This window comes from Oryctolagus cuniculus, chromosome 6 (genome assembly GCF_051225735.1).
Source record: "Oryctolagus cuniculus isolate XC-2025 breed Fujian yellow rabbit chromosome 6, ASM5122573v1, whole genome shotgun sequence".
NCBI classification, from domain to species: domain Eukaryota; kingdom Metazoa; phylum Chordata; class Mammalia; order Lagomorpha; family Leporidae; genus Oryctolagus; species Oryctolagus cuniculus.
The window spans coordinates 2,044,526-2,182,500 of record NC_142872.1 but is presented as its reverse complement, the minus strand read 5'-3'; the positions used below and the strand labels follow the sequence as shown (position 1 = coordinate 2,182,500).

Sequence of the window (137,975 nt, the reverse complement as noted above, 5' to 3'; positions counted from 1 at the left end):
GAATAGTTGGGAAAGTTGCATTGAAGAAAGCAGGAAGAGGTTTCACCTCACCCCGGTTAGAATGGCTCACATGCAGAAATCTACCAACAACAGATGCTGGCGAGGATGTGGGGAAAAAGGGACACTAACCCACTGTTGGTGGGAATGCAAGCTGGTCAAGCCACTATGGAAGTCAGTCTGGAGATTCCTCAGAAACCTGAAGATAACCCTACCATTCGACCCAGCCATCCCACTCCTTGGAATTTACCCAAAGGAATTTAAATTGGCAAACAAAAAAGCGGTCTGCAGCCTAATGTTTATTGCAGCTCAATTCACAATAGCTAAGACCTGGAACCAACCTAAATGCCCATCAACGATAGACTGGATAAAGAAATTATGGGATATGTACTCTTTAGAATACTATACAGCAGTCAGAAACAACGAAATCCAGTCATTTGCAACAAAATGGAGGAATCTGGAACACATCATGCTGAGTGAAATAAGCCAGTCCCAAAGGGACAAATACCATATGTTCTCCTTGATCGGTGACGACTGACTGAACACCAAGAGGGAAACCTGTTGGAGTGAGGTGGACACTATGGGAAATGGTGGTTTGATCAGCATAGCCCTGACTGTTAATGAACAACTTAATACATTATCCCTCTTAGTAGTTTTTTTATCTGTTCTACTTAATATGACTGGTTTAGATCTGTAATTGATGCACAGTTATTCTTAAGTGTTGAAAATTAACTGAAATGTGATCCCTGTTGAACATGGTGGTGGGAATGGGAGAGGGAAGAGATGTATAATTTGGGACATGCTCAGGCTGACTTGCCCCAAGTGGTGGAGTTGGAAGCATACCAGGGGATTCCAATTCAATCCCATCGAGGTGGCATGTACCAATGCCATCTCACTGTTCCAGGTGATCAGTTTCAGTTCACAGTTGGTTATGGTGAAGGGACTGGGAGTCAAAGGGAGCACATAGACAAGTCTAGTACCTGCTAAAGCTAACTGATGGAGTAAATAAAGGGGAGAGTGATCCAACATGGGAAGTGAGATACTCAGCAGACTCATAGAATGGCAGATGTCCTAAATAGCACTCTGGCCTCAGAATCAGCCCTAAAGGCATTCGGAGCTGGCTGAAAAGCTCATGAGAGTATTTCAGGCATGGAAAGCCAAGACACTCTGGCAAAAGATCTCTGCGAGTGAGATCCCAGTGGAAAGAACAGGTCATCAAAGAAGGAGGTACCTTTCTCTGAAGGGAGGAGAGAACCTCCACTTTGACTATGACCTTGTCTAAACAAGATAAGAGTCGGAGAACTCAGAGGGCTTCCATAGCCTTGGAAACTCATGACTGGAGCATAGGGAGATTACTGATGCCATAAACAGGAGTGTCAATTGGTAAAGTCAACAACAGGAGTCACTGTGCACTTACTCCTCATGTAGGATCTCTATCCTTAATGTGCTGTACATTGAGATTTAATGCTATAACGAGTACTCAAACAATATATTTCACTTTGTGTTTCTATGGGGGTGCAAACTGTTGAAATCCTTACTTAATGCATACTAAACTGATCCTCTGTAAAAAAAAAAAAAAAAAAAAGAAATTATCAATTCCCAACTTGACTCTCACTGGGATTAAACAGGACAATAGGTCTGATCTGATTTCATCATCATTTAAAAAAAATCATCTATTATTTTTCACTTTATGTTTCTGTGTGGGAGCAAACTGTTGAAATCCTTACTTAATGTATACTAAGCTGATCTTCTGTATATTAAGATAATCAAAAATGAATCTTTATGTGAATGGAAGGGGAGAGGGAGTGGGAAAGGGGAGGGTTGTGGGTGGGAGGGACGGTATGGGGGGGAAGCCATTGTAATCCATAAGTCGTACTTTGGAAAATTATATGCATTAAATAAAAGTTTAAAAAAAAAATATAGTAAGCCTAAAAAAAAAAAAAAAAGAAAGCAGGAAGAAAGAGGTGCCATGTTACCCCTGCCCTGGCCCCAAGTAGTACCCTATGGACAGTCAGCTCTTGGTTGGGGGAGGGAGAGAGGAGACAGAATCCCTGTGTCAGGCCCACCATCACCATCACCAACTTCAGACTCGGGTGGAGTCCAGCAGCCCACATCTGCAGACTGAGTGTTTGGACCTCCACAGCCAGGCCAACTCCACCACCCTTTCCCCAACCGCCAGCTGGAACTGCAGCAAGACCCTGGTTGTTGCAGAGTAGGGCAGGATCACTTCTCAGCCTTTTGGCTAAGATCAGGTGCACAGTAGGGCAGCAGAGGGAGTGCAGGACCCTGCAGTAGAGCTCAGAGCTAGAGCCCACCCCCCTGAGACCAGTACCAGGTATAGGTAAAGGCATCTACACACAGGCCAGTCCTCATTGACTAAGACTCTGATTTGCCAGGCCTTGTGTGGAGGCCTACACTCCAGGGGGAGGGACTCCTTACAGCATGTTGTCATCACCAGTCTTTGGAGGCCTGGCAAGTACCCCAAGGGCCCATCCACTGTGGGACCCATGTGTAGTCCAGCTGGGTGCCAGTCTGGATAGTGAAGCAGAAGCCTTTATCAACCTCTTACAGTCTTTCATAAATAGCACAACTTGCATCAGCTGGCAAAGCCCAACACGGAAGGTTCTAATGGCTCCCATCTCTGCGCAAGTGCTTGTGTATGGAGTCTCGGGACTTGCCCCAGTATGAGGCGGGTAGGGTAAGGTAGGGTAGACCTGTATCAGCATGTGTCACTGTTGGCCTCACCTGGGCCTGCTGGGTATCTTCAAGACTGCACAGAGCCCCACATGTGCCCTCCTACCTCCCCTCCTACAGCCTGGGGCCATCAGCAAGGAACCACAGGACTGTGTTGTTATTCAGGCCAGGAAAACCCAGTGTGAGCAGATCCTAATGGCCCCTGTGCCCAGGCCAGTGCCAGAAGACAGAGTCTCTAGAGCAGTTTCAGTGCCAAGTGGAGCACCGAGGCTCCTGCTGACCACTCTGATACCTCATGCAGCATCACTAGTGGGGTAGGAGCAGCATCAGGCCATGAGTCCACCTCAGCAGCACAAAGACCACAGCAGAGAGGGTGGCTTTAGGTCCTAGCCTGGCTTCCCTAGTTTCAGTGGGCTCTGGGCTCAGGACAGAGATCCTACATGGGGAGTAAGTGCGCAGTGACTCCTGTTTTTGACTTAACAATTGACACTCTTGTGTATGGTGTCAGTGATCACCCTAGGCTCTTGTCATGGGTTACCAAGGCTATGGAAGCCTTTTGAGTTTGCCAACTCTGATCAAAAATTTTTAAATACAAATGTCCATTAAAAACTTTTTAACATTGCTGATGGAATTAAACCATGTGATTTTTCTCACAGGGAATGGAGCAGAGCTCCTCACGCCAGAAAATAGGATTGTGGATGCTCCTGGAGTTTTGCCTATTGGTCCTCCATGTAGTTGTTTATCTTATTGGCACTTATGTCTTCTGTTCAGAGATCAAATGTTTCCCCACAACTCTCTGAAAAGCCCCTACCACATCCTTGTTCCTCAGGCTGTAGATAAGGGGGTTTAGCATGGGTGTGAGGACAGTGCAGAATACAGATACAGCCTGCTCCTGCTCAGGGGTGTGGGATAAACCTGGTGTCATAGACATGAAAACACACGGTCCTAAGTAAAGACTCACCACTAGAAGATTGGAGGAGCACGTAGCCAAGGCCTTGTTCCTACCTTGGGGGGATTTCATACGAAGGACACTGAGGAAGACGAGGGTGTAAGAAGACATAATGAGTCCAAAGGGGATAACTAGAAATGCAATGCCCATCACAAAGACCACCAGTTCATAGGTGGAAGTGTCTGCGCATGAGATCTTCATGATCCCTGGCATCTCACAGTAGAAATGGTGGATCTCTCTGGAGCCACACGTTGGCAGACTCATGGTGTAAGAAGTATGAGCTGTGAAAGCTGGAATTCCCCCTATCCAGGACACCACAGCCATTTGTAAACAGACTGCATGGTTCATAAATACTGCATATCTCAGGGGGTTACAGACAGCTGCATAACGGTCATAGGCCATGAAAGTCAACAAGATGCACTCAGCACCCCCAAGAGCAAAGAAGAAAAATAACTGGGTTCCACAAGAAGACGTGTGATGTTCTTCCTTCCAGAGAAAAAGTTTATTGCCATCTTTGGAACAGTGGTGCTAATGAGGGCCAGGTCTACAACAGAAAGCTGGCTGAGGAGAAAGTACATTGGGGTATGGAGCTTCAGGTCCATCCATATCAGGAGGAGCAGGATGAGGTTCCCAGCGAATGAAGCCAGGTAAACCAAGATGATAATGTGGATGAGGACACTGACATATTTCATTTGGGGGAAGAGTCCCAAGAGAATAAAAATCTGCCATTAATGTCTCATTTCCGTTCTCCATTGCCTTGACTTGTCTGATTGAGCTAACAAAAAGAAGATGAGAGAAAAGTCAAGTGGAATTGTATAAAAATTTTCCAAACATTTCTATCAGTCACCTGTCACTAAATTAATCTGATGTAACAACAACCCCTTGAATCTGAGTGACTTTTGAAAATAGACACTAATTTTATTGCTCCCACATCTGCAGGTCAAATGGAACATTTTATTTTAGGCTGCAAGACAAGTACAGGTGTAATTCAGACATCTTTCACTCTGGGATCAGTAGGTATCTGGGGCTTGTTCTTTACTTTTTTTTAAAGATTTATTTATTTATTTGAAAGAGTTACACAGAGATAGGAGAGGCAGAGATAGAGGTTCTCCATCCGCTGGTTCACTCCCCAACTGGCTGCAATGGCTGGAGCTGTGTAGATCCAAAGCCAGGGTCTCCCACATGGGTGCAGGGGCACAAGGATTTGGGCCATCTTCCACTGCTTTCCCAGGCCATAGCAGAGAGCTGGATTGGAAGAGAAGCAGCCGGGATTAGAACCAGCACCCATGTAGGATGCTGACGCTTCAGGCCAAGGCGTTAACCTGCTGCACCACAGAGCTGGTCCCTGTTCTTTACTTTTAAAGAAATTATTAATATGTATTTGAGAGGGAGGGAGGAAGGGAGAGAGATAGAGACTGAGAGACAGAGACAGAGAGAGAAAGTCATTTGCTGATTCACTTCCCAAATGCCTTCAATGGCCAGGGCTGGTACCAGGCTGGAGTCAGGAGCTATGAACTCAATCCATGTCTCCCACATGCATGGCAGGGACCAACTACATGGGCCATCAGCACTGCCTCCCATGGTCTGCACTCGCCCGAAGGTAGAATCAAAGGAGCTGGAACTAGGAATTGAATCCAGTTACTCAATATGAGACTCGAGAGCTTTAACAAGCATCTTAATCACTAGGCCAAAAGCCCACCTCTGGGACTTGCTATCCTTAGGGAGGCCAGAAGAAACACAAAAAGGAGCAAGTAGAGTCATGTGATTCCTGTGATTATCTGAGCTCAGCGTGACCTGTCACTGTCATCCACATTCCAACACGGTAGGGAAGTAAACTCTATTCACAGTGAAGCATGAGACTGGGCAAATAAGGAGGGATTGAAGACAGCCAACAGGATCCTATTCACCAATCTTCTCAACGCTTATATATTTCATTCTGAATTTTCAGATATTTCATGGTTTAAATCATCAGTCCTCTACTTAATATGGTCTGTTAAGCCCCAACAATGGAGATTCATGGGTTTCTTGTGACTACAAATAAAACTACAGCCAATTGTTTGAGATCACAAGTAGCCGTTGGATATGCCCCTGGCTAGAACTGCACTACGTAAATTCATGAATTCTTTTCACATATGGACTTTTCCCTATGGGCTGATTTAAGTCTACGCATGCAGGAACCATAGATGAATGTGCAATAAAGTACAATAAAATAAATCCATGATCCCTGTCCTATGATGGAAACTCGAGAGCATGACACATCAGCCCATGATTTTACTGAGTAGCCAATGTTGTGCATTTCTTTGGAAATAGTCATAAAAATGATAAATCATATGAGAAAAAATCATGAAAAACCACTGAATCAGTTTCTATGAACTGCAAATGAGAAATTAGACTGTGCCTGTATTCCAGTTGGAGAATATCTATTGCCCCCAGCCTCCAAAATCACAGAAATAGAAATAAAAGTCTCCTGTGTCAAGCAATTTTGAGCAACAGGGACAGAAATAAGCCTGGCTTATCATTCTCATGATGACCACATCACTAATTATTTAGATGAGAGGAGGCCTTAAGAAAACACATAAACCCATAACAAACCTGGAGGGTCATGAAACACACCTGAGGGACAGAGAAGCCTTGCTCATGTCTTCCATCTGGGAGAATGGCACTTGTAAGTTCCATTATCACTTAGACTGTGAGTGGTTTCTCTCTGAGAAACCTGGGGCATTAGAAGCTTCAGCTCATTTGCACCAATGTCATTTCAGGGATATTTTCTTCCAGATAAGGGTGAATAATGCTCCACAGTAATCACTTCAGCTACAGTGCCTTTCCAGATATTGTTAATTTCAGTGAGAAAATGGATAATCTCCAACAGCAGGCACTCAACTAAGCTGCTAAGGGCCAGATACGACAGTGCTCCTATGCTCATACGTTACATCTATCCAGCTCATCTTAATGTGTACCCTGACTCCGTGTGAAGATGCCCTGCATGCTTCCTTTCCCTCACTCTCCCACTGCTCCTCCAGCCTCACAACTTTTGGTTTTCTTTATTCTGCCAATCCATAAAAACACATGAGTTTGGAACTCATGAGCCACATTATAGTGGAACATCCAGAAGAAAAAATAAAACATCTAGTGGATGCATCTGGGTACTATGAACCCTTGGGTCATCAGAACCACATGAATGAGCACCAAGATTTTCCCACAGTCCTGTGTGTGATCATGGGGCTCCCTAGAGCTGATCTGAGGGGAGATGCAGCGTTTCACTGCTGACCCCCTTCTCAACCACAGAGCCATGGAATAGGGGGTGCTGGGGGCTGGTCTCGGTGTCCTCCCTGGTGTCTACTCAGCGCCTGCAGGACGCCTCCCCAGCACAGCCTCAAGCTCTCTGCTCCTTGGCTTCAGGACCCACAGGAGGCCGTCATCGCCCTAGAGAGGGAATGGAGGGGTAACTCCCTCAAGGATTGCATCTGTTTTCAGATGTTGATGTGGGAAGGCCATAGACATCCTTTATGGAGGATGCTTTCAAAATTGCAAAGGAAACTAATTTTGGTCTTAAAAACTCACCGGTTTTAGAATCACAGATTTTTTTGGTGGATGAGCATTTGCAGTGACTAAATGAGGTACTGGACTCAGTATCAACACAGTCTGTGCCTGGACCCTCACACAGCCTCACTGCCCCTGTAATAGGTACCCATGACCATTTATCTCTTTTCCCATCCCTTGCTTGGGAGAAATTTCATTGTCTTATTCTTGTGTTTAATCTCAGCACTAAGACTGAGTGTCCAGCACCCAAGACTATGCAGCACAGAAAGGGAAACAGAAAGGGGTGGGCAAGAGGGAGTGAAGGAGCAACAAGGAGCCCCCCACCCCTGGGACCCAGGTCCTGCAGGGAATCCCAAGGGTGCCATCTCATTTGCTCACTAGGGTACGTGATAAGTGAGGTGCTACATTTGCCTTTGTACTCATCAAACCTAGAGGGTAAACTGTGGGGTAAGAATATCCCTGGTTCTCTCAGAGGATCCCCATTGGGGGCCTCCCAGCTTGGTGGGTGACCTGGTGAGCCTGCCCAGGGTGAACACCTGACCAGGTCTGCTTCATCTTCCCAGGAGACTGATCGCCATCAGACTTGGATAGTATAGCTTCAGTTCTTCCAGTTCTCTTTAACCAGATGATTCCAGCATTACACCATTTTTCACTAAAACCTAAACATCAGAGAATAACTAATTTGTACATTTAAGGTATATTTTGGGGGACTGGTGTAGTAGCACAGAAGGTTAAGACGTCACTTACAATGCCGGCATCCCATATCAAAGAGCTGATTCAAGTCCTGGCTGTTCCACTTCGAATTCGGTTCCCTGCTAATGTGCCTGGGAAGGCAGCTGAAGACGGCCTAAGTACTTGGGCTCCTGCTACCCATGTGGGACACCCAGATAGAGTTCCAGGTTTTTGGCTTCAGTCTGGCAGAGCCTCAACTGTTGTGGCCATTTAGGGAATGAACTAGCAGATGGAAGATCTCTCCACCTCTCTGTCACTCTGCCTTTGAAATAAATAAATCTTTTCTAAAAGATATATTTCTGGACAGCGCTGCGGCTCACTAGGCTGATCCTCCGCCTTGTGGCGCCGGCACACCGGGTTCTAGTCCCAGTCAGGGTGCCGGATTCTGTCCTGGTTGCCCCCTTCCAGGCCAGCTCTCTGCTGTGGCCAGGGAGTGCAGTGGAGGATGGCCCAAGTCCTTGGGCCCTGCACCCCATGGGAGACCAGGATAAGTACCTGGCTCCTGCCATCGGATCAGCGCAATGCGCCGGCCGCAGTGGCCATTGGAGGGTGAACCAACAGCAAAGGAAGACCTTTCTCTCTGTCTCTCTCTCTCACTGTCCACTCTGCCTATCAAAAAAAAAAAAAGATATATTTCTGAACAAAAAATCTGTAAGATAGGTCATACTTGAAACAGCAATGGGTAACACATACATGCTAAGTAGAGGTCACAGTTTTAAGTACCTTGCACTTAGTAATTACCCTCATGGGCAGTTTGCTATGTCATATTTTACAGATAAGGGACCCCAGCAGAGAGGTTTGCTCACTTATCCAAGATGAAATGGGTAAAAAGTACAGAACCTGGATTTGAACCTAGACAGGCTGATTCAGAGTCTGTGTGCCATCTCTTACCTGTGGGTGATGACTGAGCATCTTATCCCCTCCCATCCAGACTTCTCCTCTGCCCTCCAGCTCCCACACCCCTTCACACACACAAACCTACTGACACCCACACTCAGAATCCTGCTCCCATCTCTCACCTTGATGAGAACCAAGTCAGGAACCAAGCATCTCAGATGGTGGGCAGGTGGAGAACAGTGTCACCCGGTGGCCTGTCCTCTGTCAACACCAGTGCCTGTCTCCCAGTCCAAGCCTTACCCAGGTAACTCTTCTCTGCCCTGCTTCCATGCAGAGCCAGCAATCCCTTCTGGCTCTCAGTGTCTGGGATCCCCCACGTGTAGGTTTCAGGTCCTGTGGAAATGAAAGTCTCATAAATTGCTGAAGGATTCTAATTTACACACTTTGAAAGAACTGACCTGGAAGTGAGCTTCCCTTCACTCCTGGCAAGAACCAGATGACTGATCCCAACTAAACCTCAAGTTTATGAAGCTGTTCCAGCCGGTCACTATCAACCTTGGAAACTGACCTTCCCAAAGGGAATCAGGCACATTCTTCACAGAAAATCACCCCAGACGATTCAGTTAATATTTACAAAGAAAACACTGTGGGACTGATGCATCCCTTGCAGGGGGGCTATGGCAATGCAGGAAATGAGAAACAAATGTGAGCTTGTGCATCAGTAAAGGAACTGCCTGATGAAATGAAACACTGCTGTTATGTAATCACTTCTGGGGGCTCCAATCACCTTTGCCCATTAGGAATTCTACCCCCAGGCATTATTTAACTTTTCTCTTGAGAGTTGCTTGAATTTCTTCCAGATTCAGGAGGAACTGCCTAACCAAGTGGGAGGGACTTGGAGGGTACAGATCAGATATGTGGGTGCTGCATCCAAGGCCACAGAGGTCAGGAATGCTCAGGCAGGGCACAGGGTGCTCCCGAGCTGTGAGATCCTGGCACAGCCTCTGATGTCTCCCTTTAAGGAGAGACACAAGGCCCCTACCCACGCACTCCACTGATGTCTTCCCAGAGAAAACATACGGACATAGAGTGTGCAGTAGGGAAGTGAGAGAGCCAGTGTAGGTGACTGCAGCAGGTGAGACTTGCAGTGTTGTGAGGTCTCCTTGCCAGGCCTCTCTCACCACTAGGGTGGTGGACTCCAGGACAGCAGCTGAGTCCTCAGAGGCAGAGGGAACCTCACTCCCAGGAACTGTGTTTGTGTTCTTTGATCTGTCTGGAGACTCCCTGAGGACCCAGTCCTGGAACTCCCTCAGCAAGGGCAGCTTTGGTGGAGGGCATTTGTCAACAACATTCAAAGGCAAATGCACCACCTGCTGTCATCAGAAACAAGGACCTGTCAGCTGGGGCAAACAACAGACAGGGCAGGCTGAGGGAGGGAGAGGCTTTCAGGAATAAGGATGTGAAACTCTCCATGGCACCCTGAGAAATCAGGCAGAAGTGTTCATATTTTTTTAAAATTTATTTATTTATTTGAAAGGCAGAGTTACAGAGAGACAGAGGCAGAGAAAGAGGGAAGGGGTCTCCCATCTGCTGATTCACTCCCCAGATGGCTGCAATGGCCAGAGCTGCCCCAATCCAAAGCCAGGAGCCAGGAGCTTCTTCCAGGTCTCCCACATGGGTGCAGGGGCCCAGGACTTGGGTCATCTTCCACTGCTTTCCCAGGCCACAGCAGAGAGCTGGATTGGAAGTGGAGCAGGTGGGACTTGAACTGGCGCCCATTTGGGATGTCTGCACTGTAGGAGGCAGCTTTACTCATTACTCCGCAGTGCCGCCCCCTGTGTTCATATTATTAAAATGTCTAAACTACCTAAAATGATTTACAAATTCAGTGAAATTTCTTCAAAATAAAACTCCAATACCATTTTTCATAGAAATAGGAAAAACAACCCTAAAAAATCATGTGGAATCACAAAATATCCCACCCAAACAGTCTAGGCAATCATGGGCAAAACTGGAGGCATCACATTAGCTGATTTCAACCCATATTAAAAAGCCATTGTAGGTCGGCGCCACGGCTCATTAGGCTAATCCTCCACCTTGCGGCGCCGGCACACCGGGTTCTAGTCCCGGTCAGGGCGCTGGATTCTGTCCCGGTTGTCCCTCTTCCAGGCCAGCTCTCTGCTGTGGCCAGGGAGTGCAGTGGAGGATGGCCCAAGTCCTTGGGCCCTGCACCCCATGGGAGACCAGGATAAGTACCTGGCTCCTGCCATCGGATCAGCGCGGTGCGCCGGCGGCAGTGCACTGGCCATGTCAGCCATTGGAGGGTGAACCAACAGCAAAGGAAGACCTTTCTCTCTGTCTCTCTCTCTCACTGTCCACTCTGCCTGTCAAAAAAAAAAAATAAAAAATAAAAAAATTAAAAAAAGCCATTGTAATTAAAACAGACTCATCAACCAATGGAAGAGAATAAGGACCCAGAAATAAATCTACACACGTATGAATCATTGTCCACAAAGATGGCAAGAACACATACTGTGGAAATGACAATCTCTTCAGTGAATTGTTTGGAGAAAACTGAATATGCAAATGTAGAAAAATTGCTAACTATATATAACACTTATCATATACATTTATATACATGCATATATATATATATATGAAAATCAGCCCCAGTGGATTAAAGACTTAAATGTAAGACCAAAAACTACAAAACTACCAAAGGAAAACACAGGGAAAATATACTCCATTGTTTGGATGATGATTTTTTTTAGGTTTGACCCCTAAGGGGCAGGTACTAAAAATAAAAAAAGACCAATGAGATCACATCTAACAAGCTTCAACATGATAAAGGAAACATAACAGTGAAGAATGACTTGTGGATTGGGAAAAAACATTTGTAAGCCATAACCTGATAAGGTATTAATATTCAAAATATATAAGCAACTCAAGTCAATAGCAAGAAAATAAACAACCTGATTCAAAAAAAAATGGCTACAAAACATGATAGACATTTTGAAAAGCATACAAATGGCCACAAAAATGCTCATCAGGGAAATGCGAATTAAGACCATAATGAGATATCACTTCACACAAGTTAAAATGACTATTATCCAAAAAATGAAAGCTAACACGTGTTGGTAATGGTGAGGAGCGAAAGGAACCGTTTCACCCTGTTGGGAGAAATGTGAGTTACTAGAGCCATAATGCAAAATGGTACCATTTCCTCAAAAACACTAAAAATAGGAATTACCATATGACCAGAAAATCCTACTACCAAGTATGTATCCAAAAAATCTGAAATCAGTATGTCAGACAAGTCTGCATTTCTGTGTTAACCAAAGCACTGTTCACAATAACCAAGTTATAGAATATATCAATATTATATTATATAATAAGTGAATGGATAAAAATGTATAATATACTGAATAAAATGCTATTCAGCCTTTTTAAAGATTTATTTTGAAAGTCAGATTTATAGAGAGAGAGGAAGATACAGAGAAAGGAATCTTCTATTCACTGGTTCATTCCCCAGATGGCTGCCAGGCCAAAGCCAGGAGCCTGGAGCTTCTTCCAGGTTTCCCATGTGGGTGGCAGGAGCCCAAACACTTGGTTCATCTCCCATTGATTTACCAGGCCACCAGCAGGGCACTGGATCAGAAGCTGAGCAGCCAGGACATGAACCAGCACCCATATAGGACACCAGCACCACAGCTGGCAGTTTTACTGGCTCTGCCACAACACTGGCCCCTATTCAGCTTTTAAAAAGAAAGAAGTTTTATTATTTGAAACTATGTTGTTAGAATCAGAGAACAGTATGCCAAATGAAATAAGCCAGACACAGATAATATGACAAATACTGCAAGTTCTCACTTAAATGTGGAATCTAAATGGTTGCTATCAGAGGCAAGAAGAATAATAGGGTTTTTCCTTTAGATATGTTGATAGTGTGGTGAACAGAGTAAATAATAATGTATTGTACAAAATCACTGGAAATAAATTTCAAACGTTCTCATCACAAAATGTGATCAGTATTTCAGGTGATGTATAAGCTTATTTGCTTGATTTAATTATTCTGGTTTTTGTGGGGTTTTTTGTTTGTTTTTTGACAGGCAGAGTTAGACAGTGAGAGAGAGAGACAGAGAGAAAAGTCTTCCTTCTGTTGGTTCACCCCGCAAATGCTGCTACAGCCGGTGCACTGTGCTGATCCAAAGCCAGGAGCCAGGTGCTTCCTCCTGGTCTTCCAGGTGGGTGCAGGGCCCAAGCACTTGGGCCATCCTCCACTGATTTCCCAGGCCACAGCAGAGAGCTGGACTAGAAGAGAAGCAACCAGAACAGAACCAGCACCCCACTGGGACTAGAACCCGGAGTGCCGGTGCCGCAAGCAGAGGATTAGCCTAGTGAGCCACGGCACCAGCCTGATTTAATTATTCTACATTGTACTCATAAATTACATTATTGGGGCCTGGTACTATGGCATAGCGGGTAAAGCCACTGCCTGCAGTGCTGGCATCCCAAATGGGCGCCAGTTCAAGTCCCCCCTGCTCCACTTCCAATCCAGCTCTCTGCTGTGGCCTGGGAAAGCAGTGGAAGATGACCCAAGTCCTGGGCCCCTGCACCCATGTGGGAGACCTGGAAGAAGCTCCTGGCTCCTGGCTTTGGATTGGGGCAGCTCTGGCCATTGCAGCCATCTGGGGAGTGAATCAGCAGATGGGAGACCCCTTCCCTCTTTCTCTGCCTCTGTCTCTCTGTAACTCTGCCTTTCAAATAAATAAATAAATTTTAAAAAAATATGAACACTTCTGCCTGATTTCTCAGGGTGCCATGGAGAGTTTCACATCCTTATTCCTGAAAGCCTCTCCCTCCCTCAGCCTGCCCTGTCTGTTGTTTGCCCCAGCTGACAGGTCCTTGTTTCTGATGACAGCAGGTGGTGCATTTGCCTTTGAATGTTGTTGACAAATGCCCTCCACCAAAGCTGCCTCTCCTTCTCTCTCTGTGTAACTCTGACTTTCAAATAAATAAATAAATCTTTCATTTAAAAAATAAATTACAGCATCATTATGTACCCTATAAATAGACATGACTGTAATTTGCCAATTTATAATTTCAATTTTTTCTATAAAGTTACAAAACAAGAAATTTATATGTGACCAATGCAAAAAACATTTTTGAAGTGTTGTTAAAAGACTCAATAGAGAGAAAAGTGACACAAAGATGCACATGTTCTCTAGGCAGCCATGAGACACACCCCTTTACTGGAGGAGGAATGAGACTCTCCCAAAGCAAAATGGTGCAACTGTGGGGGTCAAAGTATAGAATAATTGTGTGTTTTTCTTTAAAAAGATTCCCTACATGGAAGTGTGAGCATGTAGTAAGTTCTCTAATTGTACAAATACCCAGGAGAGCCTTGGAATTCTGCACCGTGGTCCCCAGGTCCCTGATGATGGTGGGTCCCAGAGGCCATCCAACAGTGTGGTTATCAGCTGTAGCTGATTACCTGAATTTCACCATTTGAACAGAGACCCTTCCTGTTGCTCAAGCCTCCCACAAGTTGTGGCTCTGGCAAGGTGACCAGGAAAGAAGTGCCAAGGTCAGGCAATACTAAGGTCACCCCGTGACTTCTCCAAAGAGCACAGACTGAGAACAGCTTCACAATCTACAGGACATGGCTGGGCGATTGGTCCATCTCCTTCCTCCATCCATCAGAGACAACACAGAGAGACAGCATCCTGAGCTCTCAGTAGACACCACCTGCACCACCCAGAGGAAGGTGCTTCACCTTCTGGGGTTCAGTGCTCCCCACCATAACTCAAAGTCTGGAGAATGATGTCAGACAGATAAAAGTGATTATCTCTGCTGTATCCAGTGCAGGGGAGTATGGAAACCAGCTTCAAGATCCCAACAATTCCTTAGGGATGAGCTGTAGCATATTTTTAAGAAGTACTACAGTGATAATAGAAATAAGAAGCAAAAGGAATACCATCCCAAAATTCAAATTTTCTTCCATTTCTTTTCTACATGAATAAAAGCATCATTTTCACTGGTTTAATCATTATGTAGCTTTTTTTCTTTTTTAAGATTCATTCATTCATTGAAAAGCAGTTACAGAGAGGCAGAGAGAGAGAAAAGGCCTTGATCTGCCGATTCACTCCCTAAAGGGCCACAACAATTGGAGCTGGGCCGATCCAAAGTCAGGAGCCATGAGCTTCCCTTGGGTCTCCCACATGGGTTCAGGGGCCCAAGCATGTCAGCCATCCTCCTCTGCCCTCCCAGGCACCAGCAGGGAGCTGGATCAGAAGTACAGTGTCTGAGACTCAAACCAGCTCCCATATGGGATACGGGCACCAGTGGCAGCCCTACCAGAAGCTACACCACAGAACCAACCCCAGTCATTATGTAGCTTTATATTCTGCTTTGGCGTTTTATCACTGACAGAAGATATCCTCCATGAAGATACATATTTTACATATGCCTACATAATTCTCAGGGGATTAATAATGCTCCATGGAGTAGACTTAACAAAATGCATTTATATGTTTCTCTGTAACTGGACTTTTTTTCTAATTTCTTACTGATAAAATGTCAGCTACATGAAAATATATGGGAGGATACACCTTACTCTCTTTATTAATAATTACTTTAACTTTTTCCTTTTTTAAATTTTATTTAAGGTAAACAAATTTCATGAATTTCATATATGCAGATTTAGGAACATAGCGATACTCCCACCCTACCCTCCTGCCCGCCCATGCTCCCATCCTTCTTCCTCCTCCCTCTCCTATTCCCGCTCCTAATTTTCACAAAGATCTATTTCATTTCACTTCATATGCATAAGGTTAACCCTACACTAAGTAAAAAGTTCAACAAATATTCTGAAGAAAAAAACACTGTTCCTCAACAGTAGAGACAAGGGCTGTAAACAACCATCAGGTCTCAAAATGTCAATTTCACTCCAATACATTACATCTTAGCTACTCTATTAGTTACCACAGATCAGGGAAAACATATGGTATCTGTCTTTTTTGGGACTGGCTTATTTCACTAAGTATAATGGTTTCCAGGTGCATACATTTTGTTGCAAAAGACAGGATTTCATTTTCTATTTTACAGCTGAGTAGTATTCCATAGTGCATGTGTGTGTGTATGTGTGTGTGTATACACACCATAATTTCTACATCCAGTCATCAGTTGATGGACATCTGGGTTGATTCTGTATCTTACAATTGCTTTCACTTAAATACCCAGAAATAATTAATTTAATTTACACAGTTACAAAGATTGATGTGCACACAAAATTTTGGTATGCACAAACTGTAGTTTGATCTTCTAAAAAAAACACGTTTTGGAGGGTTTCTTCTGTAGGCTAATTTGAAAGACCCTGACTTTTGACCCATTCAGCTCTCCAACAATCTACCCAACTGATAGGCTGATGGGTCTGACCCCTCCAGCACTTACACTAACCAGCCAACATGGGAAGGCAGTAACTGCTGTTGGAAACATCCAACTCTTCCCCAGTGGTTTGAGTAAATGGTTTCACTGATGGAGGCAGTGGTAGACAAGTTGTTTTCTGATTTGTTTTGGGAAATATTTCTCCACAAATATTTAGGACATTCTAGAGTTGCATATTTGAAATCACGTCCTTAAAATCTGAGGCTTTGGGGAATGGCTTTCTTTGGTTTAACTCTTGACTCTGCCCTCATTAATCATGTAGCTCAGAAAATAGATTAAACTTCCTGGCCTCTCTATGGCCCACACAGGTAATAATCTAGATTTCATGAGGCTAGTGTGAGACTGAAAGACTCCTGACTCAATGACTGACACAAGTGAGTGTACAACAAATAGTATCTATCATTAGTATTATTATTTACTGGAGAGACAGGAGGATAGACTTCCCTAAAGGACTGTAATTAGAGAAAATAATACAAAGCACTAACACTGATAACAAACACAGAACATCAAGCACAAAGCAGCAACAAGGTTCTCCCTGACTTTAGCAGGAAACCACCTTACACATACATTCAGGTGCCCTGTTCAGTGGTACTGAATGTGATCCCCACACCAATCTCCTGGGCACAGGGCATATATGAAGCCCAGTCACATGCATCTCCCCAAGAGTCAGTTCTTTGAATCTGTGATTAGGCAGTGATGGTAGAGGTGGCTGACAGCTGCAGACAGAAGAACCAGTGAGGGTGGCAAGGAAGGAATTTGAGGGAATAGAAAAAAAGTGGACCAAGGAGAACACAGATGTCACAGCCTTGCCTTTAAATGTAAAGTGAGGTCCAGGCATTTGGCACAGTGGTTAAGACACCACTTGGGACACAGCATCCCATATCAGAGTACCTGGTCTCAAGTCCCAGTTCTGCTTCCAATTCCAGTTTCCTGCTAATGTGCACCCTAGGAGGCAACAGATGATGTCTCAAATACTTGGAAATTTGCTACCCATGAGAGAAACCCAGATGGAGTTTCCCACTCCTAGCTTTGCCAGGCCCAGCCCCATCTATTGTGGGCATTTGGGGCATGATCAGTGGATGAAGATCAATCGATCTCTTTCTCCCCCCCCCCTTCAAATAAAATGAAAAATAATACAACTAAAAAAAAGAATATAAAGTACTTCAGCCATGAACCTAAATTTGACACCTGGGTAAGATGAGAGCTTTTTAAAAAGAAACTCATATTATTCCTTTTCCCTCTCTAAATCCCTGGTGGCTCCTTGGAAACAGATGTAGCAGATGTTGACTAGGTTTCTGATAGGACAATACATTAGGGTCAGGAGACCACAGAAGGCAGCCCTGGCCAGGTCCACGTTTGGACAGGAAGAAAGACACTTTCTCCCTGGGTTTTGCTTGCACACTTCCTGGGACTATTTAGGCACCTGGAACCCAAGGTTCAATGAGAATCTCTCAACAATGATGTTTAAAGAGAAACATGGTGGTTGTTACTGGATCCCGTATGTTCCAAAGGAGGATAGCCCATACGCAGCTTCAGGCTCTAGGAATCAGACGTTCAACACTGCCATCAGAACACAATGATCAATAAACACAGGTTGAGTGAGTAAAAGTATCAACAAATAAAAATTCTGCAGCAACAGAACAAGCTTAAATGTGGTTTTAAAAAATGAATACACTTGGCAGATGTGGGAAAGAATCGTCACCCAGATCATCTTGGTATACGTGGCTTGGGAGTAGGGAGGGTTTGCCCATATGATGCACGGCTGCTTTGAGAATGACAGAGCAATTGAGAATGAGGCACTGGGTATGGGCCACATTTTATCATCTCTTTTGTACTCTTCAAACACAGGGTACCATTTATTGTTCATAAAATAACCATGCATCTGATTTTGAGAAAGAGGCCAAGGTCATATTTTTTCACTGAATTAATGTGTTGACTTGATCTAAAATGTCAATTTACTAGATCTGTGTATACATGCAACCAAAGTCATGTTGTGGGCATCCATGCATGCTGACATAGCTGGCATTCCCAAGTGTAAGTCTGGCACAGGTGTAACACACACTGGCCACTCAGCAGACCATGAGGCCATGGAGTTTGTGGTGACCCAGATCTGGGCTCATTCTCAGATTCACCATTTGCTGAAATCATGATCTTGACCATTAAGCTCATTAACTGTCCAAATTTTTGTGTCTTCATGTACAAAGCAATGAACAATTACTTCTTGCATAATATTACTTACACATCTAACACAAAATGAAAAATAAATACTAGCTTGCTTCCCATTCTGACTCACTTCCAATTAAGAAATAAAACAACAGGACCAAAACAAAACTAGAACTGAAACCAGTTTTAGTAGATGCCATGAAAGAAGGGGAGAGGGCAGGAGACAGGCCCTTCCTATCTAATTGGCAGGTGGCATGTAGTTTCCCCCAGACACCAAGATGCCATGTGTACTGATGTAGCTGTTAACATGCACCAAGCCCATCCCAAAGAACCTGGCATATATAATGGCTTGGAACAATAGCCTGGGGGCCCTGGCACCCCAAAGGCATGGCACACAGCTGGGGCACTGTTTCGAGGGGAGCCCCAGCTTCTCCAGAAACCATAGACGTTACCTCAGATCTTGACACTGGTTCCTATCTAGAAGTCACTGAAATCTATGCTGTGCCTCCTTTCTGAAGTCATGTAACTACCTGCACAGAAAACCCTAGGAAACACTCAGGAACCTGGGAGAGAGAATGAGTGGCTTTCAGTTTTGAAAAACTCATCCAGAAGAACAGCAGGGCCCCAGGTGTCTGCCCAGGTGAGGACCCCCCACCCACATTTGTAAAGATTCCCAAAGGACAAAGGATGAACAGCCATTGCCTTCCTCCATGTCCTACATTAGAGACAGTCCTCTGTGCCAGAGCCCCTTCTCCCTGTAAGCCCATCCCCCTCATGCTCATTAACCACGGGGCCTCTGCTCCAGAACTAAGCTAGGGGTCTGGAGACAAGGACTGGGCTGTGGTCCACTTCTTCTTGGTGCTGTGTGTGCAGTTCCTTTAGATGTTTCCTTTTAGGTTTTACCTGAGCAGCATCTGGAATTGCGTAGCATGAAGCTAAATGAAGCTGACTGACATTATAAAATAATTATTTGAACTAGACTGCCACTTAGTGGCCAGTCCCTCACCAATTTTGCAGATGTGAGATATCAGAGCAGTTGAAATGGGGTCAAACAAGTACTGGCATGGGGTCAGAAGGAGCTTGAACTCACGCCTCTGTAACCTCTGAATGCTGGCTTTCTGTTCATCTGTAAAAGTCACACCTGGCACAGTCCCAGCACACAGTAGGCTGGCTAGTGGATGTATTAGAGCTGTCTGTGTGTCCAGAGACTGCAGAGCTGAGAAATACCAATGCCAAGTTAGACTATGGAACAAAAAGATGCCTACCTCCCCTCTCCCAGCCCTGTTTCACAGATGACATGACTTACAGGTCAGTCATCCTTGTTGTCAACCTGGCACTGAGTTCTGATTTTGGCCATGGTTGTAGACACTAAGCAAGTCAGCAGAACTGTGGAAATTGCACCCACAAACCAGGTGTTTGCCTGCCAATAGCAAGTGACAACAGGGCAGCTACTGCTATCCTAGAGAGACTGAGATTCCATGCATAGGAGCCCAGTGCCATGTGCGCAACCAAGTAGAAAGGACAGCCAATCTTCTCACAGTCCCAGATATTCTTCAGAGAGCTGGCTACTTGTGCCAAGTTGCTCAGTTGCTTTGGGGAACACCTCACCATGTCTGAATGCATCCTCAAACCCCAAGCTCAGGTTGTTTTGTTGATATGAATGATGTGAGTTTTTGTGCCTTCCAAAGAATCTCCTTTGACACAACTAAAGGAGCTCCAGTCTTTCCTTTTCATCTAGAGTTAGTGAAGGTTTCCCTCAATGAACCCCATGCAGCCTACTCAGCTGCCACAACATGCATTTCTCAACTGACTGTTGCACAGGACACAACAGAAATACCCTTGGCGAACACCAGCTTGGGGGAGACAAAATTCACTCAAGGAAACAAGAGCAGGTCAAGAGCTGGCTTTCTCAGCTATGGTACTGTGCATCTTTGGGCTGATTAATTTTGCCGTGTTCCTATTCCGTGCATTGCAGGGTGTTAACAAATTCCTGGCCTCTTCCCATGCAGTGCCATTATCACCCGCATGACCTCACTGTGACAATCAAAATTGTCTCCTCACTCTGGCAAGTGTTCTCTGGGACAAACCCTTCCTAAGAACCTCTGGGCTACAGTCCTGGTCCCCACAACTGTTCTCAATCATTTCACCTGGAGGGCTTGTGCTCTCCACCTCCTGAGCCCCACCCAGAGTTCCAGAATTGCTGGCCCAAGGTAGAGCCTAAGGAGGCACTTGATCCAGGGACCATCCTTTGCCTAGGAGCCTAGGGGGTGCATCTGCTTGGCACGGCTGTTGTTCCTGTGTTCCCGTGTCATTGAGACCCCTAAGTCAGTCATTCCCAGATTAGCTGTAGGTTAGAATCACCTGGAAATCTTTCAACTCTTCCAAATAGTGAGGAGTAGGCTTTGCTATTATTATTATTTTGAGCTCCCCAGATCATTGGAATGGACAGGTCTGGAGACCTCTGCTCTAGACACCTTACCTTGTCTGTGATGTGAAGATTTGAGACTAAGGGACATGAGCTCCCAGCACATGCATCCTCTAGGGCTCAACAGCAGGGCTAATCGTGAGCACTCCTCAGGACCAGGTACTCCTACTATCCTCACGTAGGGAAAGGGGGCAAACACAATTACAAATAGGAACACTAAACAGGCTGCAGCTCCCCTAAAAGCGGTACCATGAGAAGAGGCAGCCCTAGGAGGAAAGTGGGAAGATTCTGGAGGTGCTCTGTGTAGGAGACAAATGTCACAGTTTCCATGTGAACTTCCCCAGGGACTTCACCAGGCTTCTGAGCCTCAGCCTGGAGAACAAGAAGGACACAGAAGAAAGAAAAACACCAACAAGAGACACAGATTCCTGATAGAGGCTGTGGATCAGGTCAATGTGAGGTGAGTACACAGTGGGAGGTACAAGAGATGGGCAGTCACTCAACCCCTGCCCTGTGCCCTGTGCTTGCAGCCCCAAAACTGACCACCATGGGAAGTCACAGAAAGGCAATTCCATAGCTTCTCTTCTGTCGAACTCCCAGCAGTTAGAGTCTCTGGCCATCTAGAAGGTGACTTTTTTTTTTAGGTTATCACTGCCTTTCCCATAGAGATATATCCTCAGTTGAAAAAATTAAGTTTGTGCTTTACGAAAATCAGCCAAACTGTAGGAACATAAAATATAATTGAATCATAACAGGAAAACCAGAGGGTAAAAAGGAAAGTCTGGTGCTGGATATAACTCCCCACCCAGAATCGATCATTTGTGTCCAGGACTCCTTCCTTTTCCTTCATTCTAGAGCACTTCAGTGCCGACTATTGCCATTTCTGATGTGGGCATGCTGAAAGACACTGGGGTAGAAACACATATTCTCTTTCTCTGAAAGACAGTGAGAAAGAAAGCGAATCCACCTAAATATGATTCAGAGACACCCCATGCACACATATGTACACACAAAATGTACATGTAAACTCATACATACATACCTGCACAGGCACACATCCTACATTCATTGAAATCCTGAGAAACTGCCATGAGAAGAAAACTCAACAGTGCCAAAACAACTGAGGAAACATTTCTGAGAGCAGGCACCACGGCACCACCCTGCAGAGGGGTGTTGGGTGCAGATGGCCAAGGCAGAGGGCAGCGACAGAGGTGGCGATGTTCCTTCTGGTAAGCGTGTTTCTTTTCCTTGCTCACCACACACACTTACAGTCAGTCCTCCAGCATTGGCTGAGGCCACTGTGCACCACATTGTATGCAGAAGGTCACAGAATGCAGGAAACAGTCCCTTGCTACAAGAAATCTGCAGTCTACATGGAGAGATTCCATGTGCAGCAGAGGAACCCACCCAATCACAACAAACACTCCCGTCTCCTGAAAGATCTCTAGGAGGGAGAGTGTTAGAAAACCATTCATGGAGAAAGTAACTGTAGCACCATTTGAAACAAAGTAACTGTAATGCCATTTGAAAGAAAGTAACTGCGCAGTAGCACAGCTTGAAAGAAAAGTAGAAAGGTAACCAGCTAGCTGGTAAGATTTGAAAAGGGACGGCCTAACTAGAGGGCCTAACCACAGTCATTGCCATGACTATGGGACCCTGGGAGGTCAGAATGTGGGCGGGGCTAGCCTCTAGAAACTGTATATAAGAGGACCCTCAGCCTCTCTAAACCAGAGGTCACTCAGCCTCTCTCCCTGGTCCGTAGTGCCTAGTGCCCGCAGGAATAGGCTTGAGCGATCTCTCCTCCTAGTCGCCTAGAATATCAATAAAGTGTGTTTAGCTTGACCTTCCTCAGTCTCCTCGACTCTTCCTCCACGGCAACCTGGCCAGTTCCCGGAGTGGGAGATCCTGACAGAGAGGCTAGGGGATCTTTGCATGGAGGTATACGTGTGGATTGTGTGATATTGTGCAACATACATTTGCTTAAATGAGGAAAGGAAGAGTTCTGATGTTTATTGCACACCTGTTACAGGAAAGGCACAGCATCACCATTCTCACTCAATACTCAGGATAACCCTGAGAAGTGGACACGAGGATCTCTTTTATAGGGCCAAGCAGAAGCTGGGGTTATCATAGTGGTAACAGTACTGATATCACTAGTAGTACACCCCCAAGTGGCACATTGCTCCCCCCAAGCACTCCACATGTATTAACCACTTTGTGCATCCAACACCCCTAACAATTTTCAAGATAAAGAACCTGAGGCTGAGGGGCCTGTCCAACCAAATAGTTTGGAAATGGTGGAGCTGGGGCTTCTACCCCAGCAGCCAGGCTCCAGAGAGTAGGTGCTGAATCTTAGTGCTTTAAGTTGGGTAAAGCCAGCAAAGAACATTCAGTGAAATAAAGGTCAAAATATTACAGACATCAAACAGGTGGCTCAGAGGAGAGGGGGAGAAGGAAATGAAATGATGGGGAAGGTGACAAACAGGATGTAGAGGTTCCCAACCAAGGGTGACTTCGGCCTGATGGGGACATTGGGGGATGTCTGAAAACCATTTTGGTTGTCATAGCCAGAGGGTTTCTATTAGCATCTAAAAAGTAAGGCCATCGGATGCTGCTGAATACCTTGCAAGGTGCAGGACTGTGCATGAAACCACCCACTGCAAAATGCCAATTGTGCCAGAACAGTCAGAGGACTTTGGATCTTGCCTAGAAAGTCAGTGTTTGTTGATCCAAAAATAATTAAATGGAAGAGTTTTCTGCACAAGGCCCACACTCCTCAACAATAAAATTGTGGTGGGGGAAGGTGTTGGACACAAAATCCACTGGTTCTGAGTCATCTGAGACACCAAGCAAGACATGCGCCTACAAGGAGCCCAAACCAGAAGGATGCAAGGACATTCTTTTTGGGAAAATATTTTAAATGAACCTGGGATTTTGCCTTCATTCAGATATGGTGAGGGCAGCAACTCAGAAGACAACGCCACAGAGAGACGGTTTGTCAGTCAGGGCCCCTAAGAGGAAGCAGCATGGCATGCCACACAGGCTGCATGGGAAAGCAGGAGGGGCAGTCAGGAGGCAGAAGAGTGGAGACGTGGCAGGCAAAAGCCTGTTCTGTGGTTTTCACAGTAAGGAAGGGAGGAGTGAGGACAGTGTGACGATGTTGGCAGGTTCTGGGCTATATGGGGTGACTGAGGGCAGGGGTAGTGTCTCAGATGGCAGGAACCTAATAAAACAAAGCCTAGAAATGATAGACATTCGAGGAGAGGAAAATACTAGCTGCCTTTATTCGAACGTTGCACACTGATACATGTATAGAATTATACTATGCTCCTTTAACATGTAAAAATATCACGGTCATTTCAAGAAAGTTTAAGTTAAAACACAGGGGGAAAGGAGGCAGGAAGGTGCGGTTGGTATGGGATCCATCAGATTGCACATGCAAGGCACACTTGCAGAGGGCAAGTTTCTGCACCTGAGCACAGAAGTGCAAGGCTGAGACTCCAGAGAACCAAGGCAACAAGAGGAAAGTGGCACAGCATGGGTCTTCCAGCTGGTAAAATTCACCTGCTGGCCCGACACAATGGTTCCAACTATTTTTCTAAGATGTATTGTATCCATTATAAAGGCAAAGTGACAGAGAGAAGAAAAGACAGAGAACGAGATGTTCTATGTGCTGGTTCACTCCCTAAATGGCCACAATAACTGGGACTGGGTTAAGCAGAAGCTAGGAGCCTAGGATTCTATCCCGTCCTCTGTGTAGGAGTAAGGGACGGGTCACCTTCCATTGCTTTCCCAGGCACATCAGCATAGAACTGAGTGTTGGGGGGCATCGTCCTGAGCCAGGCAGGGAGAGGCCCTAAGGATGGGGGGAGTGTCATCCTGGGCCAGGCACGGAGAGGCCCTGAGGGTGTTGGGGGGGAGGGTGTTGTCCTGGGCCAGGTAGGGAGAGGCACTGAATATGTGTGGGGAGGCATTATCCTGGGCCAGGCAGGGAGAGGCCCTGAGTGTGTGGGGGTGTCATCCTGGGCCAGGCAGGGAGAGGCCCTGGGTGAGAGTGGGTAGGGTATCGTCCTGACCCATGCAGAGAGAGGCTGTGTATGGGGGAGTGTATCATCTTAAGACCCTCCCTGCAGATGAGCTGTCTGCTGGTGCCATCCCCTGGTCTCCTTTGCCGGACAGCCCTGGAGTGGGACGGGGACTGGCTCACTGGGACACCCTCGTCTGGTCTCTTTCAGTTCTGCAGGACATGCCCGTTTTTCAGGAAGAGAGTATGTGGGGTGCCCCCCAGGTGACCGCCCTTAGTTGCCTCCGGTGAGTGATCTCTGCAAGTCTTGAAACCTTGCTTCTTGTACCTCACAAGGTATTCAGCCCAGCCCAGAAGAGGTGAGACAGGTGGGTCTCAAGCCCTCCTCCCACTCTGCAGGCAGTGATGGCTGATCCAGGCGACTTCAGTCCTGTAACGGCCATGAGTGCGTCCTTAGGGCATGGTCTCGGTGTGCCCAATACCATGTCCTGTGGGGCTTGCTTGGGCTCTGCAGAGATGAGGTGGTGCTGGCCAGGCAGGTACACTGGGTCCTTCTTGCCCCGTCACTGTCTCAGCTGTGACGTCCCATCACAGTGTCTCTCCTCCAAGTGCTTGGTTGGCTGGCATGGCATCATCTGCTTCCACGGAGCATGGGCTCCGTGGACGTGGGCACTTGCTTCATTGCACACTCCCTGGCCAGTAGGAAACTGAATGAAGAATAGTGGATGCGCTACAGGCTGAGGATCCCTTGTCTGAGGTGCTTGGAACCAACAGGGTTTCAGGTTTTGTGATATTTGCACCCACAATGGTGCTTCAAAAAGCTCATGAAAATGGAATTAAAATACAAGTTTTGGGTAGACTTTAGCGCAGTGGTTAAGGTGCTGCTTGGGGCACCTGCATCCCATATTTGGGTGCCTGGTTCCTGTCCTTGGGGCACCTGCATCCCATATTTGGGTGCCTGGTTCCTGTCCTGCTGCTCTCCATCCAGTAGACTGTGAATGTGTGCCCTCAGAGGCAGCGTCCATGGCATCCTCATGGGAGGCCCAGATCACATTCCAAGCTCCTGGCTTCAGCCTGGCCCAGCCTTGGCTGTTGAAGCATGAGCCAACAGGTAGATCTCTTTCTTCTCTCTCTCTTACTGTCTCTCTGCCTTTCAAATAAAAATGAAAATAAATAAATAGAAACTTGAAAAGGGAATAAAAGACAAGTTTATTTTGATGCCAAAGCATTTTGAAGTCCATGCATACGCAGAGTCTTCCCAAAGGTCATGGAAGATATGTGCCATGAGAGACCCACGTGGAGTTCAGAATGATTTTGCCCCCAGATGAGCTTCTGTGTCAAGTCTGTCTTCCCAGGGCCATTTCTGGGTGGGCTGCTCCTCCTAGGCATGCCCAGAGCCCTGCACACTCTTCCCACCGAGCTGCTCTGAGTGCCAGGTTCCCGTGTTCCTCCTAGTGACAGTTGCTGTTGTTCCTCACAGAGGAGCAGCACCAAGTGTCTCCAGCAAGCCCTCAGGGGAGCTCTGTGTCTTCCTGGGGCTCCACCTCCTGTGCAACAGCATGGGAAGGTGGGGTTGGCCATGCCCACCCTTAGCAGCAGGCCCCTTGAGCCCCTCCTCAGGCCTCTGGGTCAGAATGGGATAGATGTAGGATTTACTAGGTTTTCTGTTTCTATTTTCAGCTCTTTGGAATTTATTTCAAGCAGGGGGCAGGATCGGGAATGGCAAATCCCTTCAGTTCCCCACCCTCCCCCTTCTTGCCCTCTCTGCCCTGCTTTCCCCCGGCGCACCCCACGCTTCCTGAGTCTACACAGCTGCATGCAGGCTGTCCTTGGTGGCTTGCTCACATGACGACTGGCTTCCCAGACAAGCACTGCAGTCACCACGGGGGATTTCACCCGGAAGCAGAAGCCCCCTGGCATCCTCGCCTGGCACATGTCCTGCTCAGGATTTCTGGAATGTCCTGGGGGCGGTGGTTCTTGAAGTGGTAGGAGGCAGTGGTAATACAGATCTCTGGGGGTCGGCAGTGGGCACGCCAGCCAAGTGGGTCCTGAGCCCCGCGTGGATCGTGTGGCTGGTCACTGGGATGGGGGTCTGAGTTATTTTATACCTGTTCCCTGGGGAAGAGAAAGAAACAGAGATCTTTCATCCCCTGGCTCACTTCCCAGATGCCTGCAACAACTGAGGCTGGGCCAGGCCAAAGCCAGGAGCCTGGAACTCAGTCCAGGTCTCCCACATAAGTGGCAGGGACCCAAGTGCCTGAGCTGCCACCTGCTGCTTCCCAGGGTGTGCAGAGCAAGAAGAGGTATCAGAAGAGCTGGGACTGTAATCCAGGCCCTCCATACGGCATGCGGGCGTCCCGAGAGCATCTTAGCTGCTGCCCTGGTCACCCACCACATAGTATCTGCTTTTCTGTTACATCTTTTAATCTTCATCGACTTAAGGTTGTTTTGTTTTAAAGATTTATTTATTTATTTGAAAGTCAGAGTTACACAGAGGAGAGGCAGAGAGAGAGAGAGAGAGGTCCCCCATCTGATGGTTCACTCCCCAGATGGCTGCAACGGCCGGAGCTGCACGATCTGAGCCAGGAGCCAGGAGCTTCTTCTGGGTCTCCCCTGACAGGCACCCACATTTGATGCTGGCACTTCAGGCCAGGGCGTTCACCCGCTGTGCCACAGCACTGGCCCCCGACTTAAGGTTTTAAGATAAGTCTATTCTCTTTAAAATCTGTTGAGCCATGACTTGCATACATGGTAGGTGCAGTTTGGAGTTGCTCACAAATGGGTGCAGCTGTGTGGCTGCCACAGTCACCAAGTCCCCAAGACACCTGGCAGTGCAGCTGCGCCCCACCCAGCGCCCTGTCTGAGAACTTCATATGAGTGGCATTGGACCTTCGTGGTCATCTGTGTCCCACCCTGCCCCGGCCTGATGCATAGCTGCTGTCCCCCAGTGGGTGCTCTTTTATCACCAGGTGTGTCCATCACATGTCTGAAGTTGTCTGTCCATTTCCCCGTTGGTGAGGAGCTGGTCACTTGCACCCCAGCTGTTGTGTACGTCTGTGGCCCTGGACAAAGTTGCTGGAGGTTGTGTCCAGAGAGCTGCGTGAGGAGCCACCACTGTCCATAGGATTGTCCTGTGGTCTCCCAGTGGAGGGCAGAAGGCCAGCTGGTCATAGCCTCAGCAACTCTTGCTCTTGTCGGAAAATGTAGGTCTTTAAAGGGGATCTTTGGTGTGGCTTTAGTGTGCATTTTCCCACTGACTGAATGATTCATTAGTTACATTTATATGAGGGGTCTTCATAAACTTCATGGAAAATGTAATATGGGAAGACTTTCCTGATACCAAAGCAAACAGCTTTTGTGTGTGTGTGTGTGTGTGTGTGTGTGTGTGTGTGTGTGTGTTTAAAGATTTATTGACTTGAAAGGCCGAGTTAGGGAGAGAGCTCGATCTGCCATCCACTGTTTCACTCCCCAAATGGCTTCAGTGGCCATGTCTGGGCCAGGCTGAAGCCAGCAGCCTGAAGCTCCATCCAGGTCTCCCACATCTGCTGCTGCTTTTCCAGGTGCATTAGCAGGGAGTTGGATTGGAAGTCAAGCAGCCAGGACTTGAACCAGGGACATCAGTGTTGCAGGCGGTTGTTTAACCCACTGCACTACAACACTGGCCCCCGAACTTAACCTTTAATACCATTGTCCACAAACTTTGAAGTACCTGTGTGTGTGTGTGTGTGTGTGTATGAAGGAGCTTGAAAAAGGTCATGGAAAATGAAATTTAAAAGTAATTTTAGGGTCCGACGCTGTGGCATAGTGGACTAAGCCTCTGCCTGTGGTGCCAGCATCCCATATGGGTGCTGGTTCTAGTTCCAGCTGCTCCTCTTCCCATCCAGCTCTCTGATATGGCCTGGGAAAGCAGTAGGAGATGGCCCAAGGGCTTGGGCCCATGTACCCGCATAGGAGACTGGAAGAAGCTTTTGGCTCCTGGCTTCCAGTCAACCGAGCTCATTTGGAGAGTGAACCAGCAGATGGAGGACCTTTCTCTTTGTCTGTTACCTCAAGTCAATAAATCTTTAAAAAAATCTTTTTTGTAAAAAAGTAAGTTTAAGGCAGATGTGGAAGATACAGATGGAGCTCCAAGGTTTGATCTGACCCAGCCCTAGCTATTGTAGACATTTGGGATGTGAGCCAGCAGATGGAAGATCTGTCTCTCTGCCTTTCAAATTTAATTAATTAATTAAAATTAAAGGAGATAAATTCCAGAAAATTTATTTTAAAAATGTTTATTTTGATGCAAAAATTTTTGAAATCCATGCAGTTTTCTGACTTGTGGCAATCTTCGGTATTAGGGTCAGGCACATATATTTTGGAAAAATTTTTATTTTTGATTTTTTTGATGCTTATAAATGATATATTTGGATTTTTTTCATTTATCCTCCAGGTGCTTGTGACAGTATATAAAAAATATGCTGAGTGTTGTGAACTGACCTTCTCAGATGTGTCTGAGGGTTCTGTGGGGTTCTCTGTGACTGGGTGTGGGCATTTCAGCCTCCAGGCTAGGAAGGTGTAATCTGATGATTTTCTGCGTGAGGCCCAGAAGGCTGTTGATGAAATATCATCACCCTTCTTTCTGAATTTTCATCATCAAAGTGGGAGTGATGACATGGTGTGTGCATTCTTTGCTATGTTGACCTCTTTCTCACTTTTTAAATCTATATATAAAGATCTATTATGGGGCCAGCAGGTGGCTTAGTAGGTTAACTTTCCGCCAGTGGCAATGGCACCCCATTTGGGCACTGGTTCAAGTCCCGGCTGGATTGGAAGTGGAGCAGCTGGGATTTCAACCTGCACTCATGGAATGCAGGCCTTGCAGGTGACTGTTTAACCCACTGCACCACAACATCAGCCCCATCACATGTGTTTGTAAATGTTTACTGCCTTGGCCTGTGTTTTTCTTCAGGATGGAGGCTTTTCCAGATGTGCCTTGTGGGCTGTGTGTGTGATCTAGGCCATCTGTCAAGCACATTTGCTTCTAGTTGTCATGGGTCTTAATCTCACTCATTCTGTTTCATTACTGTAGGCATTTGTAATATTTTTGTGAAACATCTGCCAATCATTTCTCTTTATTTTTATTCCTGGAAAGATTTTTTTATTTAGTGTTTTGGCTTTTTATTTTGATTTGATTGTGATTGAGGACTAGAACCTACTTTCTGGGTCTAAATAGTCGACCGCCACATCAGGCACATGGGCTGAGAGTCATCTGACTGCCTTGCCTCATTCTCTTTCCTGCAGGTTAAGTTTTCCTGAGGACCAGTGTTTGCGTCTACACTTTCACATCAGTCCAGTTTTGTTCCTCAATCCAATTTCTTTTCTTTCCTAAGGTATATTTATTTGAAAGTCAGAGGTACAGAGAGAGAGATAGAAAGAGAGAGATCTTCCGTACACTGGTTCCCTCCCCAGATGGCCATCACAGCCAGCACCGGGCCAGGCCAGAGCCAGGAGCCAGGAGCTTCTTCCAGGTCTCCCACAGAGGTGCGGGGCCACAGGCACTTGGGCCAACTTCTGGTGTTTCCCAGGCCATCAGCAGGGAGCAGGATTGGAAGTGGAGCAGCAACCCCCTGTGGGATGCCAGCACTGCGGACAGAGGCTTTGCCCGCTATACCACAGTGCCAGCCCTCTAAATCCCATTTCTGCTTTCAGAGCCTTTTTATCAGAGTTGCTGTGGCACTGACTTAAGAACTTCCTTGCTGCCCGTCCTGCACTGATGGCAGTGACTGCCTTCCACCACCAGGAGAGGGACACACATTGGGGTTGTTATTAGGTTGGGAGTCTTAAAAAATATTTCCTTATTGGATAGGCAGAGAGACAGAGACAGAGAGAGCAAGCTCCCATCTGTTCTTCACTCCTGAAATATCCTGACGCTGGGAGCCAGGGACCCAATTCCAGTCTCCCATGTGTGGGTCCCATTTCTGGGGTCATCACTGCAGCCTGCCGGGGTCTGTGTTAGCAGGAGGCTGGAACCAGGAGCCAGAGTGAGGGATCCAACACACACTCTCTGAGGTGGGCCACAGGTTTCCTGAACAGTGTCTTATCTTCCAAGCCAAACCCCTGCCCCTAAGGTTTTTTTTTTTTATTTTAAAGTTGGAATAGTGTTGGCCTTTCTGTTACAGTACTGAAAACACAGGCGCAATTAAAATGACAAGCCCGGGTGCAAGCTTGGCTCAGCGGTTACAACATCACTTGGATGCCTGCATCCCAGATCATGGTGCTGGGTTCAAGTCCCTGGGATCTCCCATGGGAGACGCCAGCTTCCTGCTGATTGAACCCTGGGAGACAGCAGGTGATGGCTCAAGTACTTGGGCCTGTGCCACTCACCTGGAGACCCACGGAGTTTCTGATTCCAGCCTGACCCAGCGCTGGCTACTGGGGCATCTGGGGAGTGAACCAGTGGATGGGAGATGAAGCTCTCCACCTCACTCCCTGCTCCTCTGGCCTCCCCCTCCTTCCCTCCTTCCTCCTCCTCCCCCTCCAGCTTCCATATAAAATGAATACAACTAAGTAAATAAGCAAACCTCAAGACACTTTAAAAGAAAAAAGGAGCCCCTTGGAAAGTGGTAAAAATAGAAGTGAGCTAACAAGATGGACCCAGATTGGCTGAAGCAGCTGTGAAGATTATTGAACTACTGTTAACTTTCTCTGGTGTTACAGAGCAGTTTCTCAGCCATGGCATTAATATTTTGTCCACATCATTCTCTCTGTCTTGTGGGGTTATGTGTGCATTTTATGGTATGGGGCTGTGTGCATTTACTTTTAATTTTTTATTTAATTATTGTCTAATTTATTTGGAAAGCAGAGTTAGAGGGACGAGAGAGAGAGAGATCCTCATCAGCTGGTTTACTCCCCAAATGGCCACAATAGCCAGGGCTGTGCCAGGCCAAAGCCAAGAGGCTGGAGCTTCTTCTAGGTCTCCTACATGAGTGCAGGGGTCCAAGCAAGCACTTGGGTCATCTCCCGCTGCTTTCCCAGGTGCATTAAAAGGAGCTGGATCGGAAGTGGATCAGCTGGGTCTTGCAGCATGCCCAAGCGGGATGCCGGCATCACTGTGCCACCATGCCTGCCCCTGTCTGCCTTGCTCTGGACCCTCCCCTCCCTCTGGGCACCCTGTACACGGTGACCAGCCAGGCTGCCCTCTGCACCGTGCGCCTCCTGACTTGTTCTCACTGGTGCACATGCATCTGTCCCTGGAGGCTGCCTGTGGGTTACCTCACCCCTTCGCTGGGTGCGTCAGTGCTGCCCTTGATGCATCCCTTCTCAGGGGGGTGCGGGAGCCGATGCCCACCTCATACTGCGCCTTCAGAGTAGACGGGGGTGAGCACCATGGTGGTCTGCAGGTGTCACTGGGAGCACTGGGAGAAGGCCTATTCTCACATCCGGCCCTGAGCTGTGTGCTGCTAGGGCTCCTCCCCACCCATCTCCAGCTCACCCTCTCCCCTGGTGCAAGGGTCTGAATGTGTGCATCCCTCAGAATCAGGGTCTGGAATCCTAGTCTCCAAGCAGATGGTGGTAAGAGCCGGTAAGAGACCGCAAGCTGCCTAGCCCCTCTGCCAAGCGGGGATAGTGACAGGAAGGCTGCTGTGACCAGGGCAGGGCCTCGGCCCAGCTCCACCCTGCAGGGCCCTCTGCACACCTGCCGAGAACACCTGGGGGAGGCCGGCCCAGAGGGCAGCAGGTGCCAGCTGACAGACCATGTGTGGGAGTGGCTTTTGAGCCGGGTGCTGTGGAGAGGCTGGAAGGGTCTGGGCTGTGTCCTAGAAAAAGCTGTGTTGCTGTGAATGCCCAGGCAAGGGCTCGGGGCCAGGGGAGCGCCGTCCTCGGGGGCCAACCTCTGGTCCTGTGCGGTGAGAACAGGTTGTTGGTGGACACGTGCGCGGGCAAGGCCTGGTCACACAGGGGAGGGGTTGAGTGGGGGTGCCCCGATCCGTGCCCTGTGGAAGGCAGACCTTGTGGGTGATGAACGTGAGACAAGGGGAACGATTTGTGATGGAGTTGGTACTCAGAAGGGAAGCAGAGCCTGAAGATCCAGAACATTCTCAGGCTGTCTGGGTTAAGGAGAATGAGAGTGGCAGCTCAGGAGACAGCTGGAAAGGTGTGGCCCTGTGAGCGTGCATTAGAAAGGCAGAGAGAGGCTGACTCCATCAGCTGGCTTACTCCACACATGGCCCCAAGTCCCCGCGCTGTGCCTCCGGGGCGGGACAGCGTCAGTGCAAGAGTCCCTGACTGGTGTCGCTGTCCTGGACCCAGCCTGGGACACTCAGGGACATCCCAGCTGGGACACTGAGGGGCATGGGGGCAGGGCCGCCCAAAGCCACAGAGCCTTGGAGGCCCAGATGCAGGCCCAGAGAGGGCTGCTGTCCCGCCTGCAGGTTGGGACTTGTCTGGACCTGTCCCTCTTGTCCCGCATCTCTCCCTTTTGGAATGTGCCTGATCCCACTCCCGGCAGGAGCAGTCGTCTCCACAGTCACACCTGCAGCACACCTGACCCAGGTGCCACCTGCACCAGACGGGGCTGTTGGGATGCAAGGACCGTGCTAGCCTGCAAGGAGGACGTGGGCCGGGGCTGCCTGGGCTGGAGCGGCAGGGTGGGGACGTCTGTGCCCAGGTTTCATGAATGAAACCCTGACCCCCGTGTGAGGTCCCAGAAGGCGGGACCTGAACCTTCCGCCCCAGGAGGTCCCTGAGCTGAGAAGCCGGCCCTCACCAGACGATGCAGACCAGGGTCAGTACTGATCCTTTCAAAGGCTTTATTTTTGCACAGTTATATTTACTTATTCATTCTTTTGAAAGAGAGAGTTTTGGGGCTGTCCTTGAGGTAAAACAGGTAAAGCCACTGCCTGCAACACGTTCCAGCTGCTCCACTTCTGATGCAGCTCGCTGCTAATGGCCTGGGAAAGCAGTGGAAGATGATGTGGGTGCTTGGGCCCCTGCACCCACATGGGAGACCCTGAAGAAGCTCCTGGCTTCTGCCTGGCACAATCTGAGCCTCTTGGACAATTGGGGAGTGACCAGCAGATGGAAGAGCTCCCTGACTCTCCCCCTTTGTAACTCTGCCTTTCAAATAAAAAATAAAGCTTTTAAAAAAGGAAGAAAGAAAGAAAGGCAGTGGTTGACAGGAAGAGACGAGGATGTTCCATCAGCTGGTTCACTCCCCAAAGGACTGCACCAACCAGGGCTGGACCAGGCTGAAACCAGGAGCCTGGAACTCCACCCAGGTCTGCCACGTGGATGCCAGGGGCCCAAGCACCTGGGCCCTACTCCGCTGCTTTCAGTGGCTATGTTATAGGGAGCTGGATGGGAAGTAGAGCAGCCAGCACTGGAGCCAGTGCTCATAAGGATGCCAGCGCCACGGCCGTGCCTAAACCTTTTGTGCCACAGTGCCGGCCCCTCTTGCTGACTCTAGACCCGTCCTCGTGGTGCTGGCCCTTTCTGCCTTCAAGCTCACTCATTCAGTGACACTGAGTGGCTCCCGGGGCTACCCTCAGCTCACAGCCTGGCCCCTGGCGCACCCCCAGTGCCAGACACACGATTTTCCCTTTCCCCTGCAAAGACCTCCCAGCCCTCCAGCTGTTCGAGGTGGAAGAAAGAAGGAAACGGGATGAGCTGCAGGTGCTGGAGTCCCAGGCCTTCCAGCAAATGGCGCTTCCTCCAAGCACCCACCCAGGTACAGCAGGGCTTGGAGCATGGAGTTGCACCCATGCATGGTGCACGCACACACACACGTGTGTGGCATGACCATACAACCACATGGCTGCTGGGCTGTGACCGGGTGGGATGGGAGAATGATGGGCTGTGATGTGCAAGTGGGCTGTGACTGGGCTGCAATGGGGGCTGTGATGGGGCAAGTGGGCTGTGACTGGGCTGCAATGGGAGGCTGGGCTTTGCTCAGAGTCAGGCACCTTCCTGGACCCCCTGGGACCTCCCACTGGGGAAGGAAGGTGGTGTATACGGTGTGCCCATGGTTACCACCCTACACAGAGAAGTGCAGGCCCTGAGCTTGGAGGGGCCTCCGTGGCCAGAGGGGAGGGAGGAGAGAAGGGCTCAGCATCTGGGCCGTGACGGCTGCTTCGTGGCTCTACCTGTGGTCCCTGCAGGGCCAGCCAGGACCAAGATCACCCAGGAGCACTGCAGGAACAGATGTCTCTGGGCTTTGAGCCAGGCCTTCTGGGTAGGGTTCTCAGGGGCTGGCGGCACCCCTGACCAGCTTGGTTTCCTGTAGCTGGAGGCGGCCCACAGATCCTGGAGAACGGCCTGGAGGAGGAGGAAGAGGAGGTGACCATCGAGATCATGTTGTCCAGCTCTGGGGACGAGGACTCCCAGCACAGCCCCCATGGGCCTCAGCCCTGCCAGGGCAGTGAGGAGATGGCAGGCGAGGTGCCCGCCTCCAGGAAAGCCTACGTGTGTCCCACGTGTGGGAAGGCCTTCCGCTGGAGGGTCAACTTTGTACGGCACCTGCGTAGCCGCCGGGACCGGAAGAAGCCACGCGTGTGCCCTGTGTGTGGGAAGCTGTTCAGTGAAGACGAGGACCTGGACGGCCACCTGGAGGCCCACGAGGCCCAGAAGCCCTACAGGTGTGGCTCCTGTGAGAGGAGCTTCCGCCTCAACTCCCACCTGCTCTCCCACCGGCGGATCCACCGGCAGCCCAGCAGACTGGAGCCGGAGAAGCAGAGCGAGGAGGGACTGGGCTTCCAGCGCCGGGAGCCACTGGCCTGGCACCGTGGCCACACACACCAAAAGGATGCCATGTGGCCCTTCCAGTGCCGCTACTGCGTCAAAAGCTTTGGGCAGAACTCGGACCTCCTCCACCACGAGCGCGTGCACATGAAGAGGCGCTCCAAGCAGGCCCTAAACTCCTACTGAGGGCTACCGCCCAGCCCCACGCTCCTGCTGCCCCCTGTGCCCGGGCCGTGTCCAGCCCCACCTGCTGCCACAGTAGCCCCACCAGTGCTTGTTCCATCTCAGAGGCCCCTGCACACGGTCGCCCCAGCTGGCAGAGGGCTGGTCTCCATCCTGGGACCACTGGGTCACCAACCAGTCCTCAGCACTAACATTCCCATCTTGCCCTGAGCACGGACCCCAGAGTCCAGGCTGGCTGCTGTCCCTGCCCAACAGGTTGGGTGGGGAGTGGATCCGGTGCACAGCACATCCTGTCTCCAAGGCAGCTGAAAGGCTGATGGTGGGGGTGGGGTGGGGAGTCCTATGGTGGGAGCTCCAGGGTGCTCAGGGCTGGGAACCCGCCATGGTCCCTTTGGATGTGTGCGGGGGAGTGGGGCTCCCCAGGAAGGCAAAGCTCTCCTTTTTAACTGTTGTGCACCTGCTCCAGAATGACCCTTTCTCTGCCCAGATGCCCTTGGTAAACATTTGAGTTGGAAGCTGAGCTGTGGTTGTTTGAAAGGACTTAAAGCCCTCCTTGCCCTCCATGTCCAGGAGCTGAGCCCCCAGTGAGGGCATTGACCTGGGGGTGCCTGGCCCCCAGCTGAGGCTTGTCTGAAATCCTGCTCTGCCTGCTTCAGCATCATAACTCAGTGGACTCTGCACCTTGGGTGGGTTGGTCCAGCAGAAATGTCGGTTACAATTCCCAAGGCTGCAGGTCTGGGGGCAACCTGTCAGCCAGGCTGGACCCTCCTGGGAGGGCTGTAGGGGAGATTCTGCCCCAGCTTCCAGGGTCTTCCTGGCAGGTGTGGCTGTTCCTGGCTGTGGTGCTCTGTGAGTCTGTCTCCTGGTTTCCCTTCTCAGAGAGACGTAAGTCACTGTTCCCATATGAACTTGTCTACACCGCAGTCACAGGGCACAGGTGCAGTGCACACATCCGCCCACACCTGCACTGCTGCCCTCCCTCCTGAGTCTGCTGGGGCGGGATACAGACTGCAGGACCTGCCTCCTGGGCTGCTGTCCCCTGCAGGGGGCTGTGGGCCAGGCATGGCCAGCCATGGGCAGTGAGGCTGAGCACCAGGAGCTGGTGCTGCTGCTCCGGGAGGCAGCTGTGTCTGCTCCGCTCCAGTGAGAAGGCCTGGGGGCTGTGCAGCTGAGCCGGGGTGCCTGGATCAGGTGGGTGTTCCTGTGTTGGGCCCACCGCTGGGCAGGCTGGGTGGAGGTGCCCAGTGCTCCATGTCACCCCGTCACTTCACACCAAGAGGCCTCTGCCCCACACCCAATCAGTTACAAGGTTTTGTAGCCACAGGGACTGCTGAGTAGATGGACCCACTGGCCTAGGAATAGGAAGCATGGTCCAACCCTGTGGTCAGACCTCAGAGAACTGGCGAGGCCCTTGGTTTCTAGTCAGCCGGGATGGGGACATCCCCATGCAGAAAATGGGCCCTCTGTGACGTCCTCTCTGTGACATCCCAGCCAGACCCGTGTGTGCCCAGCACGTCCTTGGCCTCAGGAAGGTCATTTCCCCTGGGGCTGCGGACACTTGGCTGGGAGAGGAGCCCTCTGCTCTCCAGTGAGTGTCTTGCCTGCAAGTCGGGCTTTGTGATGGACTGGAGCCCAGAGGAGGCAGTCCCACCCCCCAGGTACTGTCAGGGCGCCCAGCTGTGATTCGGAGCCAGGTACCTGGTGGCAGGAAGACTGTGGCCTGTGTCTAGAGAGCCTGCAGGGCTGGGGCACAGCCAGGGGCTTCTCTGAGAGAAGCTGCAGCCCCACAGCCCACCAGGCCCGAGGGTGCTGGAGCAGAAGTATCTGCCTTCCCTTGGCCACTGGCATTTCTGGCCTCAGCTGAGGTGGGTAAAATATACAAGGTATTTGTGAGGCAGCTGAAGAAGTGCCTGTAGACAGATTATTTAGGGGCGGGGGAGGTCGTTGTGGCGTAACAAGTAAAGTCACAGATGGCAATACCAGCATCCACGTGGGAAACCTGGGTGCAGTTCCATCCTCCTGGCTTTGGCCGGGCCCAGCCCTGGCTGCTGCGGCTATTTGGGGAGTAAACCAATGGATGGAAGATCTCTTTCCCTCTCTCTGTAACTTTTAAGCAAATAAAATAAACCTGAAAATAAAAAGCAGCAATGTGTTTATTTTTTAAAGATTGATTTATTTACTTGAAAGTCAGAGTTACAGAGATAGAGAGAGAGAGGTCTTACATCCGCTGGTTCACTCCCTAGTTGTCCTCAATGGCTGGAGCTGCACCGATCCAAAGCCAGGAGCTTCCTCCAGGTCTCTACATGGGTGCAGGGCCCCAGGACTTGGGCCATCTTCTACTGCTTTCTCAGGCCATAGCAGAGACCTGGACCGGAAGTGGAGCAGCCGGGAATCGAAACCAGGACGCATATGGGATGCCGGCACTGCAGGTGTGGCAGCTTTCCTCACTGAAATGAAGTGCCGGCCCCAGCAACAATGTTTTAAAATAAATTAAAAATAACTATTTGTTTGAAAGGCAAGGTGAGTGGGAGATCTATCTGCTGATGGCCCCATATGCTTGCAGCAACTAGGGCTGGGCCAGGCAGGAGCCAGGAGCCCAGAATACATCCAGATCTCCGGTGTGGGCGGCAGGGACCCAAGCACTTGAGCGAGCATCCGTTACCTCTCAGGTTGCACTAGCAGGGAGCCAGATGGGAAGCAGCGTAGCACACCAATATGGCATGCAGCTGTCCCAAGCAACGGCCTACCCCACAGCACCCCATCACGCACCCCTAAATGTCTCTATAAAAGAGGTTCTTCAGTGACCAACACCTGCAACAATGCTCAAGTTCTTTAGGAATCAGGTACACTCAGATGGAGCCTGAAAGCACAGAGCAGTCAGGTAATCACAATGGGAATGACAGCACCATTTGGCAGGGACGCGGCCATGCAAGGGAGCTCGTGCTGTGGGTGTGCAATGCTGCAAGCGTTCCAGGAACCCGGCAGTGTCCCCCAGGGTGCAGAGATGCAGCTTCTATGCTGTAGCTCCTCCACTATGTACATACCTGACAGATCTGTGCCGTGTCACCAAAACCTGTGCCAGAGTTTAAATACCAGCACTCAGAGCCCCAACCGGAAAACACTGCCATGTGCCTGATGGTGACTACTCACGCAATGATTCAACGCTGACAAAGTTGAGACACAGCAAAGTGCAAGAAGACAAGTTCAAGTCAGCCTTTGGAATCAGAAAGGCCAGGTAGAGTCCCTGCCCTCCGACATCATTTACAGCAAGCGTCAGGTGTCGGTTGGCCCCACTGTGTGTCAGCGCTGGTGCCTGAGGCCCTGGGACTCCCCTCAGGTGTGCCTAGCTTCTGCAAAGCTGGTGGCACCCAGGTGTGTCAGGAACGTTTCCTAAGACAGCTCTGCCTGAGGGGACTTGAAGACAAATGTGCCGTCCACAGGCACAGGTGCTGACCCTGCAGCACTGCTGTCGCCTCGCAGGTTGAAGATGCAAGTTCCAGTGAAAATGTGGGGACATAGAAAAGTTAATAGAGAGAAGATGGAGAATGAGAAAACAAAGCAAGTGTCAGGAAGGGGCACCTGCTGCCATGAAGCCCAGCCCTTAGTGTGTCCATTATTTCCAGAAACAGACGGCTTGGTCCTATGAAAAGCAAGCAACACATTCATTTGGATACTAGCCATTAATGTGTCCCGTAGTGATACAGATATCAAAACAAACTTTTATGATAAAGCATTTTGACATTGTGGTAGTATTTTTACATTCTATCTAAAATACTTTTTATTTTTTTCTTTATTTTTTAAAGATTTGTTTGTTTGTTTGAAAGCTAGAGTTAGAAGCAGAGAGAGAGAGAGAGAGGTCTTCCATTTGTTGGTTCATTCCACAAATGGCCACAATGGCTGGAGCTGGGAAGATCAGATGCCAGGAGCCAGAGTTTCTTCCAGGTCTCCCACATGGGTGCAGGGGCCCAAGGACTGGGGCCATTGTCCACTGCCTTCCCAGGCCAAGCAGAGACTGGGTCAGAAGGAGAGCAGTCGGGACTCGAACACACCCGTGATGCCAGCACTGCAGGTGACAGCTTTACCCACTATGCCACAGCACCAGCCCCTCTTATTTATTTGGAAGGCAAACTGAGAGAGAGAGAGAGAGAGAGAGAGAGAGAGAGAGAGAGACCATCCATCTGCTGGTTCACCTCCCATATACTCACCACAGCCAGGCCAGGCCAGGCTCAACCCAACATCCTAAACCCAGGGCAGAAAGTGCAAGAGGAGTGAGGCAGTGTTTTTACACCAGGCACCAAATGATCTGCCAGCGCCTCTTAGGAGAAATAACTCAGGGAACCTCAACCAGCGAGGCACAGCTCCAGGAGCTGCAACTAGGAGGGGCCCATGTCCGCGGCACATTTGCACAGGTGGAACACCGCTCACAACCTCAGATATGGGGAAGCAATGATGAGGAAGCATGAAACTCATGGTGCAACATATTTATATTAACTTTAATAAAACTCTAATAGGGAGTTACTAACAGTGACTATAGTTAAATAGGAAAAGGAGAAAACATAAGTGGGGCAATTAAACTGATACAACGCAGGCCTCAGCTTCACAGCAGGGAGGCCACTATCCCAGGCACCAGGCTCACAATGAGCTCAGATCTGCTCCTGAGGTCCCAGCACTCGGTCACCAGGGCATCATGATGGTGTTCATGGCCTTGAGGCTGCTGCAGGCCTCTTCGCTGAGGGCTCCAGCTGGCAGGAGAGGGCGTAGCTAACGGAGAGAGCACAGCCATGAGTCCACCAAGAGCCTCAGCTCAGGCCTCCCTCCCAGGGCCTGTCCAGGAGCTGCAGTCCTGGGGCCAGCAGTGCCCATGGGACAGGGCCTGCTGCCCACCAGGGGGCCTGGGCGATGCTCCCTGCAGCTGCACAGCAGGGAGAGCCCTCCCACCCCCACCCTAGGCTTCACCTAATTCCTGCCCATCACTCACCTCTCGTTCTCCGTGAGAAACTCCACAGACCGGAACCACACGACAAACTCCTCATCACGCTTAAAATAATACTTGCTCGCTGCCACCTGCAGTAGTTGGATTTCTTGCAGGACTGTAATTTCCTGGGGACGGAGGGACACACAGGACACTGTCAGGGCCTGGGCTGGGAACGCTGTGGGGACCTGGTAGGGGAGGGCCCGCGGTGTTCTGGGTGTTTACTCTTAAGAGACAACCTCCACTCTACCCCATGCAGGCCCCACCCTGGCCTCCGTTGGGGTTTCAAACGGCCCCTCCCAGGGGCTTCTCCTTGATTCCAGTCCTCTACCTGCACCCACCCTAGGGATGGGTCTCCCCCTCATGTGTACCCAGCCCTCCTAATAGAGCAAAGCTGCAGGGGTGATGCATGGGGGTCCCGACTGGGACCACCTGTGACCCCCATTCCCCTCCTGCCCTGAGTGAGGCCACAGCTGCTCACCTTATTCAGTTTCTGGAAGCTGATGTCAGCCTGCTGGAAGGCAGACAGAGTCCATCAGAACCGCCCCCAGCTGGGCCCAGCCCTGACCCTCCCCTCTCATGAGGTCCTCGAGCCAGGCTCTCCCATCCCCGAGCCTCAGGGACCCGGCCCTCCCCACCTGCCCCAGGATCACTCACATGCACAGAGTCCCCCATCGCAGTGTGCAGCATCACCAGGTCTGTCAGGTAGGTGCCAAGAAAGGGGACGACTCCCTGTGCCACAGGGGGTGGTGATGAGCACCTGCTCTCAGCTGCCCCCCAAGCCCTGGCACCAGAGACCCCTCCACCCCAGCTCCTGGACCCTGGCTCATGTCTCCCCTGGGAGCCATCCAGGACGTTGGCAGCCTCCCCCATTCTCCATCCTCCCAGCTACTCCCAGGACAGCAGGCACCCCTAGGACTCCTGCTGGGATGTCCAAGGGCACACAGGCCATGTGGCCCCCAGTGCCACCTCAGCCCCAAGTGCACTGAGAGCCCAGCTGCCCCAGGCCCTGGCTCTGGTCTCTCTGGTGGAGCCCACTGAGGCAGTGTGGGGACTGCAGGGAGGGCTGGAGGTGGAGGCCCTGCTCCTGTGGCTCGGGCCCTGGTGTGACGGAGGAGTCCCCTCGCCCGGGCACACACACCTTCTGTTGTTTCCGCAGCCTCATCTGTGCTCTCTGCGGATTCTTCTCCCGGGAAGCAAGCTTGAAGGCCCCCTTCTGCCAGGATCAAGGTCAGGGTCATAGGGCCTGCCCACACCTGGGCCCTCTGCTGGGGCCCTGCATGTCTGACCCCCTCCCCCAAGTGCACTCTGTGCTCCCACCCTCACTGGGGGCACCTTGAGTAAGGGGCCTCCCTGGGTCTGCTCCTTGGCTGGCGAGGGTGCTGGGCACCCCCCCATAGCTGTCCTGACTCAGCATCCTATGCCTGCCCTCCTCCTCCTCACTGTCCCCTGGGAGGAAGGCCAGGCCCTGCACCACGCATCACCCTTCCTGGTGCCTCACCGACCCCCGTGAGCCCTGCACAACAGGCTCATCAGCCCCATCCTCTACTTGAGAAATCAGAGGCCATGGGCAGTGACCAGCCCAGGGCCACACAGGAGAGCCTGCCCTGCCCCCAGCTGACCGGCATCCCACTGCTTCACCCCAAGTCCAGCTGCACCCCTGGCCAGGAGTCCATCAGGGCTCTCTGTGTCCTGATCCCTGGCCAGGCACAGCCATAGAGGGAGAGGGCCAGGTGGTCTCAGGAGGCCTGGCTGACAGGTGCTGGCCACCCAGCCCCACTGGGTGCTCCCCACACCCCCAGCAGGGTTGACGATGAACCACAGCTTCTGCTGCACATCTCCCCTTCCACTCAGCGAGTGGCCCCCAGGAATCATCTCTAGTGACAGGCAGGGCCTGCACAGGATCTGGGTGGCCACACTTTGCTGCCTCGATCAGGTGGATGGCGTTAAGATGTGGTCAGGACAGAGCCAGCAGGCATGTGTGAGGAGGCCCCAGGAACTTCTCCTCATCCACCTGGAGATGATGTCATTGCCCTGCGCAGGGTGAGAATCCCAGCACCTCAGGTGATGGGCAGTGGGTCAGGGCAGGACAGGCATCACAGCCACAGGTGTCTGTCTCTCATGTGCCCACTGCACCTGATGCTCGGCAGCCGTCTACCATGGGCCCTGGGACACCCATGTTGTTCGGTTCCCCCCTCCCCAGTGCAGGCAGGCAGCCTTCCCCATGCAGGTCCTGGGCAGGCAGATCCCAGGCAAGGCCTGGCTCCCTGAGGAACCGAGGTCACCTGGTGGAAGGAGGGAAGCCCTTCCTGCCACTCTGCCACACAGCCCAGGTGGGGTCAGGGGCACAGAGCCTGTCCTGCCAGCCAATACCACCCCTGCACAAGGCCCTCACCCCACAAATCACCCTACCCCCCAAACACTTGCCCCACATCCCAGCCCCCCTACCTTGGTGAGCCGATCCCTGCTCAAGCCATTGTCCTTCTCACACAGGTGCTCAAATTTTTTGCAGCATTTCCTGTGGAGATGGGAAACCAGGAGGAGCTACTCAGTGTGATGGGAGGGTGGTGAGTGCAGCTCCCTTTACTGGAGAGCAAGGAGGATGCACACGGCCCAGGTGAGTTTCCCACTGAGTTCCCTAAGCCCTGGTGCCCAGGGGACAGGCAGGGAGCTCAAGTGGTTCTCCTGGGCCCCTCCCCTCCACTGAGCAACACTGTTCTGCCTCAAGTTCACCTGCACAGGGAGCTCTGGTGCTGCCCAGGAGCAGGTGCAGGTGGGCAAGTTAAGAACCTGCGTTTGGGCCGGTGCTGTGGTGCAGAGGGTTAGGCTAATGGCTGTGATGCCAGCATCCCATGTGATCACAGGGGTGCCCAGATGGAGAAGGCCACTGGCTTGGGCCTGGCCCAGCCACTGTGGCCACTGGGGGAGTGAGCCAGCACTAGAAGGTTTCTCTGTCAATCCCTTTTTCTCCATAACTCTGACTTTTACACAATACATAAATCTTAAAAAGGAACCAGCGCCTGACACTAAGTAAATGTCTGTGAGACAGATATCCTGGCCTTGGACCGAGGGAGGCAGTTGCCCTCCCCAACTGGTCCATGTCTGGTCCCCAAGTCCCTGGCCACTGGCCCTTCTCAGCTTCATGGGGGTTAGTGCTGGTCCTGGGGTCCCAGGCAACCCTGGAGCTCCTGGACAAGACAGGCACCCACCTGGAGACTTCTCCCCACGTCTCTTTCAGACGGTAAAGAGAGGTGGACCGCAGAGCAGACAGGATGGCGTGGACCGAGGAAAAGTTCCTGAGGGTCTGGCACTCCTGGAGAGCAGAGCGGATGAGGGAGAAGTCACCTGATCCCCCTGGGCTGACGTCCCCCTCCTGCATCAGATGCCCACGGAGCCACAGGAAGGCACGAGGGCACTGTGGCCACCCTCACAGTGAGAGGATTGGGTTCAACCCACACGGAGGTTCAGGTGGGAGGTGAGCATGCACCCCTGGGGGAAGTGAGTCAGGTCAGGCCCCTCCCTGCCAGGAAGGGCCCAGGGTCTGTGCAGGGTCTTCAGCCACAGGGTGTACTCCTGAGGGCTGATAAAGCAAAGTGGCCATTCCCAGAGTGCAGTGAGCGAGGGCCCTGGCCACCCGCAGCTGACCTTGGCCACCTTGATCCAGTGCTCCACCACACGGGCTCTGTCCGTGGCCTTCATTTTGGGGTCCTTCAAACATGTGGTTACTACACAATTTGTCACGCAGTTGAACTGCTGGACGGTGGCACGGACAGTGGAGGCCAGGTGTTCCTTGCCTCTCTTGTTGCGCTCGGTCCAGACGGAGCCCAGGCAGTGGAAGGGCACGACCTTCTGGAACAGCTCCTGGGGAGGAGAGTGTCCCATGGGCACAGCCACCCCCACTCAGAGTGCAGGGGTGCTGTGCATGGGGCTCACAGCGGTGGGAGCAGCAGCCCCCTGAGGGTGCCCAGAGCCCCACGGCCCAGAGCCCATTCTTGGAGAGAAGACACAGAGGTGTTTTCTCCCAGGCATCCTGGCCAACTCCCCATCCCTCAGCCCATCGCCATAAGCCCCGTGCTCCTTGTCCCCATCCCAGCGCACCTCCCTGTGGCAGCTACAACAAGGGGCTCTGTTTGCGTATCTGCTCTGGGACCCCGTCCAACTCTGAAGCCTAATACTGCTGAGACAGGTAAGGCATTCTGGGCAGACCGGCAGGGATGGGGGGCCAGGCTGCACCTCAGTGAGTGCCCTCCACCACCACCGGGCCACACCGTGCCCAGCTTTCTGTCTGTCACTCTGTGTACCTGGCATGAGTGTGTCCCACATCTGCTGTCCACAGGGGACAGGTGGGTTAGGACATGAGAAACGAGCCTGGGTCACACTGGGGCTGAGACATGAAGCCTGGGCTGACTCTGGCCAGGGCTTGTGTGGGACGGCAGGTGCCACAGGGACGCCGTGGTCCTGGCCCTGCGCAGCAGAGCCGGCTGCTCACCGCATCCAGAAGCGTGAGCTGTTCTGCCATCGTCCTGGGGGAGAAGGCGGTGATGTCAGCCATCTCCTCCCCAGGCAGCCTCTCTGCAGTCCCAGCCCAGCCAGAGGAGGCCTGTGGAGCTGGCCCTGGTGCTGATTGTGCGCTTGGGGGCAGGCCCCGTGGGGAAGCTGGCCCTTGTTCTGGAGCAGGTCCTGGCTGAGCCAGTGGTGCTGCAGCTGGCTCCAGAGTCAGTGTGCGGAAGGGTGCTGGCCCTGCACGCAGAGCAGGAGCTGGAAGAAGAGAAAGGGTCACCAATGTGAATCACCTTCCAGTGACCTCTGCAAACCCCGAAAGGTCGCACTGCCTGGAAGGGGATTCCAGCCCCAAACACCACCCCTGAGAGACCTGCAGACTGTGCTGCCCCTCACCGTCTGCTTTGGCCTCAGGGTGCTGGGTGTGTCCGGGCAGGGCATACAGAAAGTACACCTGGGTCCCCAGATCTCCTCCAGGAAGGCTGACATGCTTGCAGCCCACCTTCATCTTCAGCAGTGGAAGGCTGGTGCGGCCATGGAGCTCTGCCTCGTACAGGTCTCTGCAGCGTCCCAGGAAGGAAGCCATGTTGCTGGGGACGCAAGCGAGGGCAGCAGGGTCAGAGGCTGGCCTTGGCCGTCACACTGCACTGCCTGGGGCCCCTCTGTGACTCTGGGGCCCTGGGCATGCCTCAGCCTATCCAGAGCATGACCCCACCCCCCAAGCCCTCCTGGGCTGCCCTGGCCATGGGAGACCTGGTCAACAGGGCTGGTGCACACCCCGTGGTGACAGCCTCCCAGTGACCTTTCCTGAGGGGAGGGCCCCCGGCGCTCAGCACAGAGGCTCCAGGCAGACTTAGGAGCAGGTTTCTCAGGATCTCTGCAGGTCTGGACCTCCTGGGGTGCGGGCAGGGAGCGTGGGTGGAGCTGGGAAGCACCTGTGCTGGGCATGGACCCCTGGCTGCTCTGTGCCCCAGCCTCCCCTCTCCTTTGCAGGTCTGGGACCCCATTCCCAGCTCTGTTCTCCTTTCCTTTGTGGGGAGTCCCTGGGCCTCGGTACTCTCAGAGGAGTCACAGGAAGTGGGAGATCCACACCCTGTCTGTCCCTCCCCAGCCACAGACCACATTTCGCTCCCAGTTTGCAGGGACAGAAGGCCTCTGACTGGACCCACAGTCCGTGATGTCCTAGTGGGGCCTGGGCTCTGACATCCTGGCAAGACCATGGGGGGATGCATCCTCTCCCCTCTGATCCTGTGCACAGGACCTGGGCAGGCGTTCAGCTGGGAGAGTCTGGGTCCTCCCAGGTTAAGAGGCCCCAGGAATGCTGTCTGCTTTGTTCACTGAGCTGTGACACGTGTCTGCAAAGTGACTGCCCAGTGTTTACCATTCACGTGCTGTGGGATGAACCACACACGGACCCTTGCTAGAGAGCTGAGGGGCCTGGGCCCCACACCCAGTGCCCGGGCCCTGCTCTGTCTGTATCAGGGACTAGGGCTGGGGGCCTCCTTTACAGATGGGAAGGCAGGGCTGCTCTCTGTGGGGTTTTCCAAACCTTGAGGGCCGTGGGCTATTGAGTCCCGAGGGTGCAGAGACCAGAAGAAGAGGGATGAGCGCAACACCAGCAGCCCTGGCCACAGAGCAGGCACCAGGCCCCTGCCGTGTCTGCAGTCACATGGTCCCTGTCAACCCCTGAGGCTCATGCCCACACCACTCGACTTTTCAGAAGAGCACACAGGCACAGAGGGCCACGACTAGGGGGCGCAGAGGCCCCATGTGCCTGGAGGGCACAGACGCTCACCTATGGAATATCTGGTCCAGGAAATACGGAACAGTGCTGAAGTCACCATATGAGCACAGCAGAGTGGACAGGTAAGCAATGGTTCTTCCTGGGGAGGCCAGGACCAGGGACTCCTCCAGCTTTGCCCCGGTGCATGGCTGCAGGCTCCGCAGGGGGCAGACCTCAGCCAGGTGCAGTGTGGACACACCTCCAAACTAGGGGGGACCAGCAGGGACAGGAGTCAGGGACCCCCAACCACTGGAGTCTGGGCTGGGAGAAGACCCCCTCATAGAGGGCATCCAGCTGCACCAGGTGACCCCTCACATCCCTGGGGGGTGGGGAATGAAAGGCCCAGAGTGACTTTGTTGGCCACATAGAGAGCAGTGTGGGAGAGTAGGGAGAGCAGAGTATCCCCACAGGGAGGCCAGCAGCTGGGAACAGCAGTGCAGAGATGGCAGCTGGCGGTGTCCGGGCCACAGCCCTTCTGCACGGTGATCTGACCGTGGCTGCTCCAGGGGGACACCTCAGCCCCTCTCCCCAGCAAGTGCGGTCTGGGCCTCTGTCTCAGCAGGGCATTAGCTCCTGTGAGAGCGACGGTGACGCTCTGACTCTGCGTCCCTGAGTGTGGTTGCAAGTGCACATGCGCTCCTGAGGAGGTGATGGACGTTAGGCCAGGCCATGGTGTGGGCCCCAGCTCTGCCGTGCTGATAAGGAGAGGGGACAAGGACACAGAGAAGCACGGGAGAACACAAGAACATGGGAACGGAGATGGACATGTACATGCAGGAGACACAGGGACATCCAGCCCCCAGCACTGTGTGCAAACTGCTGTGTGAGAGCCGCCCTCGTGTGGGCCCTGGGCTGTGACTGCCCAGCAGACCAGGCTTCCAGGGGCGCTCTCTGAGGCCGTGACCTGCAGCAGGGCAGCCAGGGACGAGCACTGGAATCCCAGCTGAGCCGCAGGACAAATGTCCTTTCTCATGGAACTGGATGGAGTCGGGTGGGGGCTCCAGGGCTGAGACCGAGAGACACACTGCCGACATGTGCATGGAGTAGTCTCTCTCTCTTGAGTGTAAGCCTCACCCCTGTGTGTGGGGTTTGGGTTCTCCATCGTGGGTTGTGGGGAGGTCTGGAAGCACAGCGGAGCTGACCCCTGCCCAGGATTCCCAGGCTGGGTGGGAAAACAGTGCTGTCCCACATGAGGATGCTCTTGACTTCATATCCAGGGAACTAGTAGTAACCTGTCCCCTGAAAATCCCACCAGGACCCGACATGGGGTTGCCATAACCCAGCTGTCAGTGGGCAGCATAGGGGCGAGATCTCTTAGGAACGAGACTGGGGTCAGTCACTCAGGAGTGAAACACCAGAACGGGGCCCAGAGGTGCCTATATCCAGGCTCTGGTCCTCAGCCCAGCCTGCTCATCTGAGTCCCTGCCTGTGTATCTCCCTAGGCCCCTCCCTCAGCCCAGCCCAGCACTGTCCAGGCACTGTTGGCCTGACGCACCTGTCCGTTGCCTGAGAAGATGAGTTCCTCATGGGAATCATTGCTGATCTCCAGCGTGGAGCCCTGCAAACAGAGTGCCCGGAGCCAGGCCAGAAGGCGTCAGTGTCCCACAGGAGACACTCTGTGAGTATTTCCACTCCCCAGGTCACATACATAGGGACATCTGTGTATACCCCCAGCCAGGTGGACTCCAGGGGACACAGGAGAACTCAGGTGTAACCCCTGAGTACACAAAAGGGCCCCCAACACCCACTTTCCCATCCGCCATCCCTGGAATGGGTACGGACGACACCACAGCTGTCCTCCAATGCCTGAATCCTGGTGCTGTGCAGGAAGGGCCCCTCATCTTGTCCCCTTCGTGGGGACAGGAGAACAGCCCACGCGGGGTCACCAGAGACTCCGGCCCTGGATGGGACTTCCCGTGGCTGCTAAACCCTGTTACCTGTGGCTGCCTCCTCCCCCGTGGCCACAGGCGTCCATAGTGAGAGCTCAGCCAGCGTGTTACACGCTGGAAGAGACCTTCATTCTGGGCTTTGGCTCTGCGAGAGCCTCGCCTTGAAGGGCAGCAGCAAGGGAACATAGTTCTCCCTGCAACGTTTCCTATCAAGTGAGCTGGCAATGGCTACCACTAGAATGTGGGTGCCTGGTTACCAGAGTTCCATGGTCTGTTGTGGCCCGTCACCAAGGAAGTGAGGTCACTTCCTCCAGGTCCAGTACATGGACCCTTCCAGCAGGAAGAGCTCCCAAGGCCCTCTGGGCTGCTGACTGTTCCTCTCCTGCCCCGATGCCATCCCCTTGACTGTGCACAATTCTGCAAACACAGCCCCATCCCTCAGTGCCTGGGAGACCTGGATGGGGTCAGGATCCCAGGTTGAAGGGCACTCAGTTGGAGTCTAAACCTCCTTTTCCTATCATTTCCCAAAGACAGTAGCCTGCTTCTTAGGAAGGCCCCTAAAATCCAAGCTAAGGTCAGTGAAGAAAGCCAAGGGCAGTGTCTCAGACGAGCCCTAAGTTCTTAGGCCATCTTCTGCTGCTTTCCCAGGTGCATTAGCAGGGAGCTGAATCAGACGTGGCACAGCTGAGCCACACACCGGCCCCCCATGGGATGCTGGCACAGCAGGTGGTGGCTTCACCTGCTAAAGCACAGCACCAGCTCCTGTGTGAGCTTTTATTTAGAATGCTGAGATTGAATGGTGGAATTCGCGGCAAGGTCATAGCATCAGCTGGAGTTTGAGTGAGCCATGGAAGCCCCAGCCTGGGCCAGGGTCTTCTCCACTCCACAAGGGTGGCCCTCCATCCTGAGTCGGGTCTGGTCCTGGTTGTTCCCATGCTCAGATGCTGCCCCCCAGTCAAAATCTCTGAGCTGGAACCAGTGTTTGCACTCTGCCCTGCTGTAAGGACAGAGCTGCCTTCCCACGTCTCAGACACCCCCAAGCCTTCAAACACGAGTGTCAGCTTCAGCAGGTTCCTGAGCACCACATGGTTTCTCTCCCAGCCCCATGCTGCAAAGTCTAGCCTGCTTGCCACAGAGCCCCGCTGCTCTCCAGACCCTGACCCCACCAACGGCAGTGTGTCAGAGCCATCAGAAACCTGTAGCCATCAGGGGTCTTTCCACAATTCTTTCCACCAATCTTTTTTTTTTAAATATTTATGTATTTATTTGAAGGCAGAGTTACAGAGAGGCAGAGGTAGAGACAGAGAGGTCTTCTATCCGCTGGTTCACTCCAAATGGCCGCAACAGCTGGAGCTGCTCCAATCTGACCAGGAGCCAAGAGCTTCTTCCGGGTCTTCCACATGGGTGCAGGGGCCCAAGGACTTGGGCCATCTTCTATTGCCTTCCCAGGCCATAGCATAGAGCTGGAGGGGAAGTAGAGCAGCCGGGACTTGAACCAGTGTCCAAATGGGATCCTGGCACTGCAGGCATCAGCTTTACCTGCTTAACTACAGTGCCGGCCCCTTTCCTCATATTTTTTGGGTGAATCTTTGGCAGTTCTTGTTTTGAGGCTCTGTTGAACTACACTGGGTATCATGTGTGTTCTCACTAGAAGTTCTGTGGGCTCATGTTTGGGACCCTAGGCTGCTATTATAGACATATAGGTGACAGATAGATGATGTAGATGATGGACTGATGGATGATAAGATATCTAGATGACAGATGATTAGATAGATAGATTAGATAGATGATTAGATAGATGATAATATAGGCACATTCTAGATAGATAAATGGGTAGATAGATGATAGATGATAGAGACAGGCAGATGTAGGTGGAGGTTGATTGATAGATGATAGAAGGGCCGGCGCTGTGGCGTAGTGGGTAGAGCAGCTGCCTGCAGTGCCAGCATCTCATATGGGCGCCAGTTAGAGGTCCAGCTGCTCTACTTCCAGTCCAGCTCTCTACTATGGCCTCGGAAAGCAGTGGAAGATGGTCCAATTCCTTGGGCCCCTGCACCCACCTGGGAGACCTGGAAGAAGCCCCTGGCTGCTGGCTTCGGATTGGTGCAACTCCGGCGGTTGTGGCCAATTGGAGAGAACCAGAGGATGAAAGACTCTCTCTCTCTCTCTCTCTCTCTCTCTCTCCCTCTCTCTCTCTCTGCCTCTCCTTCTCTCTCTGTAACTCTGACTTTCAAATAAATAAATCTTTTAAAAAAGATAGATGACAGAGATAGGTAGATATAAATAGATGACTGAGAGAGACAGGCAGATGCAAGGAGAGACTGATAGATGACAGATGGAGATAGGCAGACACAGACATAGATAGATGATAGAAATAGGCAGATGCAGGGAGAGATTGATTGATAGATGATAGAGATAGGTAGACAGAGAGATGATAGAGAGATGATAGAGCTAGGTGATAAATGATAATATAGCTAGATTGTGCACAGAGAGATGGATAGATGATAGAGATAGGTGGGTAGATAGATGATTGATAGATAGGCTATGCAGGTAGAAATTGATTGATGGATGGACAGATGACAGATGGAGATAGGTGGATACAGGTGTAGACAGGTGGCTGTAGATTGATTCTTGATGTCTGATTCCTGCTTTTGGGTGAGGACTGATTCTGAGCCTTTACCTCTGACTGGGGAAGAATAGGGACTTTGATTTCTCATGGAAGACTTTCATTTACCACCCACAAGCTCAGCTCAGCAGCCAGCATCCACGCGACTCCATGGGGCACAGGAGGAGTGTGTCTGTCACCCTCTCAAGATGTCATCTGCGCCGCGCAGCCTAGGATTTTGCAACTTTCTGCCTCCTCTTGGCCAGGGCCACACCTCTCCTGCTCAGCGGCCTCACAGGAGCGTCCTGGGCCTGCTCTTAGTGGGAGCTTCCTCCTCTTTCCCCTCCATGGGGCAGTGGTAGGGGCGGGGGGGAGGGGGGCTTGAGCTCCTTCACAGTGCTATAGCCAGAACTACTTTTGTCCACTGTTTCTAGTGCATTCCAAGGTAGCCGTACACCTGACATGAAGATTCTCTGAATTACTAATATTGGTTACAGAACTACCCAACCCATTTATTTCATTCATGCACTTGAAGTCCTCCTCTACCCAGAGTGGGGGCCCCAAGCCACTCAGCTGCCCCTCCTCACCCTGCAGGACCGGGGTCCCCTGCCCAGTCCCAACTTCGGTCCCACCCTCTGCGGCACCCCTGCTCACGGGACAGGCCCCTGAGCACAGGGATTCACAGAGCACTGAGGAGCCAGGAGGGGCGCACTCCTGCAAACTGCCATGAGCAGGTCTCACACAACCTCAGGAGGAGCACTTGGGGTCCCAGGGAGTGACCTGCGTACCTCTGAATACAGCCAACGCCACTGTTGACGCTGAAGGCATGGAAACACAGTGCACATGGTGACAGGGGCCGTGCAAAAGGGAGGTGGAAGGAGGGCGAGAAAAGGGGGACAGTGACCCAACCCTCGGTCAGCCCCATGGGCTGCTCGGGTTTGTAGGACAGAGGGGCTATGGGAGAAAGCCTGGTCCAGCTCTCTTCACAGGCTCTTGGAGAGAACAAAGGCATAAAGCACCTGCTCAGGGCGGGGGTGAGCTGGGCCCTGGGCCGGAGCAGGGGCTGGAGAGAGCAGGAGACACAGGCAAAGGCCGTGCTGGCTCAGGGGGAGGCCGGTGCACTGACACACACACTCCTGCAGAGGGTGCCGAGGAGCCAGTGGCCTGTGCAGCTGCTGCTTGGGGGGTTTGCTTGGCTTGGCAACCTCACCCCACCCACAGACGGCAGGTGTCGGCTTCTTTCACTTCCTTCTCTCTTCCCTCCCTTTTCTTTTGCTTTTTTCTTTTCTTTTTGTTCTTCCTTTTCTTTCTTCTTCAACTGAAGTGAAAATCTGTAACATAAAAGCACACCGTTGGTGTAAGGGTACTTCAAAAGATAAGTGTAAAATATGACAAAATAAATTTATTGTTGGTGCAAAAATTTTGTAATAACGCATATGATGGGTCTTCAGAAAGTTCACAAAAGGGGCTAGCGTGGGGTGCAGGGGGTTAAACTGCTGCTTGAGACACAAGCATCCCACACTGGGACACTGGTTCAAGTCCTGGCTGCTCCAGTTTGGATCCAGCTCTCTGCTAATGGCCTGGGAGAGCAGCAGATGATGACTCAAGTGCTTGGGCTCCTGCCGCCCATGTGGGAGACCAGGATGGAGTTCCAGGCTCCTGGTTCCAGCCATGGCTGTTGCTGCCCTTTAGGGAGTGAACCAGCAGATGGAAGATTCTCTCTCGCCTCTCTCTCTCTCTCATCTTTTATTGAAAGGTTCATGAAAATGTGTATTATGAAAAACCATGCGTAACTTTTTGAAGCACGTTCACAATTCCAAAGTGTTTTTATTTTCCTAAAGTAAAATCCCCAGCCTGTTAAAATCAGGTAGACATTAGCCTATGTGTGTACGAGGGGCCACAGAAAAATGGTGATTTCTGGAAGGAAACAGAAATTTTTGTGTGGTCGAATGAGGGAGAAACGTGACAGCAAGCAAAGCCTTGCTTTTGTGCCCAGACCTCGCAAGGAGGGTCCCAGCCCCAGCTTGGGTGGGCGGGGGGGGCAGCTTACAGGGCTCTGCCCCACCTTGCTCGGGGGGCTCTTGGGCGACCGTGGAGCTGGGGAGGAATTTCAGGAACTCTCAGCCAGAGAGCCCTCCATGGGGAGCACAAATGGAGGGTCCCCCACATCCACGAGAACACCAGCGTGAATGCAGACCGGGCCGGCTTGTGCCGTGCGCCCTTGGCATCACACTGGGCATCGTGCCTCCTGCTGCTGCATCTCAGCCTGCAGACCCTCAGAGCAGCTGAGCAGGCGCAGGTCACAGGCCCTTCTCCCCCACCCCATCTCCTCAGCCCCGTCCGGTCATCTCCTGGCCAGAATCACACGGTGTGGTCCTGTCCTGGGGGTCAGTCTGCAAACACAGGGAGGCGGCCGTGGGCCATGTCCAGGCAGCAGGCCCCGCTCTTCCCTCACCCCCTCCCCGAGTGCATGGGGCTCTTGGTCTCTTGGACAAGCGTCGCCCTCTGCTCCTGTCTGAGGAGCCATGGTGAAGCCCCCATCCTCCTTCCCATCTCACAAGGACGGCGAGGCCTGGGGGATGATGGTTGGGCACAGGCGCCCCCTGCACAGGCTCACAGGGACACCACCTGGGGAGGGCCGGGGGCTGGGCCCGGAGCCCTCAGCACTGACTGCTGACGCGGGCCCTGGCCTCATGCTGGCCAGCAGCCCTTCCCTGTGTGCTGTGTGTCTGTTCCCATAGAGCCTTGCCAGGCATGCCCCAGTATCTCCATCAATGAGGAGAGAAGAGGAAGCTTGACACTTGGCTGTGGGAGATCCGACCCCAGAAGCAGCCCCAGGGAGGCTTCCCTCAAGGACCCCACAGCCACAGGGACAGGGAGGGGACAGGAAGGAGGTGGCCTGAATTTCACCATCCCTGGAGTCTCCGCAGGCAGTGCCAGAATTGGGCAGATTTCAACACCATGGTAAACAACTTTCCCCAAGGAACTGGACAGGTCTGCAGGTCCTAGATAAGTAAGGGACTTTATCTGAGTTCCCCAGCTTCTATCCTTGGCTGGGACCCATGTGGAAAGTCCCCTGTCCTTCTTAGGTTCCCGGTGGAGGCCAAAGCTGGCCCTGGTGGCCATCCTCGTGTCACCTCACCTGGCCAGGGCCTCTGCCCTTATCTCCTGGTGCCAGCATCGTCCACTTCTGCTGACCACACCCCCAGGAAGCACTTGTGTGTGTGTGTGTGTGTGTGTGTGTGTTGCAACTGCCAAAACAGCACAGCTGGTTATTTTTGCAAAACAGAAAAATAAACGTAGCAGGAGGATTCAGTGGAAGCCTGGAGCTTGGCTGCTCCCAGGGACTGCCCCCCCGCCTCTGGCAAATGCAAGACTCTCCTGGAATCACCAGATTTCCTGGAAGCTGGCCGCGGATCACCACTAGGTGAGGATTTCTGTTACCCCGGCTCCGTGGGGCCTCTGCTCTGCTCTCTCTTCAGCCTCGAGGGACAGGGAGCCCCCAGGGGAACCCCCAAAGACTTTCCTGCAGCCGCAGAGTGTGTGGCTCCACCGAGCACCCTGATGACCAGAGGCCTGGAGTACGGCAACTTGCCGGCCAGGGCTCAGGAACCTCCTGCCCCCGTCCCCAGGGAGACAACAGGGAAGGGGGGATCCTGTCCCCCAGGGAGACGACAGGGAAGGGGGACTCCTGTTCCTATCCCCCAGGGAGACCACAGGAAAGGGGGGCTCCTGTCCCTATCCCCCAGGGAGACAACAGGGAATGGGGGTTCCTGTCCCCTAGGGAGGTGACAGGGAAGGGGGGCTCCTGAAGGGGAGCTCCTGTACCTGTCCTCCAGGGAGGAGACAGGGAAGTAGGGTGTGGGGGCTCTGGACGCAGTTCCGATCTCGGTGAGGAGGTGAGAGGGGCCCCCGTGGTGGAAGGATGCAAGGCTGAGCCCTGTCAGGGCCGTGAGCGGTGACTCTTCCTTCCTCCCATCAGCTCCTGACAGTGCTCCTCTCCCACCTGGGCCAGGCGGGCACCTCAGAGCCCTCTGTGCCCAGGGCCATGGCAAAGGCAGGCAGTGGGGGTGTCTTCCTGCACAGCTGCGCCGTCTCCCTCCTCGCCCTGCAGCTCCTGCCAGCTGGGGAAGGTGAGAGTCCGCCCCGCAGAGGGGCCCGGGGAGCCCAGCCGGGTGGCCTGGGAGACAGGCGGGTGGGCACCAACTCCCTGACCCATGCCTCACCTCGCCCTTCGCTCCTGCCTCCCAAGGGAAAGCCGATTTCAAGGTCCTTGGGCCAGACGGCCCCATCCTGGCCACCGTGGGGGAAGACGCATTGCTGCCCTGCAGACTGTCCCTCAACCTCAGCGCGGAGGACATGGAGCTGAGGTGGTACAGGAGCCGGCCCTCGCCCGCTGTGTACCTGCACAGGCGCGGAGCACAGGTGTCCAGAGAGCAGATGGCAGAGTACCGGGGGAGGACGACTTTCCTGGGCGACCACCTGGCCAGGGGCGAAGCTGTGCTGGGGATTCACAACGTCACTGTGTATGACAACGGGACCTACCCCTGCCTCTTCAGGGACGGGGAGCCTCACAGCGAGACCACCCTGGCGCTGCAGGTGGCAGGTGAGGGCTGCCTCAGCCTCCGCCTCCCTGGGAGCGCCTCTCCCAAGTTCCCGGTCCCAGCTCCAGGCTTGGGCTACCATCCACAGTGCGCAGTGTGGGAGCGTCCCCACGTCCTCACATCCCCACCTGCCCACGCTGTGTCCCAGGAGGTGCAGCCTGCCTTCCCACCATTACTGGGAAAGGCAGAAGGCAGGGAGCCAGGGAAGGAGAGGACCAGCTGGGGAGAGGGAGGGGAGACAGAGTGCAGAGGGGAAGGGGAGACAGGAAGGGAGACAGGGACAGGCCAGGGCGGGCAGAGGAGCTGGGGACGTGGAGGGGGCATTCTGCTCTGCAGTCAGCCCTGCCTGGGCTCCTTCCTGTTCCCCACCCTTCCCGACTTGCAACACGGGAAACTCCCGCTGACTCTCCAAGACTCTTTTCTGCTCTGTTGTATGTAGGTGATTGGTGAAACTATGCAAGCACCTCTGGAACCCTCATAACACATCTGGCATTGGCAGCATCCCTGGACTGAGGCTCTGTGTCTCCCCCAGGGCTGGGCTTGGAGCCCAGAATCCATGTGACCGAGGACCTGGACAAGGGCATCCGAGCCGAGTGCACCTCAGCAGGCTAGTACCCAGAGCCTCACGTGGAGTGGAGAGACTTCAGGGGGCATGCAGTGCCGGCTGTGACCCGTTTCTCAGCCTCAGCCACCACTGGCCTCTTGGCTGTGCTGTCCAGGGTGGCCGTCCCAGACAGGAGCATGGGGGGGTCTCACCTGCTCCATCTCCAGCCCCCTGCTCCATGAGAGGAAGGTAGCTGAGAGCCACCTGCCCGGTGAGTGTTCTGTGTGGCTCCAAGCACGGGTGTGTGTGGCCCTGTGTGACGGGACACTGGAGCTTCTGTCTGTGGCCCTGCAGTGGGAGAGGGGAGGGTCCTGGGTGTTGACTGCGAGGGCGGAGTACAGATGGGGGTGCAGACAGCCACTGGGCAGAGAGACCGAGAAAGTTGTGCCCTGACATCGGCTTCCTGTTTGGTTCTTTCCATGTCTCTGGTTTCATAGCAAATTGGAGCAGGATGCATGTAGATGTCCCAGCACACAGTTGCTCCCCACAGCAGGAGAGGTGTGAGTGTCACAGCTGCCAGCACCAGCGTCCCCCAGAGTCCACAGTTCAGCTAAGGGTTGGACCCCATGGGTCTGGACAGATCTGTCTGCCTGAGTCCACCAGCACAGCTGCTGCCCTGAGAGCCCCCCGTGTCCCCCCCAGCCCCTCCCCTCTTATTGCTCGTGGTCTCTACAGTTCCCAGAGCGAGAGCCCAGTGGATGGTGTCCTCCGCAGCCCCCTCCTTGAACTGCACCTGCATTTCCTGCACGTCCGCCCACGGCTCCCTGCTCTTCCTTTTGCCCTAAGTCCACCCCTGGTGTCACTCACACACTGCACCTGCCCATGCATTCTTGGCTGTGTCCAGGTTTAACTTTTCCCAGACCATCCTCTCTGGCTTCTCGGGCACCACGTCCACCGCGTGGTCCTACATTTCTATCACGGCTCGTACACAAGTGTCTGTCCCCGGATGACCTGGTCCCCCTCAGCTCTGCCATAGGGCAGCTTCTGGCCCCTGGAGCTCACTCCTCCCAGCTCTGCTGCTGGGGAAATCCGAGAAGAGAGTGGGGAGGCTGGGGGGCAGAGGACAGGGCAGCTGCTTCCCGCTCATAGGCAGGGTCCTCTCCTGGGTCCCATTTATTATGGGAGCTCCACTTCATGATGTATCACGTCACAAAAGCCCCAGCTCACTGTGGGGTGACGGTCCCAGCTCCTGACACCAGCACTCTGGGGTGAGGGTCCCAGCTCCTGACTCCCACTGTGGGGTGAGGGTCCCAGCTCCTGACACCAGCACTCTGGGGCGAGGGTCCCAGCTCCTGACACCAGCACTCTGGGGTGAGGGTCCCAGCTCCTGACTCTCACTGTGAGGTGAGGGTCCTAGCTCCTGATTCCCACTGTGGGGTGAGGGTCCCAGCTCCTGACTCTCACTGTGGGGTGAAGTCCCAGCTCCTGACACCAGCACTCTGGGGTGAGGGCCCCACCACGTTTGGGAAGACCCTCCCTCAGACCCGGCCCCATCGTGCATGTGAATGAGCATCCATTTCTGAACTGTTTCAGAGCAGGCTGGAGACCTGGTACCCCTGACTCAGATCCTGCAGCAGGGCCTGAGACAGGGACTCTCATCCCGATGTGCTTGGATCCCCAGGGTCCCCGTGGGCCTCCCTCTCAGGACGGCCCCACCCTCCGCGTGGAGGATGCCCCTGTTTCTGATCCTCATTGTGCTGGGGCTCATCATAGCTGGGGGTCTCTGCCTCTGCCCGAAGCTGAACCGGGAAGAGAGCGAGGAGCAGCCGGAGAAAGGGAGGCAGCAGGAAGAACAGGAGCTGGGGCCTGGAGCCAGCTGCGACAGGATTGAGCCATTCCAGGGTGAGTGGGAGTGGGGAGCTGGGCAGGACCCCCGCTGTCACTCACCTGGGCCTTCTGAACCAGCTTTGTTCTGTCCTGGGGTGGGGCAGGGGCTTGTGGAGGGGCCGGCTGCCTGGCAAGAACCTGCAGTCTCAGGCTTCACACTGTTCTTCCCGCCTGGTCCCCCTGGTTGTCCTCCCTGATGGACACAGGGGCATCTGAGCTTGAGGCTATAGTGACTGCCCGGGCTGGGGAATGGGCTCCTTTAGCTGTCCCAGGTGGCTCCCTGGATCGGCCTCTACTGTGTTGTGGGGATGGCACCATGGTGGGAGGAGAGGCAGACAGGAAGGAGAGGGCACAGCAGCCCCTAAAGGAGCCAGCCGGGTGCCACGAGAACACCCCTCCTTCCTGAGGGCAGCACACACAGCGGCTGTGCATTGGCCCCTCACAGGCCCACCACCTCCACACCAGGACCGCGGCCAGCACAGGAGGCCCCGGGGGCACCGTCAGAGCCTGTCCAGCCTGGCAGTGCGGGCTGCAGCCTCGGCGTGAGCTCCTTGGAGTCCAGGGACGGGGCGTGTTCTGTGACAGGTGATGCCAGGGGAACTCAGTGAGCTCTCGTGCGATTTCGCTGCTTCCAGAACACGAGGCTGGGCTGGGTTTCCATCAGCCAGACCCCAAGACACCACAGCCTCCTGCATCACTGCAGAAACAAGTCCCTCCATCGGAAATGGCCGGTGGGGGTGGAGTCCTTGGAGCCAGGTGCCCCAGGGGACAAGGAGAGGACAGGAGCCCCTTCTTCTAGGGCGGTGGGCATGGTTTCCCTCCCACACTCATTTCTGACAGAGTGAGAAGCCCAGAGTTACTCAAGAGGATGCTGGACAGGGGTGGGTGAGAGCACAGGTGTCCTGAGGCTTGTCCTCAGGCGTGAGTGCATGTGTGCAGGCGTGTGGGTGTGTGTGAGCAGTGTCCAGGCCTTGCATGAGCATGTGCACGAGGTCATGTGTGTGCACATGGAGGTGGTATACACGCATACATGTGTGCATTGTAATGTGTGTGCATTGTAAAGTGTGTGCATGGGTGTGTGTTCCCATCTAAAAGAGCACAGGTTTCATGTCAGACGCTGGGAAGTGGGCACAGAGGCCTGGGAAGGAAGACCCTGGCTCCTTTTGCTCTTGCAAAGTCCAAGGAGAGGCAAATACACAGGTGCACACACATGCTGGCATGCGCTCTTGCACACAGACACATGCACACATGCTAGAGTGCTCTCTCACACACACATATACACAAGATGGCGCTGGCATACTCTCACACAGACACACACATTGGTTTACTCTCACAATGCACACACATGCTGGCGTGCTCTCTCACACACAGAAATGTTTGTGTGCTCCCTCACACATAGACACACATGCACACACACTGGCACTGTCACACACACAGGTACACACTGGCATGCTCTCTCACACACACATCACACCCACACACTGGCACTGTCTCACAGACACACACACACACACTCTGTGCACTCAGCCAGGTCTCTGCCACCCCAGAAGCAGATCCCTATCACCTGCTTGGGCTGATGGCTGGCAGGAACACAGGAAGAGTACAGGGGTCCCATTGTGGGGCAGACCCTGACATTCCTGTGCATGAGGGACGGCGGACCCACCCCTGATGCCTGTCCCTGGCCTCTTTCCATAGTGAGTCCCTCGCTGGACCCCACCACAGCCAGCCCCAGGCTCTCCCTGTCTGAGGATCAGAAGAGCATGAGGCGGCTGCTCTTCGACCAGGACCTGCCCCCCTGTGCCAGTAGCTTTGATCAGGACCCCTGTGTGCTGGCCTGGGAGCAGTTCTTTGCCGGGCAGTACTACTGGGAGGTCGAGGTGGGGGATGGGAAGGCCTGGACACTGGGCATGTGTCTGGGCAGTGTGGGCCGGGAGGGCAGGGTCCCCAAGGCCCCCCAGCATGGCCTCTGGGTAGTGGAGTATTACGAGGAGCGACTCCAGGCCCTGTGCTATCCCAGGACGTGGCTCTGGCCTCTCTGGTGCCTCTGTCGGGTGGGCATTTTCCTGGATTGTGATGGGAGATTTTCTTCTAAAAAATATTTCCTTATTAGATAGGCAGAGGGACAGAGACAGAGAGAACAAGCTCCCATCTGATCTTTCACTCCTGAAATATCCTGACTCTGGGAGCCAGGGACCCAATCCCAGTCTCCCATGTGCGAATCCCATTTCTGGGGTCATCACTGTGGACTGCCGGAGTCTGCGTTAGCAGGAAGCTGAACCAGGAGGCAGAGCTAGGGATCCAACACATGCTCTCTGAGGTGGGCCACAGGTTTCCCGAACAGTGTCTTATCTGCCAAGCCAAACCCCTGCCCCTAAGGTTTTATTTATTTATTTTTTTAATTTTAAAGTTGGAATAGTGTTGGCCTTTCTGTTACAGTACTGAAAACATAGGCACAATTAAAACGACAAGCCCGGGGTGCAAGCTTGGCTCAGCGGTTACAACATCGCTTGGATGCCTGCATCCCAGATCATGGTGCTGGGTTCAAGTCCCAGCTCTGTTCCTGGGAGATGCCAGCTTCCTGCTGATTGAACCCTGGGAGACAGCAGGTGATGGCTCAAGTACCTGGGCCCGTGCCACCCACCTAGAGACCCACGGAGTTTCTGATTCCAGCCTGACCCAGCGCTGGCTACTGGGGCATCTGGGGAGTGAACCAGTGGATGGGAGATGAAGCTCTGCACCTCCCTCCCTGCTCCTCCAACCTCCCCCTCCTTCCCTCTTTCCTCCCCCTCCAGCTTCCATATAAAATGAATACAACTAAGTAAATAAGTAAACCTCAAGACACTTTAAAAGAAAAAAAGGAGCCCCTTGGAAAATGGTAGGAAAAAGAAGTAAGTGAGCTAACAAGATGGACCCAGATTGGCCAATGCAGCTGTGAAGGTTATTGAACTACTGTTAACTTTCTCTGGTGTTACAGAGCAGTTTCTCAGCCATGGCATTAATATTTTGTCCATATCATTCTCTGTCATGTGGGGCTATGTGTGCACTTTATGCTATGGGGCTGTGTGCATTTCCTTTTAATTTGTTATTTAATTATTTTTTTTAAATTTTTGACAGGCAGAGTTAGACAGTGAGAGAAAGAGACAGAGAGAAAGATCTTCCTTCAGTACGTTCACCCTCCAAATGCCCTCCGTGGCCAGTGTGCTGTGCCGATCCGAAGCCAGGAGTTAGGTGCTGCCTCCTGGTCTCCCATGTGGGTGCAGGGCCCAAGCATTTGGGCCATCCTCCACTGCCTTCCCGGGCCAGAGCAGAGAGCTGGACTGGAAGAGGAACAACTGGGACAGAACCGGTGCCCCAACCAGGACTGGAACCCAGGGTACCAGCGCCGCAGGCAGAGGATTACTCTAGTGAGCCACAGTGCCAGCCTATTTAATTATTTTTTAATTTATTTGAAAAGCAGAGTTAGAGGGATGAGAGAGATAGAGAAAGAGAGTGAGAGTGAGAGCAAGAGACCGAGAGCGAGAGAGAGACAGATCCTCCATCAGCTGGTTTACTCCCCAAATGGCCACAATGGCCAGGGCTGTGCCAGGCCAAAGCCAGGAGGCTGGAGCTTCTTCCAGGTCTCCTACAAGCACTTGGGTCATCTCCCACTGCTTTCCCGGGTGCATTAAAGGGAGCTGGATTGGAAGTGCAGCAGCTGGGTGTTGCAGCACGCCCAAGCAGGATGCCGGCATCACTGTGCCACCATGCCTGCCCCTGTCTGCCTTGCTCTGGACCCTCCCCTCCCTCTGGGTGCCCTGCACACAGTGACCAGCCAGCCTGCCTTCTGCGCCGTGCTCCTCCTGACTCATTCTCGCTGGTGCACATGCGTCTGTCCCTGGAGGCTGCCTGTGGGTTACCTCACCCCTTCGCTGGGTGCATCAGTGCTGCCCTTGCTGCATCCCTTCTCAGGGGGGTGCAGGGAGCCGATGCCCACCTCACTCTACGCCTTCAGAGTAGACTGGGAGTGAGCACCATGGTGGACTGCGGGTGTCACAGGGAGCACTGGGAGTAGCCGAGCTCACTGCTGGCAGAAGAGGGGGCCCTGCCTTCTGCTTTCCTGATATTTCTGCTTTTCCTACCCTGTAATGGAGTTGCTCTCACCTCTCAGTTTCTCATAGTACGGATGGCTGTGCAGAGTAGGGGTGACTCCTGTGCAGCCAGGGTCAGCAGTCCAGTACCTCCTCTCGTTGGGAGTGGGTGGGAATGCTTGGCTATCCTGGCCTGTGGAGGTGAGACCGTGGGAGGTGTGCAGTGTGTGAAAAGGCACCGAGGAGATCCTCAGGCCATGGGCGCAGGGCAGTGTGGGAGCCAACTGCACTTAGGCAGGATCAACTCGGGTTGCATGTGCTGTGGGTTGTATGTTCTCGAGTGACAAGTCACGAAAGAAGAAGACTTCTTGTCATGTGGTATAAAGGATGTGTCCTGTCATGGCTGTTGGCGTTGACCTTGGTCACATGGCTGAGGCAGTGCTCTGCAGGCTTCCTCACCCCGTGGTCACTGCTGTCCTGTCACACGCCACAAGGTGGGAGGAAGCTGCATCCTGACGCCATCTCATCCCTTCTGTTTTCTTCTGCACCTACTCTCTGATGTTTGCTTGTTTCCCAGGTGTCCCCAGGGCGTCTTCACGCATCCATCAGCACTTCAGTGTATACCTGAGAGTGCTGCACTTACACCTCTCCTGATTGTTAGAGGTAGACATTAGATGCGTTTCTCCCACTCCTGGAGGACACGCTTTCAAAAGCACTGCCCTGTGTGTGTCTCCGCTGTGCCTCATGCAAAATTCTCACATTTAACAAAAACTGCAATAGTCTTACGTTTGTAAGATACTGGCCACAACCCTTGTGACAGGTGACAAAAGTTCACCACTTTTCACCCCTATGGTCTCTTAGGAGGCAGACTTTTTTTTTTTAAGTTTTTTTTTTTTTAATTTGACAGGTAAAATTACAGACAGTGAGAGAGAGAGAAAGAAAGGTCTTCCTTTCATTGGTTCACTCCCCAAATGGCCGCTATGGCCGGAGCTACAAAAATTGGAAGCCAGGAGCCAGGTGCTTCCTTCTGGTTTCCCAGGCGTGTGCAGGGGCCCAAGCACCTGGGCTATCCTCCTCTGCCTTTCTGGGCCACAGCAGAGAGCTGGACTGGAAGAAGAGCAACAGGGACTAGAACCTGGCGCCCATATGGGATGCCGGTGCCACAGGTTGAGGGTTAGCCTAGTGTACCATTGCACCGGCCCCAGGAGGTAGACTTTCAACAGAGGCACATCTTTGCCAGGGGACTCGGTCTCAGTTAAAACATGTTCTCCTATGTCCTTCCAACATGCAGCCTTCCCCGCCCCATTCACTTCCAAAACCAGGAAAGGTTCCTAATGATGGGAACAGGGAGGTCTGAGGGCAGCTGTTCCCAGCCCCCGCCTTCCTCCTGGGGGAAGAACACAGCCCCAGCCCGCTCCTCTGCCTGGCTCTGTTGGCCGCCCCTGACTGCAGCGTCTAACCCCAGTCCTGGAAAGTGGGTGAGGGGAAATGAATCTTCCTGGGTGCATGGCTGAGAAGGCAAGGCCTGCTTCTGGCTCCTTAAGATGGGGTCTTTTGGAGGGAAATTAAAAACAAAATGCTCTAATTATTGTACCCCAAGGTTATTTTTCTCTGAAACTCTAATTCTGTGGTTGAGAAGCAGAATTTGTCACTTTCGTTCTCAAGGGACAGCACCTTGAACACGGATCACCACGGGACTTCTATAGCTTTACTCAAACCCTTTCAGTTCTGGTGAAACAGATGTGGCATCTTGCAAGTTAGCAGCTTCCCCTGCCATCTGCATCTATTACCATACCTCACCCAAGAAAATGTCACGTGGGAATAATGGTACTCTCATTTCCATTATGATTTCATGCATTTTCCTGTCTTAGTTCTTACACCCCAGATTTACAAGGTGATACAAAAATCTTACAAAGAACGAGAACTTAGAGTTTTCGTAATGTATGCTTCACACCGAGTATGTGTCCCTAATGTTATAAAAAAAACTCAAAAGACAACCCACGTCAATGTACTACTATTTTGCTTGGACAAGCTAGTTTGCTTATATCAAAAACTCCTGTTCCCCTCCTGCATGAGAAAGGAGAGCTCCTGCACCCAGTGTTTCCCTTGATAGGTCTGATTTTGTCTTCCAGGTGTTTCCCCTTTGTTTTCTCCCCGCTGGAACCAAAGAAGCATCCCTGTCACTCTGTGGTGCACTTGGAGCCATGATCAGAACACCTGCCATGCTGCAGGAATGGAGAGCCCTGCAGTCTGGGGGCCGGCACACAGCACACCTCCCCATCACACCGTAGGGAGTTTACCTCCTTTCCACTTTCTCAGCAGACTCTCCCTCACCTCCTTGTTCCGGAGCATGTAGATGAAGGGGTTGAGAACGGGGGTCACCACGGTGTTCAGGATGTGGATGGCCTTGCTCAGGTCCAGGGCGTTCTTGATGGAGGTTCGCACATGCAGGAAGATGGTGGACCTGTACCACAGGAGGACCACAGTGAGGTGGGAGGAACACGTGGAGAAGGCCTTGCTCCGGCCACTGGCCGAGGGGATCCTGAGGATGGTGCTGATGATGTAGACGTAGGAGACCAGGGAGATGAGGCATGAACTCAGGATGACCACACAGGCGATCACGAAGGCCACGATCTCCACGGCTTGTGTGCTGGTGCAGGCCAGGGCGATCCAGGGCGCGATGTCACAGAAGTGGTTGATGGCACGGGGACCGCAAAAGGACAGGCTGCTGACGAGGGCAGTGGGTGCCACGATGGGCAGGAAGCCACAGGCCCAGCAGCCCAGGGCCAGCAGCAAGGAGAGCAGGCTGCTCATGATGGCCACGTAGTGCACTGGGATGCCAGCACCACAGGCGGTGGCCCTACCCACCAGCCCCCACACTCTGTGTTTAGACTCTGAAAACTTGATGCCACAGCCAGCCCTTTGCAAGAGATTAGGCTAATTGGAGACACTAAGTTCTGTGAGCCTCGTATTCACCTAACACACAGACCAAACCTCCAGATTTCTGCAAGTGTGCACTTGGCCTAGAATGGAGAATTCTCACACTCATGGGAACATCATTCTTCTTCTTAGATTAATTAATTTATTTTTTAAGGCAGAGTTGGAGAGGGAGAGGGAGAGGGAGGGGGAGGGGGAGGGGGATGGGGAATGGAAGGGGAAGGGGGAAGGGAAGGGGGAAGAGGAGAGGGAATGTCCATCCATTGGTTCACTCCCCAGTTGTCCGAAAAGGCCAGGGCTAAGCCAGGCTGAAGCTAGGAGTCAGGAGTCTCATCTGGGTCACCCATGTGGGAGGCAGGGCCCCAAGCACTTGGGCCATCTTCTGATGACTTTCCTGGGTCATTAGTAGGGAGCTGGATCAGAAGTAGAGCAGCAAGGAGAGGATCCAGCATGTATATGGGATACCGGCATCCCTGGTTGCAGCTTTACTGCTAAGCCACAGCGCCAGCCCGGAGCCCAACCATTTTTAACAGTGCAAAGTGGAGGAGATGGAGCAGTCCTCATGGCTGCATCATAGAGCCAATGAGTTCCCGACCCATGAGTCACAGTGCCTGCCCATTTCTGAGAAGCCTCAATGGCTTCCCACTTAAAAGCTAAGCTGCAAAGCCTTGGAATTGTTTCTCCTTAATCACAGGGATGGCATCAAATAGCTTCAGTTGGATCTACAATCAGGCAGGACCATGACCTTCAAAGGAAGCCACAGCTCCTCTTCCTTTCTCTGTCACACTCGGGAGGCTGCTGAAAAGCTGCAGCTGTGACCAGGAGTAAATTATGGAGCTAGGTCTGTGGGGGCGGGGGGTTCAAAAGTGTTTCTCTGACTTCTCCTTGAATGCCAGTCATGGAGGATTGATTGCAGTCGCCCTACTTAGAGTGACTACCTATTTTATCCATGAAATCCCAAGTTTTCCATCATGCAAATATTTCATTGACATTTATTTCAAAGTTATCCTAGTTTATTGCTCAATTCAGTCTTTATAGTTATTCTAAATTTAGGAGGATGGGACATAATGGGCTGATTCTGCTGTAAATTAAGTATTTCTGTTGCAGATTAAGGTGGAAATACCATCCTGAACCTGTATATCAAAAACATTAACGAATGACCATGCACACAATTGATTTGAAATTGTTTGTATCACCTGCTACAAGCAGCAGAATGTTAAAAGGTTATTGAAAAGTATAGATAACAATGGTTTAAACTGTTCATGTGATCGAATAGTCTATTCTGGGGTCACTGGTACCAACAACACTGCATTACTTTTGGTGAATCTATGCATACTATGAGGGAAAACATTTATTTACATACAGAATGTCAAGTCACTCAAAATCTTCTTTCTACCTAGTTATGTTGCATGAGGGTGCTGAGCTCGGAGTAGGATTGTAGGATTTTAGGAACTCAGCAAACAGAAATGAGCACCTGGTCGTCAGGGCCAGAGTTACATGGACTGCACGGAGAGAAAGACAAGGCTGGGCAGGGTTTGCCAAGAGCCTCGGCACTCTGGCGCCCGCTGTTGGCTTCCAAAGCCCTACAGTGGCAAACTCAAATGTTCCCCCCCCACTGCTGTAAACACAGTCCATGCAGGCATATTGATCACTGTTTTGCACACTCCCTGAAACTGCCCAGGACGCCTGCAGGCCTCAGATAACACAGACTGCAGACTCCTCAGCTCACTGTGCTGCTCAGCTCCCCTGCAATGCCCTTCCCTGGGGTCCTCTTGCCCCCTTCTGTGCCTAGTGACCCTGGCCCCAGGGTCCTTGGGCTGGGGGGTGTCCTGCTAGAGGACACCCATTGGCTCCATTAGAGCCTGTGGAAACATCCTCCAAAGGCAGTGTTGTGCTGCCTCATCAGTGGGCAAATTCCCCAAAGTCACAGCTGGAAGTGACAAGAGGCCCTGTTTACAAACATCAGGATTTCTTTCTCACTGAAATGTAACACAGCTGGTGAATGATCTGTTAAACAATGGGGAATCAATGAGGAGTTTTAATCCAGATATTTCTAGTTGCCTGGAAGTGAGTGGGAAAGGGTTGGTGTTAGGAGGGGCTGAATTCAGAGCAGGTGAGGAGTCCTCTGGTTCCTCTGGTGTTCCTGACCTGCTGGTCCTCCCTCCATGTTCCTCCTTCCTCTGTCTCCCCAGTTCCTGCCGTGCCCCCAGGTGGCCCAGGCACTCCCTGCTGCTCCCTGAGTGCAGGTGGAAGTGCTGTGTAAACACAGGGCTCTCCAGGCAGTGTTGAGCCAAGTTTATGCCCCAGCTTGTGCTTGGCTGTTTGAGCTGGTCGTAGTATGAATGAGCCATTCTTTATGATTCTGTATGCGTCTCTCCTCCCTTCCATACTGGAGGCCACACTGAAGCCGAGTCTGCCCTGGCCCCTTCCATAAGACTGTGTCCTTGGGATGGGTCTGGCATGTAGTAGGGGATTGAAAACATTTTGGGCCGGCGCCTCAGCTCACAAGGCTAATCCTCCACCTGTGGTGCAGGCACACCGGGTTCTAGTCCCAGTCAGGGAACTGGATTCTGTCCCGGTTGCCCCTCTTCGAGGCCAGCTCTCTGCTGTGGCCCGGGAGTGCAGTGGAGGATGGCCCAAGTGCTTGGGCCCTGCACCCGCATGGGAGACCAGGAGAATCTCATGGCTCCTGGCTTCGGATCAGCACAGTGCACCGGCTGCAATGCCCCAGCCAGGGTCTCTCTCTCTCTTTCTCTCTCTCTCTCTCTCACTGTCCACTCTGCCTGTCAAAAAAAAAAAAAAAAAAAAAGAAAGAAAGAAAGAAAGAAAGAAAACATTTGTGGAATTAATGACCAGAGCAATGGGCATGAGAAGTCTTCTCAGCACTGACAGAATCAAAGAAAATACTAAAGGGTCTCGGTTTCCAGTGCACATCTTTTGCCAGCCAGAACTCACAATAGAACACAATAACTTGCAGTTTCCCTCTCACCCCTATAATTGCATTGAAAAAAGATATTAGAAATTCATTCATTAGAAGTTATTACACACAAATACTTGGCACTTCAAAAATACTCATCTATTCTTCCTTGTGCCTAGTAGATATTGTGGATAAATGCCCATTTCACACATATTCTTTTTCATTCCTTCTTTCCATAGCTGTTTAACAAACACCAGTGTCCCATTAGGGTCAGGTCTGCAAGGTCCTAAGGATTTCCCAACAGTTCTTAGAAGTTATAGAGACTTTTGTACCTAAGGCTATTGAAAGAAAAGAGGAATCCCGTACAATCTGAAGCTCACATGTGTGTAGTCACAAGGCCCTGGAATGTTACCATCTTGATTCCCATTAGATGGTAAAAGAAAGCAACCAAGGATAAAATTTCCCCCAGCATGGTTTAACAGAGACCATTCACCTTTGATCGGTTGTTGGCCAGAGACCCCCGCCAGCAGTTGCTCCGCTCTGACCTGTGGGGTCCATCCTGGGCCCACAGGGACATCAGCAGAGCTTCTGTAGCCACCACCCCAGGCCTCACTCAGTCCATCAAGTGTCCTCTGCAGCTTTCCTTATCAAACAACGGAGCTTCCTCTCACTCCAACTCTGTATATACCACACTTCCTCCTCACAACTTTTCTAACAGCCTCTTTGAAGTCTTTGTTCCTCAAGCTGTAGATAACAGGGTTCAGCAGTGGGGTGACCACAGTGTAGAAGACAGAAGCAATCTTGCTGATTTCTGGTGACAGCTGGGCACAGGGGCGCACATACATGGAGATCATAGTGCCGTAGTAGATGGTGACAACAGCCAGGTGGGAGCCGCAGGTGGAGAAGCTCTTCATCCGGCCAGAGGCTGAAGGGATCCTCAGGATGGAGGACACGATGAGCACGTAGGACATGAGGGTCAGGAAGAAGCAGATGCAGAGGACGGCAATGGACAGGACGAAGATGGCCAGCTCGGGAACACGGACACTGGAGCACGACAGCTGCATCAGTGGGTGGAGGTCGCAGAAGAAGTGGTTGATCTGGTTGGGGCCACAGAAGTCCAACGTGGAGATCATCAGGGAAGGCAGAAAGCCCGTGCCAGCGCCCATCAGCCAGGAGGCAGCCATTAGCTTGGTGCAGGTCTCGGGGCTCATGAGGACAGGGTAGTGGAGTGGGCGGCAGATGGCCAGATAGCGGTCGCAGGCCATCATGGCCAGGAGGAAGCACTCGGTAGCCCCAAAGAACACGAAGAAGTAGAGCTGTGCCATGCAGGCGGAGAAGGAGATGGCCCGGCCCCCCGAGAGGAGGCTGGCGAGGAGAAGGGGCACGGTGGTGGACGTGTAGCAGATCTCCAGACAGGAGAGGTGTTTGAGGAAAGAGTACATCGGAGAGTGCAGCAGCTGCTGCTGGCTCACCACAGCGATGACAACAACATTGCCTGCAATGGTGAGAGTGTAGACAGCCAGGAAAATGGCAAAGAGCAGAGTCTGCCACTCAACAATGTTCTGGAACCCTAGGAGCTGAAACTCAGTGACAGCGGACTTGTTCGGGGGCATGGCCATTGCCTACAGGGGACAGAGAAATTGGGGAGAGGCACAGAACACAGAAAAGACGCACAGAACACAAAAGATGCTGATAATATTCATGCTTGGAACTCCAGACAGGATTTCTAATAGTTGATGTCTCTGGGTACAGCTTTCCAGAGGCATGAACCTATAATTCCATGTCTCTTTAACAAGATACAGCTGAACATGACTAAGACCACAGAGGGAGACTGTGTAAGTGCCGTTTTGATTTAATTAAGTAGATAGAATTAGTATCAAGATGGGGTTGGTGCGGATCTTCCCAGAGCTCACACAGGCCCAGGGAGCTGCCACCCTGCTGAACCCCGACTCCCGGCTCACCCTTCCTAACACAGAAGCCCCTGCCTCTTGCCACTTGTGATTTTGCTGGGGTTACCTCCCAGGGCTGACATTACCTCAAATCTCATCGGGATGAGGGAAGCACAGAACTTGGCTCCCAGGAGGCTGGGTCGGCATCAGTGCCACGCAGTGAGATGCAGCTAAGCTCCTGTTTTGCAGCTTTCTTTGAAATTGTATTAAAATAAACAGAATTAAGACAGTTGCTGTTCTTCCATGCAGTCTTACATGGACGAAGCAGCCGCTGACTTCTTGAGAACTCTGTCTTGGTCACTGTTGTTACTAGTGTGGCACACGCTTGCCTCTTGGGGCAGAATTAGTGACAGTTTCCACACCGACAAGCAAAGGTGAGCTGTGCCCCCATAGCTAGGGCTCATTTCCCAGCCTGATGTCCGCAGCCACAACAACCAGACCTGGAGATCTGGGCTGTGGGACGCAGCACCCAGCACGTGCACTACAGGCTGAAGCAAGCTCCTCCTTCTCCCTGGAAACCCCCTTTCCCCCTGCCAGTGCACAGAGCCCTGCGTTGCCCCTGCCCCGGGCTCCGGGTTACTCTCCTCCAACCTAACTTGCACTAGGCTTCCATCATCAGATCTGCAGTTTGCCATCTCCTGCTGGTGCTGGGTTTGGTTGAAGCAGCTGCCTCCCTTCAATAACCATGGGGCGCCTGGGGACCTGCCCTTGAGAGCCCTGCTCCCCAGACACTCTCCTGTGAGCTGCCAATCAGGTGCATGAACAATGAGGTCGGCCTTCCGAGACTTGAATCTGCCCACCAGGGACAGTGGCAGCTCCCATGCTCTGCTGGAAATAGGATTGGAAACACTGAACTTAGGACAGGCCCCGGCAATGCTGAACTGGAAATTGAATCAGACAAGAGTGTTCCTCCAAAATGAAAGAAGTAGGCAGTTAGTGATGGAACAGTTCTGACGACCAAACATGTAGAAGTTACTCTTCACTGAGTAGCTTCTGCCGCCACACTTTACAGGGGTGGCTGTTTGACAACTGTGTACACCTAGGTAAACTAAATAATTCATATCACCGGGAAAACTTAAATTTTGAAGACCCAATCTGTGCTCTTCTGGAATAGGCACAAGAAACCTGAATTTTCTCTCCAAAACCCTTTTAGTCATTTTTAAAATATTTTTTTAAAAACATTTATTTGAAAGGTAAAGTGACAGAGAAAGAGGGGGATAGATAAGATCTTCCCTCTGCTGGCTCACTCCCCAAATGCCCACAGCAGCCAGGGCTCTGCCAGGCTGGATACAGGAGCCAGGAACTCCATCCAGGCCTCCCAGATGGGTGGCGGGGGCTCAAGGATTTGAGCCATCATCTGCTACCTCCCTGGAGCATTAGCAGGGAGCTGGATGGGGAACATGGAGCAGCAGGGACTGAAACGGGGTGTTCTGTGGGCGGGGACAGCCTTCCTGTGAACACCACGGCAGCCGGGGTGATGGAGCCTCGGAACTGTCAATCTTACTGATTTCTCAACTTGACCTTCATAACCTTATTGTTAACTTGTTTTAAGTAACTGCATAGTAATTAATAGTTGCATTGAAGTAAAAATAAACACCCAATGATGCGTAGCACACAAAAACAATATATTCCCTGATATCTTTATTCAAACTTTATCTAAAGTGATATTCCAAAACTCTTCTTTTATATTTCTCGGTAAAGCTGTTTTGAAGGTGCCCTTCACAGGTGCATTATTAACTTGTGCACAGAGAAATCTGAAGTCCTATAACTATCTTTTACCACGGTATTTTTACCCAGTCAGTTACTGGCATTTTATGCTAATAAATGGCTGCCAGAAATCATTAGAACATAAGAGAAATGACCACAGTTCCCTGAGATCACAGCCTAACTTCACTGTAAAATATAGAATACTGCCATTTGTGGAGCATTCGTTGAGTTGGTTTTCAGGGTTGAGTGGCTTGCACACATGACCTCACCCTCACGGTGGTCTGCGTGTCCAGTGTCCACTTAGAAGAAGGAACTCAGAGGCCCAGAAAGAGAGTGATTGGCTCAAGGCCACCAGATCAAAGTACCACAGCACCACCAGTCCCAGCCAGAACAGCTGGCTGTCGGGGCCATACGTGGGGTCTTTGAGGAAGAAGCTAAGCATGGATTTCAAAAATACTTGCACCAGAATGGGCTCATTCTGTTCCCAGGAGCTCTTTAAGGCAACTTCAGTTTGCAAACACAGGTCCTCGTTTCATCTCTAGCCACAGCGAAAGGTGCTTGCTCTCAACGTAATGAAAGGCAAGCCATCTGGTGCTCACCCTGTGAGCACGGGGCCTGCAGACTGCCTGGAGCTCCTGCCTCGGGTTCCGGATCCATGCTCCATGAGGGGTCCAGGTCCATGCTCCATGAGATCCCGGGTCATCAGTGTGCAGTCCATGGACAGCATCGTGGCTTTCAGGGTCGTGCTGGGAGAGCATGATGGAGGCTGGGGGTGCCGCCTCCATTGCAGACAAGACAGCTTGAGAGAGGAGAGAAGTGGTTTTCAGGGAGGAATTACGACTGCAGTTTCATCCTAAAGTTAAAAATGCCATGGACAGGTGGAGGCTTCAGGAAAATGTATTTTGGTCCAGGAAAAGGAAGAATGTTCTGGAACTGAGGCTCCACACCCCTCTGGAGCTGTGGCTGTGCTGTGTTGATCAGGGAAGTGATGTCTTAGAGAGGCAGGTGCCGAAGTGCTTCCTGAAATCTAAGTCTATTCTAATTTCATACACAGAAGCGACTGCACTAACTTGCAGGCGTAGCTGCCTGAGGAGGAGCAAAGTCCATGGGGTGCTGCTGTTTTTGGCCTGCATGCTGCGGGTCCGTGGCCACACGCTGAAGTGGGGGGGCTCTTGCTGGGGTCTACCTAAGGAGCTGCTACACCGGGAGACACAAGTCCAAGACAGCCGTGTTCTGAAGGTCCAGAAGAAGGCAAAACCCCTGCCACCCATGTGGGAGACCACGGTGGGGCTCCTGGTTCTGGGTGTTGGCCTGGCCCAGCCCTGGCTGTTGGGAGCATTTGGAGAGTGAACCAGTAGATGGATGATCTCTCTCTCTCTCCCTCTCTCTCTCCCCCCTCCTGCATCTTTCTCTTTCTGTTGTTTTCTTTTCTTATACATAAACTCAAGAACAGCAACAAGGAACAATAATCAGAGAAGTTGGGGCACAAATGGAGAGGACCCCCAGACAAGAAGGATGGCATGTGTGTGTAGGGAGTTTAGCTAAACTCTTTGGGAGGTTATGTTTGTAAACGTTGGAGTCAGGGAAGGGACGAGGGAGAGAGGGTGTCACACATGGCTGTGACGCCCGACTCATACCCTCTCATTAGGCATCCAGGTCTTGAAGCTGGCTCTGATCACTTCCTCTAAGCCCACGTGTTTTAGGACTGGGCTACATGTGCACAGAGATACCCCAGAGCTGAGAACCCCGTCAAGCAGCCCGGGGTCACAGAGGGACCCCAGAGCTGAGAACCACCTGCCAAGCGGCCTGGGGGCACAGAAGGTGGAAGCCAGGCTGGAGAAACCAAAAAACAGGAGTGACAGTGCCCGGAGCACCCATGCCTCTGCAGGAGCCAGAGCCTTACACATGGACATCCAGGACTAAATTCCTTCCAATCCCACAGGCCTGACCCCAGCCCCTCCCATCCAAGCTTGCCCAGCTGTCTCCCACCTAATCCATGAGCTTTCCCGACCCAGGGAGGCAGCCATGGGTCATGTTCCCAACATCGAGTGAAATCATGTAGAGTGTGTAAACATAGAATGAGATATCATACAGGAACATGTAAACATGGAGATCATTGATGAGTGTAAACATGGAACAAGACATCACATATGAGCATGTAAACATGGACTGAGGTCACGTACAGGTGTGAACATAGAGATCATTTATGAATGTAAACATGGAATGAGGCATCATATGTGAGCATGTAAACATGGAGTGAGGTCATGTACAGGTGTGAACACGGAATGCAGAACATGTGAAATGTGCCAGCTACAGACCTCACGTTGGGCCCCTCAAGCCACCTGTGGGAGACTCCTATGATAAGCTAGCCAGTCCTCTCCATTCTCTTTTGCCCTGGTCCCTCCCACTGGTATTTGCTGAGGGTGCCTGTGTGCCAGGTGCTCTCTGTAGGTATGGAGACACAGCAGTGAACAAAATTAAAAACACCTGGGGTGAGCATTGTGCCACAGTGGTTAGGCTGCTGTACTCCATGTAAGAGTACCTGGGATCCAGTCCCACTTGGGTTCCAACCCAGCTTCCTACTAATACCCTCATGGCAGTGGATGATGGCCGAAGTGCTTGGGTCCCTGCACCAACATGGTAGACCAGGATGGAACTCCCGGCTCCTGGCTTCAGCCTGGCCCTGCCCTGGCCGCTGCGGGCATCAGTGGAATGGAGTAGTGGATGGAAGAGCTCTTGCTCCTTCCCTCCCTCCCTCGCTGCCTTTCAAGCAAAACAGTTAAGTGTTCAAGTAGAACCCTCCCTGTCCTAATGCAGCTAGCCCTCCTCCACTTGTTTTGTCATTTCCTTTCTTTCTTCCTTCTTCACTGAAATGCACATGCCAAGTGCCAGGACCTCTGTTAACTGTACCGCGTCAGCCAGCTCACTCAGTGCTCTGAGCTCCATGTAGAGTGGCAGCCTGGTACCACGGCAGCCAGCTCACTCAGTGCTCTGAGCTCCGTGTAGAGTGGCAGCCTGGTACCGCGTCAGCCAGCTCACTCAGTGCTCTGAGCTCCGTGTAGAGTGGCAGCCTGGTACCATGGCAGCCAGCTCACTCAGTGCTCTGAGCTCCGTGTACAAGTGGCAGCCTGGTACCACGGCAGCCAGCTCACTCAGTGCTCTGAGCTCTGTGTAGAGTGGCAGCCTGGGCATCCTTGCTGTCTGAGGGCTGGCACAGCTGCCTCAAGCCTGCGGCGGGTGGCACGGCCTGCAGTCTGCAGCCAGGGCCTGCTCTCCTTCTTCGAAGCCCTCTGCCCTTTTGCTCTCTTCTCCAAGGCTTCGCTTACCTGTGTTTGTTCTCAGAGTCCATCCATTTTAATGACCCATCTAACCCTTCAGACAGATGGCCTCAAAATCCTTCCGACCCTGCTCCCCGCAGAGCTCCAAGGCAAGACTTTGTTCTTACCATAAACCCTAGACCTTCCAGGAGCTGCCAGGCCTGAGTCATGGACCCGCCTGCCCCCAGCTTTATCTGCAGCCATGCACCAGGCCCTGAGTCCTCCGCTTGCCCTGGAACCGCTGAGTCATGCAGGGGCCTACTGCCCCTCCCCTGCAGCCTCAGAGGGGGTCTCTTCCTCCTTTCCAGCTGATATTCACCCTCACAGGTCAGCTCAGAGGCCCTCAGGGGCTGCCCTGGTCCCTGAGCCGCCTCCCAAGTCTGTTTTTTTCCTGCAGGACTGGCCAGGACTGCGGTGTGTGTCTGCCACATTCTGTGCCAGTCTCTCCCAGCAGCTCACACGGCTCTTTGAGGACAGAGTCCTGCATTCCCTCACTCTGTGCCTTCTGAACCTCTTCACAGCCCCAGAGAAGCACGGCCATGTGCTGAGGAATGGCGGAGGCCTGCAGGCTCCTGCCCCACCCATGGCTTCAAACTCACGCACACCACAGTTGTGCTCAGTCCTGCTGACAATCATACCTGGGGCTTGTCTGCTCCCTGGGCGCCCTCCCTGACTGTGCCTCCCTCTGGGGATGCCACCCTCTCTGTCCAGCCTCCTGCTCCTGGTCCACAGGGGTAGCGTTGGTGGGCTCTTCTGAAGCATTCCTCTAAGAAATAGCTCAGCCCACATCTGTGCCCCCTCCGAGATTTGCTTTGCACACCCTGGTGCATCTCTTACCAGACCCTCACTGAACTGCGCTGGACAATGGTCTCCTGTTTAGACTTGTTGCTGGGCTGCACACCTGCTGTTAGCATGCTCACAGCCAGTCACAGAAGTGAGTGAGGGGTGCAGGTGCAGCACAACACCCAGGTGAGGGTGTGGGGTGCAGGTGCGGCTGGGGCTACGGCTGGAAGCACCAGGTCCCCAGAGGTGAGGCTCCCAGGGATGTCACTTTGTCGCTGTCTTTCTGGGTGGCAGACTGGCCGGCTTTCACCGGGAGTGGCTCAGTTGGAGTCCAGCCCGGGGCAGCAGATAAACCCGTTGGGCGGAGACTGACAGGGGCAGCGAGGAAGGTCGGGGTGGCCCAGCGAGACAGGGCGGCGGAGCCTGGGTGCGCGGCATGGCCTCGGGGGCGCCCGCAGACCGGCTGCGCGACGAGGCCCGCTGCCCCGTGTGCCTAGACTTCCTGCAGGAGCCGGTCAGCGTGGACTGCGGCCACAGCTTCTGCCGCGCCTGCATCTCTGAGCTGTGCGAGAAGGCAGAGAGCTCGCGCGGTGGCGTCTACGCCTGCCCGCAGTGCCGCGGCCCCTTCCGGCCCGCGAGCCTCCGGCCCAACCGGCAGCTGGCCGGCCTGGTGGACAGCGTGCGGCGGCTGGGGCTGGCGGCGGTCCCGGCGGGGGCGCGGCGCTGCGCGCGGCACCGGGAGCCACTGAGCCGCTTCTGCGAGGAGGAGCTCCTGGCGCTGTGCTGGGTGTGCGCGGCCGCAGAGCACCGGGGCCACCGCACCGCGCCGCTGCCCGAGGCGGCTGCGCGCTACCAGGTGAGGCTCCGGGTGGGGCTCTCGGATGCCGCCAGCTGGGGCTCCTGGGAGCTACAGGAGAGGCTCCTGGGCCCCGCGAGGTGAGGCCAGAGAGGCTCCGGTCGGTGTGACCCTCACCGCTCCAGGGTCCTGGGGTCTGCCTGCTTGTGCTGGTTGAGTCCGGGCTCTGGTCATCTGGGGACGCCTCCTTAAGACTGGCCGCTATTCCTAGGCCCTCCCAGCCCTTTGATGTCGCTCACGGCGTGTCTTGCGGGTGCCCAAGGCCCGGAGGAGGCCGAGTGCCCTGCGGGGTCTTGATTCCATGGGGCATCTGCGGCGAGCTCTCGCTGGGAGTCTCAGGTGGGCAGCACCTTGCATGGCTTTGCGTGGTGCTCTGTGGGCGTGACTGATGGAGCCACCATTGTGGGCATCGTTGGGAGTGGCTTGGGCTCGACAGGTCACGGCAGAGCACACGCCTGGGCTGCCCAGCCCAGCAGAGCCGGACTGCCATCTGAGCCTCCTGGTGGGCACATTGCTGCACCAGCTCTGAACCCACTCTCGGGGCCACACCTGAGGCCAGGGGCCGTCTCCTGTCTCCCCGGGTGCTAACCACTGGGCCATCCCACTCCACTGCGCAGTAACTTCCTTAGCTACTTAGTTCCTTAGCCCAGGGCCTGGGCTCCTTCCCCTCACCTTCCCTCTGCAAACCTCTCGTCTGCTTTTCCTTCTTCATTTATGTTACCATCTACAGAGTGAGTCCGGCACCTTCCAGGTAGAAGCCATCCCTCCTTCCTCCCGTTTGGAGTGAGGCTGGAGGTCTTTCTAAAGCTGTTCTCTGCGTTATTTTTTGAATAAAATAGGAGTGCAGCGCTAACCCCGGCAGCAGGTGCTAAGTCATGCTTCTGAGGCCTTTGGTGTACCCAGCCTTGGCCTCCAGCGAAATTTGTGTCCTCACTGTTGTCCACTCTTGCTCTCACCTCCCTGCTTCTGGGGCAGTGTGTGTCAGAGACTGCTTCTCCCCACCTGCAGGCTGCACCTGCGCCTTGGCAAATGCAGCGCCTGCACCTCCCCAGATGCCGCCCCACCGGTGTGCTCTGCAGCATTGCCCTTCGTGTAGGACTTGCACTTTGCAGTCAGAGCTTTTGTTGTAACTGCTTTAGACTCGTGAGATGTAATGGAGTGGGCTTTGGCCAACAATTTAAGTTTTTGGGATGCCTGCTTCCAACCCAGCTTCCTGGGAATGAGCACCTGGGGGGGGGGGCAGCAGTGATGGCTGCAGTACTGGCGTCCTTGCCATCCATGTGGGGGACCTGGATTGAGTCCCCCGCTGTGGACTTTGGCCTGTCTCTGGCTGTTGTGGGTGTTTGGGGAGTGAACCAGCAGGTGGAAGTCCTCTCTGCATGTTTACGTGTCTCCTCCTCTTTGGTTTTCTGCTTTTCAAATAAAAAATGAAAATTAGATAAATATTACAACATGTTTATCTATCATTGTGTTGTATTTCTTATTAAATATCCTTCAATACCTTACCTTTTTTTTAACCTAGAAACCTTTTATTTCAGGTATACCAGCTTCAAGCATATCATATATTCAAATTTAGGAACATAGTGATTCTTCCCACCCTACCCTCCCTCCCACTCTTCTTCCTCCTCCCTCTCCTAGTCCCCTTCTTATTTTTTACAAAGATCTATTCTCAGTTAACTTTATACTCATAAGATGAACCCTGCACTAAGTAAAGAGTTCAACAAATAGTATGAAAAGAAAAATAAAACACCTCCTCAACAGTCGAGACAAGGGCTGTTCAAAGTCATCACTTCTCAAAGGGTCAGTTTCACTGCTAAGGATTACCTTTTAGGTGCTCTGTTAGTTACCATATTACCTTTACTCTGTCTGGCTAATCTAAAATCTTTTTCTCTATCTGACTTTCAATGTTTTAAAAATCAGCTTTACTCCTGTGAAGACTGATGCAATGAACACGGTTGTAGATGACTCTCTGGCTGTGTCTGGTGTTAAACTGCACCATGCTCATTTAGACACTAACCAAGAGTGTTTGTGTGGGCTGTGCTGTAGCTGGGCTCTGTGCTGCCCCAGGCTCTGGGGGGACGTCGGGTACCCAGGGCACCAGTAATGATTCTGGAAAATCTTCCCTAACAGGTGAAGCTCCAGAGGGCTCTGGAGCATGTGCGGAAAGAGCTGGAGGAAGCTTTGGTGCAGGAGGCCAACGTGGGGAAGAAGACGGTCATCTGGAAGGTAGGTGGCTGTGGGCACCGGAACCCCAGCTGACCGTGGGCTTCAGGGGCTCTCACTGAAGGGTGCAGTCAGTCTGCAGGTCACTCGGCCACTGCCCCTCCCTGCTCCAGCCTTTCTCCATATTCCTGCTGCTGGGGACAAACATCTCAGCGCCATCCTGAGCCCTCTAGGGCCCATAAGTCATGGCGTCCCTTGTTCTCACTTCTACCGACACTGCCAGTCCTCACTATAAACAAGGAGTGTTGCCATCTTCACCCTGCTGCACGCCCATGGCTGCACCCTTCTACCGAGGGCTAAGCTTCCTTCTGCCACTCCTGGTTTACGAATGTTTCTGTCAGGGCATTGACATAAAGACAACCTCACGGCTTTGCACACATGGAGTGCAGCCAGTAACATCTGCCTTACGGACAGGGTCGTCCTGAGAACCTGCAACCTTGTTCAGCCAATCCCTCCAGGCGTTCTGTCCATTCAGCACCTCTCCAACCCGATTTCTTTCCACTTAGTTCATTTACACACACATGCACACACACGCACACACATGTGGTAGTTTCCAACCTGGGAAGATTTCACATCCTCCCCAACAGACGTGTTGCAAAATGCAGAGGTATGTATGGCTGTCACACTGGAGGGGATGGCATCTCACTGGTGGGCACAGCCAGGGATGCAGCTAACACCCCATGAGGCACAGGACGGTCCCTGCAGCTCACTCCAGAGTGGTCTGATCAAGGTCAGTAGCGGCAAGACTGAGAAACTGTAGAAACCATGTGCTATGTGACATCTATAAACTATGCAATATGCCATATGTACACAAGCTATGTGTGTATCACAAACTATGCATATATAAACTCCACATGTATGTTATATATGCAATGTATTATATAATATCTATATACTCAATGTGTGAATTTTATGTACAATGTGCCATATGTATATAAACTATGCATGTATTACACACACAGTGTTATATAATATATAACCTCTACCTGGATATTATATATGCAATGTGTTTTATAATATCTATAAACTCAGTGTGTATTATATATGCAATGTGTTATATAATATGGCAGCCAGGGTTTGTGTTATAGAATGTTGCTATTCTTTCTCTTTCTACCAACAACCTTCTCTGACCATTCTCTTTATTTTTATAATTCTTTCCTTGTTGTTTTACTGGAAAATTTAGCCTCACACTCTAGGTAATTCCATAAGGACCATTTTATTGTAAAAATGTTCCACTAGGGTCTTATATGTTCCTACTGCTCTGTAAATTGTAGATAAGAATAGACATTAATCAGCAATTTTTGTTACTTTTACCTAGTGATCCAAGTCAGCTATGTTCAATCCCAGCCTGACCATAGATTTAAGAACTCAGAACCCCTGTACCCAAGACCTGGAGTCCTATATTATTTTAAACCCTCCAGGAATCATTCTAACATAGAGATGATCCTAAGGTCCCTTTCAAAGACAAGTGAACTTGTGTGATCATTGCATCAGTAATGTACCTGGGGAGACAAATGCAACAAAGACAGGACTGATACATGTGAGCTCTAAATTCACAAAAACACCTAATCTTTCTATCCCTGAAGATATAATTGTAGTGCTTAGGATGGTGTGAACAGACCATGAATTGTAGCCAAATTCCTTCTCCCAGCACCATCCCTGTTGCTCTGGCTGATACGCGCTCTCGTCCCATGCTGTTAGGCACCCCATGCGCCAACAGCAGAGCTCCAACATGCAGGAGCATCACTCATATTCACGTGAGTTGTTCAGCACAGAAATCCGATTACAGAATTCAGAGTTGGTTGCTTTTGGAAAGAGACTGGGACTGCATGCATCTAGCGACTTACAAAGTGGTAGAAAGAGGTAGGGATGGAATATTGGAGCAAGGAGTTGAGTCTTGTGAGCTTGGAGCGAACCATCATTGGGGTTATAAAAAAGATACTGGTTTTATCTTTTTATCAAACCGAGAAGTCATAATGTGAAAATTGGGGCAGGGAATCCCTGTTAGCCCTGCTGTGAGAGGGTGAATTGCCTCTCGTACTCTTTCAAAGCTGTTTCCCTGGGCCCAGCGCTGTGGTGCGGTAGACTAAGCCTCAGCCTGTGGCTCTGGCATTCCATATGAATGCCCATTCCTGTCCTAGCTGCTGCTCCTCTCCTGATCCAGCTCTCTGCTGTGGCCTGAGAAAGCAGCAGAAGATGGTCCTAGTGCTTGGGTCCCTGCACCTGCATGGGAGACCTGGAAGAAGCTCCTGGCTCTTGGCTTCAGAATGGCCCAGCTCCAGCCATTCCAGCCATTCCAGCCATTTGGGGAGTAAACTAGCAGATAGAAGACCTCTCTCTCTCTCTCTCCTTTCTGTAACTCTCTCAAAAAAATAAATCTTAAAAAAACCTTATTTCCCACAAAACAACCTCACAAGAATAACATGTAGATATAATAATCCCACAGCAATGTACATTCCTTAGATCCACTCAACACTTTTGGGTGTGGGAGTAGGGTGGACTGGGATTATTTCTGTGCAGGGCCTGACAGAGCTAGTGGTCAGGAACCTGCAGTCTGTCCTGGCTGTGTAGAGAACAATGACCTCAGGTTGGGTTCACGGTGACTGTGTTTGTTAGCCTCTAGCCTTCCCTGTCTACCCTCGCCCATGGGGGTCTCTCTAATCCCTGCGTTTCAGTTGTCTGTGTTGTTCCCATGGCTCATCACAGGGGAAGCAGTATCTTCTACAGTGCAGCCATGGTGTGCTGGCCGCTGTTGTCCCAACTCAGTAAATCCTGAGCTCTTGGGTGGCATCTTATATATGGCGTTGGCACTGGGATGTAAACATGCCTCCCCTTCCAAGCCTGTGGCGACATTGGAACCAAAATCCAACCGTTTTTCCAGACACTCCCCTGTGGATGGCGTAGGGTAGTCAGTGCACGGAGTTACAGAGCTCAGTGGGTGCAGGAGGTGGGAGCCGGGCCACTCTGCCCCAGGTGGTGACGGTGCCATCCCCTGTGCGGCTCCAGGAGAAGGTGGAGATGCAGAGGCAGCGCTTCCGGCTGGAGTTTGAGAAGCATCGGGGCTACCTTGCCGTGGAGGAGCAGCTGCAGCTGCGGCGGCTGGAGGAAGAGGAGCGAGGCACGCTGCAGAGGCTGCGGGACAGCAAAAGCCGGCTGGCCCAGCACAACAAGGCCCTGAGGGAGCTGGCTGAGGAGCTGGAGGAGCGGAGCCGGCGCCCGGACCTTGACCTGCTGGAGGTGAGGCCAGGCCCTGGGGCATGGGCAGGCTCAGGGATGTCACAGGCAGTGCTGGCATTACCCGCCAAGGAGACGTCCTCACCCTAGACACCAGCGTCAGAGTCCGAGGGGCTCTGGAGAACCGGGTTGTGCATGGGGAAGGCAGAGCCTAAATATTTAAACAGCTGAAGTCCATGTAGTGATTTAGGAGAAGGCCAGCTGCAGTGAGAAGCCCTGTGTGAGTGGTGCCTGTGCTGGTTTTCAGCGATGTCCCGTGTCCAGTCCAGAAGTCTCTGGGGACCCAAAGGATGCTGGGTGTGTTACACTGTGCAACACACTGTGCAGCAGGAAACCCCACGTTAAACTGTAGGTCTGGTGCTGATGCCTTAGCTGGTGCCCTGTGCCCATCCCAGTACTCCCGTGTGAGTCTCTGTCTGCTTGGGAATGGAGAGCAGGCAGAGGCCTCACAGGGCACAGGGCATGAGCCACAGGGCATAGGGCCCAGGCACAGGGCACAGAGCTGTTCACTTTGAGTTCCCCTTGAGAGCGTGGGGAAAGCCCTGGCTGCTGTTGTGCGTGTTGTCTCTGTGGAATCTGCAGGAGAAATTCAGCCATCAAAGTGAAGATGCCCATACCCCATATCAGCTTGCTTGGGTTCAAGTCCCAATTCTGCTGCCAGTTCTGGCTTCCTGCCATCAAGAAGCAGGTGTTGACTCAAGTACTTGGGTGCCTGCCATCCATGAGGGAGACACAGATGGAGTCCAGGCTCCTGGCCTTGGCCTGGCCTGGTCTGGTCCCGGTGATTGTGAGCATTTGGGGAGTGAACCAGTGCATGAGAAAGTCTGTCTGTCTGTCTCTCTGCCTTTCAAATGAAATAAATAAGTAAATAAAAAGAAGAAAAAAAAACAGAAAGGGAAAGCAACTTTCTGGGCATCCTCTGTGTATCGGCCCAGAATTCTGAACGGATTTCCTGGAGTCCCCCTCCTTAAGGCAGCTCCAGACATCGCGGGCACCATGCACACACATGGTCACGTGAGTGATCTGTGCAATGCTTGCAAGCAGTCAGTGAACCCTGCTTCTGACAGGGAGGGAGCTTCAATAAATTAGCTCTACAACATGTTTATTTACAAAACATTGCTATTTAAATTTCTCTTCTTCAAAGTATCTATGTAAAAGTCAAATGTATTATTAACACATTTCCTTATGAATTAATAAGGAGTCAGGCATAAATTAATTTCTAAATGACAGCAATAAACACAGGAATCCCAATATTCTCAGTGACATTCACTATCTTACCTCACAATACCTCAAATATCTTATTTAAAGTGAAAATTTCTTAGCACCTAATAAGTGTTAAAATGAATAACAGACATCTGAGAGAGAATATATTCTCAAACAGTAGGCACTCATCTATAATAGCAGCCACAGGGAGAATGTGTATGTAAACAGAAGGCACTCATCTATAATAGCAGCCACAGGGAGAATGTGTATGTAAACAGAAGGCACTCATCTATAATAGCAGCCACAGGGAGAAGGTGTATGTAAACAGAAGGCACTCATGTATAAGAGAAGCAGCAGGGAGAGCATGCATGTAAACAGTAGGCACTCAGCAGTGCTCTCAGCAGTAGACAGTTGTTTTGCCGCTCACCTTTCCCTTCCTTCCCTGCTGCCATTTTCCCCACAGCCAAGGCACAGTCCTTCCAGTCCTGGGCTGAGGGCGGGGGGATGAATTTCACACCAGTCAGTTTTTCTGATGGGTGACTTTTTCCAGAGAGGAGTGACTTACTTAACAACTGCCCCAAAGATAAAATGTTGCTAGACGGGAGTGCCTTTCTGCTTTATCTAATTAGGTGACGCCCAAATGAGCAGCTCTGCCATCTGTGTCCAAGCACTGGGAATTTGGGGTTCTCGCAGAGACATCAAGGCTGACATTGTACATCTGTACTTACAATGATTGCTCAAATTCTCCGGGTTTAGATCCATCACACCCTAATTCCACCTGCAATTGATGCAGAATGTGATGCTTTATTAAAATACCCAAGTGAGAGGATATCGATTGAGGGAAACACTAGCACTGGTAGAGTGGATAGGTGCTGTGCGGGCTGATTCTGTCTGCAGACCCACAGGGAGTGAGGCTTGAATGAAGGCAGATGCACTGTCCCCGACAGTTTTACCTTAAACAAGACAAATTCCCCATAGTTCTCAAGCGTTCTCCAAGCGTGCCCAGAGTGGGTGTGAGGGGCAGCTCAGAGGTCTGACCCTTGTGTCTCTTTCACTTTTAGGGAGTAGGAGGAGCCTTGGGCAGGTATGTCGACTTTGCATCTCCAAGAGAGGGGTGGGCAGAGCAGGCAGGCGGGGCCCCGCCCACGCCTGTGACTGTTGGTTCTGTGCCCCATCCAGAAGTGAGGCTGTGACTCGCCCGGAGCTGGAGACCATCCCCCTGGAGCTGAGGACGCTGTGCCGCATCCCGGGCATGCGAGACATGCTGAGGAGGTTCCGGGGTACGTAGCACCTCGTACCTGCAGAGCTGTGCCTAGGGCTTGGGGCTTCCGCGCTTGCTCTGTGTGGGTGGGCTGCAGGGGCCATGGCAGCAAAGCGTTCTCTCGAGATCTTGCAGCTGCTTTGCTGCAGGAGTCTGGGACTTTGGGCCACAGCCTCTGACCCCAAGACCCACGCTGACAGAGTTGTACCCCCTTCTTGTGCTGGTAGCCATGGGAAGGAAGGCTATGAATGAGGGAGAGGAAGGCATGCCTGTGCTCTCACATGGCCGGGCAACACAGCACCTCTGGTCACCAGATGGCCATTCTGCAGTGCCCTCTTGGCATGTATACCCTTGTTCAGCTGGATTCTGGCACCGTTCAGAGACAGTGCCAGCCCCAGGGGCTGAGGGCTAAGTGCGCAAAGCACCCCACTGTTTCCTCCAGCACCCAGCCCCCAAGCTGAGCTGTCCAGCCACTTACCCTGCCCCAGGCATTTCAGCGGGGTCTAAGAGACGCTGTCATTTCTCTGGAGAGTCCAGATGTGGCCGCCAGGTTCATGGTTGGCAGATTTTTAAAATTTGTTGTTTATTTATATAGACAACAGATTTCATGTAGTTCATGGATACAGTTCTGAGATAATTCCCTGCCTCCTTCTCCCATCCTTCCTTCCTCTTTTGCTCTTTCATTCTTCCTAAAGTTTTGCAATAGCATATTTTTAATTTACTTTATAGTCGCAGGCTGAATGTGTCACTAAAAGTTCAACAGGTAAAAGCAGGAAGACTACTGTTCAGCAGGAATGAACACTAACCCAACCCCAAGATGTCAATTTCACTCATTGACATTAATTTTTGTATCTTCTCTATATTAGCTACCACAAATCAGGAAAAATGTGGCGGTTGTCTGTGGTTCTGGCCTATTTCACCAAACATAATGGTCTCCAGGTGCATCCATCTTGTGAAAATCAGGATTTCATTCTTTTTATGGCTGTGCATTATTCTATAGTGTATATATACCACATTTTCTTTATCCAGTCATCAATTGATGAACATCTAGGTTAATTCATTGGCATTTTGATTAAGATTGCACTGAATCTGTAAATCGCATTTAGATGGTATCAGTTCTTCCAATCTACCGACATAGAAGATTTTTTCCATCTGGCAGTTTTGATTGACATCTAGGACTTGCAGTCCTTTGCTCTCTGTGCATGTGGCTTCCCAGCATGCACCTGGAATACCCACTGCACAAAACCACAATGCTGATGATATCATGTTGATTGCGCAATGATTTAAGGTTGCTCCAAAGTCAGACAGGGTCTCACTGTGCACGTGCCATAAGCTAGACTTTTCTGATTTGTCTGAGTTCCCATTTTCTCAGAACTCTTGAGCCACAAGGTAGACTACCAGGTGGGTGGTCTTGGGTGAGACCAGGTGGAGCTCAGGGTCCCTGGTAGCTCACGGCCCCTGGGGGTCTCGGGCCCCTCCGTGGTCGCGCGTGTCTAACTGTGCACACAGCACATCCAGTATATTGTTTCTGGACACGCAACAAGCCTCACCAAATCCCCATGCCACGAACAGGGCCTGGCGAGTCTGGCAGGAGTCAGACTAAGCACGCATGAGGACTTCCTACGGGTTTAGGGGCTTCCAACGCTTCTGCACCGTGCAACAGGGTCCCCGCCTGCCGGCGCATCCAGAGGACAGGACCTTGCGGCCGAGTCTGCGCCGGAGGACACCTGGCTCTAGGGGCCGTGGCCGCCGAAGGTGCCAGAAAGGCACAGGTGCGCGCTCTGCCTGCTGGAGCCAGGCTGGGGCGATGTGGGGGTGCTTCCCGCCCGGCCCCTACCGAGGTCTGATCCGCCCTTTACTCCTCCGCACGACCCCGGCAGCTGACGTGAAGCTGGACCCGGCCACGGCGCACCCCAGCCTGCTGCTGACCGCCGACCTCCGCAGCGTGCAGGATGGCGCGCGCCCCAGGGGCGTCCCCGGCAACCCCGAGCGCTTCGACACGTGGCCGTGCGTGCTGGGCCTGCAGGGCTTCTCGTCCGGGCGCCACTACTGGGAGGTCACCATCGGAGAGCGCGCCGAGTGGGGCCTGGGCGTGTGCCAAGACGCTGCGCCGCGGGCCGGGGAGAGCACGCCGTCCCCGGAGCACGGGGTCTGGGCCGTGTGGCTGCTGCGCGACGACGAATACCTGGTGCTGGCCTCGCCGCCCGCGCCTGCCGTGCGCTCGCGCCGGCCACGCCGCGTGGGCGTGTTCCTGGACTACGAGGCGGGAGAAGTGTCCTTCTACGACGCCGCCGACGGCGCGCACATCTACTCGTTCCGCCAGCTCTTCGCGGGCATACTGCGACCCTATTTCTTCGTGTGCGACCGCACGCCGCTGGTCCTGCAGCCGCTGGGCGACGCCGGGGAGGGAGAGGAGGCGGCCTGAGGCCCGGGGGAGGGCGGGCACTGTCCTTTTCAAGCCCCCGGAGCGCCCCGGAACTGTGCGCGGGAGGAGCGCGCGGGGGGGGAGTGGACTCCGCTCCGCAGCGCTCCGCACGTGTCCCGCGGCTTCCTCCCTGCCAGCGGCTATGTGTAGGCAGACTCTTGCGCCTTCACCTTCACCTCCTTGCTCCCCGGCCCTCTCGTCCCGGGTCTGCGGTCCCTGCGGCTTGGCAGTGGCGCTTCCGCAGCCCCTGGGCGCCACCTTCGGTGCCGGCTCCCTGCGCCGCTCTCCTCCCCGCTGCGCCTCTGCCTGTCCCTCGTTCTCCTCCTTACCGCAGTGGTGTGTTTACCTTGTGGCTTCACACTAACGTTGACCCCCATGCTCTCCCAAGACAAGGTGTGGACCCCATGCTCTCCCAAGACAAGGTGTGGACCACTCCCTGCGCCTTCGTGGCCCTCATACCTGGGCCCAGGTGCCACCCACACTTCGGTCCCCGCGCCCTCGCAGCTTCCATAGCTGTGCTCAGGTGCTGGCCACCGCCGTCGCCACCGCCTCGCTCCTCGCGCCCTGGCTCTCCTGTCGTGATCGCCTCTTCATTTTTCTTACCCGATTCTGAGAAGCTTTCCGCGATTTTCTCTGGAATTTTGATTCGTTACCAGCACAATCTCATGCATCCGTATCTATTTCCTGACATCAGCCTACACAGCTTAAACGCAAAGTGTCTGGAACTGAGCCCTGCATCTCCCCACGCCTGCCTCTAAGGAGAAGAGAGCTTCCTGGACTTCTTCATCTGAGGGAGACCACCCTGCTGGTCACCTGTGGAGGCCGCGCACCTGCTGGTCACCTCTGGAAGCCACACACTGTTGGCGCCCTTCTGGATTCCACCATGCGTAGAACCCACGAGCACCTCTTTCAGGGCCTGCCCAGAGCCCAGATCCCAGAGCCCTGAGCTCCCTAACTGCCCCATTGCTGGCCGCCAGGCTCTCCCCCACCCTTCTCAGTGCAGCAGCGCCAGGGCTGCCATCCAGTGCCCAGGATGGTGGTGCCCTTGCCCTGAGTTCCCATTCAACTGAGAGTGGAGAGCTTCGGGCCCAAGGCAGGTGAACTCTGATCCCTTCTCTGGCTCCGGCTCCCTCTGCGCTCTGCTCCAACTCCCCTGGCCTTATGGCTGGGTTGACACCAAGCAGATGCTTGCATCGTGGGGCTTTCCAAACTCTGGCTGCTGCTTGGAATCCCCCACCCGCTGAGGTCCCCCGACTGCTCCCTCCACGCCAAGCCTGCTGAATCCTGTGGGTGACACAGCCGCCCACCCAGGGCTCAGGGTCCCAGCCCTGGCACTGGACTCATGGAGACTTTCTCCATATATTGCATCAGCTTCTAGTGTATGGTACTCTCGTGCACTTTATTATTTATTTATTTATTTATTTATTCTTTGCCTTGTTGCTAAAGAGTGAGCATCAGCAGTGGAGGGATCTCTGTCTGCTGGTGACATCTCCCAATCACCTCAGACGCTGGTTCTTGCTCAGTTCATGTTTGTTGAATGAATGCATGACTCACTGTCTGGAGAGCAGAATTAAATAATGGATCTGAGAGTGTTCTGTGGAGGTGTTTTGCAGGGTGCTGAGAGAGAGCCCTGAGTGAGGGGACTGGGAGGAGGGGGATCTGCGGCTGGAAGTGCAGCAGCCTCATCCGGCAGCAGAAGTCGGGGACAAATTCCGAGTGGTGCTGGTGATCCCACCTGCTCCGTGTGCCCTGCGAGTCTGCTCATATGTTCCTCAGGGAGGAGGAGGGAGCCCAGGTGCCTGCATGTGTGTAGAACATGCACCTGCCTGTGTACATGTGCACACGCACCTGCAGGCAGAGTCTTCCTTGCTCTGATTCGGTGATGACGTCTGCTCCACAGTGCCTGAGCATTCGCCTTCACCTGACTTCACTTCACGTGAACGTGCACCCCGTGACGTCATCCCCCACCCAGTGCACCAGGCTTGCTCTTTTAGTCTGGGAAAGTCGTGGTGAAAGGAAGGCATACAATCCCAGTTGCCCTGCTTCTGGAGATCTAAGGAGGAAGGGAACGCTCGCGGTGTCCCTCTGGGTAGGGCGGGGCTGATTTCGCCCGGGCTCGGGCTCTTCACCGGCGTGATCCTTCTTGGGAACACTGGCCCCTGGGTGCCTAGGGAACTGCTGTGTTGACAACAACACATCGACTCCCTGGTTTTGCTTACCTGAGGGACTGCATGGCTTTTACGTCAAGCAGCACAATCCCAGGATCCTCATTTTCTGGGTAGACCCTGGGGAGTTGGGGGAGTCTGAGGAGATGCAGGCCTGAGTGCAGTAAGGGCCCCCAGGGGTCAGAAGCCCCCACACTTGAGGGAGGCTGGTGAGCCTGGACCAGCCCCTGGCCCCTGGCATCCCTCCCCCAAGGAGCTGCACCAGCTCAGAGGTGGCACCGCCCTGTGCACAAAGGCAGCGTCGCAGACCTGCAGAGGGTAAGGCCAAACCCAGACAGGCACCTGCGTTTCCTCCTGCAGGTGCAGGTGCAGGTGCACCTGTGTGGGAGTGGAGGGGAAGACACCTCCAGGGCCCTGACTTCTGAGGCTGCCCCACAGTGCAGGAATGAGATGGTGAGTAGCTTCTGCACTGGGGTGCCCAGCTCAGATGTCGGCACTTGGCTGTGGGTTTGAGGAAGTGCCTGACAGCTAAAGAAACAGCATCTGAGTATCGCCCTCCTGGCCAGGGAGTGTGCTGGTGCCGACAGATGCAGAGACACAGACACACACGGGGCAGCCGCACGGTGCCTCCTGTGCTTTGTCTCACAAAGCAGTGCATTTATCCATGCAGATTTATTCTCTGTATCGTTACAAGTTTAGAATATGTGCTGCCGGGGCAAGCACCAGATTTATTCTCAAAAGATTAAATACGAAAGTGTGGGGAGACAACACGAAGAAACACATTTTTTAAACATTAGAGTTAGACCTTGTAGGGGGAAGGACTCTCTAGGATTCGTCAGCAGAATCAAGGAAAGGGATCTATGGTGTGAGTTTTATTTTGCCTGAGAGGACCCCTCAGCCTGCACCCCCTGCCCCGAGGGCACCCGCGTGTCTCTGCTTGCCAGCCACGCTTCTGCTTCCGTTGTTTTCAAGGTCTTTAATATTCCAGGTTTAAAGATTTATCTGTATTTTAAGATTTCAAAGCTACATTTTTATCTAAAAATGTGAGCATTTAAAAATGAACTGAAATCGTCCATCCTGTGAGTGCCCCAGTCTCCAGGAGCTGAGACAAGCATGGGTCCTGGCTATGGCTTGGGTGCAAACACATCTGAGATGGAGCAGGGGCACTGGGGGTGGTGACTGCTCTGCCAGCACCCTGGGCAGAAGGGCATTGCCCTGTGACTCTGGGCACACCCCTGGGCTCCCAGGCTCCCAGCTACACTGTCCCCCGAGTGGGTGGCCACCGTCTGAGCAACCCCCGGTCTGCAGTCCTTGGTCTGTTTGCTGGAGGATTCAGTTATTGCCCGTAGTGTGGCGTCACGGAGAGGCACTGTTTCCTGTGGTGGGGGGTAGGGAGGGCGAGATTTGAAGAGTGCAGTACTAGGTCTTCCAGGGGACCTTGTATGGTGCTTGGTCACCTGGTGGGTGGCCCAGCTTAGCAGAGCACCTGTGCTGTGCCAGGTGTGAGAGATGGCTTGGTCTGGTCGGCACCAGGAGGGGAACCTTGACAGTGGTGACAAATCCATGTGACGTGCAGGGCACTTTGCTATGTACAAGCAAAGGTGCCTAAGTAGGGCCAACAAGATCCAGTCTACGGTGGCTGCAGAGGGACTTGGGGAGGGTGGGAGGCCCAGAGAACTGTGCACCAGGACCCTTATGTTGAACAGGATCCGCCTTTCCCACCCGGTCAGGCTTGAACGTTCCTGAGAGGTGTGCGGCAGCCCCAGGGCACTGCAGGGACAAGTCCTCCCGCCCTGTGCTTGTGCTTTGGGCTTGGGGAGAGAAGCAGCATTCATTCCACCATTTGAAAAACCTCATTTATTTATTCCCATTTATTTATTTATTGCCCATTTGAAAACTCATCTTTGCTGAGTCCACCCAGGTTTGGACGACAGCATGATATGCCCTCTGGGGGACTCTGGCGGGGGGCAGGGCCCAAAGGAGTGGGCATCAGCAGCTTTCTCTGAGAGGAGAGATGGCTGCACGGTGGCTAGGAAGCCTGAGTCCAGCGTCCCCTTTAAATCTGCGCAAGTCCCCAGGGGAGCCTGCCCACCAGCCCGGCCAGGAGACAATCCTGGCATCCAGAGTCAGCCCCGGCCACCACTCCGCTCTCCTGTTACAGCCGGCTTGCGACTGAGACCCTGAGGCTGCACAGAGCTTTGCCAGGTGCGGTGGAATTACTGCAGTGACCTGTGCCTTTCTCCCTGCTGTTCACTGTTTTCATTTTAGGAAATTCTTGTTTAGTAAGGTGGCTGGGACGATGATCCCTGAGAGGGATGATGGAGTGAAGAGGATGCAGCAGCGAGTGCAGAGGACAGGAAACAGTGCATAGGGAATCCTCTGACTCCAACGTTCTACCACACACACACGTGCTCTTCCCAACGCCATGAGCTCGCTGGGTATTAGGTGTTAAAGACGGGGTCATGGGAAATGAAAGTCGCCCTGAGCTGGAAGTGTGTGCTTGGAGATCCTGGTGCTGTTTAAGGGAAAACCCAGCCACACCTACACACACCCCTGTGTTCCACTGTATGCAGGATCTCCATCATACAATTCGTGATGTATCCCCAGAGAGAGAGCAGGTGACAGGGCAATGCAGTGACACTACACACAACCTCTCTCTATGCTCTATTTAACTTCCCACTTGTTTAGAGTATTATTCTTTTGGATAAACTTCCGGCTGATGTCACATACACATACTTCTGAGACGTTGCTGAAATTTGTCTCCAGCTCAAAGCGGTGTCGTCGTCTGTTGACTCATGCCTGGAACGTCACCCATGTGCATTACTTCAAAGTATTTTCTACTTCAGGGCTACAAGAATGAAGAATCTAGGGGTGGCTGTATATCAGTTGGGAGTTAATAAATGCAGGATACATTACTAGACGTGGAATTAGTGAGGCCAAAGTAAAGGCGTGATTTTAAGTTCAATGGGAGACATTTGTTTCTTTTGTTAAAATGACACTTATGGGGGGGGGTGTTCGATATAGCAGATCAGACACTGACTGGGATACCTGTAACCCAATCAGAGTGCCTGGTTGCAGGAACAACTCCATTCCCAACGCCAGCTCCTTGCTCACACACACACTAAGAGCCAGCAGGTCATCCATGTGGGATGGCTGGATTGAGCGCCAGCCCGCAGATTCTGCCTGGTCCCGGCTCTCCTGTGAGGGCATGTGTGAAGCTGCTGAAGGGAGATGCATCCCCACCCCTCTCTCTCCACCTCCCCTCATCACTCCGTCTCACTGCCTTTCAACATATTAGATAAGTGAAGGTATAACACAGTGTCAAGATGTGTGTGTGTATGTTTAAAACAGTAATATTTTAGGGATCGCTGAGAGGTGCCATTCCGCATAAACCCAGGGTCCATGGGAGTGGCATTTCCCACTTCTGACCTCTGGGCAGGGCTGGGTTTCCAAGCACTCACCTGTGTGGAGAGGAATGCTGCATTTGTGTTTTAGCTTTCCTAGCACAGGCCTCTGTGAGGACACTCACAATGTTTAAAGTGACTTAGGTGCTTGTATGGCATTATTTTCTGTGAAATGCTTCTTCAAAGTAATTGGCTGCTTTCATTTTGTTACAGATCCTCCTGGCCTAATGCATTGAAAAAACAAAACATTAAACAAGGTAGACGTTCGATTGTCTTGAACAATCGTCCTACTTCTCCAGACTGTGTCGTTACGGCCGCCCACAGTGCACAGGAGTGCTTTAATACGCACCAACATTAAACTCAAATCTTGCAACACAGCAAACAGTAAGTCTGATGATGCGGGGTGCTCCTGTCAGTGTGGGTAACTGTTCCTGGCAGGAGAGATGGACGGGACCAACGACAGCAGCCTTGGGGACTTCATCCTGGTGGGCTTCTCCCACCACCCCCTTCTGGAGAGGGTCCTGTTTGCGGTCATCCTGATCGCCTATGTGCTGACCCTGGTGGGCAACAGCGCCATCATCCTGGTGTCCCGGCTGGACCCGCACCTGCGCACCCCCATGTACTTCTTCCTCACCCACCTGTCCTTCCTGGACCTGAGCTTCACCAGCAGTTCCATCCCCCAGCTGCTCTACAACCTGAGTGGGCAGGACAAGACCATCAGCTACGCGGGCTGCTCCATGCAGCTCTTCCTGTTCCTGGCGCTGGGGGGCGTGGAGTGCCTGCTCCTGGCCGTCATGGCCTACGACCGCTTCGTGGCCATCTGCAGGTCCCTGCACTACTTGGCGATGATGAGTCCCAGGCTCTGCCTGGGGCTGGTGTCCATGGCCTGGGGCTGTGGGGTGGCCAACTCCCTGGCCATGTCTCCAGTGACCCTGAGCCTGCCACGCTGCGGGCACCGGCATGTGGACCACTACCTGTGTGAGATGCCGGCCCTCATCCGCATGGCCTGTGTGGACACGGCAGCCGTGGAAGGCAGCGTCTTTGTCCTGGCGGTGGGCATCGTGCTGTGCCCCCTGGCGTTCATCCTGGTCTCCTGTGGCTACATCCTGAGGGCAGTGTTAAGGATGCACTCCTCCTCGGGAAGGCACAAAGTCTTCAACACCTGCGGCTCGCACCTGACAGTGGTGTCGCTGTTCTACGGGAACATCGTCTACATGTACATGCAGCCGGGCCGTGGCAGCTCCCAGGAGCAGGGCAAGGTGCTCACCCTCTTCTACAACATCGTCACGCCCCTGCTCAACCCCCTCATCTACACCCTCAGGAACAAGGAGGTGAAGGGGGCGCTGAGCAGGCTGCTGCTGGGGAGCAGAGAGAGGGAGAAGGCGTGAGCGGGGGAGCTGCAGCAGCAGGGCAAGGTCCTCACCCTCTGCTACACCACCGTCACACCCCTGCTCAACCCCCTCCTCTACACCCTCAGGAACAGGAGGTGAAGGGGGTGTTGACAGGTGGCAGCCTGTGGTTACTCTGTCTGTCCAGGCACTGACGCCATCTGGCGGCATTGGGCCAGACCTGCTGTAAGCCACAACCTCAACTCCTCCCTGTGCCCTGACCCCAGGCCTCAGCCAGGAGTCCAGGCTCTTTTGGACAGAACTGCTCCATGCACCTGCCCACAGCTGACATGTAGGGCAGCTCCAAGGTCAGACAGAGCGGGGAAGAGAGAAGCTTCCAGAAAAGCACATGGGGGTGTGCGCTGCACTGTGGTCTGTTGCTCTCTCTGTTGGTGCCTTGCGGATTCCAGGTCTTTTCCCCAGGATGACCCAAATCTCCCACTGCACTCGCCATGGTCCCAGGGCTTCCCTTGTCTCACTGCCATCCAAGGTGGACTTCAGCAAGGGCGCAGTGTCACAGTACAGATTTACAGAGTCACCGTTTCTCTATGCGTCCACCCAACCTGTGGCATTACCCCGAGGTCTGAGCTCCTGGATGGACCCTGATGGGAGCTGGCTGACCAGGCACGCAGTCACCCCCATGGCCTCAGCGCCTCTCAGGGTGGCTTTGGGCAGTGGCAGGACCTGACTGCAGTCCTCTCTGCCATGAGCCAGGAGCACAGGTCTGAGGTCAGTTCTGGTGTCTGGTCCCCGGGTGACTGCCTGCTCAGCGAGCCTGCAGGTGAAGCTGCTGCTCAGACCAGGGATGCTGACTTTGACTCCCAGTCCCCACAGGCTCCTGTTGACAAGGAGCAGGGTGCCTGCCTGTTTGTCGAGCTGCGTCCAGGACTCCCAGGCTAAAGAGCACGGTCCCTGCCCCTTCACACAGCTGCAGAGCAGGCAGCTTCCTGGGGGTCGTGACAGTGCCGATTATGTCCGTGCTGTGCAGGGGCCTGAGGCTCTGCATTTCTGCACCACCCAGGTGATGGCCTCGCTCCTGGGACCCAGACCACCTTTCCATGGCCTGGAACTCGATCCTCTGTGAGCTCTTTGCAGGGGGCGGGGTGCAGGCTCCTCTGAGAATGGGGTATCGGGGGGTTGGGGACAAGGGGAATTGCAGGGGAGGTTGTGAGGGGAGAGGAAGCTGAGGGCTGGGGCTGCTTTCTTTGAGGCAACTCTGCCCTCTGTGCCCTGGCCTCTCAGCCTCCACTCCACTGAGGGCCAAGGGGATGCCTGCTCTCAGCCCACACCTCCTCCCTGCACTGAGTGCAGCCCCTGGGACTGAGGGCTGCACTCCCAGTGCACCCAGGAGAGGGCACTGCCTGCTTCGGGGGCCCTGTCCTAGTGCTCAAAGCTCTGGTCTCAGGGAGGAAGAGGTGCATGGCTGCCGGGGGCTCAGACCAGGCTGCCCCGGGGGTAGGGGGTTCTCTCTGAACAGTGTGCCCCCTTGCTGCCCCAGGTCCTGCCCCAGCCAAGGGATTCCACACAGGATCTGCCTGGCTCTCAGGGCTGCTCCACACCCTTCGCTTGGGAAGAGCTCCCTGGTGCACTGAGTGTCCACGGGACAGCCCCATTGCTGGGAATCCCAGGGTTCTGGGCTCTGCAGATAACATCCAGAGAGAAGGAGGTGGTTCGTGTGGTTCTACCACAGGGAAGCATCTGGGCAGGAGGCAGAACCTGCTCTGGTCATCAATGACAGGGGTCAGCTGTCCAACCCTGGCAGGGCAGCTCCTACCGGAGGCCTGTGCAGTACGTATCAGGTGCAGGTAAGCACCCCCGTACTTGGGACTGGGGTGAACAGCGCAAGCAGACCCTCCCGCACGACCCTGAGAAGGCAGCCTCAGGACTCACAGATCCCGGGGTCACTGGGGCAGCTGCACTGTGCTGTGCTGGACGCCTCCACTACTGGAGTCTTCCTCACAGATGGTGTCCCTGCCACATCGCCTGCATCAGCTCAGCTCCTGTACCTGTGCGGGGCCTGGGTCCAAGCCAGTTTCCTCCTATTTACCAGGCAAAGTATCTGAACCCTAAGGACACCCACAGAAAGGGCTGGATCTGCTGTTCTGGGACAGGCAGGGAGCAAGTGGCCCACACTCATGCTTCTTTTCTGCTCACAGGACTCACACAGCTGAGGTCCTGCTGTGGCCCCGCTGCAGATTTACCCACTTATTCAAGCTGAATACTTGGTGCCCCAGTTTGTCCCACAGTGAGGACAGTGGGGCTCGGAGATGCCCCTGCAGTGAAGGGGAGGGGGAGCTGGGTCCTGAACTGGGCTTTGCTGGCTGCAGGGATGGCTTCTGCTCCTGGCTGCTCAGCTGTGCTGCTTCTGCAGCCCTGAGCGTGTGGAGCCCTGCACCCGCAGACTGCAGAGTGGGAGCCCTGCACCCAGGGGCTGCAGAGTGGGAGCCCTGCACCCACGGGCTATGGAGTGGGAGCCCTGCACCCAGGGGCTATAGAGTGGGAGCCCTGCACCCAGGGGCTATAGAGTGGGAGCCCTGCACCCACAGGCTACAGAGTGGGAGTCCTGCACCCAGGGGCTGCAGAGTGGGAGCCCTGCACCCAGGGGCTATAGAGTGGGAGCCCTGCACCCAGGGGCTGCAGAGTGGGAGTACTGCACCCACAGGCTATAGAGTGGGAGCCCTGCACCCAGGGGCTGCAGAGTGGGAGTCCTGTATCCACAGGCCACAGAGTGGGATCCCTGCACCCACAGGACGCAGGGTGGGAGCCATGCACCCACAGGCTACAGAGTGGGAGCCCTACACCCACAGGCCGCAAAATGGGAGCCCTGCACCCGGGGGCTGCAGAGTGGGAGTCCTGTACCCACAGGCTGCAGGGTGGGAGCCCTGCACCCACAGGCTACAGAGTGGGAGCCCTGCACCCGGGGGCTGCAGAGTGGGAGTCCTGTAGCCACAGGCTACAGAGTGGGAGTCCTGTACCCAGGGGCTGCAGAGTGGGAGTCCTGTACCCACAGGCTACAGAGTGGGAGTCCTGTACCCACGGGCTGCAGAGTGGGAGCCCTGAACCCACAGGCTACAGAGTGGGAGTCCTGTACCCAGGGGCTGCAGAGCGGGAGCCCTAAACCCACAGGATATAGAGTGGGAGCCGTGCACCCACGGGCTGCAGAGTGGGAGCCCTGCACCTGCAGGCTGCAGAGTGGGAGGAAGCTCAGTCTTCCTGTGGGGAATGAGGTCCTCACTAGTTCATTCTGGATTTTGCTTCCCAATGGCTGAGGCTCCAGCCTCAACCAGCAACCCCGGGCTCCTCCGCATGGGCAGTCTTGGAAGTTCATCGTCCTTGTCAGGTGCAAGGCTGAACCCTCCCCGCCCCCACCCTGAGGCCATCCTGGTTTCTCAACCTAATTTTATGAAACCACTCCCACCTCTTAATGGACTTTCCACACTTTCCCTTTCCTGTCCCTCCTGCCCCCATGCGGTGGAGCTCACAGAAATGATGGTTCCTGTTTTCAATTAAGCACTGTCCTAGCTGAGGCTACTTTGCTTCCCAAGTCCCGTTTCTTACCCCTTGTGCTGATGGCACCTCTGACACCACCAGATCTGGTAGGAATAGGCCTCCTGTCGATGAACAGAAGCCTGATCACCTTTCCAGGAGACTTGGAGCTCAGGCCTTGGGAGCTGACTGAGAGGCCAAGGCTCTTGATTGAGAAAATTTCTTGGGGAGAAACCCACACTTGAGGCTCTCCATTGTCTGCCGTCTACACAGTGAGGCCAACCTGGGGATGGAGCCCCTTGTACCCCTGATCTTGTCCAGATTCCTTCCCTGTGTGAGCCGGGGCTTCCTGGCTCCGAGGGGTCCCCCATCACCACCCCTCTGCTGCAGACTATGCTCCTGATGAGCCTCCCATGGAGTATTCCCCTCGGTAGCAGCCGGGGGTGCTCACATTCTAAAACACACAGACAGCACATGTATGCATACATGACATGTGCACACGTGTATGTATTCACATTCGCATAGATTTGCACATGTGTGTGTGTGACTTAGATGAAGCAGTTCAGAGGAAGGGATTACTAGTCACACAGTGCAGGTGTGTGTGCTGCAGGCTGTGGGACGGCACAGGAGAGCAATTCCTGAATATCGTCTTATTTACAGTCAGCGTCGTGGGATTGTTTGCAGAACAAGGGATGCGCTGTGCTTTGCGCACTGTTTTCGCACACAGTGAGGTGCTCAACAACCTTGAAACTGAGTCAGTCTCTGCTGGCCACATTTCTCTGTGATTTGAGTCCCAGGTTTGTCACTGGGTCCTGCCCAGTGGGAAAGTCCCCAGCACGGGACCCTTAATCCAAACCTGGGATTCTTCCTGGTGCTGCTTTCTCACTCCTCCCCCTTCCCGTTTGTTTCCTTCCAGTCCTGCCGAAGTCCTGGCCTTCCCACTGCCCCGGTGACAGTGCAGCTCCACCGCCATAGCTGCCACCTTCCCTGTGTCGTCAGCATGTGTAGCATTGCTCCTTGTTGGATGAGTGACAAGACTTTGTGCCAGGAGAGTCCAGGGGTGGGAGCTTTCTGTTTCTCTTTTAAATAAATTAAGAAAATTAACATGCAGATGTCAAGTTGTGTGTGTGTGAAACCGCAACCTCTTTAGCATCTCTCCAGATGCTGTTCCAACTGAAACTCCAGTCGCTGGTTCCTGAGAACCATTCCTTTCCCACTACAATCTAGGCTCTAGACAGTATCACATTCCTCCCTTCTACCTGTTGTAAAAGGATTAAAAGATTTATTTATTTACTTGAAAGAGTTACACACAGAGAGAATGAGAGGCAGAGAGAGAGAGAGAGAGAGAGGTCTTCCATCCTCTGGTTCACTCCCCAGGTGGCTGCAACAGCCGGAGATGTGCCGATCTAAAGCCAGGAGCCAGGAGTTTCTTCTAGGTCTCCCATGTGGGTGCAGGGGACCAAGGACTTGGGTCATTTTCCACTGCTTTCCCAGGTCATAGCAGAGAGCTGGATTGGAAGTGGAGCAGCCAGGACTCAAACCGGCACCCATGTGGGATGCTGGTACTGCAGGTGGTGGCTTTACCTGCTATGCCACAGCACTGGCCCCCTCACCAATTTTTTAAAATAAAAGTATTAACCATGCTAGGCATTCAACTGCCTTCAGCTTTTCTGCTTTTGTTTCACCTGTAGATCTCTCTGGTAGCCATCTTAGAGAGCGTGGCTTTGTTTAATATGCAGTTGGGTTGACTCCTGTTCTGCCTCATAGCTGGGCTGGCCAAGCCTATGAGATGTAGGATCATCAGAGAAAGACAAGAACAGAACTTTGGTTGCCTTCTTAGGGCAGCTGTGAGAGCTCAGAGTGAGGACATCTGTAATGTGTGATTTGTTTGGCGTGGGGATAGCAGTGGGGCTACACCTTGGCCACTCCTCCCTGCCCAGGCTCTGACTGCTGGGTCTGAATGTGTGTGAGGCACACAGGGGAGTTTCTCCCCCAGGTTTTCTGCCCAGGACCTGCCTGTTCATCCTATGGCACTCATGTTCCTGGCTCTGAATCCAGGACAGGTGGGCTTCGTCTGGCTCCTTTGTTTGTATTTGTCCTAGCTTAAGAACACCTGTCAACATGCACAGTGGGGCGGATAATCCTGATCCTAGATCAGGCAATGACCACAGGGCAAATGTGCTCTCCAGGGCCATGGGCACCGTTGAGGGGTCGAGTTGTGGCCAGGGAGTCTTCCATCTGCTGCCCTCTCTGCCTGCAAGACTTGTGGGGACCTCACCGAAGACTTTTCTTTGAGTGGGATTCATTTCTCCAGCTGGATTCTCAGAGAAGCTTTTACTCATTTTTTTTATTGCATAAGAGTTTGTCCTTGTTTGTTTACTTATTTTGCTCAGCCAAGTTCTCCCAAGTTCATTGGAATGACACATATATACTCTATCTCAAGAGCAGACACAACGGAGGAGGGAGCTGTACGTGAGTGCTGCTTTAGAATATTCATGCTGTCCTGCATTACTTGTCTATCAGGTCCTGATGACGACCTCATGAATCTTGGCCAAATGAGCAGCATGATCCTGGGTTCCCACTGATGAAGAATCTGCAGTAGGCAAAGTTCCTCAAACACCATCGACAGAAAACCCCCGAACAACACTTTGTGGCTTCCTAAGTAGTGGCAGAGGCTCACAGGCTGGGGCTCCAGGGGAGTTGGAGCTGGGGACACAGCAGGATTTGTTACTCTGATAGGAATCAGGGTGGCCACAGCCGTGGCTCAGATCAAGTGTCCAGGGCCCGAGGCCTGGGGTGTCTCTCAGCTCTGGCCCCTGTCTCCTCGGGAACTAGCATAACTCAGGTGCCTTGGCTTGCAGGCCAGCGCGCCAGGGAGAACAGTGGCAAGAGCGCTGACTGCGTATCACTGCTGCTGGGTGAGGTGAGAACACAGAGGTGAAATCCACAGAGGGATGGTGGGCTCCCAAGAGACCCCGCTTGCTGGAGGGTGCTCCTGTTGGTGTGGGTAACTGTCCCTGGCAGGAGAGATGGACAGAACCAATGACAGCAGCCTTGGGGACTTCATCCTGGTGGGCTTCTCCCACCACCCCCTTCTGGAGAGGGTCCTGTTTGCGGTCATCCTGATCGCCTATGTGCTGACCCTGGTGGGCAACAGCGCCATCATCCTGGTGTCCCGGCTGGACCCGCACCTGCGCACCCCCATGTACTTCTTCCTCACCCACCTGTCCTTCCTGGACCTGAGCTTCACCAGCAGTTCCATCCCCCAGCTGCTCTACAACCTGAGTGGGCAGGACAAGACCATCAGCTACGCGGGCTGCTCCGTGCAGCTCTTCCTGTTCCTGGCGCTGGGGGGCGTGGAGTGCCTGCTCCTGGCCGTCATGGCCTACGACCGCTTCGTGGCCATCTGCAGGCCCCTGCACTACTTGGCGATGATGAGTCCCAGGCTCTGCCTGGGGCTGGTGTCCATGGCCTGGGGCTGTGGGGTGGCCAACTCCCTGGCCATGTCTCCAGTGACCCTGAGCCTGCCACGCTGCGGGCACCGGCATGTGGACCACTACCTGTGTGAGATGCCGGCCCTCATCCGCATGGCCTGTGTGGACACGGCAGCCGTGGAAGGCAGCGTCTTTGTCCTGGCGGTGGGCATCGTGCTGTGCCCCCTGGCGTTCATCCTGGTCTCCTATGGCTACATCCTGAGGGCAGTGTTAAGGATGCACTCCTCCTCGGGAAGGCACAAAGTCTTCAACACCTGCGGCTCGCACCTGACAGTGGTGTCGCTGTTCTACGGGAACATCGTCTACATGTACATGCAGCCAGGCCGTGGCAGCTCCCAGGAGCAGGGCAAGGTGCTCACCCTCTTCTACAACATCGTCACGCCCCTGCTCAACCCCCTCATCTACACCCTCAGGAACAAGGAGGTGAAGGGGGCGCTGAGCAGGCTGGTTTTGGCAAAACTAAGCTTCAGGAAGAAGTTGTAATAAGAGGCACAGAGATGAAGTGCTGTGTACAGAACATGGGAGCTTTCATTCTTTTACCGTGATTTCCATCAACAGCATCTGTGCGACTTTGGCAGAGTTCAACAGAGACATGTGGCCACTCTCAGCTTTCTTCTGCATGAATCACTCTGGGCCATGTGAATTCTGACATTCAAAGCCAGCACCCCTGGGTGTGAGCTCTAGGGCCCGTGCTGGTCTAAGGGGGGGGGTTCCCCATAACCCCCAGGGCTGGGTGGGCTCTCATCAGTGTGCAAGGGAGAGAGAGGAATGTGGAAGTGGGGGTTCTCACCTGCACTTCCAGAGATGCTAAACCATCACTTGAGAAGTGAAAATTCCACTTCGATTGCCCAGTGTTTTCAATATTTAATTTGTAATTACTTGAAAGGTAGCGTTAGAGAGAGAGGAGCGAGTGTAGACTGTGCAGTAACAGGTCTCGTTCCAGATCAGAGACCATTTTGATGAGATTCAGCATAAAGGCAGCAGTGTCACTGAAATCTGTGGGGGACTGCCACACTCATGTCCCATTCCAGAGCGCCTGGGTCTGAGATCAGCTTCGTTCGGGACTCCAGCTTCCTGCCCGGGCACAGCCTGGGACACAGCCTGTGTGAGTGAGGGCGCAGCATGCCTGGGACTGAGTCCCACCTCCACGTTCATTCCAGCTTCCTGCTGAGGCAACCAGAAGGCAGCAGCTGATGCTCCCAACAGCCGTGTCGGAGACCCCACACATCCTGGGTGTCCTGGCTTCAGCCTGGCCCAGCCCTAGCTGGATCAGGCATCAGGGAGTGAACCAGTGGCTGGGGGATCTGCGTGTCTGTCTGTTTCTCTCTCTGCCTCTGTTTCTGCCTTTCAAATAAATACATAAAATATATATCAATAAATCTTGTAAGTCTATGATATACTTTCCTTCCCAACAAAGAAAATAGCAATTACATCTCACCTAGTTGAAGGGATTCTAGTATCTCACGGTTTTTACAGGGTAGCTTGCCCATCACCTGAGGTCACAGGAGATGGAGGATGTGGATGGGATTCCAAGGCACTCGGCAACAGAGATTATTAAGAAGGAAGAGCAGTGGCCCCTCAGGAAGTGCAGTACTGGATGGATGGGAGGCATCATGAGTGCAAGCTGTGTAGTGGGTCATTGCTGTCGTCACTGGTTTTATCAGGCAGACATGAGGAAGTCAACCTAAAAGTACAATTATATGCATACGTATAACCTAAGGACTTATGTATTTATTCCAAAGACAGGGTACTCCCACAGCAAGAATGTGGGCAGAGTTCTTCCTTCTTCTGTTTCACTCCCCAGGCCGCCTCAACAGCAAGGTGGCAGCCTAGCCTGCTGTGCCACAATGCTTCCCTCCAAATGCAATTATATTATGTATATGCAAACAAGTTGCTATGTGCAATTCATCATTGATTCTGTCAGATTGAACATGAGACAGAACAACAAAGCTAAAATCCACTGAGGCTTCATATTTTAGTGGCTGTTTCTGTCCAGAGCTGTAGCATGCTGTTGAAGTTCAGAACAATGCCAGGGCCACATTTCTTCACACTGCAATGTGATTTTCAATAACCATCCCTTCCCAAGAACTTTGGCTTGCGTCTTACTGTTCCCCTAACTTATTTGCTCTGTTTTGGTGAATCACAGCTTTCTGGGGCAGGTAGGAAGTACATCAAACTGGGAAACTTGAAAATCCTCCCAACACCACTCAAGGTAGAATCTTTGGAGCAGGTCCTCAGCTGGGGCATGTTAATGAGACTGTGTTTGTAGCCAAGGCTGGCAAGAGGCCACACGCCTCCATGGAACACTCCAGGGGCTGATGCAAGATGCGGACATGGAGGAGTGGACGCTTGGAGGGGGGGGCAGGAAGACAGTGCCGCTGTGGGATGCGCCCATGTGTCATACCTGTGCGCACACCCTGCTGCCTTCCTAGGATTCAGTGATTGGCTCAGCGTCTTAGCTCCAGAAGCTACATTTCTGCCACTCACTCTCCACAGTGTGGCTGGTTGCTCTCGTCTAGCTGCAGTCAAGAAATAAAGCATCTCCCACTGACAGCCACCCATCAATCTGTCAAGTGACTTACCTCTTAACCACTTCATTTTTTCCCATGGAACATCAATTAATCACTTCAACATTTCTGGTAAGGAATTTAGTTTTCATACCCAATTTTGGCAATAAAATTGGAAAATGCAGAATGGGAAATGATAGAATCTGTGCTAAATTTTCTATGATTGATCCAAGGGTTTTGTTGGAAAAACAAAGGCATTCATCTGTGCCTTCCAGTAGCGTTGAAGGTCAGCGTGAGGTTTAAGGCAGATGTGGCGAAGTCAGCATCACCCGAGTGAAAGGCTCCAGAAACTGCACAAACAGCGCCAGCAAAGCCCCAGCTTCCCGCAGTCCCAGAGAGGAGGAAAAGGAAAACCTGGATTTTCCAGGGCAGACAAATTTCCTAGCCCAGCATCAGGCAGTTTTGAGCCTGTGTCTCCCCCCACCCCTTTTAATTTTTAGGTATTTTAATTGCAAAATAACTCAATTTTTCATTATGAACTTCAACCGCTTTTTTTTTTTTAATTTGTGGTTGACTTTTAGGAATTGTCACTCTTTGTGCTGACACACATTTAACTGGTGGCCAATGGTCTCACTTGTATAATATCGATGGAAAGTGATTTATTAGTAAAATAAATACCGCTATGAAGTCTGACAGAAAGGTGCTGACACCCTACTCAGCTTAAATTGACACATTTATTTGACCTTTCCCTCCAATGACCTGAACATTATTCTATGCAGAATAGGCAATAATTTCATAATGATAGTCACTTTACACATTTATTGCTCATTTAAAAGTATAGATATATCACCTGTCACCATAAAAAATCATGTGCTAATGATTTCCAATTAAAAGTCTCTTGGCCGGCACCAAGGCTCACTTGGCTAATCCTCCGCCTGCAACACCGGCACCCCGGGGTTCTAGTCCTGGTTGGGGCACCGGATTCTGTCCCGGTTACTCCTCTTCCAGTCCAGTTCTCTGCTGTGGCCCGGGAGTGCAGTGGAGGATGGCTCAGGTTCTTGGGCCCTGCACCTGCATGGGAGACCAGGAGGAAGAACCTGGCTCCCAGCTTTGGATCCATGCAGCGCACCAGCCATAGTGGCCATTTAGGGGGTGAACCAACAGAAAAGGAAGACCTTTCTCTCTCTCTCTCTCTCTCTCTCTCTCTCTCTCTCACTAACTCTGCCTTTCAAAAAAAAAGTCTCTTAAACTTCAGAATAAGAAAATGCTTTTGTGAACCAAAAGCCTTGGTGGTTTTACAATTGTTCTCTAAAACTCACAGATCTCCTTGACGATGTAGGCAGAGTAACTGAAAAGATTGTAGTTTACGTGACATCCTATTTCTTATTGAAATAAGGGTGCTTAGAGACTGCTGACCGCGTCCTCACGGCAGCCCTGTGGGTGCTGAGCGTCTGCTGGCCGGGTCCCCCAGGACAGTGCCTCCGCAGTCTGCCACCATGGACAACGCGAGCTCCACGGCAGACTTCGTTCTCCTGGGGCTCTTCAACCACACGCGAGCCCAGCAGCTTCTCTTTGCGCTGGTCCTGATCATTGCCTTCACCTCTGTGGTGGGCAATGCACTCATGCTTCTCCTGATTGCCCGGGACCGCCGGCTCCACACGCCCATGTACTTCCTCCTGAGCCAGCTCTCCCTCAATGACGTCATGCTGGTTTTCACCACGGTGCCCAAAATGGCTGCCGATACTTGACCGGAAGGAAGTCCATCTCCCGCACGGGGTGTGGGTCGCAGATTTTCTTCTTCCTGACCCTGGCCGGTGGGGAGAGCTTCCTCCTGGCGGCCATGTCCTACGACCGCTATGTGGCAATTTGCCACCCACTGCGCTACCTGGTTTTCATGAGCTGGCGCTTATGTCTGCAAGTGACTGTGGGGTCGTGGATCCTGGGGGCTGCTGACGGCCTCCTGCAGGCTGCAGTCACCCTGAGCTTCCCGTTTTGCAGGTCACGTGAGATCAACCACTTCTTCTGCGAGGCTCCCGAACTGATGCGCCTGGCCTGTGCCCGCTCATCTGTCTTTGAGTATGCCATGTACATCTGCTGCGTGTTGATGCTCCTGGTCCCCCTCTCCCTCATCCTGATCTCCTACAGCCTCATCCTGGCTGCTGTTCTCCACATGCGCTCCACAAAAGCCTGCAAGAAGGCCTTGGCCACCTGCTCTTCCCACCTGGCTGTGGTGGGACTCTTCTATGGAGCCACCATGTTTGTCTACATGAGGTCCAGGTCCTCCAGGTCAGCCAGCCATGACAAAGCTGTGTCGGCCTTCTATGCCATCTTCACACCCATGCTGAACCCCCTCATCTACAGCCTGAGGAACAGTGAGGTCAGGGGTGCCCTGAGGAAGTGTGTGGCTCAGGGCGTCACCCTGGCCGGCAGGATTCCATTCCTCTGCCTCTGCTTTTGTGTCTCGGCAAAGTGACTGCATGGGGCGTCCGTAGAATTCTCTGTACCCCCTCTCCATGGGTGTGCCTCGGCTGTCCCCCAGCAGATCCTGGATGCTCAGATGGTGCTGAAGCCTAAACCCGCACACCTTTTCCCTGTGCACATGCACAGGCTGTGCTGTGACGGTGGCAGCTTGTGGTCCTGCGGGGAAACGGACAAAAACTTCTGTTTCCTCCACAGTTTCATAGAAGAGTTTGTTCTATCACAGACCTTCCCAATGTCAGGGTCCATTTTTCTTGTTTCCTTCTTAAGTTGAGAATATTCACCTTTTCTTTGATAAGACTTATTTATTTATTTGAAAGAACAGCAGGGTGGGAGGAGAGAGAGAGAGAGAGAGAGAGAGAGAGAGATCTTCCATCCATTCCCCAAATGGCTGCAACAGCCACAGCTGGGCCAGGTTGCAGCTGGCATCCTGGAGCTCCATCCTGGTCTCCCCCAGCTCCAGGAGCGCCCATACTTGGAGTATCATCAACTGCCTTCCCAGGTGCATTCACGGGGAGCTGGATCAGCAGCCGAGCACCTGGCGCTGGAATCAGCTCTCCAGGATAGGATGCTGGCATCGCTCAGTGGCTCACTTTCTCGCTGACACTTGCAGGAATCACTTCGTGGATTCTTTGCCGTATGCCAGTGGCCAGCATCTCTTCCCTTGCACCTTAGGGTGCTGACAAAGGCATGTATGGCTGCTTGACGAAAGCACGGCCACATTCCCACAGAGGGTGCAAGAACCCAGACAGCCTCTGGGTGACCAACAATGGGAAGCATATACGGCGTGGATACCTGGTGGCAGGAGGGCTTCATGGCCAAGGCAGGGTGGCGTGGGGCCGAGTGAGACTGCACTTTGCTATCAGATCTGCACACAGTTTAAACTTCACCATTGTTTCTGAAAATTTCCTCTTAATACTTCAGAACCACACCTGAGGACAGGCGACTGACAACTCAAGAGCCAAAGCAACGTTATGTGGGCAGGGGTCGAGGGGTGGGCTGCTGGGTGAGCTCGCACATCTGTGTCTGCTCGCTTTCCTTTGCATTGTAGGTGAATTTATGGCCACTCCTTTGCTGAGCTGTCAGACCAAGACAAACTGAATTGGTGTGAATCTAGGAACCACCATTCCTTTGTGAAATGGTCTCTTCCATACCCCAAAATTGATTCTTTGCTCAAGGACTGAGTTAACTCATTGTTCACACTGTTTTGAGGATCCGTGGCTGCCCTTTGTTTCTGAGGGAGGTCTGATTCTCAGGTGGTAGTGTGTCTGAACCTGTGGTGCTGGCAGCACCTGCCCTGGAACCCACTCCTACCCCCAGGAGAAGCAGCGTCCCCTGCCCCAGACAGATCCCTCTTGCCCTTTTCCAGTGCAGACGCTACCCCAGATGCAAACATTTGTCAGCTTTAGATCCCATCTTTCAGTGTGACCTTCGTGTCATCGGAAACCAACTATGGTGTTTTTTTTTTAATCCTGTTTTGTCTCTCAGCTTCACATCTGTTGGAAGATTTCTCCACATTTTTAGTTCATCACTATTTGCTGTTTTAATTCCACTGAGTACATCACTATTGGTTTTCCCATCACGTGTTTAATGTTTGAAAATTGCTATTTATTTGAAAGGAGGGAGAGATAGCAAAGAGCCAGAGAGAGAGAGATAGAGAGAGAGAAAGAGAGAAAGAAACATGTCCACCTGCTGTTTGCTCCCTAAATGCCCAGTGAGGCCAGAGCCGGGAGTCGGGATCACAGTCCAGGCCTGCCATGTGGTCGGCAGGTGCCATTTTTCTGTTTGGATCCATAGCCTAAAGCTGCTTCCTGGAATTGTGTTTTTATTTCCCTTACTAGACAGATGATGAAGATTTTTATAAAACTGTTTCAAGCCAGTTGTTGTTTTGCATTACTTGTAACCCACACAAGGTCCAAATAGTCCCAGTGCTATAAATCTGTGCATCCTAGCAACTCCAGTGATGCAGTAGTTACTTATTTGGCTTTTAGCTTGCATTTCTGGGAAGGCTAGTGATATTGAAGTCTAGATTAGATTGTTGCCGCATTGTGTACCTTCTTTTGTTGACTGGCATTTAGTTTTGAAAAACAAAAGCCAAACAAAACACTGAGATATTTCACAGCCAACCTAGTGCTTCACTCATAGACAGTACGTGAAATTCATAAAGCTTGCTGGTATTTTTCAGAGCAAACTATATGTTGAGCTGTTACCTATGTGTTTCAATTCGAAGTCTGAAGACTAAATATGCTAATTAAATGTGTATTTATGTAACACTTCTTTCCCATTATCTCCATTTTTCCTTAAACTGTAAATTTATTTGTTTCTCTTAGTTGTGATTTGTAACAAAAGGTTAGGGACCTGCTGAAGGAATGGAACTGTTGTAAATATGAAAGGCAGGTGAAGAAGGACAAAACAGTGTCAATAAAGCTAAATTTCAGGTGTTCAGAGTCTATTTCTTATCTTCTGCTGGCAAAAGATTATCCATCCATAATAATTTTCGGGTAAAAATTTTGATATTTTGAAAGAGACTATTCATTTTGCTAAGGATATATATATGTATATATATACTTATACATATATATTTATATGTTCTCTAAAAAGAAGACAATTAAATGCAAAATTAGTTGTAAAAATAGTTTAGAACAACATTGCTAGATAATAATTGTTTGCTTCTCCTTTTGTTAATTTGCTTTAGTTTGAATTCCTCTTTCACAACTTTCCATGGTTCCACTTTGGTCCTTGACTCTCTGAGACGTGAATGGCAAACAGAGGGGTCCACAGGTGTCAGGTGCGTGGGCTGGTGGCTCCGCAGGGCCCTGCATCTTGAGACTGGAGATCAAAGACCTGAAGACCGTGCCTGGGACAGACGTCATGGCTCTGCATCTTGGATGGGTCACAGCCACTTCACAGCCCCACGCCCGTGTGCTCCCATAGCACCTCTGTATGTTCACCAAAGCTGCTTCACTGGCTGTTTTGGTTCCACGTTTAAGTCCTGGCCGGTGGGCTGCTGTGCCTCTCACCCAGATGCGGTAAAACAGCTTAACTGGGGCCGGCCTTGTGGCACAGTGGCACCCCTTATTGGAGTACCCGTTCAAGTCCCAGCACCCTGCTCCTCATCCAGCTCCCCTCCAATGGCCTAGGAAAGCAGTGGAAGTGGCCCACAGACTTGGGTCCCTGCTATCGCATGGGAGACCAGGATGGAGTTCCTGGCTCCTGGCTTCTGCTGTGGGCACTGGGGAGTGAACCAGCAAAATGAATTCTCTCTCTCTTCCTCTCTCTCTCTCTCTCTCTCTCTCTCCCTTTCTTTTGATGCTCTACTTTTCCAATAAATAAAGAAGTAAATCTTTTTGAAAAGCATTTTTATCAAAAAAACAAGATAGCGTAAAATAGTTTTCATTCTTCTCCACCCCCCCACCCCGTATTTCTACAGCTTGCTGATTGTTTCACCTTCATTTTCCATTTTTATTGATTAAGATTTCATCAGAGGCAGGTTCAGAGGTAAATCTCATTTTTGAAAAGTGGGGAGGTTATTGGGATGAAATCACTGTTCCTGTCCACACAGGTTTGAGCGCAGGGTCTGACCTGGGAAAGTTGCCTGTAGCCAGTGCCAGCTGGGGCGGTGGGACTGAACCCCCCACTAGCTCTTGAGGACAAAAGGAGTTGTCACGTGGGGTGAGTGAGACAGGCTTGTGGGGATCGGAGGGTGAGTGACAGCACTCATCCCGGCGTCAGCCGCGTGTCTGCTGCCTTTACTGAAGCTGTGGGTTCCCTGGTGGGCGCTGACCGGCTCTCGAATCAGCTGTCAAAAATGAGCAGGAACAGAACACTGGGACGAGGTTGGCCGACTCTGCACAGGACAGCCAGAGTCCATCACAGGGCCTGGGCCAGCGCTCTGGGCCACTCAGGACAGAGGGATCTGACGTCAGGGCTCAGGAAAGCAGAGTTTTTGATACTATTCTTGACTTTAAAAATGTATTTGAAAGCCAGAATTACAGAGGGAGAAAGAGGCAGAGACACAGAGATCTTCCATTCTCTGGATGGAGCTAGAGCCGCCAGAACTCAAACCCATGCTCACATGTTGCCACATTGCAGTGACAGCTTAACCTGCCGCGCCACCACGCAGGCCCCAACAAACACTGACTTTGAATCTTGCTTTGTGCAACCAATGCAGACCCACGCTGTGTCTCCCCTCCCCCAGACACTCTGCACTACCCCAGGGACTGGACTTTCTGCCTGCCTCACTCTCGGTGGCCGCGTGCGCCCTGCTCTGTCCCCCGGGGCTCGGCTCCCCTTGATGCTGCCTGACATCACCAGCTCCAGTCAGGGAGCAGCGCAAGCATCTTCCAGGTCTCCTTGCTGCTCCCCACATCTGCCCCCGGGCCTGCACCCGCAGCCAGTCTGCAGCAGTCTGTTCTGCTGCGGGACACAGCGTCATGGCCATCTGGCTGTCTGTGTGGAAGAAGTAACGGGCTGACCAACAACCTGCTCACTACACAGCACAGCTGCCCAGGCTCTGGGACCCACAGGAATCTTCACTTTCAAATGCCTCCACTACAGTAAGAAAATGCTTTGTGCACCACTGCTTGGGGTGATGGCGTGTGTAGCCAGGAGGAATCAGGCTCTGCCATGAGTAAGAGATGGGGTAAACAGGACTCAATCATAGAAGCACGTGCGGCTTTTAACTCACTCGCAGGGGCCAGAGCCAGGTTTGGTGGCCGCAGGAGCTGCTCGGGTGTTGGCAGTGCTCACAGCCCCTCGGGTCTGATTCTTGCAAAAAGATTGCAGGGACCTGCACCACCATGAAATCCAACAGGAAATAGGCAAGACGGGTGCGTGCCTGCAGTCCCCCGGCCAGCTGTCCTAAGTGCCCAGAGTTCAGCTGTTTGACCGCAGTCTACTGGCTCCGAGTGAGGAGAGCAGTGTGCCAGTGCAGGTGCTGCTCAGTGGAAGGACAAGCGGAGACCGGTGTGTGTGTGTGTGTGTGTGTGTGTGTGTGTTGGGGGAGCTGGGGTAGATGCTCCCATGTCCCCACGGCACTGGGGCCTCCCTCAGCTCTGCAGAGCCACCTGTAGGGAGTCCCAGGCAGCGAGCGCGTGTGCAGTCTGACATGCATGAGCCAGTGCGCTCTGCGATGCTCCACTGTGCTCTGACACCTCCAGCCCCTCACCTGCCTCAACCTCCCTGGTACCCTGCACTCTCTGCCTCGTACACATTGGCTTAGACCCATATTTAGAGAATATGGAAATAATAACAGTTATAGAAATCCTTGTATTATCAGAACAACAATGTTAACATTGCTTCTGAATATTTACTGTCAGGCTGTGTTCTCTCGCTCCCTCCCTCCTTCTCTTTCTCTCTCCACACCCCCATCTCTCAATGCTCGGTTTTTAAATTTTTCAATGAGAAAGTTAAAAAATTATTATCAGATAATAAAAGATATAGATGTGAAATCAGATGTAGTATTGCTAGGATTTTCATTAACAATTCTTTTCCAAGTAAACATTTTCCAGACAGGCTTGAGTTGGTGCTTTTTTTATATCTTGTGCTTGCCTTTTTCAGTCAAAAATGTAATGTAGGAAATGATGGGATATAATAATGATGACCTTATTAATGTGTAGGTCTAACAAGATTAGTGGATAAATAACCTCCAGTTCGTAAAAGCTTAAAGAGGTATTTTGTATCCTTTATCCGTTTAATGAAAGGTCTGGTAGAAGATGAAAATTCTGTTTGAGTCCAATTTAGCCGAAGTTAGTGAGTCGTGGTGTATTTTAAGACACTCCCTGAATACAAGGTGCACAGTGGATCTGAGGGCAGCACAGTTGGTGAGTAACGTCCCAGGGATATCAGGTGCAGCTGTGGGCTCAGCTAGAAATTGGACTTCAGGCCGGGAAGAAGCAGTAGAGCCTCGTACTCTGGCCAGCTAGGAAGAGTATGATGCCCTCATTGAAACAAACATTAAGTTCCAAGGAGTTTCATCGACACCATCAGTTTGAATGTTTGTACTCAACTGGTTGGACTGATTGGCTCGAGAACTTAGGGAGCCTAAGTTACTTTTGTGAATGAAGACCTTTTGCAGGTGTGGCGAGACATCCTTGTCACACCTGCAAACACATGTGTTGCATCACCCACGGTTGTATGGAAGAAGGGTGGCATGTCTGGGAAGGTGACGCATTGTGCGGCTGTCATTCTCTGCCTCTTCCACTGTGCCACAATCTGTGCTTGCTGAGGGAGAAGGGGCTGAAGCTCTGTGTCTTTGAGAACAACAGCCTGAGGGTAAGTCCTGCACCAAGCTGACTCCTGCTTCTTCTGCACTAGAAAACTCACCGTAGAAAGCCAGGGGCAGACTCTCAGAAGATGCAATGGAAATTTCCTAGAACACACTCAGAAACTTTATTGAAAAACTTGAATCCCAAAAACAGATGGAACACGTATCCCCTGAAGCCCCTGAGCTCCTCGAAGAGACTGAGAGGGAGGGTGGTCACGTCTATTCTCCAACATCGGGTCTCAGAAACAGCATCTGGAGACAGAAAGAGGCCAGACTTGATCTCAGGAGGAGCTGGCCTCGGTGGGGGAGGCTGCAGCAGGTGGGACTGTGACCTCAGGAGGAGCTGGCCTAGGCAGGGGAGGCTGCAGCAGGTGGGACTGTGACCTCAGGAGGAGCTGGCCTAGGCGGGGGAGCCTGAAGCAGGTGGGACCTTGACCTCAGAAGGAGCTGGCCAAGGAGGGGGAGGCTGAGGCAGGTGGGACCTTGACCTCAGGAGGAGCTGGCCTGGGTGGGGGAGGCTGCAGCAGGTGGGACCTTGACCTCAGGAGGAGCTGGCTTAGGCATGGGAGGCTGAATCATGTGGGACCTTGACCTCAGGAGGAGCTGGCCTAGGCAGGGGAGGCTGCATCAGGTGGGACCTTGACCTCAGGAGGAGCTAGCTTAGGCATGGGAGGCTACAGCAAGTGGGACCTTGACCTCAGGAGGAGCTGGCCTAAGTGGGGGAGGCTGCAGCAGGTGGGACATTGACCTCTGGAGGAGCTGACCTAGGCGGGGGAGGCTGCAGCAGGTGGGACCTTGACCTCAGGAGGAGCTGGCCTGGGTGGGGGAGGCTGTAGCAAGTGGGACAGTGACCTCAGGAAGAACTGGCCTGGGTGGGTGAGGCTGCAGCAGTTGGGACCTTGACCTCAGGAGGAACTAGCCTAGGCGGGGGAGGCTGCATCAGGAGGAACCTTGACCTCAGGAGTAGCTGGCCTAGGCATGGGAGGCTGCAGCAGTTGGGACCTTGACCTCAGGAGGAGCTGTCCTAAGCGGGGCAGGCTGCAGCAAGTGGGACCTTGACCTCAGGAGGAGATGGCCTAGGTAAGGGAGGCTGCATTAGGTGGGACCCTGACCTAAGGAGGAGCTGGGCTAGGCTGGGGAGGCTGAAGCAGTTGGGACCTTGACCTCAGGAAGAGCTGGCCTGGGTGGGGGAGGCTTAAGTAGGTGGGACCCTTACCTCAAGAGGAGCTGGCCTGGTTGGGGGAGGCTGCAGCAGGTGGGACCCTTACCTCAGGAGGAGGTGGCCTAGGCAGGGGAGGCTGCAGCAGGTGGGACCTTGACCTCAGGAGGAGCTGGCCTGGGTGGGCGTGGCTGCAGCAGGGGGGCCTTGACCTCAGGAGGAGCTCCCTGGGACAGGAGGCTGCAGCAGGTGGGACCTTGACCTCAGCAGGAGCTGGCCTGTGTGGGGGTGACTGCAGCAGTTGGGACGTTGACCTCAGTAGGAGCTGGCCTAGGCGGGGGAGGCTGCAGCAGGTGGGACCGTGACCTCAGGTGGAACTGGCCTGGGTGGGGGAGGTTGCTGCAGGTGGGACCTTGACCTCAGGAGGAGCTGGCCTATGCGGGGGAGGCTGCAGCAGGTGGGACCTTGACCTCAGGAGGAGCTGGCCTATGCAGGGGAGGCTGAAGCAGGTGGGATACTGACCGCAGTAAGGGGCTTTCCCAGGTCTAGCATGCTACAGCAGGTGGGACCTTGACCTCAGGAGTAGCTGGCCTAGGCATGGGAGGCTGCAGCAGGTGGGACCCTGACCTCAGGAGGAACTGGCCTAGGTTGGGGAGGCTGTAGCAAGTGGGACCTTGACCTCAGGAGGAGCTGGCCTAGGCGAGGGAGGCTGCAGCAGGTGGGACCTTGACCTTAGGAGGAGCTGGTCTTGGTGGGGGAGGCTGATGCCGGTGGGACCTTCACTAAGTAAGGGGCTAACCTAAGCATAGGAGGGTGCAGCGGGTGGGACCTTGACCACAGGAGGAGGTAGGATAGGTCGGGGAGGCTGCAGCAGGTGGGACCTTGACCTCAGGAAGAGCCGGCCTATGCATTGGAGGCTGCAGCAGCTGGGACCTTGACCTCAGGAGGAGCTGGCCTAGGTGGGGGAGGCTGTGGCAGATGGGACCTTGACCTCAGCAAGAGCTGGCCTAGGCAGGGGAGGCTGCAGCAGGTGGGACACTGAGCTCAAGAGGAGCTGGCCTAGGTCGGGGAGGCTGCACAGGTGGGACCTTGACCTCAGGAGGAGCTGGCCTAGGTCAGGGAGGCTGCAGCAGGTGGTACCTTGACCTAAGGAGGAGCTGGCCTATACAAGGGAGGCTGCAGCAGGTGGGACATTGACCTCAGAAGGAGCTTTTCTATGCATGGGAGGCTGCAGCAGGTGGGACCCTGACCTCAGTAGGAGCTGGTCTAGGTGGGGGAGGCTGCAGCAGGTGGGACCCTGAACTCAGGAGGAGCTGGCCTAGTTGAGGGAGGCTGCAGCAGGCGGGACCCTGACCACAGGAGGAGCTGGCCTAGGCAAGAGAGGCTGCAGCAGGTGGGACTGTGACCTCAGGAGGAGCTGGCCTAGGCGGGGGAGCCTGAAGCAGGTGGGACCTTGACCTCAGAAGGAGCTGGCCAAGGAGGGGGAGGCTGAGGCAGGTGGGACCTTGACCTCCGGAGGAGCTGGCCTGGGTGGGGGAGGCTGCAGCAGATGAGACCTTGACCTCAGGAGGAGCTGGCTTAGGCAGGGGAGGCTGAATCATGTGGGACCTTGACCTCAGGAGGAGCTGGCCTAGGCAGGGGAGGCTGCAGCAGGTGGGACCTTGACCTCAGGAGGAGCTGGCCTAGGGGTGGGAGCCTGGAGCAGGTGGGACCTTGACCTCAGGAGTAGCTGGCCTTGGTCAGGGAGGCTGCAGCAGGTGGGACCCTGACCTCAGGAGGAGCTGGCCTAGGCAACGGAGGTTACAGCAGGAGTGACCTTGACCTCAGAGGAGCTGGCCTAAGCAGGGGAGGCTGCAGTAGGAGGGACCTTAACCTCAGGAGGAGCTGGCCTGGGTGGGGGTGGCTGCAGCAGGTGGGACCTTGACCTCAGGAGGAGCTGGCCTAGGCAGGGGAGGCTTCAGCAGGTGGGACCCTGACCTCAGAAAGGGGCTGGCCTAGATATGGGAGGCAGCGGTAGGTGGGACCTTGACCGCAGGAGGAGCTGGCTTAGGCGGGGGAGGCTGCAGCAGGTGTGACCTTGAATTCAGGAGCAGCTGGCCTAGGCATGGGAGGCTGCAACAGTTGGGACCGTGACCACAGGAGGAACTGGCCTGAGTGGGGGAGGCTGAAGCAGGTGGGACCTTGACCTCAGGAGGAGCTGGCCTAGGCAGGGGAGGCTGCAGCAGGTGGGACCTTGACCTCAGGAGGAGCTGGCTTAGGGGTGGGAGCCTGCAGCAGGTGGGACTTGACCTCAGGAGTAGCTGGCCTAGGCGTGGGAGGCTACAGCAGGTTGGACCTTGACCTCCGGGGGAGCTGGACTAGGCAGGGGAGGCTGCAGCAGGTGGGACATACACCTCAGGAGAAGCTGGCCTGGGTGGGTGAGGCTGCAGCAGGTGGGACCCTGACCTCAGGTGGAGCAGGTCTAGGCATGGGAGGCTGCAGCAGTGGGACCTTGACCTCAGGAGGAGCTGGCCTAGGTGGGGAAGGATGCAGCGGGTGGGACCTTTTCATCAGGAGGAGTTGGCTTAGGCGAGGGAGGATGCAGCAGGTGGGACCTTGAGCTCAGGGGGAGCTGGCTTAGGCAAGGGAATCTGCAGTAGGTGGGACTTTGACTTCAGGAGGAACTGACTTAGGTTGGGGAGGCTGCAGCACTTGGGACCTTCACTAAGTAAGGGGCTGAACTAAGCATAGGAGGCTGCAGCAGGTGGGACCTTTACCTCAGGAGGAGCTGGCCTAGGCATGGGAGCCTGCAGCAGGTGGGACCCTGACCACAGAAGTAAGTGGCCTAGGTCAGGGAGGGGGCAGCAGGTGGGACCTTGACCTCAGGAGGAGCTAGGCTAGGTCGGGGAGGCAGCAGCAGGTGGGACCTTGACCTCAGGAGGAGCTGGACTAGGCAGGGGAGGCTGCAGCAGGTGGGACCTTGAACTCAGGAGGTGCTGGCCTAGGCGTGGGAGGCTGCAGCAGGTGGGACCCTTACCACAGGAGGAGCTGGCCTAGGCGGGGGAGGCTGCAGCAGGTGGGACCTTGACCTCAAAAGGAGCTGGCCTAGACAGGGAGGCTGCAGCAGTTGGGACCTGGACCTCAGAAAGGGGCTGGCCTAGATATGGGAGGCAGCGGAGGTGGGACCTTGACCTCAGGAGGAGCTGGCCTAGGGCGGGGAGCTTGCAACACGTGGGACCTTGACCTCAGGAGGAGCTGGCCTAGGTAAAGGAGGCTGCAGCAGGTGGGACCTTGACCTCAGGAGGAGCTGGCCTATGATGGGAGGCTGCAGCAGGTGGGACCCTGACATCTGGAGGAGCTGGTGTAGGCGGGGGAGGCTGCAGCAGGTGGGACCGTGACCTCAGGAGTAACTGGCCTATGATGGGAGGCTGCAGCAGGTGGGACCTTGACCTCATGAAGAGCTGGCCTTGGCGTGGGAGGCTGCAGCAGGTGGGACTTTAACCTCAGGAGGAGCTGGCCTAGGCACGGCAGGCTGCAGTATGTGGGATCTTGACCTCAGGAGGAGCTGGCCTAGGCGGGGGAGGCTGCAGCAGGTGGGACCTTGACCTCAGGAAGTGCTGGCCTAGGCAGGGGAGGCTGCAGCAGGTGGGACTTTGACCTCAGGAGGAGCTGGCCTAGGTAAGGGAGGCTACAGCAGGTGGAACCCTGACCTCTGGAGGAGCTGGCCTAGGCGGGGGAGGCTGCAGCAGGTGGGACCGTGACATCAGGAGTAACTGGCCTATGATGGGAGGCTGCAGCAGGTGGGTCCTTGACCTCAGGAGGAGCTGGACTATGCAGGGGAGGCTGCAGCAGGTGGGAACTGGACCACAGAAAGGGGCTGGCCTAGATATGGGTGGGAGCGGTAGGTGGGTCCTTGACCTCAGGAGGAGCTTTCTTGCGTGGGGGACGCTGCAGCAGGTGGGACCTTGACCACAGGAGGAGCTGGCCTGCGTGGGTGAGGCTGCAACAGTTGTGACCGTGACCACAGGAGGAACTGGCCTGAGTGGGGGAGGCTGAAGCATGTGGGACCTTGACCTCAGGAGGAGCTGGTCTAGGCATGGGAGGCTGCAGCAGGTGGGACCTTGAACTTAGGAGGAGCTTGTTTAGGGGTGGGAGCCTGCAGCAGGTGGGAACTTGACCTCAGGTGTAGCTGGCCTAGGCGGGGGAGGCTGCAGCAGGTTGGACCTTGAACTCCGGGGGAGCTGGACTAGGCAGGGGAGGCTGCAGCAGGTGGGACATACACCTCAGGAGAAGCTGGCCTGGGTGGGTGAGGCTGCAGCAGGTGGGACCCTGACATCAGGTGGAGCAGGCCTAGGCATGGGAGGCTGCAGCAGTGGGACCTTGACCTCAGGAGGAGCTGGCCTAGGTGGGGAAGGATTCAGCAGTGGGAACTTGACCTCAGGAGGAGCTGGCCTAGGCAAGGGAATGTGCAGTAGGTCGGACCTTGACCTCAGGAGGAACTGACTTAGGTCGGGGAGGCTACAGCACGTGGGACCTTCACTAAGTAAGGGGCTGACCGAAGCATAGGAGGCTGCAGCAGGTGGGACCTTGACCTCAGGAGGTGCTGGCCTCGGCATGAGAGCCTGCAGCAGGTGGGACCCTGACCACAGGCGTAAGTGGCCTAGGTCAGGGAGGCGGCAGCAGGTGGGACCTTGACCTCAGGAGGAGCTGGCCTAGGCGGCGGAGGCTGCAGCATGTGGGACCTATCCTCAGGAGGAGCTCGCCTAGGCAGGGCAGGCTGCAGTAGGTGGGATCTTGACCTCAGGAGGAGCTGGCCTAGGCGGGGGAGGCTGCAGCAGGTGGGACCCTGACCTCAGGAGTAGCTGGCCTATGCAAGGGAGGTTGCAGCAGGTGGGACCTTGACCTCAGGAGGAGCTGGCCTAGGCGGGGGAGGCTGAAGCAGGTGGGACCTTGACCTCAGGAGGAGCTGGCCTAGGCAGGGGTGGCTGCAGCAGGTGGAACCTTGACCTCAGGAGGAGCTGGCCTAGGTGGGGGAGGCCTAAGCAGCTGGGACATTTACCTTAGGAGGAGCTGGCCTAGGTAAGGGAGGCTGCAGCAGGTGGGACCTTGACCTCAGGAGGAGCTGGCCTAGGTCGGGGAGGCTGCAGCAGGTGGGAACTTGACCTCAAGAGGACCTGGCCTAGGTGGTGGAGGCTGCAGCAGGTGGATCTTGACTGCAGTAAGGGGCTGGCCTAGGCGTGGGAGGCTGCAGCATTTGGGAACTTGACCTCAGGAGGTGCTGGCCTACGTGGGGGAGGCTGAAGTAGGTGGGACCTTGACCTCAGGAGGAGCTAGCTTGGGTGGAGGAGGCTGATGCAGGTGTAACCTAGACCTCAGTAGGAGCTGGCCAGTGTGGGGGAGGCTGCAGCAGGTGGGACCTTCACTCAGTAACGGGCTGACCGAAGCATAGGAGGCTGCAGCAGGTGGGACCTTGACCTCAGGAGGAGCTGACCTAGGTATGCAAGGCTGCAGCAGGCGGGACCCTGACCTCAGGAGTAACTGGCCTAGGTCGGATAGGCTGCAGCAGGTGGGACCTTGACCTAAGGAGGAGCTAGGCTAGGTCGGGTAGGCTGCAGCAGGCGGGACCTTGACCTCAGGAGGAGCTGGCCTAGGCAGGGTAGGCTGCAGCATATGGGACCTTGACCTCAGGAGGAGCTGGCCTAGGCGGGGGAGGCTGCAGCAGGTGGGACCTTGACCACAGGAGGAGCTGGCCTAGGCGGGGGAGGCTGCAGTAGGTGGGACCTTGACCTCAGGAGGAGCTGGCCTAGGCGGGGAGGCTGCAGCAGTTGGGACCTTGACCTCAGGAGGAGCTAGCCTGAGTGGGGGTGGCTGCAGCAGGTGGGACCTTGATCTCAGGAGGAGCTGGCCTAGTCGGGGGCGCCTGCAGCAGGTGGGACCTGGACTTCACGAGGAGCTGGCCTAGGCGGGGTAGGCTGCAGCAGGTGGTACCTTGACCTCAGGAGGATTTGCCTGGGTGTTGGAGGCTGCAGCAGATGGGAACTTGACCTCAGGTGGAGCTGGCCTAGGCAGGGGAGGCTGTAGCTGGTGGGACCTTGAATTCAGGAGGAGCTGGCCTAGGTCGGGGAGCCTGCAGCAGGTGGGATCTTGACCTCAGTAGAAGCTGACCTAGGCCGGGGAGGCTGAAGCAGGGGGGACCTTGACCTCAGGAGGAGCTTGCCTAGGCAGGGGAGGCTGCAGAAGGTGGGACCTTGACCTCAGGAGGAGCTTGCCTAGGCGGGGGAGGCTGCAGAAGGTGGGACCTTGACCTCAGGAGGAGCTTGCCTAGGCGGGGGAGGCTGAACCAGGTGGGACTCTTGTTTTCTCCACCTCGTGGCAGAATTGAGGCACTCACTACAGGGCATTCCTCTGTGGATGCAAGTGTTGTTTTCATCCAAACTCCAAATACCCCCAGATGGTGTAGAAGGAGAAACCTCATCCACAATTCCAGCATCACGGGAGAAGACTCCAGACTTTGATTAAAGAATTGGCAGGAAGTGGACACAAGCTTGAGAAAGGAAGATGGCAAGGAAAATAAACAGAGCATTGCAGCGATTCCAGCAGCTGAAGAGAGAAAACCGGTACTACTGTCGACAGCATGAACTCTGTAGAAGCATAAGGGCCAGTTGGGAATACAGGGAAGGACCGACTGTTGAATACTCAAAAATATTCTCATATCCAATACCATAAAATCAAGTCAATCATTTCTGTAGAAGCATTTGATGAGACCTATATAGGCCAGAAATCTGCCAAACTGATGAGTCAGTAGTTAATGAGTTTACTGAAAAAGTAAAATGAGAAGGATAATATAATTCTAGAAACTGGGGAAAGTTCTATTTAGGCCGGCGCTGTGGCTTAATAGGCTAATCCTCCGCCTGCGGCGCCAGCACACCGGGTTCTAGTCCCAGTCGGGGTGCTGGATTCTGTCCTGGTTGCCCCTCTTCCAGGCCAGCCCTCTGCTGTGGCCAGGGAGTGCAGTGGAGGATGGCCCAAGTGCTTGGGCCCTGCACCCCATGGGAGACCAGGAGAAGCACCTGTCTCCTGCCATCGGATCAGCGCGGTGCACTGGCTGCGGTGGCCATTGGAGGGTGAACCAACGGCAAAAGGAAGACCTTTCTCTCTGTCTCTCTCTCTCTCATTGTCCACTCTGCCTGTCAAAAAATAATAAAAAAAGAAAATAAAAAAAAGAAACTGGGGAAATGAACATCTTTGGATACGGATATGCGGAATGTGAATTGCCAGTAGTATTTAGTGATTCTGGAAACCCATTTGTGATTGGCTCACAGGGCACTGCCACTCTTCAGTCTTAATCTGTACCCATCACCAAACTTTGCTGAGCTGTGTGTCAGATCCGTCAAAACGGACAGCGCCATGCAAGCAGGTACCTCCCTAGACGCTCCATAAATCTAGCAAATCTTCACTAATCCACAAGACAACTGAAAATGAAGGCTCAACATCTGCAACATCTGTGCAATGAAGGCAGACAAGGGTGAGCCATTTGTAGTGGGAGGGACATGACTTTTACACTAATTTCCATGGCAGTGGCAAATCTATGTTCATTTTGTTCAAACTGAGCACGGCTGTTCAGGTCGCGGCAGGCGTGTTTCTGGCTGCTTGTTTCCAGCGATCACATTAGGAATATAAAGAGGGAGTCTTGGTTGCTGTATTTGTGTGCATGGATGTGTTTTTCATACTCAGAGAAGGAGCATGCACACGAAAGATGCTCAGCCCACCGTGGTGTAAATGTTTAAGTAACAATTATCCAAGCACCAACAGATAACAGTAATGACTGATTTCCCATGCATCAAATCCACAAGTTGTAACTCAGTCTCTATATGTCAAAAATGCAGAAGTAAAATATATTCCTAAAGATGTATTGTTTATTTCTATATTTTTAAGGATGTATTAATTTCAAAGGCAGAGTTACAGGGAGGTAGAGGCAGAGAGAGAGGTCTTTTATCTGCTGGTTCACTCCCCAAATGGTCCCAATGGTCAGAGCTGGGCCGATCCGAAGCCAGGAGCCAGGAGCTTCTTCCAGGTCTCCCGCATGGGTGCAGAGCCCAGGGTCTTGGGTCATCTTCCACTGCTTTCCCAGGCTATTAGCAGGGAGCTGGATCAGAAGTGGAGCTGCTGGGATTGCAACTGTCACCCATACAGGATGCTGGCACCGCAGGTGGAGGCTAAGCCTACCATGCCACAGTGTCGGCCTGTATTGTTTATTTTGACTGAATAAAGCCTTCTTTTATTACTTTTCAAATATTGATGACGTTTCAAATTACAAACATACAAATAGTTTCTGATCCTGTATTTTATTCCTTTATTATTTCTGAGGAATTCTACATTTTATTCTTCAGACGTTTTTTAATAGATAAGTCCATTAAAACTCAAGTTGCACAGTTCACTTAATCCATTCACGTGTTCAGCAAATATCCCTGAGAAACTGCTGTGTGCAAACATTGTTGTGGGTGTGGTTTGGTCCCAGCCAGCAGAGCAAGGAGCTCTCATGACGAAGCCGAATTCCGGTGTCGAGAGTGGAAATAAGAACAGGTATGACCCTTGTCCTCACTATTCAGTATGACGGGAAGGGAAGGACAGTAGGAGGATGAGGGCCTCACTGTGGGTGGGAGCCTCGGGAACTGCAGGTTCGTGGTGGGAGGGACATGGGAGAGCACCCGGCCCCAGAGTGGTCTGAGCAGCCGAGGTCTGAAGGCTCAGGGAGGAGCCCGGGGCCCATGCAGTGCAGGAGCCTCGTCACTATTACACAGGCTCCGAGCACGGTGTGTGCAAGTGGATGCCCCCAACCCCAGCTGACAGCGCGTCAGCAGCCAGCTCTGATTATGCAGACGGGGATGACAGAACTGACAGGGCCCGGCTCCGGCCTTCTGTCTGTCCACTTACCTGTCTTCCCGCAGGTGGAGCAGCAGCCCCCATGCAGGGCGGCGAGAACCACAGTCTGGGGAGCGACTTCACTCTGCTGGGGCTCTTCTCCTCCCGCCAGGCCAGCCTGGTCTTCTTCCCGTTCCTAGTCTCCATCTTTGTGCTGACGGTGACAGAGAACGTGCTCATGATCTCGCTCATCCACAGGGACCCGCGGCTCCGCACCCCGATGTACCTCTTGCTCAGCCACTTGTCCCTCATGGACATCTTGCACAGTTCCAACATCGTCCCCAAGATGATCGCCGACTTCCTGTCAGGCAGCAGGACCATTTCGTTTGCAGGCTGTGGGCTGCAGGTGTTTCTGTCCCTCATCCGGCTGGGCAGTGAGTGCCTCCTCCTGGCTGCCATGTCCTGTGACCGCTACGTGGCCATCTGCCACCCACTGCGCTACCCCATGCTGATGAATGAGAAGACGGCCGTTTTCCTGGCTGGGGGTGCCTGGCTCGTGGGGCTCCTCAACTCTACGGTTCACACGGCTTCCGTTCTCCTTTTCCCCTTCTGTGGCCCCAGGGCCATTGACCACTTCTTCTGCGAGGTCCCCGCCATGCTGAAGTTGTCCTGTGCAGACACATCGCGCTATGAGCGTGGCATCTTCGTGAGTGGCGTCATCTTCTTGTTCGTTCCTTTCTGCATGATCTCTGCATCGTATGGCCGGATTCTTCACACCGTCCTCCAGATGAGATCCTCAGAGGCACGGAAGAAGACCTTCTCCACCTGCTCCTTCCACATGGTCGTGGTGGGCATGTACTACGGGCCCTTCATCTTCACCTACATGCGACCCAGGTCCTACCACAGCCCCGGCCAGGACAAGCTCCTGGCCGTCTTCTACACCATCGTCACCCCCATACTCAACCCTGTCATCTACAGCTTCAGGAACAAGGACGTTCTGGCGGCAATGAAAACCATGCTTGGAGATCACTTCCTGCCTGAGAAGTGAACCCTGTGTTCCCATGATTTCTCTATTAACGCAGCAGGATGTCCACTGCGGGTTTCTCCTGAAAGCAAGTAAAAGCTTTGAACGCCCCACGTGTGGAAAGAAGTGGATGCTTCCAAACCCTGATAGTTATTAAGTTGTGATGTGTCTTGGCTTTTAAACTCAGGTCAGTATAGTTGCGTTTGCTTCTGTGATACTAATCACCCAGGTGCTATAAACTCCACTTGAAGTCTCCATTTTTCATCACTGAGCTTGCTTTGACATCTCTGCCTTTTAAAGTGAGAAACATACATAAACACACACATACATACATGTAAAATGTATGTATACACGATTGCAGTGAAATCAAGTTACTTTCTGCTAGAATCAAAATTATCGTTTTTAGGACCGGCGCCGTGGCTCACTAGGCTAATCCTCCGCCTAGTGGCGCCGGCACACCGGGTTCTAGTCCCGGTCGGGGCACTGGATTCTGTCCCGGTTGCCCCTCTTCCAGGCCAGCCCTCTGCTGTGGCCAGGGAGTGCAGTGGAGGATGGCCCAGGTGCTTGGACCCTGCACCCCATGGGAGACCAGGAAAAGCACCTGGCTCCTGGCTCCTGCCATCGGATCAGCGCAGTGCGCCGGCCGCAGCGGCCATTGGAGGGTGAACCAACGGCAAAGGAAGACCTTTCTCTCTGTCTCTCTCTCTCACTGTCCACTCTGTCAAAAAAAAAAAAAAATTATCGTTTTTAAGAATATCCTGAAGTCATCTTGTTTCATGTATATATATATATATACACACACACACACACACACACACACACATTCAGGCACAGTTGATCCACAACCAATATTTTAATGAAGAAAATAAATAAATGTTCCTATTTAGAATTCAATTAAATGACTATACCAAAAGCTAAAAAAAAATCAGTTTATTGTGGCAAATGCTTGATTTATTTTTATTATAGCATATTAACTAAATATGTATTAAATAAACATCACAAAATGTTTAACTACATGTGAAGGGATCGTTTAAAGCTTTAATGGATGAAACATTATTTTGCCTTTCACAATGGGATAATTTAAAACATCAAGGATGTTAACGAAGTTTTGGTGAATTTGACATTATACTATATTGTAGTTGGGCATGAAATATGGCACCAAAATATTAAAATGAATTGGTCCCAGCCAGCAGAGCAAGAAGCTCTCATGACGAAGCCGAATTCCGATGGTGAGAGTGGAAATAAGAACAGGTACGACCCTTGTCCTCGCTGAGAAAATCAAATGAGACTATTGAATACATCATTATATTATCTCCTGAAATCATGTTTGCTGATGTGGAGTATGTGGACATGTAATAAACGACTCTTGCCTAGCAGCAAAGACTTTGCAGTGATTCGGGGTTTTTCTGGCTTGCTTCTGTCCTGCAGCCTCCTCCTGTCCCTGGTGGGCTGCACTAGGAGAAGAAGGGAAAATTCTCTGCCATGATAGCATATGCAGCTATTTCTAGGAGTTGAAAGTTCACTACAGACACTGGTGTTAAAAGTACACGCATCGTATGCTGTCCATTTTTAAAGCCTCTTTTTGCTTTCCCAAGAGTCCTGACTGGGATCTGATCAGGGTGGTGAAGCTGAGAGCCAAGTCATTGCTGTCATCAGCAGGAGAAAATCCTGCCTCGGCGGAACAGACCTGAGGAAGGTGGACACCGTGAGTCAGAACTCTGAGATCTTCAAGCTCCAGACGAATATGCAGCAGCAGCAGCAGTGGGAACTGCCAGGAGGCTAACAGAACACAGAAAGAGTTCCACTGAGGTTGAGGAGAGCATAAAACTTTCGGGCAGAAAATACATAGCGACTGACACAGAGCGGCAAGAAATTCGAGGCCGAGAGTAGGAATGGTAGCTCAAACACAGGGAGCCTTCCACTATGTAATCAGCAGTGCATTAGAAAATCAATGTCCCTCACACTCTGCAATGTGATGTTCCCTGCCAGCCTCTCCTCCCATACAGAAATACAGGGGCCTGGAAACTAGAGTCAGAAAAAGTCAGGTCACCCTGGGTGCGTTCAGATGGCCGGTCCACGCGAGCAGGGGCCTTGTCCCTTCCAAGACAGACCTTGGTGATTTCTCCCCACAGAACCACTTTCTTTCCCCTACTGCTAGGTTTCTCCATATATCAACAGATGTAAATAAATTCATTAAAATAATACAGTTACTCAAGTAATTATTTTGGCAAAATGCTATATTTCTTTGAATTTAGGTTGTCTAAGCCAGCTTTTCCAGCAAACTGTTCAATCAGTCATGTAACTCACATAAACACTCAGACTGGCTCCAGCGAAGACAGATAGGTAGTTGCCATTTTCTCTCTTTTAAAAAAATATTTATTGGGCCGGCACTGTGGCACAGCGGGTTAAAGCCCTGGCATGAAGCACCGGCATCCCATATGGGTGCCGGTTGGAGTCCCAGCTGCTCCTCTTCCAATCCAGCTCTCTGCTATGGCCTGGGAAAGCAGTGGAAGACGGCCCAAGTCCTTGGGCCCCTGCACCCACATGGGAGACCTGGAAGAAACTCCTGGTTCCTGCCTTTGGATCAGCACAGCTCCAGCCATTGTGGCTATCTGGGAAGTGAACCAGCGGATGGAAGACCTCTCTCTGTGTCTCTACCTCTCTCTGTAACTTTGTCCTTCAAATAAATAAATCTTTAAAAAATATTTATTTATCTGAAAGTAAGAGTTACAGAGAGAGAGGGAGAGACAGGGAGAGATCTTCCATCTTCTGGTTCACTCCCCAGATGGCTGCAATGGCCAGGGCTGGGCCAGGCTGAAGCCAAGAGCAAGGAGCTCCTCCAGGTTTCCCACGTGGATGGTAGGAGCCCATTCTTTGATGCTTTTCCCATTCTGCAAAGAAGAAAACAGTAAACACCAAATTAGCAGAATGATAAAAGTAATAAATATCTGAACAAAAAATTAAACAGAATAAAATACTAGAAAAAGTGTTGATCTGCGCAAGGTTCTTTTGTCAAAAATGAAGAGAAATTGAAAAGCTCTTAGCTGGTCTAAGAAAAGATGACTGAAGTGAAATAAGAAAAAAAAAACAGGAGAGACGTTAACATAGATTTCTCCAAAATTAAAATGATTATAAGATGCTACTGTGCACACTTCGATATCAGCAAATTAGATCAGCTGAAGGAAACACTGAAATTCCTAGAAATGTATAGTCTACCCAGACTGAATCAAGCAGAAGTAGACAGTTGGCACACAGAGGAAGGTATTGGAGTAATAACTAAACATCATCTAGCAAGCGTGAAAAAGTCCAGGTACAGAGGGCTTCAGATTTGGATTCTAAAAAACAGTCAAATGAGAATTCGCACCATCCTTCTTAAACTCTTATGAGAAGCAGAAGTAGGAGGAATATTTCCAAACTTATTCTGTTAGGCTAACAGCACCCTGATACCAGCACTACCCAAAGATGTCACAAAAAAACTACAGGTCAATGTGCCAGGTAAACAAAGTTGTAAAAACCCTTAATAAAATACTGGCAAATCAAGTTCAACAACTCATTAAAGTGATCAGACACCAAGGCCAAATGCGACTTTTCTTGGAATGCAAGGTAGCCTCATCATGTACAAATCAACAGTGTGACCCACAGCATTAACAGAATGAATTCAAAGCCACGTGGTACTTTCCATACATGCAGAAAAGGCATTCAACACAGCATAGCCTACTTTCATGATAAAAACCCTCACCAAAATGAATAGAAGAAATTTCTTCAACACAGTTGTTTGTGACAACTTAGAGGAAGCTGTGTGGTTGGTGTGCCATGTGTGAGAAGTTAGATGCAGAGAAAGTCACATGTGATCACTTACATGTGGAATCTACAAAATTCCAGTATATTGCAATAGATGAGGAGGATGGGGAGGTGTCGCTCAGAGTATAAAGCTTCAGTTGTGAAAGGTAAACACATCTAGATACTTAATGCACAGAATGATGACAACAGCTAGTCATATTTTAGTGTAATCTGGATATTTGTCAAGATTTGGTACTCTCACAAAAAAGGGATACATATTTGAACACAAGCACTTGTTCATTGTTTACCTCTAGCAGTCATTATGCTATATACACTACATACATGCATATCAAAGTATCTTATTTTATATGTGAATTATACACAATAAACTAAAAAAGTGAAAAATAAATTTAGTGTCTTATAGATAGAAACTATATGCTTGGATCTTGGTTTTCAATCCACTCAGACATTCCGTATCTTTTAAAAATGCATGTATTTATGTATTTGCATATTTTGAGAGAGAAAGCACAAGCGCAAGCACTGCCCTCTGCTTGTGCAGTCCCCAAATGTCCACCCCAACCAGGGCCAGGTCCGGCTGAAGCCCGGAGTGGAAAACTCAACCCCAGGATCCCAGGTGAGTGGCAGGGGCGCAAGTGTTTGAGCTGTCCCTGCATTGACCGGAACCTGGAATCACGAGTGGAGTCAGGCGTAGGGTTCAAGTGCTCCCATGTGGAATTTGGCTGTCCGTGTGAATCCACATTTCATTACCGTCACTAAAACGCGCGAGAGGAGTTTGTTAGGAAAGAAAGCTTTATCTCAGCTTCCCATTTGGAGGATGTGGTTCAGAACTGGGCAGCCCACGCCTGGTGTCTGGTGGAGCCCAGTCTCGGTGTGTGTGGAGGGGAAAATAATCGCCTGGTGAGCCAGGAAGGGAGAGAAAGCAGTTAGGCCGAATTTGCCCGCAAATAGTCTGCTGCCAGAACTGCGTTCCCAGTGACCTACGGCCTCCTGCTGGCGCCACCTCCTGGCCATCCTCAATCTTTCAATCATTAACATGAAGACGTCAGAGTTGAAGCATCTACTGAAATGTCACTTTAATAAAGAATTCATAGTTTTTGCTCAGGTATAAAACAAGTTGCTTTCCAGTCCTCTTTCTGAACTTCTCGCCTTGTCACTTGATAACACAGCATAATCTGATTATATGTACAACATATGGTCCTCAGCGTAAAGATGACAGGCCTTATGATTTTCAACTTTACATTAGTGCAAAAACAATGCACTTTCACAAGGAACCAGACTTAAACTTTTGCGTTTTGCCCTTCTCCAGGGCACATGTGGTCCAAGGCCCTTTCACGATGCCAGGCAACATCCCTGAGCTGCAGCTCGGAGTTTGCCACACGATCATGCGTGTGGACAGTGAACATTATAGAAAACACGGGCGTACTGTGATGTTTCGATATTACATTTTGTGTTCTGGTATGCCATCATCTACAACGTGCACATCTATGTGTGTACTGAAGATATTCAGCCGCTTATTATGAAACGGACTTTGTGTTAACTGATTTTGCCCAACTGTAGGTTAATGTAAGTGTTTTAATCACTTTTAAGGTGGGGTAGCTTAAGCGATGATGTTCAATAGGCTAAGTGCATTAAGTGCATTTTTAATTTACAATATTTTAAATTTATAATGGGTTTATCATGATGTAACCCCATCATAATTCAAGGAACCTCTCTCTCTCTCTCTCTCTCTCTCTCTGTGTGTGTGTGTGTGTGTGTGTGTGTGTGTGGTGCAGTGCTTTGAAATCCTGCTTTTATATTAGACACATAGTTGGCACTAGTGCTGTGGTGTAGCAGGTAAAGTCCCCAGCTGCAATGTTGGCATCCCATATGGGCCCTGGTTCAAGTCCCAGCAGCTCCACTTTCAATCTAGCTCCCTGCTAATGTGCCTGGGAAAGCAGTGGAGGATGGCCCAAGTCTCTGGACCCAGGCACCCATGTGGGAAGAAACCCATGTGGAAGAAACTCCTGGCTCCTGGCTTCATACTGGCCCAGTTTGGCTGTTGTGGCCAATTGGAAGTTTATCTCTCTCTCTCTCTCTCTCTGTGTGTGTGTCTAACTCTGACTTTTAAATCAGTAAATAAATCCTTTACTTTTTTTAATAACGTATATGAAATTTTCGACAACACCACAGTTTATAGCCAATTTTGTAAGTGATTTCCTTCTTAAAGCTTCCCCTCCACCATGAAGGGTCCTTGCCTTGGGAAGCAGCTTCCTGAACTCAGATTTCTGTATGGCGTTTCATGCCCTCCAGTATGATCAGGCATTTGGAGGTGGGAGAGTCATTCTCACAGTTGTCTTGCTGGTGGCTTCTGCACGTTGCTCTGACAGTTATTGGAGTGCTGATTTGTGCACATAGTGAACTGCATGGATGAATCCTGGGGATGCTGCTTTTGTATCTTTGCAACCAAAGGGACTACACTTGCAGTGAAACTGAAGCTGTATATGAAAAAATCTATATATATATATACACACATAGTGTGTGTGTATGTGTGTAGAAACAGACACACACAAACACACATAGCAGGGATAGTACAGAGAAAAATAATTAATCACATTACTAACCCACAGTATAAAATAATCTACCACATCTGGGATAACAAAAATAAATCTGTAAGTATTGCACAAGTTTGAATTAAACATTTGGTGATTCACAACACATGCAAGTTCAACTGATTCAATAATAATGAGTTGAATGAGTCTGTTGCTGCTGCTGCTCATGTCAATGATAATCAATCATCTTTAATATACATTTGGAACAAACTATTAATTTGCAGCAGGTGTTCAGCCTCCCATTTAAGACATCCACCTCTACCATCAGAGTGCAAGGACTCAATTCTTAGCTCTGGCTCCAGCTGCTGAATCCAGTTTTTCCCCACTGCAGATCCTAGGAGACAACAGGTGATAGTTCAAGCACCCCCATGGGGACCTACACTGAGTTCCCAGCTCCCTGCTTTGGCCCTAGCCCTAGCCACTGTGGGCGACTGGGAAGTGAACCAATGGGCAGGATCATTCTCTCTCTCTCTCTCTAACCTCCAAATAAATGAAGATGAAATATCAATGCTGATATACATGTATATATACACATTTATTTGCTTTTCAAGTGATGACAATAGAGGAAATAGATATTTATACGTGTTTCCCATGAATAATTGGCATATTGGTCTTGATCAATCCTTCAAATATCTATTGTATATTTACATATATATAATATATTATATATATGTAATATATATAACTGGACCTTATAAATTATATTTTAAAGGAACAACAATATATTGAACACTTATTCTATTTTTTAACCATTTTAATTGAAGACATCATTATTTTGAGTGAACCATAGTCGGTACGAATTCCAATTTCAAATTTACTCTTTTGACTTAAAAATGTGTTTAATTTATTCAGCTGACAAAGAGAGAATGAGAGATCTTCCACCTTTTTTTTTTCTCTCTCAAATGCTCACAATAAATGAGGCCAGGCCAGGCAATACTGGGCATCAGGAATTCCATCCAGGCCTCCTCCGTTAGTGGGAGGAGGCAACATATTGGGCCATCACCTGCTGCCTGCCAGGGTTTGCTGGACGTGGGAGCAGAACTGTTACTCAAACTCAAGCAATCTGATTTGGAATGCAGGCAACCCAATGCAGTATCTTAATTACCACACCAGTTTCCAACCCCACCATTACTGGTGTTTTATCATAACATTTTAAATGATCCAACTAAATGGTCTTGATAACTTTTATGTAATGTTTCCATCAATTTAACTTCAGCATAACATTGAGAATTAGGAAACCCCACCCAATTTCTCACAAATGTCTTCTTGAGATCTAAAGATTTTTCAGATAATTGTGTTGATGCCTGTAAACATATCCAAGTTTCTTTTGATTTACTCAAATCTTATTTAATGCAGCATCCAGAAATGTTTCCTCTGCAAGCACCATGAAACGGCAGCCACTGTGTGCACAGAAAATGCTGTCAGCAGAAAGTAGGGTAAACGCTGTGTTTGTAACCCCACTCAGCCCACTGCGGGCTGATGATTTTATGCAAGTTTATGTTTGGGCCCTCACAACATAAGAGAATTCTTTCTCTTGGGAGAGTGAGGGTGGGGAGGTAATTAGCTTCCCATGGCTGCCCCCACTCGTGAGTTCCAATCACTGTGAAGAGGTTCCCCGTGAGATGAGCTGAGATGATGCAATCCCCAGAAGAATCAAGTCCCCACACTCACACACCTTTGGATTTAGATTGCTTTGGTTAGTATTTATTTCCTGGTGACACATGAGACAGTTATACCGGAAAATATTCCTACTGAAAGACCTATTTCTTTAGCTTAAGCATTCCATTTGTGATCCAGTACAAGGTGCTAAGTGTATCTGGCGGGTTTCCTGGTCTTTGTGAGACACCAATTAATCACCTTGAGGGTAAGTAAGTAGCTATAAAATGGATGTTTCTAAACACATAATTTAAAATATGTAACTATGGAAGATTTCATCACTTAAATTTCAGACACACATCCTTGGGTGGGCGTCAGAGGCTTGGGGCTGTTTTTGAGATCTTACGGGTGTGATGGTTCTGTTGTGTGAACAAAGATTCTTCCTCGTGTGGCTGCATCTACAAGGACTCCAGTGAACATCATTTTAATTGCATCACCACAGTGTCAGTGAGGGATCAAAACTTGTTTCTGGTTTTCTATTTAGCGTATTGTCTTTTTATGTCTTCATTAAAACTGGGCAATTTTCTCCAAGTAGTGATAAGGTAGTAGAATCTTATCAGCTTCAAAGTTAAGGTGGCTATGAAAGTCTAATTGTGAATCATAAAACAATCATTTGCAGAAAGTAAACTTTGTTTGAATTTCTCCGACCAAATGTACATTATTCTATTTTAAATAAACACTTTTATGAAAGCAAGCTGTTACAAAATTCTCTTCTCCTAATATATTTTGCATTTGTTGCTTGTTGCCTTTCTAGGTCCTTGTTGAGATCCAGTCCTATTGAAATACTCACTGCCACTCCACAGTTTCTCTGTTGTACTCTTACATTAATTAGATTCTATCTTCCATATTCATCATTCATCATTCAACATATGAAGCACAGTATAGTGCTTAGAAATCCAATGGGCACATGAATCAACCATTTCAAGTTTTCTGAATGGATTTTTTCATACTGTGTGAGGTATCACCTCCATTTTAAGTTAACAAAAATGAATATTTTTACTTAAAAGAAAATTCCCAGGTTATATAAACTTTGAAATTAAATCTAGTACTTTTAAAGACCCAATGAAATGCAAAGCGATAGGGAAGTACAAAGGAAAGAAGGAAGGAAGGGGGGTGGGAGGGATAGAGGGAGGAAGGAAGGAAGAAGAGAGGGAAGAAAAAGAGAGAGAGAGGAAGGGAGAGGAAGGGAGGAAAGAGAAGTGAAGGAGAGAGAGGGAGAGGAGGAAGGAAGCAAATAACCAGCCCTAAGGATTTGGGGTGCATAATGAGGATAAACAGGAAAAATGCAAATGCTGGCAGCCTTAACTGTGCTCCATCTACTACCCTGAAGAAGCTCAGAGGTCAACAGTGTTTTCTGAGGGTGGGCTCATCATCCGATCACCTGATCATCTCATCGTGCTGGGGTGGGGGTGACGTGAGGGCCCACAACATAAACTTGCATAAAATCAGCAGCCCACAGTGGGCTGAGTGGGGTTACAAACACAGCGTTTACCCTACTTTCCGCTGACAGCATCTTCTGTGCACACAGTGGCTGCCGTTTCGTGGTGCTTGCAGAGGAAACATTTCTGGGTGCTGCAGCACAGGCCGTCCATGTTCACACTCTTCTAGTGGCTACAGGAGGAGGATGACAGTGATGGCTCTGATACAGTAAACACCATAACGTGAACAGGCTCTGGCTCCTGGGAGTGAGAAGGGCTGTAAAGGAAAGATACGTCGATTACTCAGTCACCTGTTTGCCAAAAGGCACCATTCACTCTTGAGAATGTGCTTTGTGACGGTACCACAAAGACCATTTAATTTTCTCGGTTAGATCTGGAGCTAGTCAATTTGCCTGTTACCCTAAGAAAAATGCAATTTAATAGTATTGCTTCATTCATTTAAAACTTAACAATTTAAAAGTGCATATTGCCCTTTCACATATTTCATGTAAGGAAAATATGAAATAGATTGTCCATCATCTCAATTTTGTTAGTAACAAAGCAGAGGCTCAGAATGCGTAATTTCATCCAAAGACACAAGCTTAGCTGGTAAGTACAGGGAACGGAAGACAGATGTTTTGTGATTCTACACTCCAGCTCCCTCCACAAACATGTAATTACCTATGTATTTAATCATGTCTGATTTCTGTGAACGAATAAATAAGAATAGGATAAAAATTTGATGTTTGGAGTGCATACTAGTTACAGAGAGAAGACGTTTAGAAATAAGTGAGGCATTACCCACAGGAATGGAAGGGGCAAGGCAGCAGACATATCAAGGGCCATTGTAACCATGGTGACACACCACTATAGAATATGAAGGTTGGTGTTACAGGAACTGGAGTGGTCAGTTGGCGGTGGGTCTAGAAGCTTTGCTTACACCTTGGGAAGATTCTGGCAGATTTTGGGCAAATAATGAGTGGGAAAAGGTGGAAGATCCAGATGGAAAGACATGTGAGAAAAGGCATGTTTATGTCAAGATTTGTCATTCATCCCAAACATGAGATTTGTAGCACGAAATGTTAACATAAAAATAGTATTTGAATTACATGAACTATGGTTTATTTTAATTCTAGTTTATTAAAAATAGCAATATCCAGAAGAAAAACCTGTTGGATGTGAACTAAAAACCACCTCACTAATTTTTTTCTGATGTCCAGGTAATCAGCCATGTTGCATGATGTTGGTAAATCCTATAGCTGTTATTTTATTTTTGTTTTCTGGTTATACTATTTATCCTGATGATAGATAGTCATCAACTTACTCTGCTATTTAGCTTCTTTCTTTCTTTCTTTCTTTCTTTCTTTCTTTCTTTCTTTCTTTCTTTCTTTCTTTCTTTCTTTCTTTCTTTCTTTCTCTTTTTTGGTAGGAGGGTTGTCTGTGTTAATCATCCAGTGTATGGTGTTCCATATTTAAAAGCAAACACAGGTCATGGAATAAATTGTTGATGAAGATTTAACATGAAAATATGTATTTTAATTCTGCATTCCACACAAACTACTCTCCTCCCCACCTTGCAAACCATCAGAACATAATTTATAATGTGATACTTACAATGTATGAAATTCCAGAAAACAGAGGGCAACATTAAGTCAGAAAGTGAGCAAAATTATCTAGGAAACAGCAGTGTGCCTTACTGTGCTAAATGATGGGCTGACAAATGATAACACATCTTTGTCAAACTCTGACTTCCACAAAGTAAAGCTTTGCTTTACCACTAAGAGAAGGATTAAGAGTGTTTCTTAAAGCAATGTGAGATGGAGGAGTTTAGAGCTCGACCTGGGCAGTAGGGCTGCAGTGTGTCTGAGGAGCCTGGCCTGGGCAGCGGCACCAGACATGCTGGAGGAAGGCCTGTCTTGTTTTGCAGTGGGGCTCTAACTGTCCTCAGGTTGCAGCACATGGAGGACTTCCAATGGGAGCACCTCTTGTGGGGCCCATGCCTCCTTTCTTCATCACCAAGGGTAAAATTCCACAGGATTGTTCTTGAGGTGGGGTGAATGGCCCAAAGAATGAGTGACATCTGTGGAGAAACTGAGTGTGAAACACTCGTGATATAGAGAAACCTGTAATTATCTGAAGTCAGAGGAACATCTACAAAACACCAGCTCCACGGAGGAGAATCAGTTCTGCCTACCCACACATGTGTCCATAGCGAGGTCACCATGCCCAGTGCTAACAGAGCTCTGCTTTATTCTAGAGTCCGAGGTGTGAAGCCACGGAAGCCAATCTGATCAGGAGTGTTCCACCAGCAGCCATGGCCAACAGTGCTGGTGGGCATGAGTAAGAGACCCCTTCATTCAACCCCATCTTCAAAATACATTAAACATCAGTCTTTCACATTTTAGAGTATGAATCCAAACAAGACAAGCGACATTTGGTCAAGTCAAATCTGTAGTCACAACTTTTTCCAAATATTGTGGTATCAGCAATGCTGGTTTTAAAGGGTTAGCCTTCAAACAGTCCCATACGATTTGGAAAACAGTTTCCATACTGACGTGCTTTTTCTTTTGGAGCTGCGTGGCGTTCCCAAGGATGCCATGTTTGGAGAATTGCACCGGCACAGAATTCGTGCTCCTGGGCCTGCTGCAGTACAGCCCCGCCCACTTCTGTCTCCTTGCCCTCATCACTGTGATGTTCTTTGTCACACTGACTGGAAACGGCCTCCTGATTCTGCTGATCCTGGTGGACCCGCAGCTCCACACCCCCATGTACCTGTTCTGTTGGCAGCTCTCTCTCATCGACATCCTCTTCACACTCGCCATCATCCCCAAGACGGTGTCTGACTACCTGCTGCACAGGATGCTCATTTCTGCTGCTGGCTGTGGCACGCAAATCTTCCTGGGGTTGGCGTTAGGTGGAACTGAGTGTCTCCTCTTGGGCCTCATGGCCTACGACCGATACGTTGCCATCTGCAAACCTCTTCACTACCCGCTCCTCATGAACTGGGCCCTCTGCAGGCAGGTGACAGCCAGCTCATGGGCGAGTGGAGCTGTCAATGCCTTGATTCACACCGTTTACACCATGAGACTCCCCTTCTGTGGGCCCAGAGAGATCCATCATTTCTACTGCGAACTTCCTGGTGTCCTGCGTCTCTCCTGTGAGGACACCTCTGCCTACGAGATGGGTGTGTTGATCAGCACCACGGTTCTGCTCCTTATCCCTTTCTCAGCCATCCTCGCCTCCTACTCACTCATCCTGATCACCATCATCCAAATGACTTCTGCCGAGGGCCGGAAGAAAGCTTTCTCCACCTGCTCGTCCCACTTGATGGTGGTCAGCCTGTATTACAGTGCCATCATTTTCATGTATATGAGGCCAATCTCTTCCCACACTTCAGGCCAAGACAAGGTAGCATCTGTCTTCTACACCATTCTGACTCCCATGCTCAATCCCATGATCTACAGTCTTCGAAACAGGGATGTGATGGGGGCCCTGGGAAGAATCCTAGGGGAGTGCTTGTCATGTATGAAAGCGCAGATGTGAAGAGCCGGGGTGGGGGATCCCAAGGTTACCGAAGGTGTCCACCAGGTGTTTCTTTGTGACCTTTCTTGACCTAACCACGCACCCATATCTACCTCTCCATCCATGTTGAGTGATATCTTTTCACTTGGAAGCAAAGTGTGCTCTGTCTCAGGACAAAGGCACAAAATTAAAAAAAAAAGAGAGAGAGAGAAGAAAATTTACTTTCATTGCAACCCTTTTAAAACTACATACCAAGGGACTGATGCTGTGGCATAGTAGGTTAAGCCTCCACCTATGACTCTGGCATCCCATATGGGTGACAGTTGTAGTCCTGGCTGCTCCACTTCCAATCCAGCTCCCTGCTAATGGCCTGGGAGAGCAGTGGGAGGATGGTCCAGGTGCTTGGGCCCCCATGCCTACATGGAGGACCCAAAGGAGGCTCCTGGCTTCAGATCGGCCCAGATCCAGCCATTGTAGTCATTTGGGAGTACACCAGCAGATGGAGCGCCTCTCTCTCTCTCCCTCTCCCTGTCTGTAGCTGTCCCTCTCAAATAAATAATTTTTAAAAGAAAATTATAGGGGCCGGCACTGTGGCATAGCAGATAAAGAGCCGCCTGCAATGCTGGCATCCCATATGGGGACCTCCCAGCTCTCTGCTATGCCTGGGAAAGCATCAGAAGATGGCCCAAGTCCTTGGGCCCCTGCACCCATGTGGGAGACCCAGAAGAAGCTCCCAGCTCCTGGCTTCAGATTGGCCCAGCTCCAGCCATTGTGGCCAATTGGGGAGTGAACCAGAGGATGGAAGACCTCTCTCTCTCTCTCTCTGCTTCTCCTTCTCTCTTTCTCTCTGTAACTCTGACTTTCAAATACATAAATAAATCTTTTTAAAAAAGAAAGAAAACTACATACTCGATACCATTTTGTTAATAGTAACTACTTGCACTGACTTGGTGTTATATAAAGCATTTGTATCAAAGGCAAGGCTTCACAGACACTGGATTGCCCATATTTCCATGAGATTTTAGTAACAGCCATGTGATTAGCTCTGGGCAGTGAACGCTGGGACAGAGCAAGAGGCATCATTTCCTGTCTCCTCTGTCTTTTCAAACAGTGGAGCCCCTGGAACTCGTGGGGCAGAGGAGGGGCAGACCCAGTGGCATCAGAGTGTGGCTCTGTATGCCAACACCACCTATTGCCATGGTTAATGCCAGGTGCCCTCACTAGCATGGCCAAGTACACTAGCAGGCTTTTCCTGATGCTCCTTAGGCTCAAGGGGCCACACAGAGCCAAGTTCTGTGGCAAGCACACGCCCTTGTTAACGATTTTGATGATTCCTCTGTACATGTGGAAGCCAACGTTCATGTTTAGAAATATAAAAAACTAGACCAAATCAACACATTTCTAAAC

At 52.1% G+C, this 137,975-nt stretch overlaps 10 protein-coding genes, 1 long non-coding RNA gene and 1 pseudogene across 15 annotated transcripts; 9 read left to right on the top strand and 3 right to left on the bottom strand.

Annotated features, from left to right (window-relative positions):
- The first annotated feature begins 32,808 nt into the window (after positions 1 to 32,808).
- On the top strand, positions 32,809 to 36,163 carry LOC103346166 (zinc finger protein 496-like). Its single transcript, XM_017339479.4, has 3 exons — positions 32,809 to 32,944; positions 34,403 to 34,516; positions 35,072 to 36,163. Exons 1-3 carry the CDS (start codon positions 32,809 to 32,811, stop codon positions 35,710 to 35,712), a joined length of 891 nt encoding a protein of 296 aa, XP_017194968.4. The 3' UTR covers positions 35,713 to 36,163.
- Positions 36,164 to 40,251: 4,088 nt separating this feature from the next.
- Positions 40,252 to 48,727, bottom strand: LOC127482776 (ral-GDS-related protein). Its single transcript, XM_089335605.1, has 13 exons — positions 48,713 to 48,727; positions 48,460 to 48,522; positions 46,977 to 47,170; positions 45,578 to 45,771; positions 45,171 to 45,439; positions 44,327 to 44,542; positions 43,891 to 43,994; positions 43,130 to 43,199; positions 41,823 to 41,897; positions 41,339 to 41,413; positions 41,163 to 41,195; positions 40,688 to 40,809; positions 40,252 to 40,470 (listed from the first exon to the last, which is right to left on the bottom strand). The coding sequence occupies exons 1-13, from the start codon at positions 48,725 to 48,727 to the stop codon at positions 40,407 to 40,409; spliced, it is 1,494 nt and encodes a 497-aa protein (XP_089191731.1). The 3' UTR covers positions 40,252 to 40,406.
- Positions 48,728 to 54,707: 5,980 nt separating this feature from the next.
- On the top strand, positions 54,708 to 57,059 carry LOC100353136 (butyrophilin-like protein 10). 2 transcript variants are annotated; one of them, XM_070075948.2, is made up of 4 exons: positions 54,708 to 54,885; positions 55,441 to 55,591; positions 55,711 to 56,064; positions 56,595 to 57,059. In XM_070075948.2, the coding sequence occupies exons 2-4, from the start codon at positions 55,507 to 55,509 to the stop codon at positions 56,672 to 56,674; spliced, it is 519 nt and encodes a 172-aa protein (XP_069932049.2). In that variant the 5' UTR covers positions 54,708 to 54,885; positions 55,441 to 55,506; the 3' UTR covers positions 56,675 to 57,059. The 2 variants fall into 2 exon arrangements, with proteins under 2 accessions (XP_069932049.2, XP_089190855.1); XM_089334729.1 differs by having other exon boundaries at positions 54,709 to 54,885; positions 56,502 to 57,059.
- Positions 57,060 to 64,724: 7,665 nt separating this feature from the next.
- On the bottom strand, positions 64,725 to 65,663 carry LOC149125929 (olfactory receptor 6F1-like). The gene has a single exon (XM_089334728.1). The coding sequence runs from the start codon at positions 65,372 to 65,374 to the stop codon at positions 64,841 to 64,843; it is 534 nt and encodes a 177-aa protein (XP_089190854.1). The 5' UTR covers positions 65,375 to 65,663; the 3' UTR covers positions 64,725 to 64,840.
- A 3,398-nt stretch (positions 65,664 to 69,061) lies between these two features.
- LOC149125928 (olfactory receptor 11L1-like) lies at positions 69,062 to 70,570 on the bottom strand. The gene has a single exon (XM_089335604.1). It carries the CDS (start codon positions 70,031 to 70,033, stop codon positions 69,062 to 69,064), a length of 972 nt encoding a protein of 323 aa, XP_089191730.1. The 5' UTR covers positions 70,034 to 70,570.
- A 5,957-nt stretch (positions 70,571 to 76,527) lies between these two features.
- Positions 76,528 to 93,312, top strand: LOC149125927 (E3 ubiquitin-protein ligase TRIM58-like). 4 transcript variants are annotated; one of them, XM_089334724.1, is made up of 6 exons: positions 76,528 to 77,026; positions 79,157 to 79,252; positions 82,256 to 82,486; positions 84,748 to 84,770; positions 84,866 to 84,966; positions 86,828 to 88,060. In XM_089334724.1, the coding sequence occupies exons 1-6, from the start codon at positions 76,607 to 76,609 to the stop codon at positions 87,370 to 87,372; spliced, it is 1,416 nt and encodes a 471-aa protein (XP_089190850.1). In that variant the 5' UTR covers positions 76,528 to 76,606; the 3' UTR covers positions 87,373 to 88,060. The 4 variants fall into 4 exon arrangements, with proteins under 4 accessions (XP_089190850.1, XP_089190852.1, XP_089190853.1 ...); XM_089334726.1 differs by lacking the exon at positions 86,828 to 88,060 and adding an exon at positions 93,155 to 93,312 and having other exon boundaries at positions 76,536 to 77,026; XM_089334727.1 differs by lacking the exon at positions 86,828 to 88,060 and adding an exon at positions 88,067 to 88,959 and having other exon boundaries at positions 76,536 to 77,026.
- A 72-nt stretch (positions 93,313 to 93,384) lies between these two features.
- LOC100341142 (olfactory receptor 2W3) lies at positions 93,385 to 95,405 on the top strand. Its single transcript, XM_051827906.3, has one exon. It carries the CDS (start codon positions 93,385 to 93,387, stop codon positions 94,327 to 94,329), a length of 945 nt encoding a protein of 314 aa, XP_051683866.3. The 3' UTR covers positions 94,330 to 95,405.
- Positions 95,406 to 100,345: 4,940 nt separating this feature from the next.
- On the top strand, positions 100,346 to 102,600 carry LOC127489733 (olfactory receptor 2W3-like). Its single transcript, XM_051841481.3, has one exon. The coding sequence runs from the start codon at positions 100,845 to 100,847 to the stop codon at positions 101,790 to 101,792; it is 948 nt and encodes a 315-aa protein (XP_051697441.3). The 5' UTR covers positions 100,346 to 100,844; the 3' UTR covers positions 101,793 to 102,600.
- Positions 102,601 to 105,312: 2,712 nt separating this feature from the next.
- Positions 105,313 to 106,289, top strand: LOC149125926 (olfactory receptor 2T8-like; annotated as a pseudogene).
- Positions 106,290 to 114,977: 8,688 nt separating this feature from the next.
- LOC149125925 (uncharacterized) lies at positions 114,978 to 120,386 on the top strand. The gene is made up of 2 exons (XR_016234991.1): positions 114,978 to 115,163; positions 120,149 to 120,386. It is a non-coding gene; the product is annotated as an uncharacterized LOC149125925 (long non-coding RNA).
- Positions 120,387 to 122,061: 1,675 nt separating this feature from the next.
- LOC100337866 (olfactory receptor 2AJ1-like) lies at positions 122,062 to 123,819 on the top strand. The gene is made up of 2 exons (XM_002723415.5): positions 122,062 to 122,280; positions 122,646 to 123,819. Exon 2 carries the CDS (start codon positions 122,663 to 122,665, stop codon positions 123,605 to 123,607), a length of 945 nt encoding a protein of 314 aa, XP_002723461.4. The 5' UTR covers positions 122,062 to 122,280; positions 122,646 to 122,662; the 3' UTR covers positions 123,608 to 123,819.
- An 11,819-nt stretch (positions 123,820 to 135,638) lies between these two features.
- Positions 135,639 to 136,589, top strand: LOC127486266 (olfactory receptor 2AK2-like). Its single transcript, XM_051830047.3, has one exon. The coding sequence runs from the start codon at positions 135,639 to 135,641 to the stop codon at positions 136,587 to 136,589; it is 951 nt and encodes a 316-aa protein (XP_051686007.3).
- The last annotated feature ends 1,386 nt before the right edge of the window (positions 136,590 to 137,975 follow it).

Excerpts from the sequence above, each read along its gene's own strand:
- LOC149125929 (XM_089334728.1), bottom strand. The coding sequence starts at position 65,374 with ATGAGCAGCCTGCTCTCCTTGCTGCTGGCCCTGGGCTGCTGGGCCTGT.
- LOC103346166 (XM_017339479.4), top strand. The coding sequence starts at position 32,809 with ATGAACGTGAGACAAGGGGAACGATTTGTGATGGAGTTGGTACTCAGA. Across the intron at positions 32,945-34,402 it reads CTCAGGAGACAGCTGGAAAG|ACCTCCCAGCCCTCCAGCTG; the intron begins GTGTGGCCCTGT and ends TCCCCTGCAAAG. Across the intron at positions 34,517-35,071 it reads TCCTCCAAGCACCCACCCAG|CTGGAGGCGGCCCACAGATC; the intron begins GTACAGCAGGGC and ends GGTTTCCTGTAG.
- LOC100337866 (XM_002723415.5), top strand. The coding sequence starts at position 122,663 with ATGCAGGGCGGCGAGAACCACAGTCTGGGGAGCGACTTCACTCTGCTG.
- LOC127486266 (XM_051830047.3), top strand. The coding sequence starts at position 135,639 with ATGCCATGTTTGGAGAATTGCACCGGCACAGAATTCGTGCTCCTGGGC.
- LOC127482776 (XM_089335605.1), bottom strand. Across the intron at positions 47,171-48,459 it reads TCTTCTCAGGCAACGGACAG|TTTGGAGGTGTGTCCACACT; the intron begins GTGCGTCAGGCC and ends GGTCCCCCCTAG. Across the intron at positions 40,810-41,162 it reads GCTTCCAGAAACTGAATAAG|GAAATTACAGTCCTGCAAGA; the intron begins GTGAGCAGCTGT and ends CTCCGTCCCCAG.
- LOC149125928 (XM_089335604.1), bottom strand. The coding sequence starts at position 70,033 with ATGGCCATGCCCCCGAACAAGTCCGCTGTCACTGAGTTTCAGCTCCTA.
- LOC100341142 (XM_051827906.3), top strand. The coding sequence starts at position 93,385 with ATGGACGGGACCAACGACAGCAGCCTTGGGGACTTCATCCTGGTGGGC.
- LOC127489733 (XM_051841481.3), top strand. The coding sequence starts at position 100,845 with ATGGACAGAACCAATGACAGCAGCCTTGGGGACTTCATCCTGGTGGGC.
- LOC100353136 (XM_070075948.2), top strand. The coding sequence starts at position 55,507 with ATGGCAAAGGCAGGCAGTGGGGGTGTCTTCCTGCACAGCTGCGCCGTC. Across the intron at positions 55,592-55,710 it reads GCTCCTGCCAGCTGGGGAAG|GGAAAGCCGATTTCAAGGTC; the intron begins GTGAGAGTCCGC and ends CTGCCTCCCAAG. Across the intron at positions 56,065-56,594 it reads CCTGGCGCTGCAGGTGGCAG|GGCTGGGCTTGGAGCCCAGA; the intron begins GTGAGGGCTGCC and ends TGTCTCCCCCAG.
- LOC149125927 (XM_089334724.1), top strand. The coding sequence starts at position 76,607 with ATGGCCTCGGGGGCGCCCGCAGACCGGCTGCGCGACGAGGCCCGCTGC. Across the intron at positions 82,487-84,747 it reads CGGACCTTGACCTGCTGGAG|GGAGTAGGAGGAGCCTTGGG; the intron begins GTGAGGCCAGGC and ends TTTCACTTTTAG. Across the intron at positions 84,967-86,827 it reads CATGCTGAGGAGGTTCCGGG|CTGACGTGAAGCTGGACCCG; the intron begins GTACGTAGCACC and ends CGACCCCGGCAG.